At 47.2% G+C, this 144,179-nt stretch overlaps 3 protein-coding genes and 1 long non-coding RNA gene across 18 annotated transcripts in view; 1 reads left to right on the top strand and 3 right to left on the bottom strand.

Moving 5' to 3' along the window:
• LOC137427166 (uncharacterized) overlaps positions 1-26,965 on the bottom strand; it is an 80,369-nt gene extending 53,404 nt beyond the window's left edge. Inside the window, exon 1 of one of the 2 annotated variants that reach the window (XM_068116395.2) lies at positions 26,041-26,965. In XM_068116395.2, the coding sequence (XP_067972496.1) occupies positions 26,041-26,665 (625 nt within the window). In that variant the 5' untranslated portion in view covers positions 26,666-26,965. The remainder of the gene's footprint in view (positions 1-26,040) is intronic. The other variant, XM_078778606.1, reaches the window with a different exon arrangement.
• A 19,237-nt stretch (positions 26,966-46,202) lies between these two features.
• LOC137427167 (S-adenosylmethionine synthase) lies at positions 46,203-51,716 on the bottom strand. Its single transcript, XM_068116396.2, has 11 exons — positions 51,396-51,716; positions 50,010-50,101; positions 49,768-49,845; positions 49,097-49,219; positions 48,887-48,999; positions 48,629-48,772; positions 48,302-48,517; positions 48,072-48,170; positions 47,019-47,102; positions 46,772-46,905; positions 46,203-46,661 (listed from the first exon to the last, which is right to left on the bottom strand). The coding sequence occupies exons 2-11, from the start codon at positions 50,098-50,100 to the stop codon at positions 46,559-46,561; spliced, it is 1,185 nt and encodes a 394-aa protein (XP_067972497.1). The 5' UTR covers position 50,101; positions 51,396-51,716; the 3' UTR covers positions 46,203-46,558.
• Positions 51,717-76,721: 25,005 nt separating this feature from the next.
• Positions 76,722-80,960, bottom strand: LOC137427168 (uncharacterized). Its single transcript, XR_010984454.2, has 3 exons — positions 80,704-80,960; positions 78,901-79,067; positions 76,722-77,859 (listed from the first exon to the last, which is right to left on the bottom strand). It is a non-coding gene; the product is annotated as an uncharacterized LOC137427168 (long non-coding RNA).
• Positions 80,961-81,342: 382 nt separating this feature from the next.
• Positions 81,343-138,943, top strand: LOC137427170 (homeobox protein PKNOX2). 14 transcript variants are annotated; one of them, XM_068116401.2, is made up of 13 exons: positions 81,407-81,462; positions 87,421-87,557; positions 90,946-91,018; positions 98,845-98,975; positions 99,274-99,445; positions 99,627-99,779; positions 99,968-100,034; positions 102,397-102,467; positions 119,611-119,709; positions 133,966-134,067; positions 135,791-135,867; positions 138,413-138,561; positions 138,671-138,943. In XM_068116401.2, the coding sequence occupies exons 2-13, from the start codon at positions 87,457-87,459 to the stop codon at positions 138,835-138,837; spliced, it is 1,362 nt and encodes a 453-aa protein (XP_067972502.1). In that variant the 5' UTR covers positions 81,407-81,462; positions 87,421-87,456; the 3' UTR covers positions 138,838-138,943. The 14 variants fall into 14 exon arrangements, with proteins under 14 accessions (XP_067972503.1, XP_078634740.1, XP_078634739.1 ...); XM_078778611.1 differs by lacking the exon at positions 87,421-87,557 and adding an exon at positions 90,674-90,848 and having other exon boundaries at positions 81,433-81,462; positions 90,937-91,018; XM_068116403.2 differs by having other exon boundaries at positions 81,440-81,462; positions 87,421-87,534; positions 90,937-91,018.
• Positions 138,944-144,179: the final 5,236 nt, after the last annotated feature.

The following is a 144,179-nucleotide window of genomic DNA, read 5'->3' as shown; positions in this document are numbered from 1 at the left end:
GGCCAATGGTTTGGCAGGAGAAAGACCCCGGGTAATGTAAAGTTGTTAAAGTCGTTTAGGAAATAGTTAGGATTGATGAACCTGTCGCACCATACGCAGCCACTTACGTGAGGTGGTGATGATGACTCCACACCTGTGTTCCTTTGTTCTGTGTTGCAGGAAAGGAGAATTGCTGTGTGGATTTGTGAGACGCATCACGACGTGGATGAGACATTGGGGTGATTTCATCTCTCCCTCCTTAGGAGGGACTGATGATGAATTGGTGATGGCAAATTTTGATGTTGAGTTGGAGATGGCAAATTTTGATGAGAGTTGGAAATGGCAAATTTGATTGGTTAGGAGGGAGAGAAGACGAATTTGGTTTATGGGAGGAACGGGGAAGACAGTAGGGACGTTTGTTGATGTGTAAAGTAGATGTTTATGGGTAGTGTTGTGTTTTGTGGATACAGTAAGGGGTAAGGGAGGGGCAATGTAGGTTACCTGGTGGGGGGGGGGGGGGGGGGACGTACGGTAGGAACGTACCTGTCTCACCTGGTTCCCATGTGCCCCCAGTGTGCATTACCTTGAATTGCGTGCACTTTTGCGCCCTTACCACCTTACTCACTTGTCTTGTTTTGTCTCCCACCTCCGAGGATCTGGCTTTGGGGCAGAGAGAGAGGAGAGAGAGGTGCTGGCTCCACAGTTGTGGGCCTGTACATCCGCTGCTTGCTGCCTGGATCGATACACCATATGGACCGCAATTTTTGTGGCCGCCCACAATGGACCGCAGTTCTTTTGCGGTCAAGCACCACCCGTGGATGGACCTGGGTCAACGTGGCACCTATGCCATACAGGTGAACCACTTTTAGTTGGCCCCCTGACAGCCACAATTAAGAAATGGACGCGGTTGGCGCCTTTCTTTATTTCTAAAGAAGCCAGAAGGCCAAGTGCACTCCATGAAGGCAAGACCAGCGGCAGAACATCGACCGGCTGCGACACCACCGGTGACCATGGACACTTAATTGTGCATTTTTATGAACACTTTATTGGTGCACCGGATGGTGCTGACTGTGCGTAATGGGGTGGTGCTTTTGGTGCTTGGATGGGGTGCTCTGCACAGTATTAAAGGCCGTAGGGCCACAGGGCACTCGTGGGTTGGTGTATCGATGCTGGCATGCGTGCTCTCCCTATGCATAACATCTGCATGTGTTCCTCAAAGAACAGGTCCTGGATCGTAGTGTAAATATCAGTGTAGTCTTGTATAAATGATGCTCCCTACCGGCTGTATGTTTAGTTTGAGGATGCTTTCCGCGATTCGGTTATCCTGTGGGTGTGTTTCTGTTAGGAGAAGGGTGCAACGTCGCAGGGGGACATATTTACTCATTTATGAACATCTGTAAAATTGTCGCACTCAGGGTTGAGTTAATAGTAGAGGGAACTACATCTGAGTGCCACACTAAAGTAGGTAAAAATTTATCGGGTCAGGACGCCCCGAGGTAGAGAAGGGTGCAGTGTTGCGGATATGGGATTTACATCCATCCATATCCGCTTGTAAATATTCCCCTATTTCCTCAATACTTCCCAACTATCCCCAATCCCCCATTCCCTAGTCCCATTTTCTGTAAACAACACTCTGTAGACCCGACCTCCCCCTATTTCCCCCATTAAATGTCGTGCCCAGGTTCACCGCATCTCATGTAAGACAACTATAGGACATCTTGCTAGTTATTCTTAGTCTATGTCAGTTAAGGACTCGTTTCCATTAATTCTGACCCTTCGTTGCACCAGAATGTGATTGTATGGCACCGTTAGGAAGTTTAGGACCTCCCAATACCTCCCCGCAGCTCTTCCTCACGGTTCAGCAACAACAACAACAACAACAGCAACGGCGGCGGCGTGCACAGGGAGTGCGCGTCCTCACTCCGGCTTGGTTGGTAGGGGGTGTTGGGAGGGCATGAGGCCTTCCCAACGAGCCGCCATCGAACATGTGCTCGACGGGGTTACCAAATAGGGGCTCCCTGTCAGCTCCTCGTCAAGGGCGGAGCCCGGTAACCCCCGCACCCAATGGAAGCGGCGGACCGGTCCCATCTGGGGCGGAGCCAACCAGCCGAGGGCGTGTGACTCCCCGCTGAGCATGCGCAGGAAGAGGGAGGTGACGTCAGATGCGCGCTGAGCTTGGAGCAAGCAAGACGTACCCTCCGAGCGCTGTGAGGCCTCCCCGCATCTCTGGACTGGACCGTGCTTTATCCTGTCCCCGAGCCAAGGTGCACCTTGTGCTATCGACTACCTGTCCCTTCCTGCCATCAATCCCTGTGTAAGTCAGCCTTGTTCCGTTTGTCTGTGGTCTGTCTGGGATAAGATAAGACTGTAATTAAGTGCCTATCTCTTCTGTGTCTTTACCTCACTACCGTGTAATCTACCCCCTTTTCTCCACCACTGTAATTATACCCTCCTCCGGAGGTCTTGAGAACTGTACCCTTGCGTCGTTTCATCTATCCCAGTCGTTGTGTCCTTTCCATCATTGATTTAGCATAGCGCGATTTGGTCAACGTCTGGGTGGAATCGGGGTCTAGTCGGGGAATAACTGTTCGGTCGCGGTCATACCAACCGCTCGGTCAAAAATAACATCCAAACCGCGTCCGTAACAATTGGTGTCGAGGAGTGAGATTCGAGGCCCGAACCAAATTTTTTTTTAAACATCTAGGAAAAAAATTTGGTCAAAATTATAAAGACACCGAAATTTGATTTTGTTTTACAAAAAAACCCGAATTTTGAAAGTCGCGCTATGGGAGATCAAGACGGCTGGGTTCCGGTAGAGGAGAGTGAGGCAGGGTCGATCCAGGACCAAATTGAGGGACATGAGGAGAGCGAAGCAGTGAGGGCGGCAGGTTCGCAAAATGGCGTCCTCGCGCACGAGGTTTCAGGCGCGCAAAAAGGTGCCTCGAACGAGCGCGCGGTAGCCGAGCCCGCTGTATCAACGAGCTTTAACATGCAGCCGATTGACATGCAGGCCCTCATTGCGCAGCTACAGGCAGCTGTACAGATGAGTATGGGGAGCCAAATTGAGCGATTGGGTGAGCGATTGGAGGGCCAAATGGGGGTAATGAGGGACGAAGCGAGGGCTCAGAGTGAGCAATTGGGGGTAATGAGGGACGAAGCGAGGGGTACCGGTGAGGGGTTAGACAATGGGATAGAAGGGGTGAAACATGGGTTAATGGGGGTAGAAAACAGAATGGCCGCTCAAGAGAATCAAATAGAAGGGGTGAAACATGGGTTAATGGGGGTAGAAAACAGAATGGCCGCTCAAGAGAATCAAATGGAAGGGATGAAAAAGGGGTTAGAGGGGTTAGAAAACAGTATGGAAGGCAAATTGAGGGACATGAGGGACCAAGCGGAAAGGGAAGTTTAAAAAATGGGGCAGCAGATAGAGGGGGTCAGAATGGGGGTAGAAACTAAATTGGATGCTCACAGGGAGGAAATGGAGCAGATGAGGGTGGCATCTGGGCAGGAGATGCAAGTGATGGGAGAGGAGATCAGAAGAGGTGTGAGTGAGGAGGTCGGAGGAGTGCGCGAGGAGGTGAGGCACTGTAAGGAGCGCATGGAGAAGGAGGTGAGAAAGGGAACTGTAAAATTGCAAGGTGGTATAGAGGAGTTGACGCTGGGAGTAGAACAACTGACAGTGGGACAAAAGGAGTTGGGGGACCAGGTAAAGAAGAACACAGCGGTAATAGAGGGTTTTAAATCGACACAGAAGGAGATGAAAAAGGACGTAGGGGTAATTAAAAAAGAGTGTCAGACGGTACATGAGGACCTGACGAGGAAAATGAACAAGGTGGTAGAGGTGATGGAGGTTAAAGAGCGGGAGGTGCGGGAGCACATAGAAAAAAATAAGGTGGAGTTAGAGGAAGAACTTAAGGGGGCGCACGAGGAGATGAAGGAGGTGAAGCAGAAATTAGAAGAAGTGGAAGAAGGGGTGAGCGAAATTAAGAAGCGACGGAGAGAGGATAAGAAAGAGATAAAGGAGGAAGTAAAAGAATTGGTCCAAAGTCTGTGTTCGGATCGTGATGATGTGCTCATTAACCGGACTAGGGCATGCCCGTACTATATATAAGCTAGGACGTGCCCGTACGTGGGTGCCCGTTCCTTGCCAGAAAAAAAAAAAAAAAAATTTGTGTAGGGGTGTGTGTGTGTAAACATCCTAGGGCGTGCCCGTACGTGGGTGCAAAAAAACATGCGTGCAAACAACAACAACAAAAAAAAACTTTGAAACCACGTGGCAGTAACGACCACAGAACCCCCCCCCTCTATTTACATGAATGGTTTGGTCCATTCGCAACGACCACAGAACCCCCCCCTCTATTTACATGAAATGGTTTGGTCCAAAGCGAACGGCTTGCGGTGTTTGGTAAAGAAATCGCCATAGCTCGGTAACTACTTGTCCGATTAATTTCAAACCTTGAAAAGTCACATCCTCGGGTCCCCAGCAATATACCTGGCAAGTTTCAAGTATATCGGACCGGTAGTTGTCGAGAAACAGCGGTCACAGACAAACATACACACATACACACATACAAACACACATACACACAGAGATTAATGGAATTATAGATAGACTAGGGCATGCCCGTACTATATATAAGCTAGGACGTGCCCGTACGTGGGTGCCCGTTCCTTGCCAAAAAAAAAAAAAAAAAAAAAATTTGTGTAGGGGTGTGTGTGTGTAAACATCCTAGGGCGTGCCCGTACGTGGGTGCAAAAAAACATGCGTGCAAACAACAACAACAAAAAAAAACTTTGAAACCACGTGGCAGTAACGACCACAGAACCCCCCCCCCCCCCTCTATTTACATGAATGGTTTGGTCCATTCGCAACGACCACAGAACCCCCCCCTCTATTTACATGCAATGGTTTGGTCCATTCGCAACGCCAAAGCGAACGGCGAACGGCTAAATCGCCATAGCTCGGTAAGTACTTGTCCGATTAATTTCAAACCTTGAAAAGGCACATCCTCGGGTCCCCAGCAATATACCTGGCAAGTTTAAAGTATATCGGACCCGTGGTTGTCGAGAAACAGCGGTCACAGACAAACATACAAACACACATACACACATACACACATACACACATACACACATACACACAGAGATTAATGGAATTATAGATAGATGAGGGATTCGCAGGTGATGGAGGAGAAGCGAAGAGAAAGAGGACCCGGTGTAAGTGGTGACCAATATGGTCGTGCGTATGATGCGCCAGGTGATTTAATAAGCTTGGGGGTCGAGATGGACCCGGATGTTCGTGAGAGGCCAAGAGTGAGGTGTATGGCTGGTCCGGAGGGTATGGAACGAGGGTGCGAGCGAGAGGGTCCGGTGATGGGAGAGGTGCGAGGTGTGAGTGAGCAAGGTTGTGGTGGTATGGAATGGGTAGCGGGGTGCGGAAGTGTGACCCATGCATCGACACCAACAGGGGTAGTTTTTAGAGGGACAGGGGAGGCACGGGAGCCCCTTGGGGGTAATGTACTGTGGGGGCCCGGCCGGTTCGGCCCCGCGCTGACCCCGCAAGGGGCGACGCACGGGGTCCGGCAGGCGGGCAACGACTCGCATACGAGGTGGTCCCACAAGGTCCCACTCGCGCCGTATGACGGTGGGTAAGGGTGGCATCCCTGCCACCCTTCCCATGAGGGGGGCAAAGGAGCACTAGATTATGGGGTGTATGGCAGTGAAAACTAGCCCGGGTGGGTTAGGATATTGTGTGTAGGGATCTAGCGAAGATGACATGAGGTAACGTTAAGGTTAGTTAGTGACAAGGATACCTGTAGAGGGGACGCAGGTAGATTAGAGTGGATGATAATGACGAGGGAGCGCAATAGTTTAAAGGGACGACTGGGAAGCGCAAGTTTCAGAGGGGAGTAGTTAGATGAGATGATGCTGTGTGAGAACTGGACAGGTGTGTGGAGCAGTGTATGAGTAGTGAGTGTTGTGGATCAGCGCGAATGCGCTTGGGGGAGAGAAGGGTGCAGGCGGCACCAAGTATGAGAGCACAGGTGTGCAAGTACAGGTGTGTGGAATATATGGAGCAGAGAATGAGTGGTGTGGAGAGAGTTGGAGTAAGTGGTACGGAGTGGTGTGCATGGTGCGAAGGTGTGGATGGGGGAAGAGTGGACCCCTTTTCACGAGTACCCGGGGAGGGTAGTTTAAAGAATAGTTAGAAGGTATAGGTAAATTGTGGTTGGATATTGGCATTTGTGGTGCGGTTGCAGAATGGTATTGTGGATGGGTGCATTGGTGTGGTGAAATTGGCTGGTCGTGTGGCCTGTTAGTATGAGTGTGAATGGTTGGGCACTCCGCCACTGTTAGATGTCGGCCAGGTGGGGCCGCAGGTGGGCTCTGGGAGCCGTTAGTGTCAGTGGGTGCCTGAGGATCCCGGGTGTGGATCGGGCAGCCCGTGCCAGAGAGGGCACTGAGGGGGTGAGAGTGCGAGAGGGCCTTCCCCAGTTAGTTAGGTTAGGGTGAAGAGCAGGTGAGCTCGGGAGGCAACTGCAGTGGTGGAGGTGTGCAGGTGGGTAGACCTGCTGGCAGAGTCACACGACCCAGCCACCAAAATTGTGCGGGGGCACCGAGTGTTGAATCGGGGAGTGAGACCCAAATTGATGGTGAGCACCACAGATGGTCAATGGGATTTTGGTTCTTCGAACCACATAGAGTAATGAGGGCCAATGGTTTGGCAGGAGAAAGACCCCGGGTAATGTAAAGTTGTTAAAGTCATTTAGGAAATAGTTAGGATTGATGAACCTGTCGCACCATACGCAGCCACTTACGTGAGGTGGTGATGATGACTCCACACCTGTGTTCCTTTGTTCTGTGTTGCAGGAAAGGAGAATTGCTGTGTGGATTTGTGAGACGCATCACGACGTGGATGAGACATTGGGGTGATTTCATCTCTCCCTCCTTAGGAGGGACTGATGATGAATTGGTGATGGCAAATTTTGATGTTGAGTTGGAGATGGCAAATTTTGATGAGAGTTGGAAATGGCAAATTTGATTGGTTAGGAGGGAGAGAAGACGAATTTGGTTTATGGGAGGAACGGGGAAGACAGTAGGGACGTTTGTTGATGTGTAAAGTAGATGTTTATGGGTAGTGTTGTGTTTTGTGGATACAGTAAGGGGTAAGGGAGGGGCAATGTAGGTTACCTGGTGGGGGGGGGGGGGGTGGCGTACGGTAGGAACGTACCTGTCTCACCTGGTTCCCATGTGCCCCCAGTGTGCATTACCTTGAATTGCGTGCACTTTTGCGCCCTTACCACCTTACTCACTTGTCTTGTTTTGTCTCCCACCTCCGAGGATCTGGCTTTGGGGCAGAGAGAGAGGAGAGAGAGGTGCTGGCTCCACAGTTGTGGGCCTGTACATCCGCTGCTTGCTGCCTGGATCGATACACCATATGGACCGCAATTTTTGTGGCCGCCCACAATGGACCGCAGTTCTTTTGCGGTCAAGCACCACCCGTGGATGGACCTGGGTCAACGTGGCACCTATGCCATACAGGTGAACCACTTTTAGTTGGCCCCCTGACAGCCACAATTAAGAAATGGACGCGGTTGGCGCCTTTCTTTATTTCTAAAGAAGCCAGAAGGCCAAGTGCACTCCATGAAGGCAAGACCAGCGGCAGAACATCGACCGGCTGCGACACCACCGGTGACCATGGACACTTAATTGTGCATTTTTATGAACACTTTATTGGTGCACCGGATGGTGCTGACTGTGCGTAATGGGGTGGTGCTTTTGGTGCTTGGATGGGGTGCTCTGCACAGTATTAAAGGCCGTAGGGCCACAGGGCACTCGTGGGTTGGTGTATCGATGCTGGCATGCGTGCTCTCCCTATGCATAACATCTGCATGTGTTCCTCAAAGAACAGGTCCTGGATCGTAGTGTAAATATCAGTGTAGTCTTGTATAAATGATGCTCCCTACCGGCTGTATGTTTAGTTTGAGGATGCTTTCCGCGATTCGGTTATCCTGTGGGTGTGTTTCTGTTAGGAGAAGGGTGCAACGTCGCAGGGGGACATATTTACTCATTTATGAACATCTGTAAAATTGTCGCACTCAGGGTTGAGTTAATAGTAGAGGGAACTACATCTGAGTGCCACACTAAAGTAGGTAAAAATTTATCGGGTCAGGACGCCCTGAGGTAGAGAAGGGTGCAGTGTTGCGGATATGGGATTTACATCCATCCATATCCGCTTGTAAATATTCCCCTATTTCCTCAATACTTCCCAACTATCCCCAATCCCCCATTCCCTAGTCCCATTTTCTGTAAACAACACTCTGTAGACCCGACCTCCCCCTATTTCCCCCATTAAATGTCGTGCCCAGGTTCACCGCATCTCATGTAAGACAACTATAGGACATCTTGCTAGTTATTCTTAGTCTATGTCAGTTAAGGACTCGTTTCCATTAATTCTGACCCTTCGTTGCACCAGAATGTGATTGTATGGCACCATTAGGAAGTTTAGGACCTCCCAATACCTCCCCGCAGCTCTTCCTCACGGTTCAGCAACAACAACAACAACAGCAACGGCGGCGGCGTGCACAGGGAGTGCGCGTCCTCACTCCGGCTTGGTTGGTAGGGGGTGTTGGGAGGGCATGAGGCCTTCCCAACGAGCCGCCATCGAACATGTGCTCGACGGGGTTACCAAATAGGGGCTCCCTGTCAGCTCCTCGTCAAGGGCGGAGCCCGGTAACCCCCGCACCCAATGGAAGCGGCGGACCGGTCCCATCTGGGGCGGAGCCAACCAGCCGAGGGCGTGTGACTCCCCGCTGAGCATGCGCAGGAAGAGGGAGGTGACGTCAGATGCGCGCTGAGCTTGGAGCAAGCAAGACGTACCCTCCGAGCGCTGTGAGGCCTCCCCGCATCTCTGGACTGGACCGTGCTTTATCCTGTCCCCGAGCCAAGGTGCACCTTGTGCTATCGACTACCTGTCCCTTCCTGCCATCAATCCCTGTGTAAGTCAGCCTTGTTCCGTTTGTCTGTGGTCTGTCTGGGATAAGATAAGACTGTAATTAAGTGCCTATCTCTTCTGTGTCTTTACCTCACTACCGTGTAATCTACCCCCTTTTCTCCACCACTGTAATTATACCCTCCTCCGGAGGTCTTGAGAACTGTACCCTTGCGTCGTTTCATCTATCCCAGTCGTTGTGTCCTTTCCATCATTGATTTAGCATAGTGCGATTTGGTCAACGTCTGGGTGGAATCGGGGTCTAGTCGGGGAATAACTGTTCGGTCGTGGTCATACCAACCGCTCGGTCAAAAATAACATCCAAACCGCGTCCGTAACAATATATATATATATATATATATATATATATATATATATATATATATATATATATATATATATATATATCTATATATATACATATATATAGTTATAACCAGAAATCTGAATCCAGACCCAGACCCAGATATAGTTTAACAGGCTGGGTGATTCATCAATGTCTGCCGTCCCTTGGATGAACGCTAAACTGGTGTCCTGTCTGCCAGTATTAGTTGGCGGACTTTCAAGATTCCACGGTCTCCTTTGTGAAGAAGAGGTGAGCCATCACCCTTAATAAATTCCAAATTCCAGCCCGGACTAGCAGAGGGTACCCCATCGGTGGCACAGCCTCACCCTCAGCCAATGATGCTATCCCGCAGCCTTGTGCTGCATACGGACGAAGCAGATGGGTAGGGTGTATCCTTAAAGGTTTCCTTGTGCTACAGCAGGGACTCTCTGGCGAAGATGTAAGATGAACCTGTTATAACTCTGGTCTTGGTTTGGCAACACTTATGATCTTCCAAAATTGTCTTTCGATTTAGGCTTTCTATGGCAAGTCAGGAATCTGTATTATCCACTGTCGTGAAAATCAAGCTCAGACACGACTTGACCTCTGGGTAGGTTTAATATCATTTAGATCTGTAGTACATCCTGTAAGAATACATGCATGCAACAGGCATTAAAATCAGAGTATTTCATGAGCAATGGTCGATTCAATATAGCAATGGTCCAACAGAGAGGACAGTCAGCGCAGCATTTAGGGGCGTACATACCATTCAAACTACAGGACTATGTCACAGTGAGTTCCGCTGGAGTGTCCGCGCGCCCCGGTTGTCCCGGGTCTTATAGACGCCCCTTCTGTAGCGAGCACACCCTGGGTTCACCTTGGTATAATTTCACTACATTCTCCCCGCCGTTAGAACTATACTGCCGCTCGGCAGGTTGCAAGCAAGCATCAGCAATAAACGAATGGGTCACGTCAATCCACGTCAGTCGGTCCACCCGTAGCGGTCGGGGCGGCGAACTTCCCTGCCAGTTCGTGTTCGGAATCTACCGGGCACGGCGTCCCCAAGCCCGGAGTCCCCCGCGTCGGAATAGCCGCCGGAGGTGGGAGTCGGAGGGGGCGCCCCTGCGCCTTCGGGCACGGGAGTGGGGGACGACGGGAGTAACGGTGGTAGTTCCATAGGGGAAGCTTCGGTAGAGTCCATAGACTCGTAGACGGGCTCGTCGATATCCCTGTCGTCGTCCCCACATGGGGCGAGATGGCGTACGTAGACGGTAGACTCGCGGCCATCCGCCGTTAACACGCGAGCATGCTCGGGATTAGCCTGGAGGACCTGCACCTTGTCAACAAGGGGGTCGTACTTGCTAGCGCGAACCGCTCATTTGAGATAGGCGGGCCCCGGTTCAGCGAGCCAGCTGGGTAAAGATTGGATACTGCCGGAGCTTCTAGGGTGGTGGAACAGTCGTTCGTGAGGAGTCTGGTTGGTGGCAGTACATAGGAGAGCCCGGATCGAGTTTAGAGCGGCAGGTAGTGACCACGCCCATTTATGGAGGCCTCGGCCGAGGGTCCGAAGGCTTAGCATGACGGCCCTCCATATAATCCCATTAAAGCGTTCGATCTGCCCATTCGCTTGGGGCCGGTACGGGGTGGTGTAGCTCGAAGCGACATTATGCTGGAGCAAGTAGCCCCTCACCTCCTGGGACAGGAACACCGCACCCCGATCGGTATGCACGTAGGCTGGATACCCGAACATAGAAAACAAATTCTGCAGGCACCGAATAACCGTGGCAGCCGACATATCCCCGCACGTGTAAGCAAAGGGGAATCGGGAATACTCATCGACGATAGTGAGCAGATAGCGAGAGTTGCTCGACATTGGCAGCGGCCCTTTGAAGTCCATCGCCAAGCGCTCCCACGGTCTAGTAGCCCTAACGAGTGTCCCCATAGGAGGGTTATAAAAACGCGGTTTGAGTTCCGCACAGATCGCGCAATCACGGCAGATGCGGCGGATGTCCTCAATCGAGTACGGCAGATTGCCCTCGCGCACAAAATGCGCGAAGCGCGTTACCCCGGGATGACACATAGTGCCGTGCAAAGTGCGCAGCCCCTCCAAAGTTACAACCCCCGCGCAAGTGGCCGGCCTCGATAAGGCGTCAGCGACCAGGTTATCTTTCCCCGGGCGGTATTTGATGGTGTAGCAGAAGTCGGCGAGTTTGATACGCCAACGGGTGATTTTCTCATTCTTAATGCGCTGAGCATGTAAGGTGTCGTACATAAACGCAACACTCTGTTGGTCCGTGACGATTTGGAAACTCCGCCCAAGCAGATACGGCCGCCATCGCCGAATTGATTCGACGATCGCGTACGCTTCCTTTTCGACAGACGAATGCCTCCGCTCGGCGGAGGTGAGAGTCTGCGAGAAGAAAGCCACAGGGCGGCCTCCTTGGGAGAGAGTCGCCGCTAACGCATGATCCGAGGCATCACTCTCCAAAATGAAAGAGGCACTCTCGTCAATCGTCGCGACAGCGGCGCCAGCGATGTCGACTTTAAGGCCCTCGAAGGCCGCCAGGGCGGCCGGGCCCATGGGGAAAGTGTCGCAGGCCACGAGGGGTCGGAGCTTCGCGGAGAAATTTTGCACCCACTTTGAGTAGTGGGCGAACAGACCTAGAGCGCGTTTCAGCGAAGCCCGATCGCTAGGCGGAGCCATATCGAGCAAAGGGCGCAGATGCTCCTTATCCGGAGAGACGGAGCCATGGGTCACGGTGTACCCCAAAAGGTCTACCGTGCGTAGAGAGTATCGACACTTAGCCGCATTCATGGTTAGGCGATATTTCCGCGCGACCTCGAGGAAGCGTTTCAGATTAGCGTCGTGATGCTCCTGGTCATACCCACAAACCGTAAGATTGTCCAGATAGACAAAGACATCGGTCAAATTCTCCTTCGCAACGAGGTCATCCATAGCCCTCTGAAAACAAGCGACTCCGTTAGTTACCCCAAAGGGAAGTCTCGTGAACTGGTACAACCGCTGACCCGATTCAAAGGCTGTAAAGACGCGATCAGCCCTAGAGATGGGGACTTGATGATACGCACTACGCAGATCGAGAGTGCTATAAATGGAATACAGAGCCACCTGGCGTACCAGGGCGTCCATCCCCGGTAAGGGGTAGGCATCCAGCTGTGTAAAACGATTAATCGTCTGCAAATAGTCGATTACCATGCGCCGGCGGTGGGCCTCACTCCGCACCACTAAGACTTGGGCCCGCCACGGTGACCTACTGTGTTCTATAATACCGTCCTTTAAGAGCAGGGCCGTTTCTTCTGCAATGAATTGTGCGTCCGCGCGAGAGTAGCGCCGCGATTTGACGGCTACAGGGGTACAATCAGTGGTCAGGTTGGGGAACAGTGAGAGAGGCTCCATGTCCATTTGAGCGAGGGCGCACACAGCGAGCGTGTCCGGCCCACCGAAGTCTATTTCCAAACGTCCATGCCGCTTAAGGAAATCAAGTCCTAACAGAACGTCAGCGCATAAAGCAGGTAATACCATGAGATACACGTCCGGGAACGTGCGTCCCTTTATCACAAGTTTCAATCGACACGCCCCTTTTGTGCTCAACCAAAGTCCCTGAGAGGCCATGAAGATCCGGCGGGTTGTCCTGAGAACCGGCCACCCATGTTGATGCACGAGTCGCTGATCGATAAAACTATCCGTGGACCCCGTGTCTTTCAAAGCTTGCGCAAAAACGCCCGCGACCGTGAGCGGAATGATGGCCTGCGCAAGGCCGGCAGACCCGGCAGGTATTGTACCGGCCGGGCGAGAAGATCGCGCCTCGCGGGTGGATCCCACGCCGGCTGCAATCCTTCGGGCAGCGTCGGCAGGTTGGGCCTCAGCAGGAGCATTGAAGTCAGTTGGCTCATCAGCAGTTTCATTTGCCAGAGTGGGTGTGTGTAGGTCGTAAGAGCAGCCGCCAGATGGCGCTCAAGTCACGTGAGAAAGATCTCTGCCGTCTGCAGATTCATATGCCAAAGTGGGTGCATGTAATTCGTAAGAGCCGCCGCCAGATGGCGCTCGCGTCACGTGAGAAAGACCTCTGCCGTCTGCAGATTCATATGCCAAAGTGGGTGCATGTAATTCGTAAAAGCCGCCGTCAGATGGGGCTCGAGTCACGTGCTGCGTTTGCCGCACATCGAGAGGAGTTTCCAAAGCAGGAGCATGTCGCTTGTTTGAAGTAGGCGTTCGAACGCCAGTCAAGGTTGGTCGCGCTGTGGCCGGTCGCGTTCGCGCCATTTGTTTCGGCGGCCTGGTGTATCTCACCAAGGTCGGGCGTGTAGCCAGAGGCCCGCGAGAAGGAGAGCGGCTCTTCAAAGCCGAGTGAGGCACCCCGTCCGGCGCTCGATCCGTTGGCTCCGCGATGAGCCCATTCAAGGTCGCGCGGGGACGCGTGCCCCGAGCGGCCTTCCTGCAGACCTTTGCAAAATGGCCCTTGGTGGAGCACAGGTGGCATGTAGCCTCCCGGGCCGGGCATTCAGAGCGAGGGTGCTGCCGATTCCCGCAAAAATAACATTTTGCATACCGGTCAGGCCGTGGCCGGGCAGCGGCGGCAGCAGTGAGGCCGGAAGCGGAGTCCGCTTCAGGAGCTCCCAGAGACTCGGCCGTAGTGGTCGGGTCCTCCTCCGTATCCTCGGCGGTAGCCCTCTCCGGTCGCGCGAGTTGCGAGGTCCCCGCCACGACTCGTGGGTGATCATATGCGGTGGATTGTTCTCGGGCATCTGTGTATACGCGTGCCAGCCATAGTGCCTCTGTAAATGTCAGATCCGCGACCTCCAGGAGCCGGAGCCGCAAAACTCCAGAATTAATTCCGGAGATGAATGAATCTCGGAGCAAGTCGTCCTGCACTTGCTCGTGGGTCCGGACGTCCTGCACGCAGTCTGCCAACAGGAAGCGCAACTCCTGCGCGAAGCGATCGATCGATTCAGATGGTTGCTGTCGCCGCTGAGAGAGTTGATGCCGGCCGTGCACAGCGCTCCGTGTCTTTACGTAGAGGCGCTTCAGCTCGGCTAGAGCCGTAGCGTACGTCCCAAATCGAGAAATGTTCCGGAAAACGGTGTGATAGACCTTCGACTGTAACACGGACAGCTTTATCGCTGCGGTGGGCTCTGTTTCGTGAGCAGCAAAGTAATTCTCCAGCGTTTTGAGCCAGTGAGTGAACTCCGATGCTGATCCCTCAGCTTGAGGGTCGGCTCCGAGAATCGGTACCACGATCATCTTGTGGTCAGCCATTCCGGCGATCTAAATGATATTAAATGTCGTGAAAATCAAGCTCAGACACGACTTGACCTCTGGGTAGGTTTAATATCATTTAGATCTGTAGTACATCCTGTAAGAATACATGCATGCAACAGGCATTAAAATCAGAGTATTTCATGAGCAATGGTCGATTCAATATAGCAATGGTCCAACAGAGAGGACAGTCAGCGCAGCATTTAGGGGCGTACATACCATTCAAACTACAGGACTATGTCACAGTGAGTTCCGCTGGAGTGTCCGCGCGCCCCGGTTGTCCCGGGTCTTAATAGACGCCCCTTCTGTAGCGAGCACACCCTGGGTTCACCTTGGTATAATTTCACTACATCCACAATGCTACATTACCTCCATGGTCATCGCGTGTGGTCAGTGACCACATCAGGACCTAGTAGGAAGGTTTCAAATATCCGATAACCATGTTGAATCAGCCTTGATTTTACATCACCTGGGTCTTGTCTTTAATCATCGCCTCCAGTACATTCCAGAATTATCTGATGAATAAAACCACTCGGGCGGATTGAGAACTGGGTGCCAGCACGGGTTCAAATCCCAAATCCAATTTTACTTTGTCCATCGTAGGTAATGTCCCCATCCTTGGTGTGATATTTGTACGACCCTCCTCCAGGATACTTCAAGATCCACAGTGAAGTATTAAAGGAAAGAATAAAATCACGGTGAAATATTGAGTCTTTCATCAAGACAGGTACAAGATGTCTGGAAGATCAGGAGGGGCATCGATTGTTCACAGGTTAATGGTTCAGGGATGTAAACACGGGCGAGAATGACTATAACAGACAAACACTACAGGTTGTGCAAAAGTAGTCATGATTCATGAGTCCATAACGTTATTTGGAGTTAGTGAAGTGTTGTTGCTTCTCGCTTCGTTCAGAGGTAAATCTGTTTGAATTCCGGGGAGTTCAAATTTATCGGTTTGGAGGTAATAAAACCCTCTGGCAAGAAGGTACAAAACTGGTCTATTCAATGGAATGGAGAACTAGTCTTTCTGGTGAAAGCCCCCCTTCCCCTCAACAAGCCCTCTCCCTCCCACAGATCTCCCGATGTCCCTGCTCTCAAATGTTGCACTTGTGTGCTTCCCCCCCTCTCCCCATATTGTCTCCCGCTCCCTTTATTTTGTCTTGTGTGTCCGTTTGTATTTTTTGTCATTAATGTTAGCTCTTACATGAGCCTCGATCTTGTACACACAAATTTTTTTTTACAGGCCGGTATGATCTGTGTCGGCATCAGCCGGTGGACAGGTGGAACAATTGCTGAAGTATGCTAACCACCAAGGGAAGAAAGGAGAAGATGACGTTTCGGACATCAACTCTTCATCAGAGCAAAACGGGGTTAACACCCAAAATATCAGCTTCGTGTTTCCCACGGCAGTTATTATATTTCAGCCAATGTCCTGTTGGTTTTATTACTTGCATTTGTTGATTTAAAACCACTTCAAGAACCAAATCGTAAAAAGTAAAACTAGAACGGCACTCAGTAGAGAGCGTACCTCCACCAGGCTGAACAGTTTACGTTATGTATCCCACTGATAGGCCGGATCTGGATTCGGACCTGAACCAAAATCTAATCGGCTTGTTCTTGTCACCAAACCAACTCGTCCACCAAGTTTATTCATAACTCGTCCATAACTATTTTAAATATCATGTTATATACAGTCACGTGAAAAAGTAAGTACACCCCATGTAAAGTTTTGACTTTTTCAACATATTTCAACATACAGCCATTTGATCTTCATTTGAACAATATTGATAGATAAAGGTGATATAATATAACAAATATCATGAAACATTTACATTTTATAGTCCATTGTATAATGTAAATAAACATAAATGCAAATTTCGCATGTGGAAAAAGTAAGTCCACCCTTGGCTCCAATAGCAAATCCAACGGAAGGAAATCTCATTTCCTTTCACAAAGCCCGAAACAAGTGTGTGTCCACCCTCAGGAGAGCCAGGAAACAATATCTCACCATTCTCAAGACCAAACTCTCTTATCTGTCTCCCTCTTCCAAATCCTGGTGGCGTCTGGTCAAATCTGTTTCTGGTGTTTGTTCCCCCTCCATCCCCTCCCTCACCTCAAACGGCTTAACAGCTGACTCCGCACGTGAAAAAGCTGAATGCCTCAACTCTGTGTTTGCCTCTAAATCTTGTGTCCCAAACCCATCCCTCTCTGTACCCACCGTACCCAGTCGTACCCAGCTGCTCCTGGACTCTGTGTCCTTTCCTCCTGACAAGGTGGAAAGGTTTCTGTCAACCCTCGACTCTGATTCTGCAACTGGTCCTGACGGCATCAGCCCACGGGTCCTAAAATCATGTTCTTCTGCTCTTTCACTCCCTCTTTCTGTTCTCTTCACCCTCTCTTTCGCTCAAGGTCATCTGCCATCTGCTTGGAAATCAGCCAACATCACCGGTTTGCACAAAAAAGGTGCAAAAACAGATCCCAGCAACTACAGACCAATCAGCCTTCTCCCAATTATCAGCAAAGTCATGGAATCCATCATTGCTTCAGATATTAAATCTTTCCTCTTCTCCAATGGCTTGATCTCTGATCATCAATTTGGTTTCAGACCTGGTCACTCTACTCTGGACATGCTGCTTCTGCTTTCTCAACAATGGATGGAGGTCCTCAACGCCAAACAGGAAATTAGAGCTGTCTCCCTTGACATTTCACGTGCCTTCGATACGGTCTGGCACCCTGCTCTGCTCACCAAACTCTCCTCCTTTGGTATCCATGGAAATCTCCACGCATGGCTGGCGGACTTCCTCTCTGGTCGTAGTCAACGTGTGGCCCTGAATGGGTTTCTCTCATCTCCTCTTCCTGTTCAGGCTGGAGTTCCCCAAGGTAGTGTTCTGGGCCCTGTGCTTTTTCTGGTCTTCATCAATGATCTCTCTGACTCTCTTGAAAATCCTCTCTATCTCTTTGCTGATGACTCTACTCTCTGTCGCTCCATTCCTCATCCCTCAGATCGGCAGTCTGCAGCCTCCTCACTCTCTGCAGACCTGGACAAAATCACAGACTGGTCAAACAAGTGGAACATGTCTTTCAATCCTGACAAATCTCACACTCTTACAATGTCTCTCCGAAAGGACCGACTGGACAACCCTCCCATCTACTTTCTCAACAATCCTCTCCAAGAAGTTCTGTCGCTCAAGCTTTTGGGTCTCACTATCTGCCATGATCTTTCTTGGGAAAACCACATTTCCAAGCTGGCCTCCAAAGCCAGTCGCCGACTGGGCATCCTCCGTCGTGCGAAGTCCTTCCTTGGCACACCTGAGCTCCTCACCACATACAAGGCTTTCATCCGCAGCTCAATGGAATACTGTTCCCCCCTCTGGGCTGGTGCTCCTGCCTCACACCTTGCTCGGCTTCACGCTGTTGAGGCCAAAGCTTTCAGAATCATTGGAATCTCCTGCGATGTAGTCAACACCGAGGGCCTTTCACTCACTCACCGCAGGCAGGTTGGTGGTCTTTCTGTCTTCTACCGACTCCTCTCCGGCCTTGCTCCCCCAGCTCTCTCTGTGCTCTGTCCCCCCAATATTCCTTCAGGTCGCACAAGATCTGCCTGCAACCCTCTTATGGTTAAACTGCCAAAGTCTAGGCTCTCTGCTCACCTTCACTCTTTCATTCCCCTTTTCTCCCGCCTCTGGAACAAACTCCCCCACTCCCTTCAATCCCACTCCTCCCTCCAGGTCTTTAAAACAGCTGTTCACCACCATCTCTTATCTTCCCCCATCGAAAACCTTGATCTTTTCTACCCCCGGTAATTCACCCCAGAGTCCTTGCAGTGTTCATATGTGTTATTCCTCTCCCACCTCCCCCCAAGTCCTCCCGATGTCCCTGCTCTCAAATGTTGTGTTTGTGTCCTTCCCCCTCTTCCCCCTCTCTTTTGTGTCCTTCCCCCTCTCTCCCCATCTTGTCTGCCGCTCCCCTTGTTTTTTGTGTTTTGTGTGTCGGTTTGTCTTTTTGTGTGATTAATGTTAGCTCTTTCACGAGCCTCGATCTTGTATACAAAAAAAAACAAAAAAAAAAAAAAAAATAGGTGGTATTGCCTCCTTTGGTAGAAACAACCTCAAGTAGGCGTTTCTTATAACTGTCTACCAGTCTCTGACATCGACTGAGAGAAATTTTTGCCCACTCCTCCATGCAGAATTCTTTCAGCTGTGCGATGTTTGAGGGGTTTCTTGCATGCACAGCTCGTTTCAAATCCCCCACAACATCTCGATGGGATTTACATCTGGGCTTTGACTTGGCCATTCCAGAACCCTCCATTTCTCTCTTTTCAGCCATTCCTTGGTGGATTTACTGGTATGCTTAGCGTCATTGTCATGTTGCAAGGTCCACCTTCGGTTGAGCTTCAACTTTCCGACAGATGGCCTCACATTATCCTTTCTTCATCAATGATCTCTCTGACTCTCTTGAAAATCCTCTCTATCTCTTTGCTGATGACTCCACTCTCTGCCGCTCCATTCCTCATCCGTCAGATCGGCAGTCTGCAGCCTCCTCACTCTCTGCAGACCTGGACAAAATCACAGACTGGGCAAACAAGTGGAACATGTCTTTCAATCCTGACAAATCTCACACTCTTACGATGTCTCTCTGAAAAGACCGACTGGACAACCCTCCCATCTACTTTCTGAATAATCCTCTCCAAGAAGTTCTGTCACTCAAGCTTTTGGGTCTCACTATCTGCCATGATCTTTCCTGGGAAAACCACATTTCAAACCTGGCCTCCAAAGCCAGTCGCCGACTGCGCATCCTCCGTCGTGCGAAGTCCTTCCTTGGCACACCTGAGCTTCTCACCACATACAAGGCTTTCATCCGCAGCTCAATGGAGTACTGCTCTCCCCTCTGGGCTGGTGCTCCTGCCTCACACCTAGTTTGTCTTCACGCTGTTGAAACCAAAGCGTTCAGAATCATTGGAATCTCCTGCGATGACGCTATCTCCGAGGGCCTTTCACTTAATCATCGCAGGCAGATTGGTGGTCTTTCCGTCTTCTACCGACTCCTCTCCGGCCTTGCTCCCCCAGCTCTCTCTGGGCTCTGTCCCCCAAATATTCCTGCAGGTCGCACAAGATCTACCTGCAACCCTCTTATGGTTAAACTGCCAAAATCAAGACTCTCTGCTCACCTTCACTCCTTCATTCCTCTTTTCTCCCGCCTCTGGAACAAACTCCCTCACTCTCTTCAATCCCACTCCTCCCTCCAGGTCTTTAAAACGGCTGTTCACCACCATCTCTTATCTTCCCCAATCCAAAACCTTGATCTTTTCTACCCCCGCTAATTTCACCCCAAATCCACTTTTTTGAGGTGACTTTTGACTTCTTTCCTGGAAGTCCTTGGTGTCCTTGCGTTTTATACCTATCCTGCCTCCCCCCAGGCCCTCTCCCTCCAAAAACATCTCCCGATGTCCCTGCTCTCAAATGTTGTGTTTGTGTGCTTCCTCCCCTTCTCTCCCCATCTTGTCGACCGCTCCCCTTTTTATATACTTTGTTTGCTTGTTTGTTTGATTTGTTTGTTTGATAAATGTTAGCTCTTTCACGAGCCTCGACTCTGTACACAAAAAAAAAAAAGGCACCCTCTGGTACAATGAAGAATTCATAGTGGATTCTATGATGGTGAGCTGCCCAGGCCCTGATGCAGCAAAGCTGCTCCAAACCATAATATTTCCACCACCATGCTTTACAGTTGGTATCAGGTTGTTGTGGTCAAATGCTGTCTTTGGTTTTCGCCAAACATGTCTTCTGGTACTGTGGCCAAATACCTCTGCGTTTGACTGATATGTCCAGAGCACATTGTACCAGAAGTGCTGGTCTTTGCCTCGGTGTTCATTGGCAAACTTTAGTCTTGCCCTGATGTTCTTTCTGGACAGCAAAGGTTTCCTCCTGGCACACCTCCCACGTACATCAAATTTGTGCAGCCTCTTGCTAATGGTAGACTCGTGCACTTTGACATCAACAGTGGCAAGAGCTACCTGTAGGTCCCGTGATGACATTCTGGGGTTCTTAGAGACTTCTTTCAGCGTCTTGCGGTCTGCTCTCGGGTTGAACTTGCTGGGGCGGCCTGGCCTGAACAAGTTGGCCGTTGTTTGGAATCTTCTCCACTTGTAGATGATCTTCCGGACAGTCGAATGATTGATTTCAAATTGTTTGGAGATCTTTTTAAATCCCTTCCCTGACTCGTAGGCATCTATAACCTTCTTTCTGAAGGCCTCAGAGAGCTCTTTTGATCTAGGCATGGTGACGCCGTACACTTCAACAACAAAGAGCAAACCAAACTAAATGTCTGAGGTTTAAATAAGACAGGTTCCTCCAAGATCCTCTCTATGTTCTAATCCTCTCTATGTATGAACGATGTTCTAATCATTTGCACTTGAGCTGGTGCACCTGATTCTAATTTTAGGTATTTGAAGTAGTGATAAATGTAAGGGTGTACTTACTTTTTCCACATGCGAAATTTGCATTGATGTTTATTTAAATGATACAATGGACTACAAAATGTAAATGTTTCATGATATTTGTTATATTATATCACCTTTATCTATCAATATTGTTCAAATGAAGATCAAATAGCTGTATGTTGAAATATGTTGAAAAAGTCAAAACTTTACAGGGGATGTATTTACTTTTTCACGCGACTGTATCGCTTTTCACCCGATCTCTCAATGATGAAGATTCACTTAATAATTTAATAAATCTTGTAGCCGAATCCATATTCAGATCTTCACCAACATCGTATCGATTAGTCCTTGTCAGACACCCAACCGGCCCACCAAATTTCGTCCAAATCCGTCCACAACTTTTTGAGATATCCTGCTTACAGACAAATAGACAAACAGACCAGACAGATAGACGAACAGACCAGACAGATAAACAGACAAACCAGTGGTGAAAACATAACATTCACGCACCATCGGTGGCAGAGGTAACAAGGCTTTGGAAACCACGTGGTTAGGTTATCAATTGCAAGGAGAGGAGGACCTCATTCAATCATGAGCACTCACTCTAATCGTACGTACAATGTAGAGCAATTAAAATATCGATTCACATTATCTCACCACAAATTGTTTACTGGACAGGGGGGGCTTGTGATATGCATACACATCTACATAACGATGCACGGCCATGTTGTACACAGCTCCTTTCCTATGCCATCTCCGGGCGCTGCATGACGTCATTGCTGGGCACCGAAGGGGGCTCGGCAATGACGCACGCTGAAAGGGAGTACTCAGTTTTCACTCTGGTTGTTTTTTTGTTTTCTTGTTTGTCCGGGCGATATCTCAGCCATGATTTGAGCTAGGAAGCTGAAATTTCGGCACAATAGTGAGGAAGTACTTTGTCAAAAACAGTATTTTTTGTTTTTTGATTAATCATTTAATTGATGAGTTATTTCATTATTATCGATTAATTAAGTACTTATCCATTTCCTTTCTCTTCTGGCCAATATCTCAGGCACCTTTTGAGTTTGGAAGCTGATACTTGGACCTGCCAATGACCAAGTGATTTCGCTGTAAAGGCTATTTTTGATTTATTGATTAATCAATTAATCGATTAATTATTTAATTATTCGATTAATGACTAAAAGATTTTTTTGAAGTTCCAGAATCGGATGAAATGGTGGTGGTTTATGTATTCTATTAGCCAATTGATTAATTATTTATTGTTTATGATTATTATTTATTTATTTTCATTATTAGTCATTTATTTATTTTCTTTCTCACCTGGGCAATATATCAGGCACCATTTGAGCAAGGAAGCTGATACTTGGACACGACAGTGACCAAGTGATGTGGCTATAAAGAATATTTTTGATTTATTGATTGATCATTTAATCGATTAATTCGTTATTGATTAATCATTTAATTATTTATTTTCTTTCTCATCTGGGCAATATCTCAGGTACCTTTTGAGCTAGGAAGCTGATATTTGGACCTGCCAATGACCAAGTGATTTCGCTGTAAAGGCTATTTTTGATTTATTGATTAATCAATTAATCGATTAATTATTTAATTATTCGATTAATGACTAAAAAATTTTTGTTGAAGTTCCAGAATCAGATGAAATGGTGGTGGTTTATGTATTCTATTAGCCAATTGATTAATTATTTATTTTTTATGATTATTATTTATTTATTTTCATTATTAGTCATTTATTTATTTTCTTTCTCACCTGGCCAATATATCAGGCACCATTTGAGCAAGGAAGCTGATACTTGGACACGACAGTGACCAAGTGATGTGGCTATAAAGAATATTTTTGATTTATTGATTGATCATTTAATCGATTAATTCGTTATTGATTAATCATTTAATACTTTATTTTCTTTCTCATCTGGGCAATATCTCAGGCACCTTTTGAGCAAGGAAGCTGATATTTGGACACGACAGTGACCAAGTGATTTGGCTATAAAGGATATTTTTGATTTATTGATCAATTAATTAATCGATTAAGTATTTCATTAATTAATTAATCTTTTTTATTAATGAATGAATTAATTAAATTTGTAAAAGTTACATCTTCGGATGAAACACCAGTGATTTAGTTATGCTATTAGCCAATTGATTGAGAAAATATTTTATGATAATCTTTTATCGATTTTAATTATGCAATTAATCAATCAATTATTGTACACCTCTCCCTCCCAATACAGTCTCTATGAGCGCCAGAGGTGCCCCGGCAATGCCGCGCTGGAGGATATTTAATTATTCCGCATGGGGGGCAGTGTACTTTGAATGTATCTGTACTTGTTTGTATTATTATTTCCCTTTGAGTCATTTGCAGCCTTGAAATAGCACGGCCTGCCCGGTCGACCTCATAATGCAAAACTCGATAAGGATTCGGAGTAACAGCTGTTCCTCCAATGGGCAGTGACTTGGTCGCTTTTCAAAACCTGAGAGTCATGACCAGAGAATCAAATAGTTTCAAATGTTAGGCCCTCTTCATGTTCCCATCTGTATCCCTGCCTCATCATGTGAGGAAGCAGAATCCAATCCCATAGCTACAGGAACTCCGATATGTGTTCGCGCGTTGTCTACGAATGTCCTTGTGATTCATGTAAAGGTGCACTGATGTATCTTTGTTCTGGGTGTGGTAAATGTATAGGTTCTTCCCTGAGCCTTAGATCAAGATAAAAAATAAATAAATAAATAAGGAATATGACAAGTTTTTGAAAAGGAGATGATTTTGGTATCTTGTTATATTGTGATTTAAGCTCGGCCTAATATCAAGGTGGCCTTCACTTACATCTTGGTAGTGGGTCTTTTCTTATGCCATGAAACATTGTAGGTGTTTACATATACCATGGATCCAGGAAGATGTTTACCTATAGCATGAAAAATAAAATAACCATAACTCCACCATAAACATCCAATGAGTGGTAAAGGCACCGACGGGAGGCAGTATGCTTGGTTGATCCACAGGGTGAACCACCATCACCAGGTTGACAAGTACACACAAGGTGTGTCGTACACTCGTACTGTGGGTGAAACCGCTTGGGTGTGCATCGTGAGAATTAACCAGAGGCTGAACATGAACAGGTGAAGAATTTTACAATACCCATGTTATGCCATGTTGCATTCGACCGATTCTAGGCCACACAGCATGGTACAGCCAATTGAGTGTGGGTAATCAATTTGTGTGGTTGAGTCAACTCATTACAACTAATCCCGAGACCTTTATTGTAACTATTTTAGGAACCGTTTTTAGGTCACAGTGCGACTCACTTTAGAATTATTACCGAATTTGGATCTGTACACATTGGACATCACAACCACCCGCGGTATATGAGCGTGTCCGGTACATGAGAGTGTCCTGATAGTGTGGTATAGGTCCTGTGTGGTACACGAGTGTCCTGATAGTGTGGTACAGGACCTGTGCGGTACACGAGAGTGTCCTGATAGTGTAGTACAGGTCCTGTCCGGTACACGAGAGTGTCCTGATAGTGTGGTACAGGTCCTGTCCGGTACACGAGAGTGTCCTGATAGTGTGGTACAGGTCCTGTCCGGTACACGAGAGTGTCCTGATAGTGTGGTACAGGTCCTGTCCGGTACATGAGAGTGTCCTGATAGTGTGGTACAGGTCCTGTCAGGTACATGAGAGTGTCCTGATAGTGTGGTACAGGTCCTGTCCGGTACATGAGTGTCCTGATAGTGTGGTACAGGTCCTGTCCGGTACATGAGTGTCCTGATAGTGTGGTACAGGTCCTGTCCGGTACATGAGTGTCCTGATAGTGTGGTACAGGTCCTGTCCGGTACATGAGTGTCCTGATAGTGTGGTACAGGTCCTGTCCGGTACATGAGAGTGCCCAACCGGACGCGGTACATGAGAGCGTTTTGATAACCACTCACAACCACCCGACGCGGACCATGAGTGTCATGGTAACCACTCACAACCACCCGATGCGGTACATGAGCACGACCTGGTAACCACTCACAACCACCCGATGCGGTACATGAGCACGACCTGGTAACCACTCACAACCACCTGATGTGATATGTAAGTGTCCTGATAACCACTCACAACCACCTGATGTGATATGTAAGTGTCCTGATAACCACTCACAACCACCTGATGTGATATGTAAGTGTCCTGATAACCATTCACAACCACCCGATGTGGTACATGAGCGTCCTGTTAACCACTCACAACCACCCGATGTGGTACATGAGCGTTCTGTTAACCACTCACAACCACCCGATGTGGTACATGAGCGTCCTGTTAACCACTCACAACCACCCGATGTGGTACATGAGCGTCCTGGTAACCACTCACAACCACCCGATGTGGTACGCTCATGTCCCATTGGGAAAGAGCTGGGGAAGGTACACCAGGGAATGACGACCGTCCAGATCTGCGGATCCACTGAACATGGAATGTCATGGGAATCCCACGTGATTCTCATCACATCTCCCGTCGAGAAACTTAATGTCGCCTACACGAGTTTCCTTAACCAATTAACCACGAATGAGGTTTAAACGAAGCGTGAAGTTAACTTATTACCATCGGGCTCCATAATCGGATACGGGGGTCGGGGACACACGTCACAGATCGTTGGTCTTCCAGAAACATTTCAATGGGCGCGTTTGTCTCCGACTGCACACCCTGAGCGATTGACGACCAAGATCGGAGACCATTTTACCTCAGCTCAAGGTGAAGCAAGAACGTCGTTTGAAAGAGACACAAACAGCAGCCATTGCAGCAAAATATACAAGGCAATCGGCATCGCATCCCCGAGGGGTCACGGAGGCCCCGACCGACCCCCAAGTTGCTCTATTGGATTTGTAATTAAGCAGATTCGCTGGAGTGAGGGTTGATTGATGGAAATGGGATTTGAACCCCGGGCTGAGGGCGGAACAACGTTGGAAAGAACTATTTACACCACAATATATATATATATATGTATGTATATAAATACACCGAAAGCGCTTGTACTTGCCTTTGGTCGCGGGTAGAGTGGGGAGAGAGACCGGGGTCGAAACCGAGGTAAAAGTGGACGAGGGGGTGACGGACGGAGAGTCGGGAGATGCAGGGACGAGCGTAGATTTAGTGGAGGAGGCAGAAGAAGAGGACGATGGAGGACAGCGCGCACGTGAGTCCGACGGAGTGAGGAGCACGCAGGGAGCGCGAGCGGTCACGCCGGTGGTGGAGGTCGCGGGGGTCTGTGGGGTGGGCCTGGGTGGGCAACACGACGGGGACCGAGAGCTAGACAGCGGAAGAAAGCCCGTGGGGAATCCCGTGGGAGAAGTGAACGAAGACCTCGAGGAAGATCTACTCACGAAAACCGAGGGCGACAACAAGGGAGAGCGAGAGGAAGAGCTCGGAGAGCGGGAGCCCATGAAAGTCTCCTCGTGTGTCTCTCCGGTCTTCGCTCTCTCTCCCAGGAGCCAGCGAGCTCCCGCGGCTGAGAGAGCGAGGGAGAGCAGGATAACCGGGATGAGGGACGTTCTGGAGCAGAAATCGCCCTCGCCGTCCCTGTGGCTCTCCGACTCGCTGTCGCCCTCTCCATCGTCGTCCGTTCTCTCTCTTTCTCCGCTTTTCCCGCCATGGCAAGGCTTCAGCATCGTGGCATTGGGGAGAGGTACAGATGTGAAGACGACGATGACCGAGAGACCAGGAGCGGAACAGAGTAACAGGAGGGGAGGGGCGGGGTGCGGAGACCCTAAAGCCCCGGAGAGCGCGATGGAGACACGAGTCCCGGCAGCACCATGGAGAGCGGCGGCATGGGGCACGAAAGGGCGCGGAGAGGAGGGACAGCGAGGAGACAACGAGGAGAGACCGTGCGCGCGCAAACAGCACCTGCTCACTGACTGACTATCCCGCCTTTGCACGAGTGCGCATGCGCGATGCGCTTTCTCCCTCTCCGCCTCCCTCTCCTCCTCCCATCCGCTGTCCCTCCCTTTCCTCACTAAAAATCCTCTCTCTCTTTCTCCCTCTCTCTCACGCTTCACTGCGGATCTCCTGCGAACTCGCCTCCTCTCTTTGCGTCTCCATTGCCCCCACACCCCTCGCTGTTTCATCTGTACCCCTCCCATTTTTTTCTGCCATCGCAGCCGCACCTCCATATCTGCCTCTAGCTCTGTCATTTCTTCGAAAATACACCCTTCCTCCTCATTTATTCATTTTATTCACTTAAATGCGTTTTCATCTTCCTTTTCTGGTCCTCACGAACTTCCTCCCCCCTTACCACCTCCTCCTCCCCCACACATACTCAGCCGCACCCAGACCCTTCGCAATCATCACTGCGTCTCCAATAGCATATCCCCCACCCCCTTCTCAACTCCTTTCCTCCCTCACTGCGTCTCTCTAATACTCACACAACCCCCCTCTCTAATACTCACACAACCTTCTCTCTAATACTCACACAATCCCCTCTCCAATACTCACACAATCCCCCTCTCCAATACTCACACAACCCCCCTCTCTAATACTCACACAACCCCCCTCTCTAATACTCACACAATCCTCCTCTCTAATACTCACACAACCCTCCTCTCTAATACTCACACAACCCCCCTCTCTAATACTCACACAACCCCCCCTCTCTAATACTCACACAATCCCCCTCTCTAATACTCACACAACCCCCCTCTCTAATACTCACACAACCCCCCTCTCTAATACTCACACAATCCTCCTCTCTAATACTCACACAATCCCCCTCTCCAATACTCACACAACCCCCCTCTCTAATACTCACACAACCCCCCTCTCTAATACTCACACAACCCCCCTCTCTAATACTCACACAACCCCCCTCTCTAATACTCACACAACCCCCCCTCTAATACTCACACAACCCCCCCTCTCTAATACTCACACAACCCCCTCTCTAATACTCACACAACCCCCCTCTCTAATACTCACACAACCCCCCTCTCTAATACTCACACAACCCCCCTCTCTAATACTCACACAACCCCCCTCTCTAATACTCACACAACCCCCCTCTCTAATACTCACACAACCCCCTCTCTAATACTCACACAATCCCCCTCTCTAATACTCACACAACCCCCCTCTCTAATACTCACACAACCCCCCTCTCTAATACTCACACAATTCCCCTCTCTAATACTCACACAACCCCCCTCTCTAATACTCACACAATCCTCCTCTCAAATACTCACACAACCCCCCTCTCTAATACTCACACAACCCCCCTCTCTAATACTCACACAACCCCCCTCTCTAATACTCACACAATCCCCCTCTCTAATACTCACACAACCCCCCTCTCTAATACTCACACAATCCCCCTCTCTAATACTCACACAACCCCCTCTCTAATACTCACACAATCCCCCTCTCTAATACTCACACAACCCCCCTCTCTAATACTCACACAACCCCCCTCTCTAATACTCACACAATCCTCCTCTCTAATACTCACACAACCCTCCTCTCTAATACTCACACAACCCCCCTCTCTAATACTCACACAACCCCCCTCTCTAATACTCACACAACCCCCCCTCTCTAATACTCACACAATCCCCCTCTCTAATACTCACACAACCCCCCTCTCTAATACTCACACAACCCCCCTCTCTAATACTCACACAATCCTCCTCTCTAATACTCACACAATCCCCCTCTCCAATACTCACACAACCCCCCTCTCTAATACTCACACAACCCCCCTCTCTAATACTCACACAACCCCCCTCTCTAATACTCACACAACCCCCCTCTCTAATACTCACACAACCCCCTCTCTAATACTCACACAACCCCCCCTCTAATACTCACACAACCCCCCCTCTCTAATACTCACACAACCCCCTCTCTAATACTCACACAACCCCCCTCTCTAATACTCACACAACCCCCCTCTCTAATACTCACACAACCCCCCTCTCTAATACTCACACAACCCCCCTCTCTAATACTCACACAACCCCCCTCTCTAATACTCACACAACCCCCTCTCTAATACTCACACAATCCCCCTCTCTAATACTCACACAACCCCCCTCTCTAATACTCACACAACCCCCCTCTCTAATACTCACACAATTCCCCTCTCTAATACTCACACAACCCCCCTCTCTAATACTCACACAATCCTCCTCTCAAATACTCACACAACCCCCCTCTCTAATACTCACACAACCCCCCTCTCTAATACTCACACAACCCCCCTCTCTAATACTCACACAATCCCCCTCTCTAATACTCACACAACCCCCCTCTCTAATACTCACACAATCCCCCTCTCTAATACTCACACAACCCCCTCTCTAATACTCACACAATCCCCCTCTCTAATACTCACACAACCCCCCTCTCTAATACTCACACAATCCCCCTCTCTAATACTCACAGAACCCCCTCTCTAATACTCACACAATCCCCCTCTCTAATACTCACACAATCCCCCTCTCTAATACTCACACAACTCCCCTCTCTAATACTCACACAATCCCCCTCTCTAATACTCACACAATCCCCCTCTCTAATACTCACACAATCCCCCTCTCTAATACTCACACAATCCCCCTCTCTAATACTCACACAATCCCCCTCTCTAATACTCACACAACCCCCCTCTCTAATACTCACACAACCCCCCTCTCTAATACTCACACAACCCCCTCTCAAATACTCACACAACCCCCCTCTCTAATACTGACACAATCCCCCTCTCTAATACTCACACAATCCCCTCTCTAATACTCACACAACCCTCCTCTCTAATACTCACACAACCCCCCTCTCTAATACTCACACAATCCCCCTCTCTAATACTCACACAACCCCCTCTCTAATACTCACACAACCCCCTCTCTAATACTCACACAACCCCCCTCTCTAATACTCACACAACCCCCCTCTCTAATACTCACACAATCCTCCTCTCTAATACTCACACAATCCTCCTCTCTAATACTCACACAATCCCCCTCTCCAATACTCACACAACCCCCTTCTCTAATACTCACACAACCCCCCTCTCTAATACTCACACAACTCCCCTCTCTAATACTCACACAATCCCCCTCTCTAATACTCACACAATCCCCCTCTCTAATACTCACACAATCCCCCTCTCTAATACTCACACAATCCCCCTCTCTAATACTCACACAATCCCCCTCTCTAATACTCACACAATCCCCCTCTCTAATACTCACACAACCCCCCTCTCTAATACTCACACAATCCTCCTCTCTAATACTCACACAACCCCCTCTCTAATACTCACACAATCCCCTCTCTAATACTCACACAACCCCCCTCTCTAATACTCACACAACCCCCTCTCTAATACTCACACAACCCCCCTCTCTAGTACTCACACAACCCCCTCTCTAATACTCACACAATCCCCTCTCTAATACTCACACAACCCCCCTCTCTAATACTCACACAACCCCCTCTCTAATACTCACACAATCCCCCTCTCTAATACTCACACAATCCCCCTCTCTAATACTCACACAACCCCCCTCTCTAATACTCACACAATCCCCCTCTCTAATACTCACACAATCCCCCTCTCTAATACTCACACAACCCCCTCTCAAATACTCACACAACCCCCCTCTCTAGTACTCACACAACCCCCCTCTCTAGTACTCACACAACCCCCCTCTCTAGTACTCAGACAATCCTCCTCTCCAACACTCAGACAATCCTCCTCTCTAATACTCAGACAATCCTCCTCTCCAACACTCAGACAATCCTCCTCTCCAACACTCAGACAATCCTCCTCTCCAACACTCAGACAATCCTCCTCTCCAACACTCAGACAATCCTCCTCTCTAATACTCACACAACCCCCTCTCAAATACTCACACAACCCCCCTCTCTAGTACTCACACAACCCCCCTCTCTAGTACTCACACAACCCCCCTCTCTAGTACTCAGACAATCCTCCTCTCCAACACTCAGACAATCCTCCTCTCCAACACTCAGACAATCCTCCTCTCCAACACTCAGACAATCCTCCTCTCCAACACTCAGACAATCCTCCTCTCCAACACTCAGACAATCCTCCTCTCCAACACTCAGACAATCCTCCTCTCCAACACTCAGACAATCCTCCTCTCTAATACTCACACAACCCCCTCTCAAATACTCACACAACCCCCCTCTCTAGTACTCACACAACCCCCCTCTCTAGTACTCACACAACCCCCCTCTCTAGTACTCAGACAATCCTCCTCTCCAACACTCAGACAATCCTCCTCTCCAACACTCAGACAATCCTCCTCTCCAACACTCAGACAATCCTCCTCTCCAACACTCAGACAATCCTCCTCTCCAACACTCAGACAATCCTCCTCTCCAACACTCAGACAATCCTCCTCTCTAATACTCACACAATAATGCAATTTCCTTCTGCTGCTGTATTTTTTTCTCTTGTACTTTTTTCTGTTGTAGTTTTTTATTTCTGCTGTTGTTTTTTCTTTTTTTCTCTTGTAGTTTTCTTTGCTGTTGTAGTTTTTTATGTTGTAGTTTTTTCTTGCTGCTGTTGTAATTTTTCTTTTTTCTCTTGTAGTTTTCTTTGCTGTTGTAGTTTTTTTCTGTTGTAGCTTTTTCTGTTGTAGTTTTTTCTTTTTTGTTGAAGTTTTTTTTTCTCTTGCACTTTTTTGTTGTATTTTTTTTCCCTTATAATTTTTATCTCTTGTAGTTTTTTTCTTTTGCAGTTTTTTCTGTTGCAGTTTTTCTGTTGTATTTTTTCTTCCTGCTTTTGTAGTTTTTTTTTCTCTTGTAGTTTTCTTTGCTGTTGCAGTTTTTTCTGTTGCAGTTTTTCTGTTGTATTTTTCTTTCTGCTTTTGTAGTTTTTTTTTCTCTTGTAGTTTTCTTTGGTGTTGCAGTTTTTTCTGTTGCAGTTTTTCTGTTGTATTTTTCTTTCTGCTTTTGTAGTTTTTTTTTCTCTTGTAGTTTTCTTTGCTGTTGCAGTTTTTTCTGTTGCAGTTTTTCTGTTGTATTTTTCTTTCTGCTTTTGTAGTTTTTTTTTCTCTTGTAGTTTTCTTTGCTGTTGCAGTTTTTTCTGTTGCAGTTTTTCTGTTGTATTTTTCTTTCTGCTTTTGTAGTTTTTTTTTCTCTTGTAGTTTTCTTTGTTGTAGTTTTTTTTTTTTTTTTTTTTTTTAAATACTGAATCGAGGCTCGTGAAAGAGCTAACATTTACTTCACAAACAAATCAACCAGACAAACAAAATATATAAAAAGAGGGAGCGGAAGACAAGATGGGGAGAGAAGGGGAAGCACACAAACACAACATTTGTTGGGGGGTTGTGTTTTGTGTGTTGTGTTTTGTTGTGAGGGGGGTTGTGTTTTTTCTGTTGTAGTTTTTTCTTTCTGCTGTTGTAGTTTTTCTTTTTTCTCTTGTAGTTTTCTTTGCTGTTGTAGTTTTTTTCTGTTGTAGTTTTTTTGTCTTGTAGCTTTTTCTGTTGTTGTTCTCTTGTAGATTTTTTGTTGTTTTTTCTCTTGTAGTTTTTTCTGTTGTATTTTTTCTTTCTGCTGTTGTAGTTTTTCTTTTTTTGTTGCAGTTTTTCTGTTGTAGTTTTTTCTCTTGTAGCTTTTTCTGTTGTAGTTTTTTCTTTTTTCTGTTGAAGTTTTTTTTCTCTTGCACTTTTTTTGTTGTATTTTTTTCCCCTTGTAGTTTTTATCTCTTGTAGTTTTTTGTCATTTTTTTTTGTCATTTTTTTGTCAAAATGTGATCTTGTAGTTTTTTTTCTGTTGTGGTTTTTTCTTGCTGCTGTTGTAGTTTTTTCTCTTTTTTCTCTTGTAGTTTTCTTTGCTGTTGTAGTTTTTTCTTTTTTCTTTTGTTTTTTTTCTCCTGCAATTTTTTTTCTCTTGTAGTTTTTTTGCTGTTGAAGTTCTTGTTTTTGGGTTTAAAAAAAAATAATTAAAGATACTGATGGTTTTTAGCCACAAATAAGATGTGACATTTCCCAAAGATGGTGTTGAACATGAACTGCCGTCAAGGCCATTGTACACACTTAGTTACTGGAGTACCAAGATGTTCAGTCTGACGAGGTCATCACAGCAATCCTCAGGTACAGGTACATCGAGCAACAGGTACTGGTCATCGATAAACAGTTACACGCCCATTGGGCAACAGGGACACGATGTATTGATGCTTAATTGTGGCATTCTTATGGACACGGTGACACATTCTTATGAACACTATGACAAAAATTCTCATGGACACTGTGACAAATATGATTATGGATACTGTGACACATTCTTATGGATACTGTGACACACATTCTTATGGATACTGTGACACACATTCTTATGGATACTGTGACACACATTCTTATGGATACTGTGACACACATTCTTATGGACACTGTGACACATTCTTATGGATACTGTGACACACATTCTTATGGACACTGTGACACACATTCTTATGCACACTATGACACACATTCTTATGGACACTGTCACACATTCGTATGGATACTGTGACACATTTTTATGGACACTGTGACACATTCTTATGGACACTGTGACACATTCTTATGCACACGATGACACACATTCTTATGGACACTCACACATTCTTATGCACACTGTGACACATTTTTATGGACACTGTGACACATTCTTATGGATACTGTGACACACATTCTTATGCACACTCTGACACATTCTTATGGACACTGTGACACACATTCTTATGGACAATGTGACGCATTCTTATGGACACTGTGACACACATTCTTATGGATACTGTGACACATTCGTATGGATACTGACACATTCTTATGGATACTGTGACACACATTCTTATGCACACTGTGACACATTCTTATGGACACTGTGACAGGCAATCTTATGCACACTATGACACACATTCTTATGGACACTGTCACACATTCTTATGGACACTGTGACACACATTCTTATGCACACTGTGACAAATTCTTATGGACACTGTCACACATTCTTATGGACACTGTCACACATTCTTATGGACACTGTGAAACATTCTTATGGACACTATGACAAACATTCTTATGCACACTGTGACACGTTCTTATGGACACTGTCACACATTCTTATGGACACTGTGACACATTCTTATGGACACTGTCACACATTCTTATGGACATTGTCACACATCCTTATGGACACTGTGACACACATTCTTATGGACACTGTGAAACATTGTTATGGACACTGTGAAACATTGTTATGGACACTGTGACGCACATTCTTATGCACACTATGACACACATTCTTATGGACACTGTGACACATTCTTATGGATACTGTGACAAACATTCTTATGGATACTGCGACACATTCGTATGGATACTGTGACACATTCGTATGGATACTGTGACACATTCTTATGGACACTGAGACACATTCTTATGGACACTGTGACACATTCTTATGGACACTGTGACACACATTCTTATGGATACTGTGACACATTCGTATGGATACTGTGACACATTCTTTTGGATACTGTGACACACATTCTTATGGACACTGTCACACATTCTTATGGACACTGTGAAACATTCTTATGGACACTATGACAAGCATTCTTATGCACACTGTGACACATTCTTATGGACACTGTCACACATTCTTATGGACATTGTCACACATTCTTATGGACACTGTGACACACATTCTTATGGACACTGTGAAACATTGTTATGGACACTATGACCCATTCTTATGGATACTGTGACACACATTCTTATGCACACTGTGACACATTCTTATGGACACTTCTGATCCTCATCACTTTTAATGTTCATCCCTGCTGATCCTTATCGCTGCTGATCCTCATTGCTTCTGATCCTTATCATTGCTGATCCTCATCACTGCTGATACTCATCACTGCTGATCCTCGTCACTGCTGATCCTTATCATTGCTGATCCTCATCACTTATGACCCTCATCACTGCTGATACTCATCACTTCTGATCCTCATCACTTCTGATCCTTATCACTTCTGATCCTTATCACTTCTGATCCTCATCACTTCTAATGTTCATCCCTGCTGATCCTTATCGCTGCTGATCCTCATTGCTTCTGATCCTTATCATTGCTGATCCTCATCACTGCTGATCCTCATCACTTCTGACCCTCATCACTGCTGATACTCATCACATTCAGATCCTCATCACTTCTGATCCTTATCACTTCTGATCCTGATCACTTCTGACCCTCATCACTTCTGATCCTTAGCATTGTTGATCCTCATCACTGCTGATCCTCATCATTGCTGATCTTTATCACTTCTGACCCTCATCACTGCTGATACTCATCACATTCAGATCCTCATCACTTCTGATCCTTATCACTTCAGATCCTCATCACTTCTGATCCTTATCACTTCTGATACTTATCATTGCTGATCCTCGTCACTTCTGATCCTCGTCACTTCTGATCCTCATCACTTCTGATCCTTATCACTTCTGATCCTTATCACTTCTGATCCTTATCACTTCTGATCCTTATCACTTCTGATCATTATCACCTCTGATACTTATCATTGCTGATCCTCATCACTTCTGATCCTTATCATTGCTGATCCTCGTCACTGCTGATCCTTATCATTGCTGATCCTCATCACTTCTGACCCTCATCATTGCTGATACTCATCACATTCAGATCCTCATCACTTCTGATCCTTATCACTTCTGATCCTCATCACTTCTAATGTTCATCCCTGCTGATCCTTATCGCTGCTGATCCTCATTGCTTCTGATCCTTATCATTGCTGATCCTCATCACTTCTGCTCCTCATCACTGCTGATCCTCATCATTGCTGATCCTTATCATTGCTGATCCTTATCACTTCTGACCCTCATCACTGCTGATACTCATCACATTCAGATCCTCATCACTTCTGATCCTTATTACTTCTGACCCTCATCACTTCTGATCCTTATCATTGCTGATCCTCATCACTGCTGATCCTCATCATGTCTGATCCTTATCATTGCTGATCCTCATCACTGCTGATCCTTATCATTGCTGATCCTCATCACTTCTGATCCTTATCACTTCTGATCCGTATCACTTCTGATACTTATCACTTCTGATCCTTATCACTTCTGACCTTCATCACTGCTGATGCTCATCACATTCAGATCCTCATCATTTCTGATCCTTATCACTTCAGATCCTCATCACTTCTGATCCTTATCACTTCTGATACTTATCATTGCTGATCCTCATCACTTCTGATCCTTATCATTACTGAGCCTTATCACTTCTGATCCTTATCACTTCTGAGCCTTATCACTTCTGATCCTTATCACTTCTGATCCTCATCACTTCTGAGCCTTATCACTTCTGATCCTTATCACTTCTGATCCTCATCACTTCTGATCCTTATCACTTCTGATCCTTATCATTGCTGATCCTCATCACTTCTGATCCTTATCATTGCTGATCCTCATCACTTCTGATCCTTATCACTTCTGATCCTTATCACTTCTGATACTTATCACTTCTGATCCTTATCACTTCTGATCCTTTATCATTGCTGATCCTCATCACTTCTGATCCTTATCACTTCTGATCCTTATCATTGCTGATCCTCATCACTTCTGATCCTTATCATTGCTGAGCCTCATCACTGCTGATACTCATCACTGCTGATCCTCGTCACTGCTGATCCTTATCATTGCTGATCCTCATCACTTATGACCCTCATCACTGCTGATACTCATCACTTCTGATCCTCATCACTTCTGATCCTTATCACTTCTGATCCTTATCACTTCTGATCCTCATCACTTCTAATGTTCATCCCTGCTGATCCTTATCGCTGCTGATCCTCATTGCTTCTGATCCTTATCATTGCTGATCCTCATCACTGCTGATCCTCATCACTTCTGACCCTCATCACTGCTGATACTCATCACATTCAGATCCTCATCACTTCTGATCCTCATCACTTCTGATCCTTATCACTTCTGATCCTTATCACTTCTGATCCTTATCACTTCTGATCCTTATCACTTCTGATCATTATCACCTCTGATACTTATCATTGCTGATCCTCATCACTTCTGATCCTTATCATTGCTGATCCTCGTCACTGCTGATCCTTATCATTGCTGATCCTCATCACTTCTGACCCTCATCATTGCTGATACTCATCACATTCAGATCCTCATCACTTCTGATCCTTATCACTTCTGATCCTCATCACTTCTAATGTTCATCCCTGCTGATCCTTATCGCTGCTGATCCTCATTGCTTCTGATCCTTATCATTGCTGATCCTCATCACTTCTGCTCCTCATCACTGCTGATCCTCATCATTGCTGATCCTTATCATTGCTGATCCTTATCACTTCTGACCCTCATCACTGCTGATACTCATCACATTCAGATCCTCATCACTTCTGATCCTTATTACTTCTGACCCTCATCACTTCTGATCCTTATCATTGCTGATCCTCATCACTGCTGATCCTCATCATGTCTGATCCTTATCACTTCTGACCCTCATCACTTCTGATCCTTATCATTGCTGATCCTCATCACTGCTGATCCTTATCATTTCTGATCCTTATCACTTCAGATCCTCATCACTTCTGATCCTTATCACTTCTGATACTTATCATTGCTGATCCTCATCACTTCTGATCCTTATCATTACTGAGCCTTATCACTTCTGATCCTTATCACTTCTGAGCCTTATCACTTCTGATCCTTATCACTTCTGATCCTCATCACTTCTGAGCCTTATCACTTCTGATCCTTATCACTTCTGATCCTCATCACTTCTGATCCTTATCACTTCTGATCCTTATCACTTCTGATCCTTATCATTGCTGATCCTCATCACTTCTGATCCTTATCATTGCTGATCCTCATCACTTCTGATCCTTATCACTTCTGATCCTTATCACTTCTGATACTTATCACTTCTGATCCTTATCACTTCTGATCCTTTATCATTGCTGATCCTCATCACTTCTGATCCTCATCACTTCTGATCCTTATCACTTCTGATCCTTATCATTGCTGATCCTCATCACTTCTGATCCTTATCATTGCTGAGCCTCATCACTGCTGATCCTCATCACTTCTGATCCTTATCATTGCTGAACCTCATCCCTCCCTCATCCCTGCACACACACACACATGCACACAGACACACACACACACATCATGTCACAAACGGATGCTACGTCACAAAGGGTCGCTACATCACAAACGGACACTAAGTCACAAAGGGACGCTACATCACAAAGGGACGCTACATCACAAACGGACACTAAGTCACAAAGGGACGCTACATCACAAAGGCACGTTACGTCACAAACGGTCGCTGCGTCACAAAGGGACACCACGTCACAAACGGACGCTACGTCACAAATGTACCGGAAATCCCTTGCATACAAAGTGGGGTTCGTCAGTGTGTTAAAGGTGTGGCATTTAAATTCAGATTTTCGTGATGACGTCTTTGTTTATTTCGCTATTAAAAACAACAAGAAAGCATCTGAAAATGCAAAGCCCGTGCGCAGCCACTTATGTTCAGACTTCTTATGCTTCCGTACGCTAAACATGACGAACAGAGCGACAAAAACATGCAGAAATAACGACGATTTAAATGACCTTAACCTTTAGACCTCAAAGAGGCTTCATTGTCCCAATGTGCAAACCCTGCTTAAATTGCAAGTCAATCTTGACCTTTGACCTTTTCATCTAAAACAAAAAACATCAACGGCACATGATTGGTGATCCAATTCAGTGACCAATATGCAAATTATTCAAATTTCAGGTCAATTGGATGGAAATTGATGTGAGGTGATGGTGACCTTTGACCTATGATCTATTGACAAGATTTCAAATTTGTCTTCATATTCTCATAAGAAATTATTTATGAAAAATTTGATGGAAAAATCTCATTGTTAAAGAAAAGTTATGGCTTGAACAGACACACACATACAGACACATATACACACACACACGCACACATACAGACACACACACACACACACACACACACATACAGACACACACACACACACACACACACACACATACAGACACACACACACACACATACAGACACACACACACACACACACATACACACACACACATACAGACACACACACACATACACATACATACACCCACACACACAGACGTCAGACACCCACACCCACACATTCACACACATGCAGATACCCACACATAGACATGCACACAGACATACACACACACACACACATACACACACACACACACACACACACACACACACACACACACACACACACACACACACATAGACATACATACATGCACACAGCCACACACACACACAGAGACACCCACACCCACACATTCACACACATGCAGATACCCACACATAGACATACACACATGCACACACACACACACACGTGATATTGCAAAACCCGTGTGCGCGGCCTAATAATAAGCTCGTGTAAATGAATCAACAAACACACCTTACACATCGAGTCATAGATCCACAGGTCTCACATCAAAGAAGGTGAAATGAGGGTCACCATGGATACTGAATAATAAAAATGTCCAAGACGAGGAGCACCAGGGAAGGACGATATAAATGTACATGTACAATCATGTTGTTCGACAAAAGTTATACACAAATTAATGAGTGAAATATGACGACAGGAAGAAGTACCAGGAGAGTGTAAAGTTGGACTGATCATTAAACTACCAAAGCAGGGACACCTTGGTGAATGTGGTAGTTTTGGAGGTTGTGGTTGTGGTTATGGTTGTTGTTGTTCGACCCCTCCCTCTTCGAGTGATCGAACAGGCATGGAGACGACGGATCGATGACCCGGGATCGATCGAGCAAAAGATCCTTCACATCACATCCAACATGTTGTCTTAGTCTAGTAGGAAGACTAGGTCCCCCTGCACCCCCCGGAGATATACTTCTAATCAGTGTTTCTAGATTGGAAAAAATGTGTAGAAAATGACTAGCTATGGCCCCAAGCTGAAAAAATGTCCCACATACCATTTTTATGCAAATTACTGCTGCCATTATCAAAAAAACGATTTTTGACATATCTCAGCCAATATTGCAGATAATTGAAAAATGAAGGTGTCTAGACCCATGTTTTGAAGGGCATAGATCATGATAGAACTATTCATAACATGATTACATGTGTCTATGGTATACTAGTATGCATATTAATGCTGTAATTACAAAATAATCAGTTTTACAAATGATAAGGATACGTTAATACTGCAGATAACTTAACATGGTACATAAGGGGTCTAAACCCAGGTATTTTCAAGGTTAAATGTCAACAAGATGCTCCTGAGTCTTGCATAGGGGCGGGACATTGGCAGTAACATTGGTACCACTCAACTTTTCTTCCCACCATTGACTTTGTATTGCGAGAGATTTTCACTTGCTTATTTAAAGGTTTCTCACCCAGCCCACGTAAAATCTACCAACTCCTGCTGTTAACTCCCAAACATATTTTTTTATGTTATCCAATCACAGTGCAGAAATGACAGACTAGAGATCCAAATTAGTGCTGCTATAGCTGCCATTTTACATTTCCATCCATGTAACATGCGCGCTCGCGCGCTCGTATCAATTGGTAATGTCGCGCGCTCGTATCAATTGGTAACGTTGATGTTATTGAATACCTCAGTTGAAAGTTCAGTCTTCCATTCCATCTGTGTGTTGTTCTTGGTATTCATCCTCCAATCTAGCCAGGTAAGATGCTAACTATAATGTTACTCACACTCTTGACTTCAGCTAGGGGGTTTCACCTCTGCAACTGGTTCTCCCCCACCCAGCAAATCAACAGTCGACTACTGCACGCCTATCCACCAACCGATCACAGACAACGCAGTTGTTCGTGAGCTACTGAAGCGTTCCGAGGCAGCAACTGCTGAGGTGGGTCAGAGATGGGTCCTGAATACATTTGATCTGGGTGTCTGCATGAAAGCCCTTCCCATCATCTGGCGCTGGCCAAATGAATTTGCTAGTCATGTAGTAACGATTGGACCCTTCCACACATCCATGAACTACATCGGGATGCTCACTGGACACAAGATGCGTGGTTCTGGATATGCAGAGATTCTCTTTGAGGCACAACTAGTAACAAGTGGATCTCTCAAAGGTGTTCTCAGTGGAAAGGCCTACGCAAAGTCCCTCTTTTGCCTCAAAACAGTGTGTGAGGCAATGGAGAGGCTGTTGATGGAGAGATTCACTGAGGAGGAGAACATCATGATCTCTGACCCTGCTGTGCTTCTCAGAATGACCCAGTCTTGCAACCGAGAGCACCTCGATGAAGCCCTCAAAGACCCCTCAACTCTACTCCTCATCAAAAAGTACCATGCCTTTGAGGAAAAGGTGCGCAAGGGCCACCTGGGGAAGACAGCTGCCTTCTGGATGTCGTTCATTACCCACTGCCATCTTGTCTTCATGCTCCTCCACTCTGTGAAGACCAACAACCTCCAGCTGTTTCACAAGTGTAACGGAGAGATGCTGGGTGAGAAACCTTTAAATAAGCAAGTGAAAATCTCTCGCAATACAAAGTCAATGGTGGGAAGAAAAGTTGAGTGGTACCAATGTTACTGCCAATGTCCCGCCCCTATGCAAGACTCAGGAGCATCTCGTTGACATTTAACCTTGAAAATACCTGGGTTTAGACCCCTTATGTACCATGTTAAGTTATCTGCAGTATTAACGTATCCTTATCATTTGTAAAACTGATTATTTTGTAATTACAGCATTAATATGCATACTAGTATACCATAGACACATGTAATCATGTTATGAATAGTTCTATCATGATCTATGCCCTTCAAAACATGGGTCTAGACACCTTCATTTTTCAATTATCTGCAATATTGGCTGAGATATGTCAAAAATCGTTTTTTTGATAATGGCAGCAGTAATTTGCATAAAAATGGTATGTGGGACATTTTTTCAGCTTGGGGCCATAGCTAGTCATTTTCTACACATTTTTTCCAATCTAGAAACACTGATTAGAAGTATATCTCCGGGGGGTGCAGGGGGACCTAGTCTTCCTACTAGACTATCTGGACTCGAGACAGGTTTAGGTGTAAGTCTTGTGTGCATCTGGACAGGTTGAGGTGTAGGTATTGTGTGTATCTGGACAGGTACGTGTAAGTATTGTGTGTATCTGGACAGGTAGGTGTAAGTCTTGTGTGTATCTGGACAGGTAGGTGTAAGTCTTGTGTGTATCTGGACAGGTAGGTGTTCGTATTGTGTGTATCTGGACAGGTAGGTGTAAGTATTGTGTGTATCTGGACAGGTTTAGGTGTAAGTCTTGTGTGCATCTGGACAGGTTTCGGTGTAAGTCTTGTGTGCATCTGGACAGGTGGGTGTAAGTCTTGTGTGTATCTGGACAGGTAGGTGTAAGTATTGTGTGCATCTGGACAGGTTTCGGTGTCAGTCTTGTGTCTATCTGGACAGGTTTAGGTGTCGGTCTTGTGTGTATCTGCACAGGTAGGTGTAAGTCTTGTGTGCATCTAGACAGGTAGGTGTAAGTATTGTGTGTATCTGGACAGGTAGGTGTAAGTCTTATGTGTATCTGGACAGGTAGGTGTAAGTCTTATGTGTATCTGGACAGGTACGTGTAAGTATTGTGTGTATCTGGACAGGTAGGTGTAAGTCTTGTGTGTATCTGGACAGGTAGGTGTAAGTCTTGTGTGTATCTGGACAGGTAGGTGTAAGTCTTGTGTGTATCTGGACAGGTATGTGTAAGTATTGTGTGCATCTGGACAGGTTTCGGTGTAAGTCTTGTGTGTATCTGGACAGGTTTAGGTGTAAGTCTTGTGTGCATCTGGACAGGTTTAGGTGTAAGTATTGTGTGTATCTGGACACGTTTATGTGTAAGTCTTGTGTGTATCTGCACAGGTAGGTGTAACTATTGTGTGTATCTGGACAGGTAGGTGTAAGTCTTGTGTGCATCTGGACGGGTATGTGTATATCATCAGTAGAGTAGTCAGGGTTCGTGGTGCTCGGGGTAAAAGTGAATACGGGCGCCCCATAGGTACTGGCATAGTGAGGAATTTCTATTGGGGGAGGAGAGAGTGGAGGGGCACATGAAGGAGGCCGAAGCTCACCCAGCAGAGGACATCGTGGGATCTTTAACATCCACCAACTACTCCCGGCAGACGGGACGTCCGTTTACCATCAATACGAGGGATGTCACATACACTGATGAATCACCGTGTCTGTGAAACACCAGGACAGTTTATGAGCTGGGTCTGGATTCGAACCCAGTCTAGACAGCTTAGAGGTGAGTGTGTGTACCTCGAGACCATCCTGGCAGCACAACACACTCTGAGACCTCTCACCACGTTTACCTTTCTGTTGAGACCCCCTCAAGTGCCATGAACGTATTCTTCACTTTTTCCATCACTATACGTCATACATCATCGCGTATCTTGTGTGTGCACGTGGGTAAAGGTACCTGGCGTTGTCAGGCCACGCAGAAATGGCTTTGTGCCGGGAATATGAACAGAGAAGGGGAGCGGGAGTGAAGGAGGGTGTGTGTGTGTGTGTGTGTGTGTGTGTGTGTGTGTGTGTGTGTGTGTTGTTGGTTGTTATCTCCATTTGCGGGTTCAGGAGGTGGAACGGAGTCCTCCCAGGACCCAAAGTATCCTCCTCCTCATCGGTGAGAGATCCCGGTTCATGGACCAAACTGTTCAACTTTTTCATCGTTTTGTTCCAAGTTATCTTTTCAGTGTCGCCACCGAACCCCGGATTGCCTCCAGTTGTAGTTCATTTGTGGCAATATTCCCGGGGATGTGTGTGTGTGTGTCCTTATTGACCGGCCACATCACGTGACCATTCCTCCAAAGCTAAGCTAAGCTGCACCACTCTTTCCCCAGGAGACTGTAGGATCTTTAACGTCGTCCAATTAATGATTGGACAACCGGCTTAATGCCCATCTGAGGGGCGGCACACACATTAACCCCTCTAATTATGGGGGAATGACCCTTGTTCACAAGTTCAGCAACTTTTACAATTTAATAATACAGAAGCAACTGAACGTTAATTGGAATAGAATTTATTTCAGGGAGGGACGTGATGAACAAAATCATTAATTATTATCCATTTTTATATGACTTACAATGAACGACACAAATCCCTTGGGATAACCTCGTTATCGATCAAAGACGTAAACGGATCCAATGAGCGGTCTTCTTCTTCTTCTTCGCGGACGCGTCTTCTCACGGGTCACGTGACCCACCAGTCACCACCATCTCGCCGCGACGACCCGGGTTCCCCGAACCACACCTGGGATCCCGATGAGTAACTCGCTCGAGGTTCAAATTGTTCCTCCGCAGGGTTAAAGTTCATCGTGCCGCTGCCACCTCGTGGTGCAGCACAAAATACCACAGATCTATTTGAAATGGCAATCGCAAGGTCACATGTACAGTGCACACACACCGGAACGCTCGTACAGTGTGCTCCAATCAGCGAGGCCGCGTTGTCTTCTTGGTGAAAACTACAAATGTTCGATTCATCAATGTTTAATGAAACTGCGATGCGAACCAAGACCAATCGTTCCTTCTAAACTTTTATACGAATAAGTTCGTGCGAGATGACGAGGGTCGAGCTTTCGTTAAAAGTCGTCGCGTCACAAATGAAGGCGGAGCTAGCTGCTGAGCCAGCAAATCAGGCACGGTTGAAGTGGGCGGGTGCTAACGAGGCCCATCCCCCCCCCCCCCCCCCCCCCGGAGGCCACATGCAGGAGCGCCAGCTCGAGCTCCTCGCGCTGTTACGTCACTTCCTCTAGGAGGATTTAAATGGCTTAATCCAGATAGAGCACCAATAACCCGTTATAGTTACTAGTGTACGCACGTAGTAAGTTCTGTGACTCGTTTACTAAGCGTTCATTGGGATTTCTTGGGGAATAAACGTTTCTCTTGTCAACCAATCAAAATAAAAGCTCAATCTTTGACCATAATAAACGGTCAACACCAATTGGACAGCCAGCTCAATAACCTCCCCCAGGATTATTTAAATTACCCCATCATTTACTGCAAGCGACCGTTTTATCATCTTACAACTTCATCATATGCTGGGTGCCTCTTAACAAGTTAGCTGATTTTTGGTATAACTATAATTACCCCTAATAAGATTAGTAATTGCCGAGTCTATAACCCCCGGCAAGTACAGGTGAAATATTACGACTCAGATCATCTTTTAAAGCATTCTAAACCAGCTCGCAGTAATTAAAATCCCCCCCAAAAAAAGTGAACAGGTGTAGCAGCAGGTGAGCTCAACATACACAAGCGCCTTGATCACAAGGGCTCCCAGAAAATGTAATTACATTCACAAAAATCTTCAAAAAGAAGTGGCCGAATCACAGCTACATGGAACTTGCGTCCTCGAGCACTCTTTATTTATTATTATTATTATTTTAAAACTGTTTGAGGTATGAAAATCTTTCCACAATTCACAAGAAACAGCAATTTGGATTTGCATTTATTAATTAATATATATATATATATTTAATTACCGATTAAATTTACCACCGAGTTTGGCCAATTAAAAAAAATTCTACTTCTACGCGAGTGCTCTCAATTAACGGTTGAAATTAAAAAAAAAAAAAAAAAAACCACCTTTAGAGGCCATTTTTCCCCGCAAAGCAGGGATTGGCCTTTTTCGGGAACCGTGGTTGTTGTTGTTTTTCGGTCCCCTTTTTGAAGCAATGTTTTACGGCCGGATGCCCTTCCTGACGCCAACCCTTTTTGCCGCCTTTAACGACAAACAGGGAATTACCAGTGAACTGGTACTCAATTAGCCGACCTCGGAAGGATGACAGGCTGAGTCAACCCCCCTGGCGTTAATGCAGCGATCGACCGGGATTCGAACCCAGGATCCTAGGATCCTAAGCCGGCACCCTAGCCGCTAGCCCAACACCAGGGTTGAAATGCGAGAAGAATTTGCTGAAAAGCTGTTGGCAAAATCTCAAGACCTTCTACCAACAACTTGATGCCCCCTCCACGGACAGCGAGTAACATTATCCTGGCAGCTTGGAATGCCGACCCCTTGGAAATGTAGACCAAGATCGTGGTAAGATGAGCTAAAAATAAAGGACAGCTCCACCCGACCTTTAGGAGGCTCTCACAGAACGTGTCAGTCATGTACTCATTTGTCAATGGAGATCTTTCCCCCGAACTTTAATTTCCATTCACTACGACAGACGCCGAAACAAGCGGGATTAAAATCAAAAATCCGGAAGGAGATGGCGGTGGGAGTGCGAGGGCAAATGGAAAGCTGTAAACCAGGTCACTTCTCTGTATTACGTGACCCCATGGTGCTTTCTACCTCCCCCTCAAATCCACCCCATCGACGGCTCCCGGACCACGGGTCAGTGCTACCTCGACGGCAGGTTTGGGAAGGGAAGGAATAAGTGGAAATGGGAATGTCATTGTGGGAGAATCAAAACTATGTGCTGGAGACGGGAAGTGGCGAGATAGGTCTTCGTCCCACGGAGTATCCGCTCACAAGGTCAGCTTCTTCGGTTTCTCCCACGGGAACTCGTCCCGGCCAAAATGCCCGTAGCAGGCGGTCGCTTGGTAACGGGGGAATTTCAGGTCCAGGTCCCTGGCGGAGGAGATAAAGCCACAGAAGATGAAGGACAAAATACATTGGGAAAGCCCTCCGTCGCTCACAGGAAGAGGAATAGAGCATTGGACGACGTCACCAAACCATACCTTACAATGACTCCGGGACGAAGATCAAAGTTTGCAATAACGAGCTCCAGAAGCTCCGATTCCGAGAGCTCAGACGTTCCATAGCTGAAGATGGAGACCGACAATGGGTGAGAGAGTCCGATGGCGTAGGACAGCTGCAAACAGGAAATGAAAGCTCTGAAGCAGCAGGTCAAAGGGAAGCATCAAGATAATGCAATCATCTGTTCCATGGATCATAGCTGTGACAAGTAGGTCATGCCGAACTCACCTGAACGAGCACGCGACGGCAGAGCCCCGCCTTCACCAGCGACTTGGCAACCCAGCGAGCCGCGTACGCAGCCGAACGGTCAACCTGAGGAACAACGGGGTTGCCATTTTGTTCACCCTCGTGTGGACGGTTTGATTTACCTCATTTGTACCCTCAGCACGAGAGAGAGAATAAAAAATAAATTATAATTAAATTAACGTGATCACATTTACACAGCAAGCAATGGAGGTTGGGGGGGGGGGCGTGGAGGTCAAACTGTAGAGGTGAATCTGCATAAAAGGATGTTTTAGAATTGATGGAAACATCATGAAACCAACTCAACAACCCACATGATGGCACAGTGAGAGGAGAGGGAGGGGGGGGGGGGGTGCTCAGCTAAACGAGAACGTTGGGGCTGGGGGGTGCTCAGCTAGACAAGGCAACTTGGGGGTGGAGGAGCGGCACCAGTGTGGAGTTGATCGACATATTGAGTTGAACAAAACCACCTTTGTAGAAAGTAGACGTCCAACATCCAAAGGAAACCAATAGTGGAATCCGAGGAGGACAAACTCATGCAGACAATAGATTATTACAATACTGCAGATGTGGAGCAAACGACGAAAGTACAAGCAAACATACACGAGACCATGAAGTGAAAGATAAGACAGGACGGGGATCCGTAACTAAAGCCATTTTTTTCAACGACGATGCAGATGGTTGTTCGATGGGAGTAGCGAGCCAATCCAAACGGGTACCTGAACTTTGACCCCATGACAACTTGCGTTGCATAACGCAGGTTGCTTCAGTGGCTTATCGACACGACAGCTATGTTGTCATTACAGGTTTGTACAAAGGCCAAAGATTGGTCAAAAAAAAACAAAAAAAAAAAAACATGACATTCCACCACACGGGAGGAGAGGGGTGAGGGGTGAGGGGTGAGGGGTGAGGGGTAAGGCAATCACCTTATTTTACTTCAGGAACCCCATGGACGGTGACCTTTTACTACAGGAACATCATGTCAGGTACCTTTTACTACAGGAACATCACGGACGGTATTCAACACACGTCAGGTACCTTTGAAAAGTCCTTTCCAGAGAAGGCTCCCCCACCGTGGGCACCCCAACCTCCATACGTGTCCACAATGATTTTCCTCCCGGTGAGGCCTGCGTCGCCCTTTGAAAGAAAAGCAAAACTTTAGATTTCGAGCAAGTCGGAGATGAAAGAAGGGGGGCCGGGAGGGGGGGGGGCTTCACCCGAGAGAAAAAGATTTGCCACACGTCACTCAAATTGCGTTCCAGTCTGACCTGGGGCCCTCCGATGACAAAACGACCGGACGGCTGCAGGTGCAGCTTGGTCGCGGAATCCAGGTACTTGGCCGGGACCACGGCCTTGATCTCCGCGGCAAGCGCTTCCCGCATTTCTGGCAGCGAAACGTGCTCGGCGTGTTGAACGGAAATCACCACCGTGTGAACCCGAATGGGCACGACGGCACCACGGTCTTGCCTGTACTGTACGGTCACCTGGGAAGGCGACGCAGCACGATCGCGATCAAACAAACCGACAGGTGCACACACGCGAGACTAGGCTCACGCTAGGGCTAGGGGCTCACGGGAACCTTCACACCACCTTACTTGTGTCTTCGAGTCAGGGCGCAGCCAGGGAAGGTAGCCATTGCGTCGACTCTGGGCGAGCCGTGCGTTCAGCTTGTGGGCGAGGAGCAAGGTGAGGGGCATGCACTCCTCGGTTTCATCCGTTGCGTAACCAAACATAAGGCCCTGAGCAAAGGTGGCACACACCAGGAAGCACAATTAAGAATACAAACACAAAACATGGATCGTGGCAGGGACAATGAGGTGCAGGGAAGGAATCGACGAGTACAGGAGGCATACCTGGTCTCCGGCGCCGATGTCCTCCTCACAGCGATCGCCCATGACGGACTGAGCAATATCAGGAGACTGCTCTTCCAAAGCCACCAGCACATTGCAAGTTTTATAGTCGAATCCTGGTGAGTACATAAGGTTCAGCAAGTCAGGTCCCCAACAAATACATATCGATAGATCAGGTGAGGCCACGATAGATCAGGTGAGAACCTTCAATACCTTTTGAGGTGTGGTCGTAGCCAATCGCCTTCACAGTGTCACGCACAACTTTCTGGTAATCGACGTTTGCGTGCGACGACACCTCGCCACACAGCATGACCATCCCGGTCTTGGCCACGCACTCTGCGGTCCAATACAGACAACTCGTGAAAACAACCACGCGGGTGAGGTCTCCACGCGCAACCACCAACCGCCCCCTCACCCGCTCCCAAAGCGGAAAATCTTCCGCAAACAAAGATGGGGTTTAAACACCACACAACCACAACACCACACAACCACAGTTTGCTGAAATACATTATATGAACACCAATAGAGCTAATTACCATCATTTACAACAAAACACGAGCAAATGAAGAAGAACCATCGTCCTGACTCCGCACTAATTAGTTATAATGAAAAACAACCATGAGCACAACTTTTGGAATAAACATGATCTGAGTTTCCTACAACACAGTGGTGTAAACACTATAAAAAACCCCATCGTGGGGTAATGCAGGTACACCGTGGCACGGTAAAGGGGAAAGGGTGAGGGATGGGGGGAGGGATGGGGGGGAGGGCAATGAGGGAAACAAATGGAACATGTGGGGTAGAGTGAAGATTACCACCACCACCACCACCACCACCACCACGCAAGGGACAAGAGATGGTATTTAAAATCAATCGCCACTCACCGCATGCGACACGTGCATTGGGATCCTGCTTCAGGTGAGCATCCAGGACGGCATCGCTGATCTGGTCGCACAGCTTGTCTGCAACAGGTACATCAGAAGAATAACAGGGAATCAGGAAGTAGAAAAGGGAGAACGACTACGGCAGACGAGGATACGAGGAATGAAAGGTGAAGCAAGGGGAAAGACCACGAGTCCTGGGGACCTTGAGAAATAGTCGGTAACAAAAACGATGCACTCCGTACCTGGGTGACCTTCTCCAACGCTTTCCGAGGTGAACAGGAAATGTCCCTCGCCGGGCATCATCTCCGAGACTCCATTCAGTCCAGACTTCATCCTGGGGGCGAGCGATGGGAAGACTTGTGATAATCGATCGACTTGTCGATCATTATTGTTCGAGACGGTCCATCCGTGTTGGTAGACGCATCGTTACCTGTGAGCCACGCTCAAGCGCTATTCAATACGATCATTATCATGAAACATACAAACCTTGGATTACCGTCCTTTACCATAATCATGACGAGTTTGCTACACGCACCCGACTACCGGTTCAAGGTAACACCGCAGGAACCGGATGAAGAACGTTCACCTCAAGGGATAGTCAATGCCAAGGAGAGGGAGAGGGGGGGGAAAGGGAAGGTGGAGGGTAAAAATGTATTAAAGGAGGGGGGGGGGGGGTAGACTAAAGACGGAAGGGGGGGGGGATGAACAGAATAAAGATGGGGATGGGGGGGGGTGATTACATTAAAGATGTTGGGGGGGGGGGGGTTTGACTAGACTAAAGATGGGGGCAGGGAGATGAATAGACCAAGGACAGGGGGTTGGGGGGGGGGTTGCAGGGATGAAAAATGGGATGAAGAGAATAAAAACGGGGGGGGGGGGCAGGATAATTGACTAAAAACGGGGAGGGGGGCTCAATGATGGACAGATCCAAAACGTGGTTGGGGGGGGGGGGGTTAGGGGTGGAGGGACTAAAAACAGGGGGGGGGGGGGAACGATGAGCAAACTAAAGATGGAGGGGGGAGGATGAGTAGACCAAAGAGGGGGGGGGGGGGGTTGGAAGGACTAAAAATGGAAAAACTGGGGGCTGGGGAGGGGGAACGGAGCCAACCATCTATAGGTGGTGCACATTGATTGGGGGGGGGCGGGGGGGGGTAAAACCACCAAATATACAGTGGGCATGAAGATAACGAAATACAGGTGGAGATATGAACATAAACTAAATATGGGGGGGGCGAGGGGGGGGTGAGAACCAAATACGGCAGAGTTGGATTCAAAAAACCGAGTACGTGTGTGGGGAGAGGTGGGGATGAAGGGGTTAAAAAGCAAGGCGTGGAGTGATTAAGGGAGTAAAAGGACAGAGTGAAGCACTTCCGATAATAGCCCGGGTCATGCCGACATGACCCGTGATGACGTCACGGAGCACGGAGCGGGTACTCGAGGACGACGCGAGCAATAAGAGTTAAACCGAGACGGTGTAACACACCTGCTGGACGCGTACAGGATAACAAGAACGCGTGGTCCAGCACAGTCCGAGAGACAAAGAGCTCTTCGATAAGAGACAGCGCGCAGACAGGAATAGGCAGGCAGCTCGTACATAGACACAAGTGCGTGCGAGTCGCAGAACCCACCTTGGTTTGGAGCCGAGGGCAAAATGGCAACGAGTCGCAGAGCGAAGCAACACGGGCACAAACAGGGAGCGGGTGAGACCACGACCGATAAAAGACAGGACGTGAGGACAAATCGGAAGCAGACTGCAGCACAATCAGCGCAGGACGGCCGTACTAATGTGTCGATGTAGCGGGTTAGGGAATGTGTTCCGGACAAAGTCAAATTTACAAAAAGACAAAAAAATCCTTTAGGTTTCAAAGCAACGGAGGCGGAGATGAGAAGAATGACTTTCGTCTTCGTACCGACTTATATAACACTGAAATACCACGTGATGTTTGTGTGACGCAATGGGGCGTTACCTCACGCCATTGGTCCGTTACAAAAGCTCCTCTCTGATTGGCCGGTCCGCAGTGCATGCGGCATTTCAATAAATACGATCGTGTTTTCTTATTGGTCAACGTCCGATGGAAGCCCTGAAGTGCACAAAATGATGAGATAAGCGAGATGTGAGTGGACCCAAGGATCGACTGGTTCAAGGTTGTTGATTTGCAGGATGGAGGAGGCCTGTGGGTGTTCTCACGTTGAGGGTCGTGATTGGCTGAATATGTGATTACAGCGAAGACAAGTGAATTAAATAATCTCGATCCCATCCACCAGATGACGAGGGGAGAAGAAATTCGTGTTGGTGTCTTCAAATGTCAAAACACTGGATTCCGTTATGAAGCGTCAATGCAAGCAAAAATATTTATTTGGTTATAAAGGTGCTGACGTCACATATTACCTAGGCGAACTAGGTATCTTTACAACACCTGCGTGACACTTTCAGCTCAGTGAAGCCCCGTTTTTGAAATGCTGAAGACCCCAGTACAGAGTTTAGCGAAGACCTCCTGCAGGACATCCACAATATCTCTAATTGTGACGTCACTCAAGGTCCATCTTTTCACCTGCTATGTCCGAATCCGTCCCACTAAGTTTGAGATATATTGTATGAGAGAACTAGTTAGTTAAGCTAAGCAACACGACACAATACTAGTTACACTTATTTGCTACTTGCTTTGTGATCCTGCTCCATGAAGTTTATTTATTTATTTTTTGGATACAAGATCGAGGCTCGTGAAAGAGCTAACATTAATCACACAAAAAGTCAAACCAACACACAAAATACAAAACAGGGGAGCGGTAGACAAGATGGGGAGAGAGGGGATAGGACACATACACAACATTTCAGAGCAGGGACATCGAGAGGGCTTGGGGGGAGGTGGGAGAGGTATCAAGCATATGGAAATAAGTTGGAATTTCAAAAAAAGTGTATCTGGGGTGAATTAGTGGTGGTAGAAAAGATCAAGGTTTTGGATGGGGGAAGATAAGAGATGGTGGTGAACAGCTGTTTTAAAGACCTGGAGGGAGGAGTGGGATTGAAGGGAGTGGGGGAGTTTCTTCCAGAGGCCGGCGAAAAGTGGAATGAAAGAGTGAAGGTAAGCAGAGACCTGAGATTTCGGCAGTTTAACCATCAGAGGGTTGCCGGCAGATCTAGTGCGACCTGTAGGAATATTTGGGGGACAGAGCACAGAGAGAGCTGGGGGAGCAAGGCCGGAGAGGACTCGATAGAAGACAGAAAGACCACCAACCTGCCTGCGGGGAGTGAGTGAAAAAGTTAGCTTCATCGCAGGAGATTCCAATGATTCTGAAAGCTTTGTTTCAACAGCGTGAAGCCGAGCTAGGTGTGAGTCAGGAGCACCGGCCCAGAGGGGAGAGCAGTATTCCATTGAGCTGCGGATGAAAGCCTTGTATGGGGTGAGGAGCTCAGGTGTGCCAAGGAAGGTCTTCGCACGACGGAGGATGCCCAGTCGGCGACTGGCTTTGGAGGCCAGCTTGGAAATGTGGTTTTCCCAAGAAAGATCATGGCAGATAGTGAGACCCAAAAGCTTGAGCGACAGAACTTCTTGGAGAGGATTGTTGAGAAAGTAGATGGGAGGGTTTTCCAGTTGGTCTTTTCAGAGAGACATAGTAAGAGTGTGAGATTTGTCAAGATTGAAAGACATGTTCCACTTGTTTGACCAGTCTGATTTTGTCCAGGTCTGCAGAGAGTGAGGAGGCTGCAGACTGCCGATCTGAGGGATGAGGAATGGAGCGGCAGAGAGTGGAGTCATCAGCAAAGAGACAGAGAGGATTTTCCAGAGAGTCGGGGAGAGATCATTGCTGAAGACCAGAAAAAGCACAGGGCCCAGAACACTACCTTGGGGAACTCCAGCCAGAACAGGAAGGGGAGATGAGAGAAATCCATTCAGGGCCACACGTTGACTACGACCAGAGAGGAAGTCCGCCAGCCATACGTGGAGATTTCCATGGATACCATAGGAGGAGAGTTTGGTGAGCAGAGCTGGGTGCCAGACCGTATCGAAGGCATGTGATATGTCAAGGGAGACAGCTCTGATTTCCTGTTTGGCATTGAGGACCTCCATCCATTGTTGAGACAGCAGAAGCAACATGTCCAGAGTAGAATGACCTGGTCTGAATCCAAATTGATGATCAGAGATCAAGCCATTGGAGAAGAGGAAGGATTTGATATCCGAAGCACAAAGAGGTTCAAAAGAAAGGTTCACAAAGGAAGTCGTGTGTTGGTTGAATCATCAATCTGCCTCGTGACGCCATTGCCCTACCAACGATACACGATGAGCACCTTCCTACCCAAGACTCTACACTAAACAATTCCAATTCAGTAAAATGTAGGAATTGTCGCCCAGGACCGACTACTTGCATACACCTAGTACCTAGTAGACTTGTTCTCCGATAATAATGCATTTCCACTTCTGTGGACCACTCACTTCTGTCCTGAATGGTATTCCCAAATTGGATAATCTCTCCTCTCCCTGTCAAGGCTGTAGTGCCCCAAAGCAGTGTTCTGGGCCCAGTCCTCGTCCTGATCTTCATCAATGATATCCCTGAAAAATACGAAAATCCTGTTTATCTATTTGCTGATGACCCTCTGCCGTGACATTCCTCATCCTTCAGACAGGTAGGCTGCAGCCTCTTCCCTCTTTTCAGACAAGCAGGTCAAACACTTTGAACATGTCGTTCAATCCCAACAAATCTCACTCTCTCCCTTTATCTCTCTCCGAAAGGACCGTCTGGCAAACCTCCCGAGCTCCCATCTACTTTCTTAAAAAATCTTCTTGAGGAAGTTCAGTCATTCAAACTCCTGGATCTCAGTATCAGCCTTGATCTTTCTTAGGCAACCACATTTCAAAGTTGGTCTCCAAAGCAGAATCCGACTGGGCATCCTCCATCACACAAAGTCCTTCCTTGGTACACCTGAACTCCAATCCACCTGCAAAACTTTTATCCACAACTTAATGAAGTACTGCTTTCCCCTCAGGGCTGGCTATCTATGACTTCTCCATCACAAACAGGTCGGTGGTTTCTCTGTCTGCTACCACCTCCTTCCTCGTCTTGAACCCTCTGATCTTTCTGTGGTTTGCCCCCCTCTGTCCTTTCCCCAGGTTTCTGCAGGGCTCGCATGGTTTACTATCAACCCCATTCTGGTGAAGCTACCTAAATCCAGACACTACTCACCTCCACTTATTTTTTTCCTCTTTTTCTCCACTTATGGAATCAACTTCCACATCCTCTTCAATCCAATTCTTCCCTCCAGTTCTTCAAGACAGCCATTCACCCCCATGTCAGATGGTAGCCAATCCAAACCATGATCTTTTCTACCCTCATTAACCTCACACAAATACCTCCCCCCTTCCAATTTTCTGTCCTTGGAGTTTCCATCTCTGCCCATTTTGTCCACCCCATGCATACGCGTTTTGTGTCCTGTTTTTGTCTGTTACGTCCTGATCCGTTCCGTGTACTAGTACTAGCTCTTCCACGAGTCTCGACTATGTATACAAAAAAGAAGCTGTGCCAGGTTCCGTGATAAAGCAACTGAAGTATTTTTTTAAATACATGGTCTAGGTTTGTGGAAGAGCTAGGACACAGAACAGATCAGGACACAACAAAGCAAATGAATCAGCAGGGTAGAGGGAGAAGGAAGACGGAGACCAACAAACAAGGGATGCAGGTGACGATGAGGGTTAGGGAGAACTTAGGGGTGAACAAGATGGATACATAAACAAAGTTTTGAGAGGGGTGGGAGGTGGTTTAACAGGTGTAGAAAAGAACATGGTTTTGGATGGAGGATGACCTGAGATGGAGGTGAACAGCTGTTTGAAGACCTGGAGAGAAGTACGAGATTGAAGAGAGCATGGAAGGTGGTTCCACAGGCAGGAAAAAAGAGGAATAAATGAGTGGAGGTGAGCAGTGGTTCAGGATTTAGGCAGTTTCACTAGGAGGGTGTTGCTGGTGGACCATATGTGTCCTGTAGATACCTGGGGAGGTCTGGGGGCAGGGGGGGACAAAGCACGGAGAGGGCAGAGGGTGCAAGACCAGAAAGGACGTGGAAAAGACAGAGACCACCAACCTGTCAGTGATGGCGAAGTGATAGGCCCATACCCCATTATAATCAAAAATGATTGGTTGTCCATTCAAAAATGACGGATCATCTCAGGTCAGATGTTCGAATCACTGAATGGTTGTCCGACACACCTGCAAATTGTTCATTAATCGCTCAAACAATGTTTGTTAGATCACAGTGTACATGTACGTAATCTCGTTAAAACGCCCTTTAGTATAACATCGTGTCCATGCTTCACTATCTACCGAAATATGATCGAGGTCTCTGTACTACCTTCATACCCCCACACGAATGAACCTGAACAGGTGCGTCATGGCATGTGTAACATAACACCCCACCTTTAAATGTTTTCGACTCAAACTCCATTTGAGAGATGGAAACATTTCAAGGTCTGGCTCGAGCTAAACATTGCTTGTCGCCACTTCGTATTAGCATGCAAGGCCCGAGCTGTACATTGCCATAATGCTTGTGTAATGCTTTTGCAACATCACAATACCGACTACCGACCTGCACACAGCATCGTGTCCCATGATACGGGAAGGAGAGAAATCTATCTCTGTCTCTCTTTCCCTAACAAGACCCCCTTACTTCTCCAGGACGACAACCCACCCCCATCTCTCTCTCTCTCTCTGACCTAAGCCACTGCTGGAGTCAGCAAGAACTGAAACCGAGAGGGAGATGAGTCTTGGAACGATAAACAACTATAAATAGAGAAACACGAGGTGTGCAGACTTCATTGGAACCCATAGGATGCTGTTGTTGGACTGGGAACGATAAACAGACCAAATAGGGAAAATGATGGGTTTGGTATGAAGAGTTCCACTGGATCACATTGACTTCTGTAGCAAGGATACGATGGAGGATCAGTTTCATTGTGGATCATACTGGTTCATGATACCCACTGCTCATCGTGTGATCCATTTGACCTCTGAGATATGGGAAAATAACATTCCGGACTCGGTGATGAATCCAAAGTACCAGTTGATAGGGCATGCCAACTGTTTTTTGTTTTTTTTATACAAGGGCCCAGGCTCATGCTGAATAAGAAAGGGCAACAGGTTCACTAAGCCCCAAATGGTACAGGGTGGTGGGTGATGGACAAACATCACACGCTGGGGATCGGCCCACTCACGGGCCGCGTAGCTGTGGCGGCTCTGGCCGGATACAAAGCCACAAAAGCATGAAGCTACTGTCTGGTGTGTTGAGGCAGAGCCTTTGGAGGCAAAATACACGATTATTGGCAATGTCACAACAACAACAACAACATGCATTTTAAGGCCATTTTCCCTGCAAGAGCGGGGGTTAGCCTTGCGGTCCCCATGACGATCTTCTCCATTTTGCCCTATTTTCTGCATCTCTCCTTGTTAACCCCCTTGCCTGCATTTCTTCTTCCACCATCTTTAGCAAAGTCTTTCTCGGTCTTCCCCGTCCTCTTCTTCCTTCTACATTCATTTCCATCACTCTTCTCAACCAGTCACTTTCATCCTTCCTCAACACATGACCAAACCATCTCAACCTGTTCCTCTTCACAGCATCAATCACAGGCTCTATTCCCATCATCTTTTGCAATTCATCATTTCTCTTCCTCTCTCTCAACGATACTCCGCACATCCACCGAACCATTCGCATTTCCACCCTTTCCAGCCTTCGTTGCTGCTCTACGTTCTTGTGACAATGGCAATGTGACACGTAACTTGCATTTCAACTCAGAGCGATTTTGCCACAGAAGCAATATTTCAAGACCAGTTGGGGGTATGACAAGACCAGCATGAACACATAATAATGATACTTCAGTGCAGTTCATGATTCTCGATGATAGATTCTATACAGCGTTTGATTACATGATTGAACATCAGCACAAAAACGAATTATACTGATATTGTCAGAAGGGATCGATTGATTCTTCAGTACAAAATGAATCGATCAATGAAAAGCTGAACCTACTATAGAGAGTACATAGAACACGATACCCCGCGCAGTGTTCAAGTATATACTTCAATTCTAATAAAATAATGATTTTAAGGATGGTTAAAAAAAAATCCGGAAGTTTAGCACTACTGAAGTTTTATACACCACCATTATACACTGAACTAATAACACGACGTTGAGAGTTTAGAAGATGGAGATCAGCATCTTCCATACTCATATCAGCACACTCTTCTTCTCGTACATGGTGCAATGTAATTTGGATGCAAAATTTGCTGTACTAGTGGAGCCAAGGTTTTTTGGCATCCTAATACCATAGGTAACAAGACTAGAGTTGGTTCCATTTTTTTCAACGGCGTCTTCGGCGGCCATTTTGAATTTCAAAATGGCTGCCATATTTTGGACTTTTGTACATATCTTTTTACATAAAAGACTGATTGACCATTTTTCTGGCATTTCTATAATTCTTTGTACAGAAAATCTACTGGAACACTTTTATCCAGTCAACAAAAATTCTTTGTGAAATATCAGCCATCTTGAAATTCAAAATGGCCGCCATTTGAACTTATTTTCTATGTTTCAGTTGCACAAACATGCAATCCCACGATAAGTGAATCTATTAATGGAATTGTATTGTCATGCTATGCCAAAGTAGTGTTAATGTCACTATCAAGAAAAACTGCAACCCAAAGGAAGGGAATAGTGGTCATCTTGAATTTCAAAATGGCTGCCAGATTTTGTAAGGTAGCTACTACCATTAAAATATAAAATAACGTTGTGTAGTCTACCTGTATATACTAACCTCTTCAGACAATAATGCAATACATTTTGATAACGGTCAAGCAAAAGTCCATTTGTACCAAGTAAAAGTCCATTTGAAGACATTTCAATTTTGTTTGTAGCAATGTCACAATATCTGCATCTAGTTATCATCATCAGGGTTTTCCTCAGCTTGATGCTCCCTAACACCAGTGTTAGCACATTCCTCGTCCGCTCCACATTCACACGTCTCCGTGCATGAAAGATTGTTCTGCTTACAGGTACATCTTCTTGAACATTTGCTTATTCCACAGCCGCACCTGACAAGCTCAACTATAGATTCAGGTGCTATAGGAACAGCTGACAGGAGAGGAAATGGAATGTTATCTGCAGCACATGACCAGCCCAGCTTGAAAGGGTCTGGAATATCTGGATCTTCCACAAGGTCTTGTTCCAAATATATTCTTGCATGTGAGCCCTGAGAATATGCTGATACCAGGCACCAGCAGTTGGAGGGATTCTGTCTATCCCCCCAGATTGGTTCTTGAAACGTTTCCATCTGAGTTTTCCAGCTGTTTAGGACAAGTCCCTTTTGGTGCTCATCAGCCGACACAGGAACTGCTCACATCCTGAGATAACACCTGCAGATGGCATCTCTTCAGTACCAAGTTTTTTTTTTGTTTTTTTTTTGTATACTGAATCGAGGCTCGTGAAAGAGCGAACATTTATTTCACAAACAAATCAACCAGACAAACAAAATATACAAAAAGAGGGAGCGGAAGACAAAATGGGGAGAGAAGGGGAAGCACACAACCACAACATTTGAGAGCAGGGAGAAGTGTGGGAGGGAGAGGGCTTGGGGGCAGGAGGCGTGGGAAGGGGGGGGGGGGGGGTGGAGAGGTATAAAACACAAAGGGACCGAAATTAGCGGGGGTAGAAAAGATCAAGGTTTTGGATGGGGGAGGATAAGAGATGGTGGTGAACAGCTGTTTTAAAGACCTGGAGGGTGGAGTGGGATTGAAGAGAGTGAGGGAGTTTGTTCCAGAGGCGGGAGAAAAGAGGAATGAAGGAGTGAAGGTGAGCAGAAAGTCTTGATTTTGGCAGTTTAACCATAAGAGGGTTGCAGGCAGATCTTGTGCGACCTGTAGGAATATTTGGGGGACACAGCCCAGAGAGAGCTGGGGGGGCAAGGCCAGAGAGGAGTCGGTAGAAGACGGAAAGACCACCAACCTGCCTGCGGTGAGTGAGTGAAAGGCCCTTGGAGTTAGCTTCATCGCGGGAGATTCCAATGATTCTGAACGCTTTGGTTTCAACAGCGTGAAGACGAGCTAGGTGTGAGGCAGGAGCACCAGACCAGAGGGGAGAGCAGTATTCCATAGAGCTGCGGATGAAAGCCTTGTATGTGGTGAGGAGCTCAGGTGTGCCAAGGAAGGACTTCGCACGACGGAGGATGCCCAGTCGGCGACTGGCTTTGGAGGCCAGGTTTGAAATGTGGTTTTCCCAGGAAAGATCATGGCAAATAGTGAGACCCAAAAGCTTGAGTGACAGAACTTCTTGGAGAGGATTATTCAGAAAGTGGATGGGAGGGTTTTCCAGTCGGTCTTTTCGGAGAGACAACGTAAGAGTGTGAGATTTATCAGGATTGAAAGACATGTTCCATTTGTTTGCCCAGTCTGATTTTGTCCAGGTCTGCAGAGAGTGAGGAGGCTGCAGACTGCCGATCTGAGGGATGAGGAATGGAGCGACAGAGAGTAGAGTCGTCAGCAAAGAGATAGAGAGGATTTTCAAGAGAGTCAGAGAGATCATTGATGAAGACCAGAAAAAGCACAGGGCCCAGAACACTACCTTGGGGAACTCCAGCCTGAACAGGAAGAGGAGATGAGAGAAACCCATTCAGGGCCACACGTTGACTACGACCAGAGAGGAAGTCCGCCAGCCATGCGTGGAGATTTCCATGGATACCAAAGGAGGAGAGTTTGGTGAGCAGAGCAGGGTGCCAGACCGTATTGAAGGCACGTGAAATGTCAAGGGAGACAGCTCTAATTTCCTGTTTGGCGTTGAGGACCTCCATCCATTGTTGAGAAAGCAGAAGCAGCATGTCCAGAGTAGAGTGACCAGGTCTGAAACCAAATTGATGATCAGAGATCAAGCCATTGGAGAAGAGGAAGGATTTCATATCTGAAGCAATGATGGATTCCATGACTGCTGATAATTGGGAGAAGGCTGATTGGTCTGTAGTTGCTAGGATCTGTTTTTGCACCTTTTTTGTGCAAAGCGGTGATGTTGGCTGATTTCCAAGCAGATGGCAGATGACCTTGAGCAAAAGAGAGGGTGAAGAGAACAGAAAGAGGGAGTGAAAGAGCGGAAGAACATGATTTTAGGACTCATGGTTGAGCCAATGCAGTGAGTTCATCTGGTGTTGCTTCATTAAATGCCTTGAAGGCAGATTTTTTGCCTTTACTTCTTATGTGCCCAAATGTGTCGCACCCTGTCATCTATCTATAATGCCAGTAATCTCTGTGTGTCTGTCTGTGTGTCTGTGACCGCTGTTTCTCGACAACCACGGGTCCGATATACTTTTAACTTGCCAGGTATATTGCTGGGAACCCGAGGATGTGCCTTTTCAAGGTTTCATATTAATCGGACAATTACTTACCGAGCTATGTCCAAAAAACGATTCAACCAATCAGAGAGCAGCGAACGATCGCGTGTGCCGAACGTGGCGGGCACACTCTGCCTCGGATGGCACATTTGAGAGCGTATTCATTTATTTCACGTTTGCAAACTATGTTGGCGTTAAACTATGTTTTACAACTAATAAAAACGAATTTGCGATTCATTCGCTTTCCTGCGCGTTTGTGCACGCGATGGCGATTTCTTTACCAAACTCCGGAAGCCGTTCGCTTTGGACCAAACCATTGCATGTAAATAGAGGGGGGGGATTGTCACCACTCGCAAGCCGTTCGCTTTGGACCAAACCATTTCATGTAAATAGAGGGGGGGGGGATATAATTTTAGATATAGATATAGTACGGGCATGCCCTAGTACTATGAAACCCGGGAAGTGCTGCAGATTTTGATGGACCAAGACTGTCATATATTGGTTTCAGCAACACTTTTCTTCTCTTGTCACCTGTTCCGAAGGAAGCAGTTCTCTTGTCACCTGTTCCCATAAGCATGGTTGTCCGAGGACCCGAAGATGCCATTGAAAAAAATGGAACCAACTCCAGTTTTGTTCGTTAGGGTGCAGGGAAGGTAAAAAAGCATTGGTTCCACTAGTATAGCAAATTTTGCACGCACATCAAATAATTCTAAATAACACCATGTACTATTCACCCCGATACTGCAACGTCTCACATACCACACACTCTGATGATTATAATCATAATTATATATATATATATATATATATATATATATATATATAAATAAATATATATATATATATATAATGGTATCTGTAATCTGGTTCTCCAACCTAATGAGCGGAAAACATGACGTCATCGCCATGCACGTCCGCCTTGCCTGCAAAGCTCCAGAGGAACCATCTAGCATTATTAGTAACTTTAGTAACTATTTTAGTAACTTTAGTTTAGTAACTTTAGTAAGTTACCATTATTAGTAACTCCCAACCGCAACCAGGTCGACTCCATATGATGAGTGGATACCAGAGATAACGTCACCGCGTGGCAGGCAGTGCGTATCGCTCCCAGCAAGGTGCAGCAGCAGCTGTATGGGACACCTTGCTGGCGGTTCTCCACTGATGATATGAAGGTCGCATAGTGACTGATTATATATATATATATATATATATGTGTGTGCAGCGTCTGTCCTGTCCTGTGTTGTCACTGAACTACTTTCTCAAACTTTTGTGAAATCGTACCAAACTTCTGGTATGCACATATCTCTCCCGTCGGTATGTCCTATGGGTATTTTTTATTTATTTATTTATTGGAATTTTTTTGGATTTTTTTTTTTTTTTTGAACTTCAATTGTTTATAAAATCTGATATCACGTATATTACAAATACATTTGTGCAACATAATTGTTTGAATTATGATTGGTTTAAACCATGACAAAACGGAAACTCAGGTACAGTCATTATTCTCAGCTAAAATAAGCCCATTCCTCAGTAACGACGCGTGGTGAGGCGAGCGCAGCGAGCCGAGTCAAGCTAGTATATATATATTGTCGCGATCCCGGCTGTGAAATGGTTCCCAGCACGGAATACGGACGTTAATGTCCGGGCTTCAAGTAGTCCACGGAGTGGACAGAGAGAACTCAATAAACACAATTGTGTTTTAATCGGCCTTCTAGGGGTAAGGCACGATGCTTTATTGGCTCGATCACAAAACCATGAAAGGTAACAAAAATGGAATAAACTGCACAAGGCCTGCAGGAACTGTCGGCAACAGACGCTCCAAACAGGACGCAGGTAAGATCACTCGCGGCTCCAATCGACGATCTCCGGGACTCGGAGGGTAACAGGATGGAATTCACCGCACAAGGCCGGCAGGAACGGTCGGCCAGCAGCTCCAACACGAAGCAGGCAATCACTCGCGGTTCCAATCTACGAGATCCGGGAATCACTCGTTCTCTTCCGGAGTTACTCGCTCGTAAAATACCGAACTGTAATCGACCAGCCCAACTCGGCTGTCGTGAGGATTCAAGGAAAGCCCTTTTGAGATTTCCCACTCGGAGCCTTCGAGCCGCGTCCGTTGCACAAGATGGCGACCGCCCTCTCTCGACTCTCCACCAATCACGTGCCGAATCGCCTCCCGATCGCGTGAGGCTCCAAGGAGGCCACGTCACGCGGTGGGCGGGGCACCAAATCTGGGTGAGAACAGGTGGTTTCACCGGTGGTTTCTCACAATATATACATACATACATACACCACACACACACACACACACACACACACACACACACACACACACACACACACACACACACACACACACACACACTTATTGGAAGTATTATGAAGGTGATTTGTGTTCAAGTATACAATTCAATTTATATAAAGATTTAGGGAGGTTTAAAGGCAAATAAATAAATTAAATTTTTTTTTTTTTTTTTTTTTTTTTTTTTTTTTTTTTGTTGTATACAAGATCGAGGCTCGTGAAAGAGCGAACATTAATCACACAGAAAGACAAACAGACACATAAAACAAATAACATCGGGAGCGGTAGACAAGATGGGGAGAGAGGGGGAAGGACACAAACACAACATTTGAGAGCAGGGACCGAGAGACATGGAGACATCGAGAGATCTGTGGGAGGGAGAGGGCTTTGGGGGGGAGGCATGTGAAGGGGGGGAGGCATGTGAAGGGGGGGAGGCATGTGAAGGGGGGGGGGTGGGAGAGGTATAAACATATGGACACTGCCAGGATTTCCAGGAAATAAGTTGGAATTTCAAACAAGGTGGATCTGGGGTGAATTAGTGGGGGTAGAAAAGATCAAGGTTATGGATGGGGGAAGATAAGAGATGGTGGTGAACAGCTGTTTTAAAGACCTGGAGGGAGGAGAGGGATTGAAGGGAGTGTGGGAGTTTGTTCCACAGGCGGGAGAAAAGAGGAATGAAAGAGTGAAGGTGAGCAGAGAGCCGAGATTTCGGCAGTTTAACCATCAGAGGGTTGCTGGCAGATCTTGTGCGACCTGTAGGAATATTTGGGGGACAGAGCACAGAGAGAGCTGGGGGAGCAAGGCCGGATAGGAGTCGGTAGAAGACAGAAAGACCACCTACCTGCCTGCGGTGAGTGAGTGAAAGGCCCTCAGAGATAGCTTCATCGCGGGAGATTCCAATGATTTTGAAAGCTTTGGATTCAACAGCGTGAAGCCGAGCCAGGTGTGAGGCAGGAGCACCAGCCCATAGGGGAGAACAGTATTCCATTGAGCTGCGGATGAAAGCCTTGTAAGTGGTGAGGAGCTCAGGTGTGCCGAGGAAGGACTTCGCACGACGGAGGATGCCCAGTCGGCGACTGGCTTTGGAGGCCAGCTTGGAAATGTGGTTTTCCCAAGAAAGATCATGGCAGATAGTGAGACCCAAAAGCTTGAGTGACAGAACTTCTTGGAGAGGATTGTTGAGAAAGTAGATGGGAGGGTTGTCCAGTCGATCTTTTCGGAGAGACATAGTAAGAGAGTGAGATTTGGCAGGATTGAAAGACATGTTCCACTTGTTTGACCAGTTTCCTGGGTGATTCCTGGTTTTACTGCTGTTTTACCCAATGTCTATTACACCACCCTATCTAACATATTCTATTAGCGATTCGTACCTGTTTGTGTCCTTCATGACATTCTTAAAAACAATATTTCCTGTTTGGAATGATTTTAAATTTTGTTTGACTGCCAGTCAGACAGGGTAAAAACAAATCGCACCCGTGTCCGAAGGAAGCAGTTCAGTTTGGCATATTTAATATGAAATTGGCAAAGCCTACAAACGAACGAGACCCCTTAGAATGACCCTTTAGGACCAATTAGAATTACCCTGTATGACCAATTAGAATTACCCTTTAGAATTAAACATGGTGGGTTAGAAATCCTCTTCTTCATTTTTTGACAGACGGACATAGCCAAATATTGAAGCGGCTTCGCCGATTAAAAATCTCACTCCTCTCTGTAGGTACGGTTGGGACAAATTCAGAATTTCTAGAGTGTTGAAAGTTCCCAAGAGCACAGTGAGCTCCATCATTAGAAAATGGAAAGAATATGGAACTACCCAAACTCTTCCTAGAGCTGGGCGTCCGACCAAACTGAGCAACCGGACAAGAAGGACCTCGGTGAGAGAGATGACCAAGAACTCAATGACCACTCTGACAGAACTACAGAGTTCCTTGGCTGAGATGGGAGAACCTGCTAGAAGGACAACAGTCTCTGCAGCACTTCACAAATCTCGTCTTTATGGGAGAGTGGCCAGACGGAAGCCACTCCTGAGAAAAAAGCACATGACAGCACACCTGGAGTTTGCAGAAAGGCACGTGAAAGGCTCCGAGAGCATGAGGTAAAATATTATGTTGTCTGATGATGAAAATTTAACTCCGTGGCCTGAATGCAAAGCACTATGTCCTGCGGAAGCTGAGCACAGCTCATCGCCCATCTACCACCATCCTTACAGTGAAGCATGGCAGTGGCAGCATCATGCTATGGGGATGCTTTTCAGCAACAGGGACTGGGAGACTTGTAAGAACAGAGGGAACAATGAATGGAGCGAAATACAGGCAAATCCTTGAGGATAACTTGCTTCAGTGCAAAAGACCTTAAACTCGGGTGAAGATTTACATTCTAACAGGACAGTGACCCCAAGCATACAGCCAAAGCAACACTGGAATGGCTTCAGAACAAGACCTTGAGTGGCCCATCCAAAGCCCAGACTTGAATCCCATTGAGAATCTGTGGAAAGACTTGAAGATTGTTGTTCACTGACGCTCCCCATCCAACTTGACAGAGTCTGAGCAAATTTGGAAGGAAGAATGGGAGAAACTCCACAAATCTAGAAGTGCAAAACTGATACACACATACCCAAGACTCAAAGGTGTAATCGCTGCCAAAGGCGCTTATATGAAGTATTGACTCAAGACATTGAATACTTATGTAAATTAGATATTTCTGTATTTCATTTTTAATTGCTTTGTAAGAATTTCTAAAAAAACAAGATCGATAGTCTAACAACGGCGTAGTTGATAGCTTGGATTTGTTGAGTGGAGGATCCACTGTCCCCCTGTCATGTGACCAGATCTTCAGCTCTGATTGGTGGACGTTTGTGATGGTCATACGAGTACATACATAAACCAGACGGACAGACAAATGCTGTTCCAGATGGCACTGTCTCACATTCCATCTACATCAACCTGAAAGCTTCAAGACCATCTTGTGAGATAGAATTCCTGAAGCGATGTTTGACGAAACAACATTTGTAGAAACTCCGCTCACATGCTAGCCGTGAAACTGGTAGTGTCACTAAGAACTTGCAGCATCGTGTATACCTACATACAATGTGTGATGAGCACTGAAATACGTTATACCTTTTCTAAAACACGATTAACAGGACACTGCACAATCTTTACAAGAATCAAGGTGTTGTGAAGATTCTCTCTCGTTGATGACAACCTGTGTGAGTATCTCTCATTAGGTTTACTCTCCATGAAATAGAGAGGAAACCTATTATTGCTGCCAGAGTTTTTCTTCTTCTTATTCTTCCGCCCTATTTTGCACCTCCAAAAACTTCATAATTAATGTTCTCAGCAACCGCTGGTCGGATTGACAGGAAATTTTCATAAAATGATCGTCTCTGCTCTGAGAATTTTTTAATGCTAACTATGACGTCATAGGTCACGTGGTATGGGTGCCATCTTGTAAAACACATTCAACTTTTCCCCTCTGTATCTCCGAAACCGTTCAATGGAAAAATTTGAGGAATGGCTCATTCTAAAGAACTCTGCAATGGGAACAAAAAACGTGTGTCGAGTATATTAAAAATGCTAACGTTAAGAGGTTAGAATTCGTCAAACAAAATTTTTTCTCCCCCGAAAATGAGATTTTTCCCCCAGATGCTTAGTTAAAACAAACTCAGAATGCAACAAATTTCGAAGTCAAACGTCACATGGTTCGGCCGCCATCTTGTTTTTCGTGAAAAAACACAAAAACCCCTTTTTCTCCGCAACGGCTGAACGGATCGACCCAAACTTGGCATGCATATTCGCACACCCATGACGAACAAAAAAGCCTCCGAGCACGATGTCATCCGACACATGGTTTCAGAGTTATGACATTTTTAAGCTCAAACTAGAAATGGTATCACCTCCATAATTTGTGAAGATATCGAGTGGAAACTTTACACAAATGTTCCTCATGGGGGATGTTTCAATGTTACTTGAGACGTTTTGATAAGCCACATGGTTTGGCCACTAAATAATGGAAGGTAAATTTTAAAAAGCTCGTAACTCTTGAACCACTGCATTGATCGACTTGAATTTTTAATGCAATGTAGATCTCATCAAGCAGAACAAGTGTGCAAAATTTCAAGATAATTGGATGTACGTTCTCGAAGCTATAAGTCTTTATTGTTGAAAGAAGAAGAAACGCACCATTTTGTCCTCCAGGACGTGATCACTATCACAGGATCTCCCGCGCGGTCATTTGAACCTCAAATAAAATTATAATTTAAGATTTGTCAATAGAAGAGGTATATTAACAAACGAATGAAACAGATTTGGTCAAATTCTGACTTTTTTTAAACTCGATCGCATTTCACACAAAGTTGTGCAAAACTGAAGAAGAAGAAACCTCGTTTGGCTTCTCAGATAAAATAAATAATTCTGTCTGCAATTTCAGGTTAATTTTCTTTTAAAAATCGCTTTTTCTGCAATCAGTGCATGGATTGACGTGTGGATGTGTGTGTGGGGTGGGGGGGATGTGTGTGTGTGTGTGTGTGTGGGGGAGGGATGTGTGTGTGTGTGGGGGGAGGGATGTGTGTGTGTGTGGGGGGAGGGATGTGTGTGTGTGTGGGGGGAGGGATGTGTGTGTGTGTGTGTGGGGGGGGGGGGGGGGGGTGTGTGTGTGTGTGTGTGCGTGTGTTAGGGATGGGGTGTGTGTGTGTGTGTGTGTGTGTGTGTGTGTGTGTGTGTGTGTGTGTGTGTGTGTGTGTGGTGGGGGGGGAGGGTGTGTGGGGGGGGGGGGTGGGGGTCTGGGGATGTGTGTATGTGTGTGTGTGTGTGTTTGTGTGCGTATGCATGTGGGGATGTGTTTGTGTGTGTGTGTGGATGTGCGTGTGTGTGTGTGGGGGGGGGGGGGTGCGTGTGGAGGAGGGGGGGTTGGATGTGTGTGTGTGTGTGTGTGTGTGTGTGTGTGTGTGGAGGGGTGTGTGTGTGTGTGTGTATGGGGGGGAGGGAGGTTGGGGTGTGCGTATGGAGGGGGGTGGATGTGTGTGTGTGGATGTGTGGAGGTTGGGGGGTGTGTGTGTGTATGTGTGGAGGGGTGTGCGTGTGGGGGGAGGGGTTTGTGTGTGGATGTGTGTGTGTGTGGATGTGTGTGTGTGTGGATGTGTGTGTGTGTGTGTGTGTGTGTGTGTGTGTGTGTGTGTGTGTGTGTGTGTGTGTGTGTGTGTGTGTGGAGGGGTGTGTGTGTGTGTGTGTATGGGGGGGAGGGAGGTTGGGGTGTGCGTATGGAGGGGGGTGGATGTGTGTGTGTGGATGTGTGGGGGGAGGGGTTTGTGTGTGGATGTGTGTGTGTGTGGATGTGTGTGTGGGTATGTGTGTGTGTGGGGGGGGGGGGGGGGTGGATATGTGTGTGTGTGGGGGGGGGGGGTGCGTGTGGAGGGGGTGGATATGTGTGTATGTGGGGGGGGGGTGCGTGTGGAGGAGGGGGGGTTGGATGTGTGCGTGTGTATATGTGTGCGTGAGGACGTCTGTGTGCGCGCGCGCGGGCGTCTGTGTGCGCGCGCGCGGACGCCTGTGTGCGCGCGCGCGGACGCCTGTGTGCGCGCGCGCGGACGCCTGTGTGCGCGCGCGCGGGCGTCTGTGTGCGCGCGCGCGGGCGTCTGTGTGCGCGCGCGCGGGCGTCTGTGTGCGCGCGCGCGGGCGTCTGTGTGCGCGCGCGAGGACGTCTGTGTGCGCGCGAGGACGTCTGTGTGCGCGCGAGGACGTCTGTGTGCGCGCGAGGACGTCTGTGTGCGCGCGAGGACGTCTGTGTGCGCGCGAGGACGTCTGTGTGTGCGCGAGGACGTCTGTGTGTGCGCGAGGACGTCTGTGTGTGAGAGGACGTCTGTGTGTGAGAGGACGTCTGTGTGTGAGAGGACGTCTGTGTGTGAGAGGACGTCTGTGTGTGAGAGGACGTCTGTGTGTGAGAGGACGTCTGTGTGTGAGAGGACGTCTGTGTGTGAGAGGACGTCTGTGTGTGAGAGGACGTCTGTGTGTGAGAGGACGTCTGTGTGTGAGAGGACGTCTGTGTGTGAGAGGACGTCTGTGTGTGAGAGGACGTCTGTGTGTGAGAGGACGTCTGTGTGTGTGAGGACGTCTGTGTGTGTGAGGACGTCTGTGTGTGTGAGGACGTCTGTGTGTGAGGACGTCTGTGTGTGTGAGGACGTCTGTGTGTGTGAGGACGTCTGTGTGTGTGAGGACGTGTGTGTGTGTGAGGACGTCTGTGTGTGTGAGGACGTCTGTGTGTGTGTGTGGGGGGGGGGGTGTGCGTGTGGAGGGGGGGGGGGTTGGATGTGTGTGTGTGTGGATGTCTGTGTGTGTGGGTGGGGAGGGGGGGGGAGGGGGTTGGGGTGTGCGTATGGAGGGGGGGCGGATGTGTGTGTGTGTGTGTGTGTGTATGTGTGGAGGTGGGGTGTGTGTGTGTGTGTATATGTGGAGGGGTGTGCGTGGGGGGGGGGGGGGGGAGGGTTGTGGGGGTGTTTGTGTGTGTGTGTGGATGTGTGTGTGGGTGTGTGTGGGGGGGGGGGGTGGATATGTGTGTATGTGTTTGGGGGGGTGCGTGTTGAGGAGGGGGGGGGCTGGAAGTGTGTGTGTGTGTGTGTGTATGTGTGGAGGGGTGTGTGTGTGTGTATGTGTGGAGGGGTGTGTGTGTGTGTGTGTGTGTGGAGGGGTGTGCATGTGGGGGGAGGGGGAATGTGTGTGTGGATGTGCGTGTCAGGGGAGGGGTGTGGGGGTGTTTGTGTGTGGGTGTGGATATGTGTGTATGCAGGGGGTGTGAGGAGGGGGGGTTGGATGTGTGTGTGTGTGTATGTGTGGGGGTGTGTGTGTGTGTGTGAAGGGGGGGATGTGTGTGTGGGTGAGGGTGTGTGTATGGGGGGATGTGTGTGTGGGCGATGTGTGTGTGGGGGATGTGTGTGTGGGGGGATGTGTGTGTGGGGATGTGTGTGTGGATGTGGGGGGGGGGGTGGATATGTCTGTGTGTGGGGAGGGGTTGGGGTGTGCATGTGGAGGAGGAGGGGTTGGATGTGTGTGTGTGTGTGTGTGTGTGTCTATGTGTGGAGGGGTGTGCGTGTGTGTGTATGTGTTGGGGGTGGGGGGGGATGTGTGTGTGTGTGTTTGTGTGTGTGGATGTGCGTGTGTGTGGATGTTTGTGTGGGTGTGGGGAGTGGGTGGATATGTGTGGGTGTGGAGGGGTGTGCATGTGGGGGGAGGGGTGTGGGGGTGTTTGTGTGTGTGTGTGTGTATATGTTAGGGGTGGGGGGGATGTGTATGTGTGTGTGTGTGGAGAGGTGTGCATGTGGGGGGAGGGGTGTGGGGGTGTTTGTGTGTGTGTGTGTGTGTATATGTTAGGGGTGGGGGGGATGTGTATGTGTGTGTGTGTGGATGTGCATGTGTGTGGATGTCTGTGTATGTGTGGGTGTGGGGGGGGGGGGTGGATATGTGTGTGTATGGGGGGTGGGTGGGGTGTGTGTGTGGAGGGGGGGACAGATGTGTGTGTGTGTGTGGAGGAGTGTGTGTTTGTGTGTGTGTGTGTGTATATGTGTGGAGGGGTGTGCGTGTGGGGGGAGGGGTGTGGGGGTGTTTGTGTGTGGGTGTGTGTGTGTGGGTGGGTGGGGGTAGGGGTAGGCAGGATGTGTGTGGGTGTGTGTGTGTGTGTGTGTGTGAGAGAGTGTGTGTTTGTGTGTGAGTGAGTGTGTGTGTGTGTGTGTGTGTGTGTGTGTGTGTGTGTGTGTGTGTGTGTGTGTGTGTGTGTGTGTGTGTGTCGGGGTTATATCCAAGGGGGTTGTGTCAAAGCATGTCCAATGAAAGTGGGGTTGTATCGAAAGTGGGGTTGTATCAAAAGTGGGGTTGTATCAAAAGTGGGGTTGTATCAAAAGTGGGGTTGTATCAAAAGTGGGGTTGTATCAAAAGTGGGTGCGAGTAAACCGGTCATCACTGCCAGCAGTTTTAAAGTGGCATTTCTAGTTCAATTTGATCTTCATCACAAGGGGGGGTGGTGGTAGTGGTGGTCAGATGTGCACTTTATACCTGGCCAGCATGCTACCTTTCAGTGAGCCCCACTTTGTAATAACACAAAACGAGTAAACAAGGGGTCCAAGAGGAACGGAATGGAATGGAAAACAGCGAGTGTCGGAAGAGATGGATGTGCGAACTGCGAAGCATTCAAGCCCAGATGAGAAAGTTTACAAAGGAGTATGTGCATTATTCAAAACCACCATGCCCACCTATATGACAAACATTTTGGTAAATTATATCAATAGCAAAACTCAAAACAATGGGTTTGGGGAAGGAGGAGGTGAGGGGGGGGGGGGGGGTGGGGGATGAAGTACTTCAATAAGCAGGTTTCCTTTTTTTTTTGTAAACTCAAGGCTCATGGAAGAGCTAAAACATAGAACATGTTTTCCCCTGATGCTCCCCCTTCCTCTTCATTAACGGTATGGACCTCAAACATCCGGGGCCTTCGTTCAAACTTAACTGATCTCTCCATACAGGTTGCTTCTGTCAAACCAGACGTGATCTGCTTAACAGAAACTTTCCTCCTTTATGATGTCTCTGATTCCATAGTATCTCTCCCGGGCTACTCCCTCCTCCGGTATGATAGACCTGAGCCTCGTCCTGGAGGCGGGGTTGCTATCTTTATCAAAAACTCTCTTCCTCACTCGCCCTGCACTGCACTCTCTCCACCTCACCCCCAGGAATACCTCTGGCTACGGCTTCCCCTTCGCTCCCACCTCTTGTTCATATGTGTGTTGTACCGTCCACCAAACAGTGATGACTCCATCTACATCTCGCTGTCTGATGATATGGACCAACTTCTATCTACTCATCCCAACTCTCTCTTCCTCATATGTGGTGATTTCAACTGTCATCATGCCAGTTGGCTGGGTGTGGGTACCTCTCTCACCAGCCATGGCTCCTCAGCAAAGGACTTCTGCGACTCACTGGGACTGACACAATCTGTCAATTTCCCGACCCGGATCTCAGTCAACGGAACATCTTCTCTTCTGGACTTGGTTATGACTAACTTCCCTGAAAATGTCTGCTGCTCTTCTTCTGCTCCGATCGGATCATCTGATCATGTCCTTGTTAAAGTGGACATCTCTCTGACCATCCTCAGGGAGCCTGCTCAGCGTAGACGAGTCTGGCATTTCACTCAGGCCAACTGGCACGGTCTTCAAGCAGCCATCAATCATCTGGACTGGTCTCCCATCTCTACCACCTCTGACATCAACTCATCCTGGGAATTCTTCCAAAGTAAATTGCTCTCTCTCATGCACAGATTTATCCCATCTCGTCTTCAGTTGTCATACCCTTCCTCCCGTCCATGGTACACGGAATCTTGTGGTGAGGCTGTTGCCCAGAAACAACTTGCCTTCGTCTCCTGGAAAGCAAATCCAACGGAAGGAAATCTCATTTCCTTTCACAAAGCCCGAAACAAGTGTGTGTCCACCCTCAGGAGAGCCAGGAAACAATATCTCTCCGTTCTCAAGACCGAACTCTCTTATCTGTCTCCCTCTTCCAAATCCTGGTGGCGTCTGGTCAAATCCGTTTCTGGTGTTTGTTCCCCCTCCATCCCCTCCCTTACCTCAAACGGCTACACAGCTGACTCCGCACGTGAAAAAGCTGAATGCCTCAACTCTGTGTTTGCCTCTAAATCTTGTGTCCCAAACCCATCCCTCTCTGTACCCACCATACCCAGTCGTACCCTGCTGCTCCTGGACTCCGTGTCCTTTCCTCCTGACAAGGTGGAAAAGTTTCTGTCAACCCTCGACTCTGATTCTGCAACTGGACCCGACGGCATCAGCCCACGGGTCCTAAAATCCTGCTCTGCTGCTCTATCTCAACCTCTCTCTGTTCTCTTCACCCTCTCTTTTGCTCAAGGTCAACTGCCATCTGCTTGGAAATCAGCCAACATCACCGCTTTGCACAAAAAAGGTGCAAAAACAGATCCTAGCAACTACAGACCAATCAGCCTTCTCCCAATTATCAGCAAAGTCATGGAATCCATCATTGCTTCTGATATGAAATCTTTCCTCTTCTCCAATGGCTTGATCTCTGATCATCAATTTGGTTTCAGACCAGGTCACTCTACTCTGGACATGCTGCTTCTGCTGTCTCAACAATGGATGGAGGTCCTCAATGCCAAACAGGAAATTAGAGCTGTCTCCCTCGACATATCACGTGCCATCGACACGGTCTGGCACCCCGCTCTGCTCACCAAACTCTCCTCCTTTGGTATCCATGGAAATCTCCACGCATGGCTGGCGGACTTCCTCTCTAGTCGTCGTCAACGTGTGGCCCTGAATGGGTTTCTCTCATCTCCTCTTCCTGTTCAGGCTGGAGTTCCCCAAGGCAGTGTTCTGGGCCCCGTGCTTTTTCTGGTCTTCATCAATGATCTCTCTGACTCTCTCGAAAATCCTCTCTATCTCTTTGCTGATGACTCCACTCTCTGCCGCTCCATTCCTCTTCCCTCAGATCGGCAGTCTGCTGCCTCCTCACTCTCTGAAGACCTGGACAAAATCACAGACTGGTCAAACAAGTGGAACATGTCTTTCAATCCTGACAAATCTCACACTCTTACTATGTCTCTCCGAAAAGATCGACTGGATCGAAAAGATTCGGATGCATACGTATTTGTGGCGTGTGTCTGCATTTTTTAAATTCATTTTGTCACAACCATTGGTCCGATTGACACAGAATTTTACCAAAGGCACACCTCCGCCTGTATAATTTTTTATTCACAATTATGACATCATTGGTCACGTGGTGCAGAGTTTATGACGTCACAATTCGACAAGTACAACACTTGATTAAATCAGTATGAATTATTTTTTCCCTGCAATTCTTGGTCCGATTAACACAAAATTTTCCCCTATGAGCGCTTCCTCCTGTAGAATATTTGAATGATAATTATGACGTTATAGGTCACATGGTACAGGCACCATCTTGGAAAAACCGGAAATGTTGCAACTTTATATGTCCGAAACCGCTCCATGGAAAACGAGAGCAATGCCAATGTCGCCAATATGCCTCCGCACAGTCCCACAATGGGTAGATGCCCTCGTTCACAGTCCTAAAAATAAAAAAGTTTGATTTAAATCCCTTCAGCTGTTTTCAAGTGGTACATTTTCACCAGTCATGACAGGTTTCACATCAATCGGTGAAGCAGTTTCAGAGAAGGGATTTTTTAAAGTATTGGCTTTCAAGCTGATATGACTGCCACACTACGTGACATATGACCTTAAAAAAATATACACTCTGCATATGTATGGGTAGGGGATCACGTTTGTGAAGTTTCGTGTTGATGGGATAAGGTTCATTTTTCTATCCAAGCTGGCTGCAAAACCACGTGACCTATGACATCATTTTCAAACTAGATGCAACATTGGTGTTAGGTATTTGTAAAATTTTGCATCGATAGGGTAAGCGGTTTCAGAGATATAGTTATTTAATATTTTCCTTCAATCCAATATGGCTGCTACCTCATGTGACCAATGATGTTTTAGTGATCATCTTTTAATCGCCATGCCTCATTAATGACACAGATAAAGTTTCGAGCCAATTGATTTGGTGGTTTGGGAGAAGATGTTTTTTAAGGTTTTAGATTAAATCCAACATGGCTGCCAAACCATGTGACCTATGATGTCATAAATTTAATATTTCAATCCAAATGGGTCAGATAATGTGCATGCAATTTCAGATTTTTAGGATAAGGAATTCAATGAAAACATTTTTGGCTGGTATACCACTTCACCAATGTGAGAGCCTGGTGTTGGGCTAGCGGCTAGGGTGCCAGCTTAGGATCCAAGGATCCTGGGTTCGAATCCCGGTCGATCGCTGAATTAATGCCAGGGGGGTTGACTCAGCCTGTCATCCTTCCGAGGTCGGCAAATTGAGTACCAGTTCACTGGTAATTCCCTGTTTATCGTAAAAGGCCGACAAACAGGGTTGGCGGCAGGAAGGGCATCCGGCCGCAAAACATTGCTTCAAAAAGGGGACCAAAAAAAAAACAACAACAACCACAGTCCCCGAAAAAGGCCAACCCCCGCTTTGCGGGGAAAAATGGCCTCTAAACGGTGGTTATACCACTTCACCTATGATGTCATCATTATCATGATTTTGTTCCCCTTTGCGAGTACATGACAATGTGCCAAGTTTCAAATATTTCCATTCAGCGTTTTCTGAGAAATATTTTTTCATTACTTGCGTTTAATCCAAGATGGCTGCCATACCACGTGGCCTATGACGTCACAATTGTCATAAAAACATTCTGCATGGGTGTCACTCCTACCCTGAAAGTTTCGTCTCAATCCGACATGTGCTTGCTAAAAAACGAGGTTTAGCCCGGACAACCCGAAAACATAATGCCTCCGGCCACCTTCTGGGGCGGAGGCATAAAAATTGCAGTGGCTCATTGTAAAGAACTCCATATGGGGAATAAGTGTTGTAAACGATGACGTCATTGGTGCCTTAATTATGACGTCATAATTCGACAGGACCAACACTTAGTCTGATCAGTTTGAAATTTACTGAGCATGATCTACGCAACAATTATATTAGAGAATATAAACTTATGATACCATCGTTCATGTGGTCTGGCAGCCATATTGGATCAAAAACAAAAACAAAAAAAAAACATTAAAAAACAGGTGAGTTGGCTTGCACCGTGGGTTAAGTCAACACAGTTGACTGTGTGGGTTAAGTAGTCTATGAAAAACATCGAGTTCTTCAATGTTTTCAGCCAAATCTACAATTCCTCTAGCTGCCGTTTGTCGTGGATCAAGATCATCATCTTTACACTTTTGGTCAGTTTTTCCTTTTCACTCAAATCAAACGCAAGTGCTTCCAGTGCTGTTAGCAGGGTTTCTTTCAACATTTCTGCATCTGAAAATGACTCGTTTCATCTTGCCAAGATCCAAGCACATCTGAGTGTGGCAATCTCAATCATGTCACCTTTGCCTTCAGCGTTGCACGATGCCACAGTCGTCTTTTTAATGACAAGCTTCCAAAAGTTCATTTCAGGTGGGCCGCACCATGGGGTCTGACACACATTTGGCCCCCCCATGTTCGACGCCCAAGCCTGAAGGCAAAGCCTGCCTGACTGACTGACCAAATGTCATTCTTTGGAATATCGCCATTAGGGTGGCCCTTAAACGGGGTGAAAATTTTTTAATGTTAATTTTAATGTTCTCATGGCCTGAATGTGATCCATTTGGGATAGAAACACTGCAGTCAAAATTTCATACAAGTCTGTTTATATTTAGAGGTAGTCCAGGCACCTTCAAGAACCAAGAACCAAGATTTTATATATAGAGAGCACACAACAAAATATACTACTGTACAAATACACTTCTGAAAGTTCTTTTCATTTCTCATTCTATTTTACATTCCTGATGTTATTATATTAGTTTCTAGTCAAGGAAGGTTCTCACCAACATAAGTCATATCATTGCTGCCTGATTTTAGCCAATGTTGCTTTCCGACAGTCGGGATAAGTACGGCGGTGTTCAGACATGACCTGAAGTAAGAATTGGAGTTGCTCCTCATCCTTGGTAAGGAGCCGGTTGTAACTTTTCATGAGGGCCACACCTCGTTCAGCGTGGTCATTTACGACCTTAAACTCCCTGATCTGTTCCACAGCAGCTCTGTAGCCTTCATGGTCACCCCATGTGCTTGGACAAGAGTACAAAAGTTGCCTTTCGATCAGACATCTGTGTACGATCAAGAGCAGCGGCAAGAGTCGGAGTGATAATGTTTGTACTGCCCCTGCATTTCTTAGCAGGAGTAACACCTACAGCTCCTTGAGGATCATCATAATCTGTTGTCTCTTCACCACTACTACTTGAAGATGCTAGCACCGACCGTGATGTTGAAGCCTCTTGGTCAGTGAGGGCCTTTTGCCGTCTGCGCACATATGCTTGCCTTTTCAAGGCCTGACGTTATTCCTTCTCAGCTAGGGCCTTATCAACTGACCCCATTGTTCCTCGGCGTCCTTTCTCACGTTGGGTGAGGAGAAATTCTTTGTCTTCTGGGATTTTGATCAAAGAAACAGCATCCGCATGAGCGATGTCAAATAGGTCATCTAAAGAATTCACAAACTCATCTTGATTCTTCTTTTGGCCATCAGTTGCCCGCTTCCTAAGCCTCTTGAGGTCTTTCCATCTGCCAAAGAGGGTTTCCAGCTTCTTGATACAATGCTGCTCTGCCTTTATGGGGATCCGAGCCCGATCAACCCAGATAGGGGAAAGCTCTCGAACAGTTTCTGTGCAAGAGATTCGCACAGTCTTTTTCTCATTGAGATGCCGGTGTATAAAGAGTCCAAGTACTTGCCGGTTTGATGGAAGCTTTGCACCAACAAATTCTGTTGTTGCACTGCCTAACAAGAACACTTCACATTTCTTTCCAGTCGTTGCCATACTGACTCAATCTGTGAAAGAGAAAAAATAGGAATGTCAGAATCTAATATAAATTTACAAGTACTTTTACATAATTATTTACAACATTTATGACTGAGATACGAGTCCAAGATGTATAAGGGTGAGAGCTCTTATTTTAATGTCCTTTTGACAATCATTTACACATATATTTAAATTCAATGTATACACGCTTATTTTATTTTCAATAATATTATGTGTTATATAAACTTATCTAGTGTAAGTATTTATTATACACTGCCATATTGCAATCATTATATCTTATTAAATATGTATGTTACGTGTCTATTTTAACTCATGATAACAATAATTTACTGATGTATCTGTGAATGAATGAATGAATGATCGTTTTAAGGCCATTTTCCCCGCTAGAGCGGGGGTTAGCCTTGCGGGCCCCATGACAATCATGGTTCCCTGTTTGAGGCAATGTTTTTATGGCCGGATGCCCTTCCTGGCACCAACCCTTGGTCACGCTCTTACGATGCGCAGGGATACGGTGTACCTATTCTAAATGATGTATCTGTGATAAACTTAATTTAACTAGTTGATTGTTTTACCACTCTTGTCGTTAAAGGCGGCAAAAAGGGTTGGCGTCAGGAAGGGCATCCGGCCGTAAAACATTGCTTCAAAAAGGGGACCGAAAAACAACAACAACCACGGTTCCCGAAAAAGGCCAACCCCCGCTTGCGGGGAAAAATGGCCTCTAAAGGTGGTTACGTTACTCTAGTCCATAGATGTGATAATTATTCATAAGCATGTTTTATCAAACGGTTTTATTTATTTGTGTGATACTTACTGTATTATCTGTGATATGTGTTTTTAGTGTTACATGACCTCAATCACATGGCCTATAGGGGGAAATGTTCAAGGGTGCTGGACTACCTCTAAATATTTATGGAGTTAGCTGACATTTGGCCTGGTTGGTTTTTAAGCCGAATAGACCAGTTGTAGAGGGTGAGAGCGTAAGATTTCAAACTTTCAAAAATAAGGACGAATAAGGGCCAATCGCCATCTTATAATGAAGGTTAGCACACCGGTGGGTTACAGCATGCCGCCTCCCTCAGAATACGGCAGCCCATCTCCAGGAATTATGGAATATCAATCCCCCACGGGATATGGCACCCCCACAGGATATGGCACCCCCACAGGATATGGCACCCCCACAGGATATGGCACCCCCACGGGATATGGCACCCCCACACTGTAGAGTACACCGGCACACCAGATCATCATCGCACACTCAAGAGTTAACTTTCTCACCAAATTGTAGATTTCAAAACAAGGCTCCTGAAGGAGCAGGACTAACCCTTCATTAACACAGGATGTGCAGTGTGCACAGTAACAGCGTTTACTTTAACACAACTTACAACTCAGTGAGAAAATAGACACACCAACATGCAACGAGCGAGGTATGTGAATGAAAACAGCTTCATGATTAAGGTTTCTTGGGACCGGGAGTTATCGTACTACTAATACTGTGGCACCCTACCACGGGTCTACCCTCCACTGTTACATGTTGCATCCTGCCACGGGTCTACCCTCCACTGTTACATGTTGCATCCTGCCACGGGTCTACCCTCCACTGTTACATGTTGCATCCTGCCACGGGTCTACCCTCCACTGTTACATGTTGCATCCTGCCACGGGTCTACCCTCCACTGTTACATGTTGCATCCTGTCACGGGTCTACCCTCCACTGTTACATGTTGCATCCTGCCACGGGTCTACCCTCCACTGTTACATGTTGCATCCTGCCACGGGTCTACCCTCCACTGTTACATGTTGCATCCTGCCACGGGTCTACCCTCCACTGTTACATGTTGCATCCTGCCACGGGTCTACCCTCCACTGTTACATGTTGCATCCTGCCACGGGTCTACCCTCCACTGTTACATGTTGCATCCTGCCACGGGTCTACCCTCCACTGTTACATGTTGCATCCTGCCACGGGTCTACCCTCCACTGTTACATGTTGCATCCTGTCACGGGTCTACCCTCCACTGTTACATGTTGCATCCTGCCACGGGTCTACCCTCCACTGTTACATGTTGCATCCTGCCACGGGTCTACCCTCCACTGTTACATGTTGCATCCTGCCACAGGTCTACCCTCCACTGTTACATGTTGCATCCTGCCACGGGTCTACCCTCCACTGTTACATGTTATATCCTGCCACGGGTCTACCCTCCACTGTTACATGTTGCATCCTGCCACGGGTCTACCCTCCACTGTTACATGTTGCATCCTGCCACAGGTCTACCCTCCACTGTTACATGTTGCATCCTGCCACGGGTCTACCCTCCACTGTTACATGTTATATCCTGCCACGGGTCTACCCTCCACTGTTACATGTTGCATCTTGCCACGGGTCTACCCTCCACTGTTACATGTTGCATCCTGCCACGGGTCTACCCTCCACTGTTACATGTTATATCCTGCCACGGGTCTACCCTCCACTGTTACATGTTGCACCCCATCAAGGGCCCACCCTGTCACAGGCCCACCTTGCCACTGTTAGTGTTACACCCTGCCACAAAAACCTTACTCTCCCATTGGTATTACAATGTACTGTACAATCGTAAACTATTATCGAGGCCTACAGAATTGCAAAAGCACAATAAAAGGCGCGGCGTTAATCAACGCAATACGTACTATGTGCAACACGTACACAGGCATCGTGTACAGAACTGTACAACTTGTATCGTGTCGTTGTACAGTACTCCCATGATAAATACGTAAGAACTGTACAACGATACAAGGCCAAACTACATCGAATAATAATAACGGAAAATGGTTCCGAAGGTCGCTCAACGGGAATAAAACACAAGGGTTTGTACCTGATGCGAGAGAGAACCACGAAATAGGGAATATTGTTGTAAGCACGAACATGATACGAACATTAATGATATAAAAATGTATTTACATGAGAGAACTATGGTCCGAACCCAAGCACACCCACTTGATGTAAGAGGTAAATTCGGACGTTTCCGGAAGCAAATGCGCGGAAAAAAAAATCAACATTTACTGGCGTTTGATTCTAGGCAAAAAACGCTCCGTTTACGCCCGCTAGGCCTCATCCGCGCTTCCAAGACACGTCACACCACCGGGATTTAGCCGAATCACAAAGCATTAGTTTCCCATGTATTAATATGAAAAAAATCCTCTTAAAATTTTATTTAAGATCCGGCAAAGCCATTGGTCAATGGTGAGATCACTTTAAACGGCATGTCCATATTAAGCAGAAATGTAAACGCCGTAAAGCGTGGTGATCAATAACGGGGCGGGCAAGGCGTGGCCTACGTGGGACTAAAGCCACGCCTTCATATATGAATATTAAAGTGGGATCGCCCAGCGCTCATTGTAAGGCGATGTGTGGGCGTGGTTTAACGGCTCATTATCATAACGATCGTGAATAATTTTACATTTCTGATACATAGTAATATCTGCCGACCAATGCGAACGCCTCATTAATATTCATGATTATCAGAGGCCAATGGGATAGGCCACTACATATTCATGACGTCCGTTTGCGTGCCTCGCTGGGGCAGGGCGCGGGCGCCCTCTCCGGCTGTCAGTGTGACGAAGATTGGCAGCAGGTAGGGACGTCAGTCAGGCTGCTTCGCGCCGCTTTCATTATTTATTTATTCCTTCCCATTGTTTATGATGTCACATCGTCACATCGAATTTACTTTTTATCTATAGCACTAGTTTCTACGTCCTGTGTCTGACATTAGGCCTAGGCTTGAACCGTAATGGCGATGGTTATGGAAATAAAAAAAAATTACGTATAAAATAAATAATGAAAACGCTTTCGCAGCAGTCCCGTTTATTTATATATTTAAATGACGGCCGTGACGTCATCTTTTAGGATCGGTCGTACTTTTTATTTATGGCCATTAATTTCTTATTTCATTTGCACCTTCAGGCTTTGGCTCGACCCACGATATAAAAGATTAATGTAATATAATTTATCCTTGATATTTACAAATATACATCGAACCGGCAGCGTTTAATACATTATGGAACTGGAAGGTCTTGGGATAAAGGACAAACCCTATTGTGTTGTACTTGTTATTATAGGGTTACCTCTTATGCACAATCATTTTACCGTAATGGGGTTAGCATTTTAGGATCGATTCAAGGCCTGAAATTAATATAATTATTTACAAACATTTCCAGGTTAACTTTCACTGAACTTGGTGAAAGTTTCATTCCCCCTGTAAATGTGCATTATTAATTTATTTACTGCAGAACAGACCAGAGAAGGTTATCAAAGGAAACAACATTACCTGCATCTTTACCTGTGCCACTATATTAATGAAATGTAACATTTATAACGAGGAGCTCCATTATTATTGGTCGGCTACACGAGGTTTTGGATTTATAACTTTATTTGTTATTTGTTTGCAGTCATTCATGGAATTCATGGTTGTAACAAACCTTTTGAAGAAGATCGGTCATTCAAACTTTTGAGCCTTATCAGCAATGATCTCTCTTGGGCAAACCACATTTCAAAGTTGGTCTCCAAAGACATCCCCCAGCATCCAAGATCCTTCCTTGGCACACCTGAGCTCCTATCTACCTGCAAGGCCTTCATCCGCAGCTTGGTGGAGTACTGCTCTCCCCTCTGGGCTGGCTCCCCTGCCTCACATGTTGCTCAACTTGTTGCTGTGGAAACCAGGACCTTCAAGATCATTGGAATATCTCGCGATGAAGCCGAGTTTCAGGGCCTATCACATTTCGCCATCACCGACAGGTCGGTGGTCTCTCTGTCTTCAACCGTCTCATTTCCGGTCTTGCACCCTCTGCTATTTTCCTGCCCTAACCCTAACCAACCCTAACAGCTTTCTGCAGGGTGCACACATTATTCCAGGAATCCATTCTGGTGAAAATCCCAAAATCCACGCTCATTGCTGAACTCAACTCATCCGTCACTTTTCTTTCCCGCCTCAACTTATTCATTCCTCTTCTTTCACCGCCTTTGGAACGAACTTCCTCATTCTGTCCAATCTCATTCCTCCCTCCACGGTTTCAAGACAGCCGTTAACCACCATCTCAGGTTATCCCTCATCTATACCCATGGCCTTTTCTACCCTCAGTTACCCTCCCCCACCTCTTTCCGGGTTTCCAGGTTATCTGGCCCTCCTTCCTCACCCTCTTCTTTTTTTCTTTTTCATTCCATTTCTGCTTTTTCCCAGTTTTCCCTTCCACTTCCATGATTGAGAGTTTGTTAGTGTATCCATCTTATTCACTCTCCTCCCTCTTGCCTTCCCCTTGTCCTCATTCTTCCCATGTCCCTTTTCTCTTCAAATCTCCCTCTAATTTGTCCCTTTGGATTTTGATTAATAAATTGTTCCCTCTGATACATTATTCCTGATATAGAGTTTGTCATGTAGCATTCTAGTGTGAATTAATGGTGGTGGTTCGTATGCCGCCCGTGGCTGTTCCGCTGATGCAGTGCCCCCTTGTCACCAGTAAGCTGGTACTCATTATGCTGACCTCAGAAGGATGACGGGCTGAGACAACCCAGCTGATGTTAATTCAACATCACAACAGCGGCTCAAACTCAGGACTCTATGATCTCAAGCCAGCCACGTTAACAGACAAGTCAACACCAGGCTTAATTAATGTATAAGGTTGATAAAGTTGTGTAGTTTTGCGAGGAGGCATATAGTTTTATGTACTTCGCTGAAGGGAATACCAATCTTATAGATAGAGAGGTCACGTGCCTTTTTGAGGTCACATGGGTCCTCCCATCTGAAGCACCGTGTCGCATCGGTCCGCCACCCCTCACGTATAGAGAATACAGTGCAGAGGGGAAGAGGGAAATTCTGCCATTTTTGCTTACGTAATAAATAAATGGTATCGTGTTTTGACCGACAGGTTTTCAGAGAAAAAAATTAATAAATTAAGTTTCACCCTTTAAAATCGTACAAATAAATTATTTAAATATCAGCTGCTTTTTTTGTTTGTATCCTTGTTGCAAGTAGGGTGACCTGCTTTGTGATGCTTTAAAGGTGGTGTATAATCAGAAATACTGTTTGATAGGGTGATATATTACTGTTATATGAGTGATATGGAAATGTTGCAAAAAAAAAAGGTATTAAATATCAAATGTTTTCTGAGTCGAATCGATATGCAAATGTTTTCTGAATCTTCAATATGAGAAATGGGATTGAATAATATACCCTCTCCTCTGGCGGGATGAAGGAGCGGACAGACGCACGCACGCCGAGACAACGCTCCTTTTATAGTATAGATGTACAGGGACCATGCACATCAGTAAGTGTGTCGTTCAGTGTAAGGACAGAAGAGAAAGGTGAATAAAAGTAACTGCACATTCTGATAACTTCCGATAATAAAATGGTAACCACATTGCAAAGTTCACTGCGTTGAAAGACCGAGACACCTCGCAAAGAATGGTGTGATTTTAGGGATTGGGGAGCAAGGCCATTGATTGGCTCGTCTGGGTGGACAGACTCCCTGATTGGTTGAGAGTGCTTGGACTTTTGAGAGGCTGGAACTGTAAACAAAAGGTAGTGCCGTGAAGGTGGTGGAGCCGGTGCGATCAGAGTCGGTCATGCGTCAGGGACAGTTGCGGTCATTTTGGAAGACACCTGTAAGGGTCCGTGCTGTCCGTCTCAGAGAGTCGGGCAGGTGCATTCATTTCCTGAACCGTCAAAGAGTGAAGTAGTGTCGGTGACCATCAGTTTCCTTTGTTTTCCTTACTCTCTGCGACCCACCGTAGCTGTATGGAAGATTCTGGAGTTTAATACCAGCTCTGGCATCATGTGCTCATGCAAAGCTCTGCAGGCACTTGCTTTAAACACCGAGTTACGACTGCCGTACACATGTGCCTCCCAATACACAGATGATCCCATGGTGCCCCTCCATCTTGGTCGTTCCTCCTTCACCCAAGACCTGATTATGGGCCTCAAAACCAATACTATTTGGATGTGACTCGGAGTTACAGCAGAATGCTGACCCCAGAAGCTACTCGTTGCTTTGCGACCTCCAGTCATATAAGCTCTGCCATCCTATACCAGCTCGGCAATTGGCAATGCCACCAAATATACCGCTTGGCCACCATCAGCAGTCTAGTGTTCTTCTTCTTGCCGCTATGCCCGTGGAATTTTCCAGAATCCTGGACTGTTTTGTTAACTCATACACTCTACCATGAAGGACCTTTGAGCCTGCTACCAATACTGTGCTGTTAATTGTTGTGTTTAGATGAGGCTGAGTATGGATAATGTTTGTTACCTCCACCACCAAAGATTATGTTTTCACCCTCGTTTGTCTGTTTGTCTATCCGTGAGCAGGTTATCTCAAAAAGTTATGGACGGATTCGGACGAAACTTGGTGGACAGGTTGGGTGTGTGCCGAGGACGAATTGATTCGTTTTGGTGAAGATTCGAATTTGCATCTGGATAGCGGTATTTCAACATAGGGGCAATACCCCTGGCACTCACCTGGGAGAATAAACAGTATACTGTACTGCACTAACTAGAAGAATTAATAAACCGTATCATGGCATTTTAAACCAATTTCAATGGTTGCTAGAAGACAGGGCAACATGTAGAACTATACTAACATATTCATAAGACTTTAAACAAACAAACAAAAAAAAACACTTATTTTGGGGGGGCAACCCCCACCCCCGCCCTCCCCCAACCCCATATACCTCCTCAGACCCCAATTATTCTAATGCCTTGAACAACCATTGGTACATCACGGGTGACGAGGGTTGTGGTGAGGTTTCATCGAAATTGCGTTTGTAGATTCCGAGAAGAGAGCAAATACCTATTCTGGGGGGCAACCTCCCTGTAGACCCCCAAAGGGGCAGGTTTTTTTTAATGCCGTGAACAAACTTTGGTACATCACGGGTGGTGAAGATTGTGGTCGAGTTTCATAAAAATTGTGTGTGTAGTTTCAGAGAAGAAAGCAAATACCTATTTTAGGGGGTCAAACCTGGACCCACTTTGACCCCCCATAGCACCCCCTTAGATCCCGATTTTTTCAATGCCGTGAACAAACTTTAGTCACAACACAACAAATATAATTTGTGCCAAATTTGGTCGCAATCCCATCAGCGGTTTTGGAGAATACGTTTCAAGTGTTTACGGATGGACGGACTGGCGGACGACGCGCTATCACATAAGCTCCCCTGAACTTCGTTCCAGGTGAGCTAAAAATTGGGGTCTGATGCGGCATACGGGGTTGGGAGAGGGGGTAGGGGTTGGCCCCCAAAAATAGGTATTTTTTGGTTTGTTTGTTTAAAGTTATATGATTACGTTAGTACGATTCTACATGCTGCCCTGTCTTCTAGCAACCATTGAAATTGGTTTAAAATGCCTTGATACGGTATAAAATACCTTTAGTCAGTGCAGTATCCTGTTTATTCTACCAGGTGAGCACCAGGTATTGCCCCTATGTTTCTAATGCCTTGAACAAACATTGGTACATCACGGGTGATGAAGGTTGTGGTGACGTTTCATCAGAATTGCATGAGTAGTTTTTGAGAAGAAAGCAAATACCGACTTTGGGGGGTAACTGCCCTGTAGACGCCCGAAGGGGCAGATTTTTTTTTAATGCCGTGAACAAACTTTGGTGCATCACGGGTGATGAAGGTTGTGGTCAAGTTTCATCGAAATCGTGTGTGTAGTTTCAGAGAAGAAAGCAAACATCTATTTTGGGTGGTCAAACCTGGACGGACTGACTGACGGGCGGACGGACAGACTGACGGGTGGACGGACTGACGGACAGACTGACGGGCAGACGGACTGACTGACTGACGGACAGACGAGCAGACGGACTGACAGACGGGCAGACTGACGGGCGGACGTACTGACTGACGGGCGGACGGACTGATGGATAGACGGACTGACGGGCGGACGGACGGATGACGCGCCATCGCATAAGCTCCCCTGAACTTCGTTGCAGGTGAGCTAAAAAGTTTCTTCACAATTGAAAGATGGGGCCAAAAACGATATACAGAATCACATGAAATCTCAAAAAGTTTTGGATGGGTTGTGACTAAACCTGGTGGTGAGTTGGTTGGGTGACAAAAACAAGCCGATAGGATTTCGGTTCAGGTTCAGATCCGGCCAGTGGATACCAAACATAAACTGTTCGGCCTGGCGGAGGTGTGCGCTCTACCGAGTGCCGTTCCAATTCTCCATGTGCTGGCGGAGACCTCCTACTTTGCTTATAAAAATGGCGCCGTGACAGGAAGTGTACATGGGGTGCTGCTTTTCTGTGACCCCATGAGGTTTGGTTTGGCTTCCTGAATCTCCCACGGGCCATCTGGACTCTCGATCACGTGACTTGACGAAATGTGAACCAAGGAATTTGAGACAAAGCCACAGATATCTAACCTTTGCTTTACCTTCTTGCTATGCGCTTTGGGGTATTTATTTTACCATATTACGTGGTGCTAGGAAATGAAGGCGGGTCGGTCCTGGATGATCATTTTGCCCTGTTACTCACCTCTAAACTTTCTAGCCCGGGTTTGATTCCTGGACCTGGCTATAAACTGTCATCCTGGTGATTCGCAGGCAAGGTGATCCATCATTGTGTCCGCCGTCCCTCGGATGGACGTTAAACTGGAGGACCCGTCTGCCGGCATTAGTTGGTGGACGGTAAAGATCCCACTGTCTCCTACGCGAAGAGTAGGTATCCTACCAGCTATCAAGTATCCTTTTATGGTTCTAAGGAACTTTATGCAACTTCTGATGTATCCAACGACGTATGATTGATGATGTCATCAATCGGTTTGGTGGTACGAGCACCAGGAGTTTGGGGTTTTTTAATATTTATTTATTTTTATTTTTCCTTAATATTTCATTTTTGCTTCCACCACCGTTAGTGTAGCAGCATAGCAAACCTGTTGTGCATTTTGTGATACAAGCACCAAATTTGGCACAAATGTACATTAATATGTTGCGAACATTGTGTGGTCAGCAATGAAGACGAGAGTCTGAATTACATGTACTAGGGCATGCCCGTACTATATCTATATCTAAAATTATATCCCCCCCCTCTATTTACATGAAATGGTTTGGTCCAAAGCGAACGGCTTGCGAGTACGGTGACAATCCCCCCCCTCTATTTACATGAAATGGTTTGGTCCAAAGCGAACGGCTTCGGAGTTTGGTAAAGAAATCGCCATAGCGTGCCCAAACGCGCAGGAAAGCGAAAGAATCGCAAATTTAAGGAAATGCCCGTACTTCCGTAAGGAAGAGAAAAGAAATGAAAAGGAAAAACATTCCAAACCGCGAGGGAAAACAACACGGCACGTCGACACAACAACGTGTCCTGTGATTGGCCGTACGTCGCTGCCAGTAGCTGCCCCCCAAAAAAAGCTTTCACCGTCCGGCGACTGAATTTAAGGGGAAAAATAAAACGCTCTTCGCTTAAAACAACGCCCTTCGCTCTGACTGAATTGGGACAATGTTTTTATGTTTTTAATTGAATTACTATCCGTAATGGCGCACGCTCTCACGGGAGCTCCGGAAGGTCGTATATCGCAGTTACGATGAATCGCAAATTAGTTTTTATTAGTTTTAAAACATAGTTTAACGCCAACATAGCGCCAACATAGTTTGCAAACGTGACATAAATGAATACGCTCTCAAATGTGCCGTCCGAGGCAGAGTCTGTTCGCCACGTTCGGCACACGTGATAGCTCGCTGCTCTCTGATTGGTTGAATCGTTTTTTGGACATAGCTCGGTAACTGCTTGTCCGATTAATTTCAAACCTTGAAAAGGCACATCCTCGGGTCCCCAGCAATATACCTGGCAAGTTTCAAGTATATCGGACCGGTAGTTGTCGAGAAACAGCGGTCACAGACAAACATACATACAAACATACAAACATACAAACATACAAACATACACACAGAGATTGCTGGAATTATAGATAGATGCAAAAGACCTTGTGAACCAGTGAAGCAAATACACGGGTAAGCATGAATTAAATCTAGGGCATGATATAATTTCCATGATGTTTACCTCTTCACTCAATGGTGGAAGGAGGTAATGTTTTGATCCCAGCTTGTCTGTATGTCTGTTTGTCTGTTAGTCCACAAAATTCCAGACAAAGCTTGTAGTAGTGGTAGTTGTAGTGGTAGTGGTGATAACAGAAATTGTTATATAGAACTGAACTTATATTATTATTATATGCAGAAAATAACTTCATTTCTATATGCCCTGCAGTGGACAGGTTAATTGGTTTATGCACTGAAGGGGTCACCCTGGTGTGCACTGCTGTGTTCTGCCTCACTGAGTTGTTCAGGTATGATGTACTCAGCACAAGCTTCCGGTCGGCCCGGAGGTGGGGGTGCGGGGCCTGTCACGGAACGTCAAAACAAACGGCCTGCCGGGGCCGCCCAAAAGTCGGGCGTGAGGGACCTGGCTATAAACCTGGCTATATCCTGGCTATATCCACTGACCTGGCTATATCCTGGCTATATCCTGACCTGGCTATATCCACTAATGGAACGCCTCTCGCTTCCCAGATCGAGGGCCACGTGGTCAGGAGAACCTCGTCCCTTCCGGTCACACTTTGCCTATCGGCCGGCCTCGAAGACCGAAATTGTGACGGTGTCACCCGAAAAATTTGAAATTACGAAATTTGAAAAAATTTGAAAAAAATAATTACGGAATTTCAAGTGGCCCAATATCTGAAAATGTTCGCAACATATTAATGTACATTTGTGCCAAATATGGTGCTTGTTTCACAAAATGCACAATTCTTTTGAATATTTGGGTTAAGCCGCCCCACTACGTAGGTGGACAGAGGTTGTGTTTTCAACTGTACGTTTATCTGTCTGTCTGACTGTGAGCAGGATATCTCAAAAAGTTATGTATTGATTCAGACGAAACTTGGTGGCCGAGTTGTGTTGGTGACAATGTGAAGAAAAAAAAAAAAAAACACCTTTAGAGGCCATTTTTCCCCGCAAGCGGGGGTTGGCCTTTTTCGGGAACCGTGGTTGTTGTTTTTCGGTCCCCTTTTTGAAGCAATGTTTTATGGCCGGATGCCCTTCCTGACGCCAACCCTTTTTGCCGCCTTTAACGACAAGCAGGGAATTACCAGTGAACTGGTACTCAATTTGCCGACCTCGGAAGGATGACAGGCTGAGTCAACCCCCCTGGCGTTAATTCAGCGATTGACCGGGATTCAAACCCAGGATCTTAGGATCCTAAGCCGGCACTGGTGACAATATGAAGCCGATTTGATTTTTGATTCGGGTGCGGATCCAGATCCGGTGGCCTAATCCCTGGTGTTGGGCTAGCGGCTAGGGTGCCGGCTTGGGATCCTAGGATCCTGGGTTTGAATCCCGGTCGATCGCTGAGTTAACGCCAGGGGGGTTGACTCAGCCTGTCATCCTTCCGAGGTCGGCTAATTGAGTACCAGTTCACTGGTAATTCCCTGTTTGTCGTTAAAGGCGGCAAAAAGGGTTGGCGTCAGGAAGGGCATCCGGCCGTAAAACATTGATTCAAAAAGGGGACCGAAAAACAACAACAACCACGGTTCCCGAAAAAGGCCAACCCCCGCTTTGCGGGGAAAAATGGCCTCTAAAGGTGGTTATTTTATATCCAGATCCGGCCTATCGGTGGGATCCAAAACGTAACCCGTCCAGCCTGGCGGAGGTACGCGCTCTACCGAGTGCCATTGTAGTTGCTTCATGTAATTGTTTTTTGGGTTGCAGAAATTTGATTGGTAGTTCTGGTAGCCACTGAAACTTCTGCTCCAGAGTTCAATTCCTGATGGAAGATTAACAATGCTGGATGGTGTTGTGTCAACAGGAGATTATGGAGTATGAAAGCTGGTACAGAGGATGCTAAAGCTGGCTGTCCTGTCTGTTCGCAAAAATTGATGAAATCTCCTTGTACACATTAACAATCTCATGGTGTCGTTTTTCACGAAATTGATGAAATTTTGGTGAAAGTGGTTGAAAGATCCCAGGCCTCACCCAAAAGGGTAATGCATGGAATTCGAGACGAAGCTGCAGATATAGTGTATAGTGTGACATCATCATTGTTGTTCTACAGTGCCTGTGCCTTGACAGATAACACAGAATGGAGTGTGGCTCTCCACCTTCTCCACCGTGCTCTCAGCCTCCCCATCCACCACGTCCAGATTCGGCGCAGGTAACATTCGCATTCTTATACCTGCATTGCTAGATCATATTACCTGATTGAGATCTAATAGGAGAACCAAAACACGTCCATCTGGAAAGCCACCCAATGGACAATATTTTTGCTTTCAGGTAGTGTCGGGTGATCGTTGGTGTTCTGGTGCTCTTTGGAATGGTAGTCCAGTAGACTGTTTAATAAAACCAATCGATTTTTCCGATCACTTTGACTCGGTCCGGATTTATCCCTCTGGTTCCTGTGTTATGGATAATCCCAATAGATAATCCATTTTTTTGTTTGTTTTTTTGCTTTCTCAGATTTTGTTTTGAAAAACATGGAAGGGTTTGAAAAATTTCAAGGTGACGTCCGGGATCTTTTGAGGGCACCGCCTATGGTTCAGACGGACATTGGGCGGTTCATTAATAATTAGGCCACATGTATTGTACAATGTGTGTTTGGTTTGTAATATTCCGAAATACCCAAAATGTGACAAAAAATTGAAGTTTTTGAACTACATATGCACATAGTTAGCGGAATAAGTGCACGGGCCTCGCTGTTGCCTAATGTGCAGGCCACCGGTTTATAAAACCATCCATCAATAAGACCAGATAGCTCCGGTCTCGACTGACTATTCCGTTATGAGTATGTGTGCACATGGGCCTGGCCCAATCGATAGTCGCACTACAGAAACTTCAAGAGTCAGACCAGACACGTCCTATTGATTGGTACGAGTATCGAGAGCCTGATCCCCTAGGTCGGATCGTGTTCACCTTTCACGCCTCCACTGTGGACACCACCTGCAGATTTTCGGGTACCAACATAGACGCGACGACACCTGCAACCTCTGGCAAGACACACAGTAAGCACATTATGGAAGACTGCGTGCTCTTGGCTCTGTCGTGTCTTAGATGTGAGGGATCTTTGGGTCTGTTCTGGGATATCGATCATCTCTCTCCATGCCAGTTCGAGCAGAACTGATCGGGGCTAATCGACAACAACACCAACAACAATCAAGAGCTTTGTACTTTGGGCTTTTATATCTTGTCAACTGCTTTGAAAACCTCCGTTGATGTGACTTCTAATGAAGCCATGTTGCAGTGCTGCCTTCGCCAGTGTGAATGGACGGCGTGAGGACATCATTTCATCCAAAGAGTTCCATTGGATCTTCTTTTCAGAATGAAGAAGAATTCACTGTGTGGAGAAGCTTCTGTGTTTCCGCATCTTTTCATCGTTTTCTGCTGCTGGAGAGGGTACAGCGCGGTCATCTATCCCACTACAGGCCTAACGGTACATCTGCAGTTGCCTATCTTTCATAGTTGATCACGCCCATTGGCGATAGCTCATCCTGAAATGACATCATCGGTGTGTGTTGCAAAACATGTTGTGCAATCCTGGTCCAAAACCGTATGGTTGATCTCACCCAGTTTGTACGGCAAACTCAGGCCCAAAATACGTACTTTGCATCGAATCTCCAATTCTCCTGTCCTTAGATGACACATTAATAGTGGGGGGGCCAATGTTTTCCCGTTGAATTCAAATGTTAATTTGTGGACACTGGTTGGGTTGTCTTTAGGGATGATAGAAGTTGTAGAAAAAATATGTCTCCATTTTTTTCAAGTTCTTTATAGCGGCCATTTTGGATTATCAAAATGGCGTTTGTTGAAAACCGAAATTGTCATTATCTTGGCTTCTAAATGACCTAGAGTGTTAATTTTGGTGTCCAAATGTACATATTTGCGGATACTTAATCCAATAAACACACATTTATACACCTACATATGATCAAAAGGGTTCTTATGGCAGCCATCTTGGATTTTCACGCACTTATGCCAACACATATATATATTTTTTTCCATCATTTTCACTTCTAAATCACATAAAGGCTGGACTTTAGTGTTCAAATGTACACTTATAATGTCTTTGTGCAATATTTTTAGTTGGCAGTGTTCATTGTTACATTGAAGGATCTCCATCCTCCTCATCATCAGTGTTATCGATTCCCATGGGGCGCTCCTGACCCGTGTTACCACACACCTCTTCATCTGCCCCACACATACACATCTCAGAACAGTTGAGATGCTGAGACCTGCATGAGCAGTGAGACATGCATTGGGTCTTCTTGCAGTTACATTTGATTAGATGTGTGATGGCAGCTGGGGCTGGAGGGTCCTTGGTTGTGATGGGCACCAGCTGATCTCCTTCTGCTCTCCATCCATGTTCTGTTGGTTGTGGAAGCTGGGGGTCCGGTACATCAGCCTGATGCCACACCATGGCCTGGAAATGTGCACGAGCAATGGCTTCATGTAAAGCTCCCTGTGTTGGTGGCAGCTTCTGTGCCTCTAGCTGTTTCTTGGTAAACAGTCTCCACCTCAGCTTGCCCACATCCACAACTGTAGTACGAGGCTCATACAGCTGGCATACAAATGCCTCAATGTCACTTTCTGTGTCAGCTCTCAGCTCCTCAGAGGCCCCAAGGTCATGAAACGCAGATACCACCTCAACAGAGCACCTATTGAGGGCTTGCCAACATGTGAGCTTTCCCTTGCCGGCAAACCGACCAGTCTGGTCTGCTCCCGTGAATGCATGGAATCCTGGTAGGGCTGCAGCCTTCCTGACACCAAGTTCATGTACTATTGGTTCCAGTGAGATTTGCCTCTTCTTGTTCCCCACACCCGTGATGAAGTATGTGTCTTTGCATAGTTCATGGTACCGGTGGAGTGCTAGGATGAATACATCAGTATCAGGTGACTGAATGTACAGCTGTGTTGCACCTCTTCGGACGGCATCTAGACTGTGAAGAAAGATCCTCGTATCAGCCTCCTCCTGGGAGCTACGGAGATGCTGTACATCCATGCAGTTGGAGAAGACATCCTGCCTTGAAGTGACGATGAAGACCTTGGTAGTCCCCTCAAAGTGACACAGAGCTTTCTTTGCCAGATAGACAGTTAGCTCATCTTTGGTGTTGGTGTGCGACAGGAACTGTTTTGCTGTCAGTTTCCCAATCGGGGTGCTGTCTTGAACGTGGTAAGCAGTGGGCGGCTTGCCACCTTGGCGCCTCTCCCGTGTGGCCTCTTTCAGTGAATTTGGCAGATCATATCGGTCAAACACGAGGTGGACTTCATCATACCCGTTGGTCTTGCAGTCCAGTGTTGCATTGAAATGGCCAGCCCACTGGGCACATGTTTTGACCCATTGTGGCTTACCCATTGCTTGCACTAATGCCATGCCGTCTATGACAGTCACCTTCTTGGGAGGGGGTGGAGTATGTTCAGGATTGTCGTCGTCTGGCTGCTGACCAGTGCCAGTTGACTTCTTGGGTAGATCTTCTAGGATGCCCATGAGCTTGCTTTTGTCTGTGCATGGTAGTAGTGTCCCAGCCATTGCAAAGAGGGTTCGTGGAAGCGCGGTGAATTCATATTGACCTATGGCATCCTTCAAGTTGATCTCTGGTCGTGAGCGGGCCACGATCAGCATGCGCGCAAACAGTGACCTGTCGTCTTTCAGCTCTACAACCTTGTCTGCCAGTTTGTGCTTCACAGCTTTCCTGGCACTCTTCCACATCTTCAGTTTGACCTTTCCCATTCTGGCCCAAAGGTTGATTTCATTTGTGTTGATGCGCTCTGCAACAAACGTGTTATACGCTTTCTGACCAATCTCATCTTGGTTGCAGACATCCTTCTGTACTTCAGCTGGCATCACCACCTTGGTGATGATAGTCGTCAGGTCTTCACCCTCATGCGTCATGGGATTCATGGACTCTCTGATCACATTCTTCAGTCGACGAATGCTGTCTTCCTGCCGAGCCCAGACTGTGGTTGATAGGTCGTGGTGCTCCTTGCGTGTAGCTGATTGTGAGCCAGCCATCTGACGGGCTTCTTCAGCAAGCCTACTCAGCTCTGGTGCTGTCAGAAAGAACCTTTCGCGGGCACTGGCATTCTGGGTAATGCCCACAATACCCCCTGTCACCTTCATGATCCTGTTGATGTGCTCCAGTGCATGGTCCACACCTACAGCACAGAAGGGGATTTCATTCTTATGGACACTGAAGTTCCCATCCATGAACTCTTGGTAGATCCCTGGATCTGTCATCTTCAGGGCCTTCATCTCTGCAAGGTACCGGGGAGTCAGCCTGGCATATTTCTGTTTGTCATGTGCAAAGAAGTATATGCACATCTCATCCAGTGAAGACAGGTGAAGCTCAAATTGTCCATCACGGGTGGCACGGATGAATGTGTATATCAGCATTATCATCCGCATGTAGCGTCGCACAAACTTGAACAGTGGACTCTTGGCTTCTTTCCTCTCATCAAACTTTGCCATGGCCTCCAGGACTTCGTTTGACTCGAGGACAGCTAGCATGTTGTTCTGCGCGCTTGTCATCTCCTCTCGGTTGTGTAGATGACAGCTCTGGGCAACCTGTTGTGCTGACTGGGTACATGGGCCCCTCAGATGGGGATGCTCTTGGAAGAATTCGTCCACATAGAGGTCGAAGAGGGCTTGGACAGTGGTGATGTGGGCCTCCAAAGCCCTCTTCATGTGCTTGGCTTCCAGTATTTGTCTGGTCGTTGTTGGGCCATAGATATCAGCCTCAGACCAAGCCTCGTCAAGACCACTGTCCTCTATGGCATTCCCAGCAGCCCTCAGTGCAGCCATCACAGTGTGCATCTCCCCTAGTCGCAGTACCCACTTGCCTTTGCAGTCATCTCTGGTCATCTCCAGCTGTTTGGCTCGCTCATACAGGGCCATGTCTAAGGTGATCACTGTCTTCCTATCGGGACCCATGACCATGCAGTTGATTTGCTGTGTCTGTTTCAAGACTGTTATCAGTGTTTGCCATTCATGGGCTGGTGCTGCTACCAATGGCAGGGCGTTGACCTCTGTCAGAGGCTTCGAAGAGGAGAGCAGTGAGTTGTAGGCTGTCCAAGTTGGGATATCGTGATGCTTGATCCTACTGCCAGGTGGTTGTTTTGGATCGTGGACGAGTGACCCAACAGGGTCAGCATGCTGGGGTTCTGCAGCTTGCAGCTGGTCATCTGGTGGGATGATGTCGTCTTGTACGTCCTCAGCTTCAGCTGTTCGCATGATTGTGCGTGAAAGTAGCCACAATGTGTCCGTCGCAGAGTACGGCTTGGTGACATCTGGGTTTGACCGTGTCTTGAAGCTATACGTGGTACCTGTGGCAGATTGTTTGTTTGGTGCTTGGCAAGGAACAAAGTCTGGAGCAGTCAGAACCTTGAGTGAGCGGTGTCTGGCCTTTCGGTCATGTAGTGTCAGTGTTCTATGTTCATCTGTGGAGGGTGCATGTTCCCGTCGTTGGTAGAGTGCCCAGGCTGTAGCATGGAGTGTCCGCTTCCCATCAGGTGTGTCTTCATTGAAGTCACTGTTGTCCACTGCAAAGAAGACAAACGTCCCTATGCGCATGGTTCTTGGAAAGTATACACCCTGTTCTGTCGTAGACTCTATGACTGAGTTGGCCAGCTGTGTCTCCAACCGCAAGATCCGACTATAATCAACAGACAGACCGAACCCATGCAGGAAATCCAGAAGCTTCTTGTTTCTGGTGGACTGATGGACTACAATGGCAACGGCAAGCTGCTGTGGCCATTCTAAGCGATGGCGGAATGGTGCATCTGGCTCTTTGGGCTTGTACGTGACTTGGCGTTTTGACTTGTAGCCGTACATGATGTTCTGACTGATGGTTATAACATCTCGATGAATAGTGGCTGAGCGCATAGTCTCTGGCTCAATGCTCGTGGCTGGTCCTTCCAGTAGCCAGCGGAGGAAAGCATAGAGTACTTTGGGTACATGCTTTTCAGCATCATCAGTGTTCATTTCTCCTTCAAATTGCCATGGGTGCTTGTTCTGACAAGCAATGGCACTGCGGAGAACAGAGGCACTCTCAAACAGTTGTTCGATGTTTTTTTCATTTGTCTTCGTCATTGCATCTTCGACAGCTGCATCACGCACGGCAGTGGAGAATACACAGTCTGACTCGTTTCGACGTTTTGGTTTCATGAAGTGAACGTCATCAATGTGAGAGTTGATTTTCTCCTTCATGCCTTGGGTAGTAGGTGATGGGACATTGTGCACACCATTATTGTCAAGAATCCTGGAGTAAACCGACTTCAGGTCAGACATGTTGAGAATTTCACCAGCTTGGAGTAGAGAGCGAACAAGGCTGACAAACTCAATGTCTGCGGCTATTTTGATAACATTAGTTTCTTGCAGTATGTGTTCTTTGTCATCACTTGATGTCCCACTCTTGGGAGCACGTTGGACATTCTGCACCCAGCATGGGAGATGATACTTGACGTCGATCGCATGAGCATCATGTGCACTGATGGCAGCACTCAGCTGAACTTTCCACTTGTGGTTGCTGCCTTCTTCAACAGCTTTCTTCAGCTGTTTACCTGCGTTGAATGTGCATACAACATGTACACTTTCCTTAGTGACCTCTTGACAGAAGAAACAAAGGTCTCTGTTGAATGGAGTTGATGATGAACGTGTGAAGCGAAGAGTCTCGTCTTGCGTAGAACCTGAGGTACTTGCAGCGGCAGGTGCAGAAGGACGTCCACACCTCTTATGAAGATGCTGGGTGTCGCCATGTTCGCAGGCTTTCTGGTGGCGAACTCTAGCACGCTCCAGGTGAGCAGTGTTGCATGTAGATCCATAACATGCCCGGTGCCACTTTGCTTTATTGTTCCTCAAGTCAGTGGCAGTGAAACAGCTTAATCGTTCGCTGATCTGTTTGAAGTCGGCATCACCATATCGTGCCCTCTCCTGGATGAACTGGAGAAACTTTGCATATGAGCCCAGTGCTGGCTCAGTCACTAGTGCACCTTGGGGATCCTGGCACTGAATGCAAAGTGTGAAATCAGTTTCTTTCTTGGTTTTCTTGCTTTTTGGCTCCATCATAGCTCAGGGTCACGAATCTGGAACATACAAATAACAAATAACAATTAAGATAGATGTGCATTAAGTTAGATTTTGGACACTGGTTCGGCTGTGCCATAAAAACCTATTTTTATCCCTTGTAGGTTATTAAAGAAGGTTTCATTCAATTCTCTATCCCCAAAAATGTACAACTGGACACCAGAATCGAAACTCTAGGTCATTTAGAAGCCAAGATAATGGAATTTTACGTTTTCGACATCCGCCATTTTGAAAATCCAAAATGGCCGCCATAAAGAACTTGAAACAATTGGAGACATATTTTTTCTAGAACTTATATCATCCCTAAAGACAGCCCAACCAGTGTCCAAAAATTAACAAGCAATTTCACCGGGCATTTCAATCTGCTACATTGGCCCCCCCACTATAAGGCCAATCACATTGAATTAGTCACACCTCACTTGTACAGCAAACCTGTATGGCCTCGTCATTCCAGTCACAGGTTGTCTCGCATCAGGGCACCAAGCACAGCTGTATTCCTGTGTTTATGAAGCCATTTAATGCATCATGCCCTATTTAGCGATTCGTGCCTCGACGAATGAAACTGTTGTTTGAGCCACCGACGGTTGTTTTTATTACTCGACTTGTAATATTCTGTTCATATCTTATTCTAACCTGGATTCGAATTGTTTATCCCTGGGTTTGGCTAAATAATGTGCAATGCTTCATTCTGTAATCTCCTATTGTCGATCGACCGTGGTGTCATTCCTTCCTTTTTTTGGTTGTTTTTCGGGGTCCCATCCTGACATTTTTTTTCTTTAAAAAAAAAGAAGTTTTTTCCGACTTGTTCACACATTGTACTGCACCGAAAATACAGTGCATAATCTACATATAATAATAGGCTTTTATTTTGCATAATTATCCTGTTGTGTTTTCTCTCATATTCCCAGCCTCCGAAGGCAGCTGCTGTCCCTGCTCCCTCTTCCCTCCCTCCATCTCCCCCCGACGCTCGATCTCCCCCACATATACCTTGCACCGGTGCGGAGGCACAGGTGGAAAGGGACAAACGAGCTGTTTACAGGTATGTATGTCTTACTCTCCAATGTACCAGCACTCAATTAGTGGACATTTGGGTGATAATGACCTGTTTGATTTGGGTGATAATCAAATATTTAAAGAGTTACTGGTTAATGCTCCAGCTGTCACCAAAACCAAGTTGCTCAATATTAACAGTTACACATCTCTGAAGGGGGGATGTGGAGCAAATTGGGGGTTTCCCCTCCGTACAGGAAGGGGCGGAAGTGGGGGGGGGGGGGGGCAGTGTGGAGCAGATCGGAAGCTTCGATGATGTCATGTGATCTTTCTGACCTAACCCACAGGCATCCACTGTTCCCACTACTTGCTTTGCTCTTTGAGAAATGTGAGGCTGCGACGTGCGGAGCAGAGACCGTCACCTCGGCCTCCTTCGATCTGGACATCGAAAACTTTGTCCAAAGACAAGAGCAGGAGCAGCGGGCCTTCTTCTCTGATGAACCTGAGATAGACAACCTCGTTAGTAATACTTTGTTGTCCTTTCTGCAACCTCCTTATGCATCAACTGACTTTTGTACTTCTGCTGTCTTTCTCTGTCTTTGTGATGCTCAAAATTCTGGTTTGTACACTTCAGCATTATTAAATCTAATGATTTTTGTCCTCCCTATCTTTCTTCTTTCTCCTCTCCCTCTTCCATTAGATGGTGAAAGCCATCCAGGTGCTGCGGATTCATCTACTTGAGCTTGAGAAGGTAGCTGAGCTGTGTAAGGATTTCTGCGAGCGTTACATTTCCTGCCTGCGAGCGAAGCTGCACAGCGAGCAGCTACTGCGCTCCGATGCACCTGGGAGTGAGGTACGACACCGCTTATTTTTGGGAGCACAAGGGGAATGGGACATTGATTTTTACCTCAATCTTTTCTCGATCTCTGCACCTGTGTAGTTTCACTGGATGGGAAGCTGGTGTGTTAAGTTCTGCTAAAGAGGGAATTAAATGTTTCCCATTTGAGAGTGTCAGAGAGACAGAGAGAGGACATATTGCAGGAAACCTTGCTGCAGGTGGGGACGGCAGTGGGAATGGCCACCCTGACAACCCCTCAGCTTCTCGCAGGTGCCCTTCTCTCTCTTTCTCTGTATGCTTGTCCTTGAATGGCCATTAAAAAAAAATACATGTACGTATGTATAGATCCATTCATACCACAAATAAATTAAATGGCTGACTCATTTATTTTCTTGTCCTGGCTTTTCCTTTTTCCTTTGTGTTTGCATTCCAACACGATCTTTATACTTCTTTCTCCAATCTGTCTTTTGCCATTCCACGGGGTATTGAACTGAAGGGTGAAAACAAGTGTCATAAGTACTCACTTTTATCACACCTGGAACCAATTATAATCAATGACGTCTCTTTCTATGTGACACCTTTTATGTGGAAAGGGTTCCTGGTTTGACAGATGTCACCATGGAAACAACACAAAGTGGCACATTCGTTCGGTTCCTGATTTTTGTTGCAATTTCTCTATGTTAAAGTTCAATGTAAATAAGTTGTTAAATACAAAATAGACAAAAGATCTCCCATCTATTTTGACTCGACAATCCAAAGGATGTTCTTACAGGCAACTGGGGTAAAGTGCGAGGCCTACGTAAACAAGCAACGGAAGTCAGGTATGCCAGTGGAATCAAACCTGGGTGGTGCAATGTGCTACCGTCATTCCCTTAATTGTATTTTTGTCAAACCCAGTCTGGCCCTCAGCCCACCCGTACCAACAGTTGTGGCCACACTAGCCTGTAAGTGAGCAGGTGAGCATGCTTTACAGATGTTTCACGGATGCCAGGGGCTGGGGGCTTATCCCATGTAAAATTATCCTTCATTATATGAACAACACGTGACCGTATAACATTACAAACATGAGAGAGTTCAGAGGATGCCTTACCCCACGGACATGGGCAGGGGAAAGAGGAAAAAGGACATGGGCGGGGTCTGCGAGCAGCAAATTTGATTAGTCGTGATGACGTAGAATGTCGTAATAGTCTGTCCAGGTAGGGCTAAACGGAAGGGTTTCAAACGTGCCATAAAGGCAATTTGTGTTCTTCAGTGTTCAAGGATGAATTAAATTTCAATAAAATTAAGGTTTTACAGGTTGTAGACAAAAAAACTTTTTTTGGAAGTTTACTGCTGTTGATGCAGCGTCTTTTACACCACTTTATTTAACACATTACATTAGTTCTTCGTGTCTGTTGTTTGTATTCTTTATGACGTCATTAAAAACAGTAAATTTCCTGTTTGGAATGATTTTCAATTTTATTTTACTGCCAGACAGGTAGAGAGACAGTAAAAAAATAATCTCACTACACTCTGCTCATGTGTGATCGGGTCGAATTAGGGTCAAAGTACCACAAAACGAACTGCAGGTTTGTTTTCCGATTGTTGTTCAAAATATGACATTCAATTTAAATTAAGTTGTTTCTTGGTCATGAACTGATGTTTGTAGACGGACAGACAGACAGAGTGAACCAATTGCTTAAACCCCACTTTTCACTTTACTTCACGCGGGGTAATAATACTATTATAATAATACAAACAGAAACTCTAATCACATCGCAAGGTTTTTGAAAAACAGCTGATTTCTCGAATCACATTATTTCAGCGACTTCTCCTCACGCTGCCCACTGTCTGGGGCACTTTTGAAATCTTAATGAAGCATGAAAATCAGAAATACGCTTTAAACACAATAATGTGACTTGTGCCTTGAGTAAGCCTCAGACCATTGTCAGTGAGAAGGGTTTAATGCGATTTTTAAAGATTTCCAATGAAACGGACAGTGGAACGACCCCTCCATACCGGCATTGAAAATGCAGAAAATTCAGGCCTGCACAGGTCCCATTAAGAGACATCTTTGGTATCACGTGGAAAGATCTCTGTTTTCTCATGCTCTAATTCCCTCTTCCTCTTCTTTTATTTATCACGTGGAAAGATCTCTTTTCTCATGCTCTAATTCCCTCTTCCTCTTCTTTTATTTATCACGTGGAAAGATTTGTTTTTCTCATGCTCTAATTCCCTCTTCCTCTTCTTTTATTTATCATGTGGAAAGATCTGTTTTTCTCATGCTCTAATTCCCTCTTCCTCTTCTTTTATTTATCACGTGGAAAGATCTGTTTTTCTCATGCTCTAATTCCCTCTTCCTCTTCTTTTATTTATCACGTGGCAAGATCTGTTTTTCTCATGCTCTAATTCCCTCTTCCTCTTCTTTTATTTATCACGTGGCAAGATCTGTTTTTCTCATGTTCTAATTCCCTATTCCTCTTCTTTTATTTATCACGTGGAAAGATCTCTGTTTTTCTCATGCCCACTTCCTCTTCTTTTATTTAGCTCTTCTCGCACGTCTAACTGTTGTTGTACTAAATGTCAGTCATTGTGTCGTCGCTAAAAACCGTTATTCTCATTATTTTCTTCTGATGTTTGTTCATTTTAACAGGTCAACTTTACCAGCCCGTTACTATGGTAACGCCCCAGCTTGTCGCATCGGCCGTCAGCCTCACACCACAGGTATCTACAAGTCCTCTTTCTTCCTTTGCACGTGACTCTTGTGGTCCCTTATGGGTGGTGGTCAATGTTTCCTCCTTGTGGTGATCATTCCCTGTATTGGCGATTCATTCTTGGTTTGGGTTTCTCTCCCATTTGAATTTATTCACCTTCCTTGTGACTCTTTCCGTTTGTACTCTTATTTCCACCTTTGCTTCTTTCTCCTCCGGTAAACGTTGTTGCGTTTTTTAAAACTCATACGTGAGTTATTCCATGCAACTTTCATTACAAATATTCTCTGATTGAAAATGTTTGTTCAACCATCAAGATCATGGCGGATCGAACCGCATGCAACGGGACACTTCACTGGCATGGTCTAGTGGCTTTAAGGTGTACAGGTGATTGAATGGTGTGCAGGTTGTGTAATTTCCTCAATGGTGTGCAGGTTGTGTATTTATCGTCGTTTTCCACGGGGATTTATGGCTTAGACGATGTCGCAGCCATGAGAGTTGACCCCCAGCTTGTGATTCAAGCATGAATTGCAAATTCTCCGATTGTCCGATTCCTCTTGTTCTATTGGGAGTTGCTGCCGGGACACCGAGCAGCAGTTTGGGGTTAAACTACAGACTTGGCATTTAATATGGAATTTTTTTTTGTGGGGGTGAACTTACTTTTCAAGATGACTTAGAACCAAATGTTCATTGGAATTATGTTGAAATTATTCTAGATTTTGTTAATGTGACCTTTAAAAGAAACAAAAACCACATTTGACATTTCGAAACAAATAAATTGATCCTTGAAAGTGATGTAAACTGATATCGAACTCAATTCATGGACAGTACTGTGTTAAACATCTCTACGTTTTCCAGAAGTATCTCTTTATTTTGCACATTAGCCAAAATTTTTTTTAACAAAAACAAAAGTTAAATTACGACTGGGATTACGGACAGTAAAATTACAGTTCAGTATTTCGTGTAACCCCCACGAGCATTCCGGAGAGCACGTACACGTTGAGGCATGCTGTTCGAGATTTGCCAAGGTTTGGACAGGAATCGCTTGCCATGCAGTGACAATAGCCTGCTGCAATTCACGCACAGAGGTCGGCTGCTGGTCCAAGTGGTCGATTTGACGCGTTAATTCTGCCCATAAGTTCTCTATCGGATTCATATCCGGGGACATGGCAGGCCACTCCATATGCTCAACACCACGGTCAGCAAGAAAGTGTTGGATCATGCGAGCACGATGAGGCCGTGCATTGTCATCTTGGAAGACAAAGTTTCCTCGAAAGGCTGCACGAGCAAATGGAAGCAATGTTTCTTCCAGAATGGCCCTGTACTTGAACTGGTTCAGGTTTCCATTCAGAACAACCAGGTCAGTTTTGCCCCTTCCATGAAAAGCAGCCAAAACGGTCACCCCACCACCTCCAGCTTGGACTCTTGGCACTATACAATCTTTGTTGTAGGCCTCATGCACTTGTCTGCGCACTCGGATGCGGCCATCTTGACGATAGACCAGAAATCTAGACTCGTCACTGAAGATCACGTGATTTCAGTGTCCTGGCTGCCATTGACGGTGTTCTCTGGCCCACTGCAATCGGCGCTGGCGGTGTTGTCTGGTCAGGCGTGGCTTTCTCAGGGGACGCCTGGCACGATAGCCTGCCTGAACCAGTTGTTGGTTGACTAGCCTTCTGGATACAGGCACATTTGTCAGTTGCTGCCACTCAGCCCTAAGCCGATTAGCTGACTTGGTACGGCCATTGCGGACTAACCGGTGCAGCTGGCGATCATCCCTCCTTGTGGTTCTGCGGGGACGTCCTGGCCTCGGTATTGGAGTAGGGACACCCCTCTGAGCATTTCGTTTCAAGATCTTTGACACCTGACCTTGAGTGATGCCATACTGCCGAGCAATAGCACGCTGTTTCATGCCGTAATTTCGTAAAGCCACCACTCCATGACAAACAGCATTGTCAAGTTGACGGACCATCTCCAGAGGAAGTGGCAATAACATTTGGAGATGTGCAGCAGTTGTTTTCCACTAATACAGAATGCAACAACCCTTGTATACCCGACTGAAGCCAATCATCAAATGCACCTGTCCGTACATTTTGCCACGCCACCTGTGATATAATCCTGTTGTTGACTTCTTGCTGCGACAGACAATCAGTGACATGGTTCTTTTAACAAATAAATCACGAAAGTGTAAAAGAAACTCACCAGATTGATATACTGAGTTAAGAAAGTAAACCCAAGTCAAGAAAAAAAAAAAATTCCATATTAAATGCCAAGTCTGTATAACCTGTCTCACGAAGGGGAAAATAATTTACTTTGTCAGTAGAGTTTTTTTCACCTTTGCGTTGATGGTTCGTTTGTTTGGGCTTGTGTTACATATTTATGTGAATGTATGTGAATTACCATTCAGGTCTTTGCTTATCCAGGTGTAATAGATTAAGGGTTGTTGTGGTTGGAGGGTCAGGAGCCCTTCTGCAAAGTGTCCGGAAACGGAAGTGACCGGAAACGGAAGAGAAAAGACACGAGGAAGAAAAAGGACGAGTATTCTTTTTCCTCGCCCGATCCGACGAAAGTGGGGATTGATTGAGCCGTGTGGAAAAGCGGCGTTCCCGAGCCTGTCTGGCGAGAGGAGTTACCGGGACGGATACCTGCCCGGTGGACGTCAAACTGTCGGGTGGCCGTGCACCGACCCAGCGTTGGGCGCCGTTCGCGACACCGTCTAAAAAGACGCGTACGGGTCGCCCGTTGGGGCCTAACACGCCTTGCAAGCGGCGTGGGGTTTGGCTTGCTTTCCCGTACCCGCTTCGCGTGGCCACGAGGGGCTGCAGCCGGGGTGCCTGGTAGTGGTACGATACCTGCCCGGTGGAAACACGTCCACCCGGGGTTCGTTCAACCGCCCGAGTGCGGCTACGCCGACCATCATCTTGGTCAGGAGGGGCCCAGAGACATTGTGCGGGACCGAGACCAAAAGGGGGTTGTGAGTACTCACCGGGACACACATATATAAGATGGCCATCTTAATCATAGGGAATTGATTGTGGATTGAGAATTGTTGATGGTTGTGTATTGTTGATTGCTCGGGGAAAATCTCCGTGGTTGTGTCATTGAAATTGTATGGTATCATTACCATTGGAAATATATCCTTGAATATCAGTTGTCTCTTGGGTGAAATTCATATGGATTGCGTGGCGAAAGCGCATATATAATACAGCTTTCTGGCGAAGTTCCTCTCACGGTCCGGGGGTCACCGAGACCAGGTATTCACCGAGGGGACCACGTAACACTTGTTTAAGGATTTATTTTCGCAATTTTCTTTGAAACATTTTTTTATTATCTTGCTGATGAAACTTTACGCAGAAACAATTGCTGGCAGGATTGGTGTTTATATATTTATTTTATATATATATATTTTCCTTTAAGATCGAGGCTCATGGAAGATCCTTGATCTTGCCATAAACTTGATCAATGTTGATATAAACTGAAAATCCACGTAACGAAAAAAACGTCTTTGGTAATGTAGTGTGGGGATCTCTCCCTCTTTTCCCTCTTTTCCCCATTAAGTTCACTTTCAATTCCCTCACCCCTCTTAACCCCCCTTTTCTCCTCCCTTTGCCCACTTTTCCCCCTTCCCTCTATTCTCCCGTCCTCTATTCTCCCCCAGTTCAGGCCTCCCTCCTCCCCCCCTTCTTTTCTCCCCTCGTAACCTTCCTTTTTCCCCATTCCCCTCCTTTTTCCCCATCAATATATATTGTGTGTATAATCAGCACGCCCATGTTTTGGCCTTTATAAACAATACAAAGCACTGGGTGGTTCATTATTTTGGAGGTTTAAAGAGCCATTGGCACATGATGCAGACGATCGATGTTTATTGAAATCCCAAGAATCCATTTCACGTGAAAGATTTCCACGATTCTTCAAAGCTCTTTGGATTTGTGATCAAACAGGACATTATGCCTTGTTGCGCAATTATGTTGCATTATGCGCTCATTCTGTTCCGATATACTTTGAGCTCACGCTTGTTGTTTCCAATGTAAGAGATGAACAGATTTCTGATTCTTCGAAACGAGATATTTTCATAAAGTGTTGGTAACTTGGCAGCCTCACGATATGCTCTGTAGTTTTAGCATTGTTGGTCAAGGACAGAGAATTGGGGGAAGGATGACGACCATTAATGCACACACGATACCAGAACTCGTTCAGATAATTTTCAAACAGAGAAGCATCTGAAGCCATATCGTGCAATGGAGGTAACACGTGAATTCCATACGGAGTTCTTCCTGATCTTTGGATAAAGTAAATGCAAGTTCAGCGAACCAACACGAATTGAGATAAGCTTGTCGCAAAAAGGCATGTGATGGCGAATGCGACACTACCCAGAAAATAAAAAAATAAATCTTAATAGGGCCTTTGTGTGCATGGCTATGCTGTGCAGTTTTGTTTGTAAAAGAGAACAAATCCTCATCTCATCAGTGGAATCCTCTCATCTCATCAGTGGAATCCTCTCATCCCATCAGTGGAATCCTCTCATCCCATCAGTGGAATCCTCTCATCCCATCAGTGGAATCCTCTCATCTCATCAGTGGAATCCTCTCATCTCATCAGTGGAATCCTCTCATCTCATCAGTGGAATCCTCTCATCTCATCAGTGGAATCCTCTCATCTCATCAGTGGAATCCTCTCATCTCATCAGTGGAATCCTCTCATCTCATCAGTGGAATCCTCTCATCTCATCAGTGGAATCCTCTCATCTCATCAGTGGAATCCTCTCATCTCATCAGTGGAATCCTCTCATCTCATCAGTGGAATCCTCTCATCTCATCAGTGGAATCCTCTCATCTCATCAGTGGAATCCTCTCAACCCATCAGTGGAATCCTCTCAACCCATCAGTGGAATCCTCTCAACCCATCAGTGGAATCCTCTCAACCCATCAGTGGAATCCTCTCAACCCATCAGTGGAATCCTCTCATCTCATCAATGGAATCCTCTCATCTCATCAGTGGAATCCTCTCATCAGTGGAATCCTCTCATCTCATCAGTGGAATCCTCTCATCTCATCAGTGGAATCCTCTCATCTCATCAGTGGAATCCTCTCATCAGTGGAATCCTCATCTCATCAGTGGAATCCTCTCATCTCATCAGTGGAATCCTCTCATCTCATCAGTGGAATCCTCTCATCTCATCAGTGGAATCCTCTCATCTCATCAGTGGAATCCTCTCATCTCATCAGTGGAATCCTCTCATCCCATCAGTGGAATCCTCTCATCTCATCAGTGGAATCCTCTCATCTCATCAGTGGAATCCTCTCATCTCATCAGTGGAATCCTCTCATCTCATCAGTGGAATCCTCTCATCTCATCAGTGGAATCCTCTCATCTCATCAGTGGAATCCTCTCATCTCATCAGTGGAATCCTCTCATCTCATCAGTGGAATCCTCTCATCTCATCAGTGGAATCCTCTCATCTCATCAGTGGAATCCTCTCATCCCATCAGTGGAATCCTCTCATCCCATCAGTGGAATCCTCTCATCCCATCAGTGGAATCCTCTCATCCCATCAGTGGAATCCTCTCATCCCATCAGTGGAATCCTCTCATCCCATCAGTGGAATCCTCTCATCCCATCAGTGGAATCCTCATCTCATCAGTGGAATCCTCTCATCTCATCAGTGGAATCCTCTCATCCCATCAGTGGAATCCTCTCATCCCATCAGTGGAATCCTCTCATCCCATCAGTGGAATCCACTCATCCCATCAGTGGAATCCTCTCATCTCATCAGTGGAATCCTCTCATATCAATGGAATCTTCTCATCTCATCAATGGAATCTTCTCATATCATCAATGGAATCTTCTCATCTCATCAATGGAATCTTCTCATCAAAAGAATCCTGTCATATCATCAATGGAATCCTCTCATCTGCTCTCCCAGCGGAGGCTGGAGAACTCCAAGGCAGTGTCCTGGGTCCAGTCATGTTCTTCGTATCTATAATTTACGTCTCCAATGCTTTGGAAAACTTTATTTCCATCTTCACATGTGACGCCATGTTGTACTGTACAATTCCACATCCCACCTACAGGTCGTTGGTGACTGCTTCCCTCCTTTCTGACCTGGAAAGGATCAGCTATTGGTCCAACGCTTGGAACACGTCTTTTGATCCAGGAAAATGTCACATTCTCATGCTGTCTCTTTGAAAGAGTTTTTAAATGAACCACCGGTTATATTTCGATAATCCACTACTGGAAGAAATTCGGTCTCTTGAACTTCTCATCTCATCAACAATGACCTCTCCTGGGTAGTCTCTCTCTCGCTCTCGCTCTCGCTCTCTCGCTCTCTCACTGTGTGTGTGTATGTATGTATATATATATATATATATATATTGTTGCGGATAAGATGTTAATTTGCCGAGCAGATGGCGCCGCGGCCCAAACCGTTTTTACAATGACTAAGACCCGATTCCTTAAACGTGGGCCAAATCGTGCCACAGATATTCAATGGGGAAAAGACAAAGGCGACACGGATGTGAAGAAGAGGAAGACAGAAGTAGGGAATACGAATATAATTTACTTGCTATTTACAACCAAAAGTAACCAAGGAGAAGGAAGGATAATAAAATAAAGACAGACAGAGGGACGGACCAGAAGGACACAGTGAAACTTAGCTTACCTATGCAGTCTTACTTAACCCAGGACAGAACAAACAAAGACGGACTCACACGAATGGGGAATGGAGGCAGGAACGATTGGCTGGACCGGGAGGAAGGTTCAGCTCGGACCAGAGGACGGCCGGGCCGGGAGGGAGCAGCCGCCACCCTTCCTCAACAGCAACCTGCCGTCAACGCTCAAGCTGCGGCGGTCAAAGCTGCGATGGTTCAAAGCTGCTGTGGTTCAAGCTCTGGTGGTTCAAACTGCTGCCGTGGGGACGTCGTGTGCTTTCTCAGGACTCCTTTTCATCACTCCTCCTTTTTTATGGCCGAGGCCTTTTTTATTATAAAAAAGGTAAAAAAACACGCTCAAAAGACAATCAATAAACCCATCACCATCACCACCACACAAGAACCCAGGAAAATCAAAAACCAAGAAATCAAAAGCCAAGAAACAAGATATCAAACAATAAATATGAACTCAAAGAGAGAAAGCAAACCAAAAGATCAAGAAACGAAAGAAAACAAGGTTCAAAGACCAAAATGTAAATCAAATCAAATTCAATAAACCATAAATCATAAAAACCAAAGTCCATCATCCCTAGCCCAAACCCCCAAAAACCCCTCTCCCACCCCAGGCAGCAGACACCTAACTCTAACTAACCAAAGGGGAGGGAGAAAGGAAAGAAGACCCTATCCCCCCTCCAACCCCCCCGAAACCAACCAAAGAAGGGACACCTTAAAACAATAAGGGTCAAGGGGCCTTTTTTCCTTTGCATACCGAAATCAACAACCGGCTGCTAACCGCAGCCGGGAACATGCAGCCACAAACACGTTGAGGGCTCGACCCACCGCTGGAAATAATAATGAAAGAAAATAAAAATCAAACCAAGGCAAAATCAAGATCAAACAAAAGGAAACACAACTGCCCCCACCCTCCCCAGACCGCCCCCGGGAGGGCCCACCCGGAAGATGCACCACAAGGAAGGCCATGGCTCCCTGAGCTGCCCACGAGGCATGAGTGTCCCAATGAGAATCACCGCCCGACAGGGCCCGCAAGCACACCTGCCGGAGCACCCCCAACCTTTCCAAGCCCGGGCGGCAAGCTCGGTCAGGGACTACGGCTGCACATGACTGTCGCCCGCACATTTGGAAGTAACCTCCCGCGGGACCCCCCCCTTCACCACGGAAAAGCCTGGCCGTATTCTCCGCTCCAGGGAGGGCTTTACGACACACCTGACGCATCGTTGCGGCCAGCACCCCGCCCCGTCGCCCGCAGGCTATCGCCAAGCCTGTACCTTTGGAGGCAGGATTGGACCATGCCCCATATCTGCCCAGGATCCAACCATACCCTGGTATGGAAACCTCTGGTTCTCGCTCGCCACAAGACGGTCTTGATTATACAGACCGTTCTCCAGGCCTGCCTCCATTTGCGGACAGGCACTGGTTGTGGTAGGAGCCCGCTAAACGCAAAGACCCCCAACCTGGTCACCTCATCAGTGGAATCCTCTCATCTCATCAGTGGAATCCTCTCATCTCATCAGTGGAATCCTCTCTGACCCGGGCTGACCATCACCAGCCAAGGCACATAGCATTCGAGGAGGCCAGCCGCAAGCGACCAGACCCCCTCGGCGACAGGGCAGTCCCAAAGGACATGCCTGACGGTTTCGTCCCCTGTACATCCGGGTCGGGGACACTGGACCGACACGTTCAGGTCCCTCTGGAACTGAAACACCCGGACCGGAAGACACTCATGGGCGGCTTGCCACGCGACGTCCTTCTGGTCGTTGGCGAGACAGCGAGCCGAAACGTTCTCCCAAACCTTTCTCGCCGTACATTCTGCGAGAGGCCTTCCGCAAAGGATACGCACCTCACGCAGCACCTCCCCTGGGCGCAAGTGATCCAGGACCCGCGACAACTGCCAACCGATGGGCCGACAGGTCAACAGGCCCTGCTCCCGGGCGAACCCCTCAAACATCCGGAAATGCCCCGGACACGACCTGTAAAAAGGCCGAGACAGCGGGAGGGACCGCCCTTCCAACCGCGCGACGGACGGCCCCAGAAAGAAGAACAGAAAGTTCCGCGCCAGCCGGCGACCCGTGTCCTCAGACACGAATAACTCCATGAGAGTACACGCAAACGCAGACATACATACAAACACCGGGCAGGGGACACCCTTCCCACCCAAGGACGGGCTCATCTTCACAACCCTCCTACTCCTGCGCTCTGCTCGGGTACCCCAGAAGAAAGTGAAAATTATTCTTTCTAGAGCCCGTCCCACCGCAGGAGGAGGTGGGGAGATTTTCGCCAAATACAACAACTTACCGATCAAAACATTCTTGATAACTAAATTTCGCCCCTCCATGGTTAGGCGACGAGACCGCCAAGAAGCGACCTCCAATTCCAATCCCCCAATGACCGTTCGCCAGTTCTCAGCGGCCACGCCGCCTGGGTCAAAGCAGACCCCGAGGATCTTTAATCGATCTTTCCGCTCCGTGTACGGGCAAGGGGGGCCGGAGCCCGTCCTGTGCCGACCAAAGTGCATGACCTCACTCTTCTGAGGATTGATTTTAGAAGAGGAGGCCAACCCAAAACGCTCGCAGAGACCCACCAGTCTGCACATGGCGACTGCATCGGTGACAAACACCGACACGTCGTCCATGTACAGACTCACCTTTAGGCGCTCCCCATGGGTTCCGGGAATCCACAACCCAGGGAAGGATGGGTCCGCTCGCAGTGCACAAGCAAACGGTTCAATACAAAGGGCAAAAAGGACTGGTGACATTGGGCAGCCCTGCCTGACCCCAGAAGCGACTGGGAAGGCTCCCGAAAGGTGTCCGTTGACCAAAACGCAGGCTTCAACGTCCCTATACATCAGGTCTACCCAATGCATCAAATTTGGCCCAAAGCCAAAACGGTCCAAAACGGCCATCATGTATTCATGTGACACTCTGTCGAAAGCCTTCTCCTGGTCCAAACTGACTATGCTCAGTGGGAGGCCTCTCTCCTCCGCTAGCTGGATCGCCTCTCGAACCAGGCCCAGGCTGTCGGACACTCTGCGTCCCGGAACAGCACAAGTCTGGTCCGGGTGCACGAGGTCCACCATGACACCGTGCACCCTCTTAGACAGCACCTTTGTTAGTATCTTGTAGTCGACATTCAACAAAGTGATCGGGCGCCAGTTGGACAGATCCTCCCGATCACCCTTCTTGTGCACGAGGTTTACGACGCCCCGGCGCATCGAATCTGGAAGCCTCGCAGAGGTGGCTAGCTCCCTCACTACCTGCAGATAATCCTCGCCAAGGACGTGCCAAAGGCGGCGATAAAACTCCACAGGCAGGCCGTCGTCACCCGGGGTTTTATTCGCGGCCAAATCCCTAACAGCGGAGGTCAATTCCTCCAGGCTCACCGGCTCCTCCAATCGCTCCCGCTGTTCGGGGCTCAGATGATTCCTCAGATGGCCGAGAACGTCGGCCATCTGGATTTGGTCAACCGGTCGTTTTTCAAAAAGCCTGGAGTAATAGTCCTCCACTGCTTCAGTAATTTGGTCCGGATCCGAAACACGGCCTCCCCCCACATTAACCTGGGCCAAGTCGCCCCTCTGCCTGGCACATCGTTGGAAGAAAAATCTGGTACACCTTTCGTTCCCCTCCAATGCCTGCACCTTGCTCCGGAAGATGACGGCCCTCGCCCTGGCTTCGAGGAGGCAAAAAAGCTTCCCCTTCACCCGGCGGATTTTCCCCGACACGTCCCTCCCTTCGCAAAGTTTCTTATGCAGGCGCTGGAGGTATGCCTGCATGCGCTTCAAACGCTCTCGTTTCCCCGCGGCCCTCATTCGCCCGGCCGTACGGAAAAACCCTATGGTCCTACGTTTCACCTCCTCCCACCAGGCTGCCGAGGTAGGGAAGAGGCACCTAACCGTTTCCCACTCCCTATACTTCCGAACGTAGGCACGCACTAAACTGTCATCCTGCAAAAGGCGACAGTTAAGCTTCCAGAGTCCAGAGCGACGGGGACGCACCCCATTTAATTCAATACCCAGAGACAAACGACAGTGATCTGAAAATGCCACCGCGTGAAGTACCAGGTCCGGGTCGCCAAAATTTGGTGTCAAAAGGATGTAATCAAGCCTAGCCCGACTGGTACCAGCCGCATCGGTCCAGGTGACCTCATTCCTTTCCGCACCCGTGTCCCTCAACCTAAGATCCTGAACAAGCCCTTTAAGGGCCCGCACCGATGGCCCCAGGGGCAACCTGTCCAATCTTATATTAAAATCTCCCCCGACGATCACGGGGCCAGAGGTGGAGAGGAGGGGCCCCAACTGGCGCAGGAGCTCCACTCTTCCTTCCCCCGTCGTTGGAGCGTACACGTTGACCAGGGTCAGTGGGGTCGAGGACACCACCACCCTGAGCACGGCCAATCGCCCCGGGATAATTTCTTCTAAACTAAGGACCTCGACATTCGGGCTCTTAATAAGGAACCCTAATCCTGCCGCCCTGTTAGTGTAGCTGCCGGACCAATACGACTCTCCGTACCGCCAATTTGCACGGAGGTATCCATACTCACCGTGCGGAATATGGCATTCCTGCAACAGGCAGACATCCCATTCAAAATTGCGCAGTTCTTCAAAAATAGCGATCCTCCGGACCGTGGTACGGACTCCCCGTACATTTAAACTCGTTAGTTTAAAGCTCATAGGTGTTAGTGTATTAATCACCAACACGAGTGCAAACCACGAAAGGGGAGTCATAGGACTTATGAAGCTCCTCCCTCCTTGCCAAGACACGACGAGCCACCATTCTTCCTCCCCCTGCGGTTCTTCCCGCAGCCGGGAGCCACGAGGGTGCCCGGGAGCCAGTCCCCATCTATGCAGACATTCTCCCCGGGTAGGAGGGAGAGGTCCTCCTCCTCGGGGGTCAAATAAATTACCCCCCCTCGCCCGCCACCCGGGGAAGAAAGCCACCAGTCCTCCGCGAGCAAACCCTCCTTGAGGCCCATGGCCACAGCTGCCCCCGGAGGAGGGGTAAGGTCAACGGATGGGGAACGACTCATGGGGGAACGGGAACGTGAGCGTTCAGGGGAAGACGGCATTCGGGCCCTCCCCCGGAGACCTGCTGCGGCCAACCCCGACTGCGCCCCACCCCTACCACGAGCAGGCGATCCCCCAGGCCTGGATGGGTCGCTTGATGCACGGGGGGCTCTGCGCCCCACAGGGGTTTTCTTCTTTGACGTTCTTGTGTTCTTTCCCTGTGGGGCTTTGCCCAGAGGAGCTTTTCCTTTGTCCTGGCCCCTCCTCCGACGCTTCTTCTCGATCCATTGTCCAGGGTCACTTTGCTCATAGCCGGAGGAGGAGCCATCACTTCCAGCCTCCGGCAGCGGGGTTTCTGGCACCGAGGATGTTTCTTCTGACCCCGCCACCGGAGCCACCATTCCTCGTGCCTCCTCCCCTCCCACCGCAGTGGGCCCGACACCCGGCGAAGCCACATCCAGGTCCTGATCTAACCCTCCCTCCTCCATGTTCTCCTTTCCCTCCACCTCCCTCCCTTTACTTTCTACGGGGCGGGGGGCTGACACACACACAAACACATTAGTCCCCCCCCCCCCGACCCCCGATGCAATACCCTCCCCTGTCCCTTGGGCAAACCCCTCCCCCACCCCTTGGGCAACCCCCTCCCCCACCCCTTGGGCAACCCCCTCCCCAGCCCCTTGGACAACCCCCTCCCCAGCCCCTTGGACAACCCCCTCCCCAGCCCCTTGGACAACCCCCTCCCCAGCCCCTTGGACAACCCCCTCCCCAGCCCCTTGGACAACCCCCTCCCCAGCCCCTTGGACAACCCCCTCCCCCACCCCTTGGGCAACCCCCTCCCCCACCCCTTGGGCAACCCCCTCCCGCACCCCTTGGGCAACCCCCTCCCCCACCCCTTGGGCAACCCCCTCCCCCACCCCTTGGGCAACCCCTTCCCCTATCCCTTGGGCAACCCCCTCCCCAGCCCCTTGGGCAACCCCCTCCCCAGCCCCTTGGGCAACCCCCTCCCCAGCCCCTTGGGCAACCCCCTCCCCAGCCCCTTGGGCAACCCCCTCCCCCACCCCTTGAGCGACCCCCTCCCCCACCCCTTGGGCAACACCCCCCCTAGTCCCTGGAGGCACACCGTCCCCTTTTCCTGTCCCTGGGAGCACACCGTCCCCTGTCCCTTGGGCAACACCCCCACTCCCGCCCGCAGCAGCACGCATCTTGCTCGCGTAACTCTGCGGGCAGGAGCGGAAAGTGTGCCCCGGCGCACCGCAGAGGTTGCACCGCACCGCTTGGGTGCAGCGCTCCCTCAAATGTCCCAACTCGCCACACTGGGTGCAGATACTCGCTGTACACCCAGTAATCAAGTGGCCAAGTTGACCGCATCGGCGGCATAATTTCGGCTGTCCCGCGTAAAAGACTTGGCCTCGGTCCATCCCAACCATAATTCCATTAGGGATATGGGTGGCCGTGCCGTCCTGCCTCGTCCGCAGCTTTACCCGGAACTGCCGAGAACCGGTCCAAATACCGAGGCTGTTCCGGACGAGCCGTACTGGGCCTCGGATGTCCGCGTATCGACTGAGCCAAACCTTGACATCATAGTCACTCACGCCTTCGTTGTACAGGTGGACGGTCACGACTCTCTCCTGTGTTTCTGAGAGAGCCTCGACCGCCCAGTCTGCCAGTTTCCCAGCAGACCGAGCGGTAGCCCACCGGCGCCAGAACTCGGCAAGTCCCTGCCCTGTTTGAAAGGACACGTCGAAGCCACGGGCGAGGGAGATCAGGCAGAAAAAGTCAACAGCCTTGAACCCCAGCACACCCAACAATACATCTCTACCAAATCTATCTCCGGCCGGCACACTGCAATCCACATCAACCAACCGAAACCGGACACAATTATGGCGCCTGCTCGCCATGCCGGGGTTCTAGGAGGGGCAGAGGACAACACTCGGGGTGGGGGGGGGGGGGGAGGGAGGGACGGGAGACGAAGGGGGGCACAAGACTCCCCCCTGTCTGGTGGGCAACGCCCCCCAAACAGGAGGAAGATGGGGGAAAGCAGGGAGGGAAAAGACGAACGAAAATGCAGGACAAACAAGCAATAATCAAAGCAATAAGTAAATAATAAGAAATAAATGCAAACACAGCAAAACACAGGAAACGAAATCACCGGCAGAGGAGAACAGAACTGGTTCACTCGTGCCGACGCATCCACTCCACAGCACCAAACGAACATGGTGGAACACTCAAACACCCACCTTTATACCCTTCACCACTCACCAACAAAATACACCAGATCATTCACACACACACACACACACACACACACACACACACACACACACACACACACACACACACACACACACACACACACACACACACACACACACTAACCTTAACACCAACCAACCAACCACCTACCCTTACAACATACACCACTCAACATACAAAAACACACACTCATGCAAAAATTCATTCATGCAAAAACACACACCCTCACCCACTCACTCATACACACAAAATAAGAAATAATAGTAAAAAAATAAAATAAAATAAATACCACACAACCAACCTACACCGTTCGACGTGCCTCCATAAACTTCCTCCATATCCAAAATGAGCCTTTCAAGGCAACCTGGGCCACCTTGTCACACATCCTCCTTCTTTCTGTCCCACACAATCCCAGCCTAGCAAGAAATACAGAAAAGGAATTGCCAATATACCCTCTACACCCCACCTCAAATGGCTGACACGAAACTCGCCAACCCTTCCCTCGGCACTCTGCCTCCAGCTCACTGTATTTTCCTCTCTTCCTCTCGTGCACCTCCTCCATGTTCTCTTCCCAAGGTACCGACAATTCCCCTAAGATGACCTGTCTTGTTGCACCTGACCAAATGACAATATCAGGCCGCAACCTTGTCACACAGATCTCCTCTGGGAATACCAATTTTGGCTTTAGGTCTGCCACCACCTGCCAATCACAAGCATCTGACAGCCCTCTTGCTTTCCACCTCCTCCTCTTTCCTCCTTCTTTCCTCCATATATATATATAGATATGTGTATATATATATATATATTGTTGCTGATCTCAGATTACGGCACTCCCCTTACCGAGGGGGGTTTAATCCCCTCGTCTTTTAAGCTGGCCGTCCGAGTGCTAGAAGATATCGCGCTCCTTTGCGGGGTTGAGGTTGACCAGGGTGACTGGTCAATGGAGTCCCAGATACCTTCGCCAACCCCTCCGCAAAGCAGGACGATACTTCTGCTTGAGCCACGGACAAGATGGAAGATTGCCGAGCGGTTTAGCAATCCGAGGCTTGAGCCGTTAGCAAAAAGACTAACCCGATTCTGAGCGGTTCCTATATCGTGCCACCGATATTCAATGGGGAAAAGACTAAAGCGACCGGATGAGAGGAACCAAAGAATAAGAAGGGTAAAGGAAGAACAAATATGGTTTATTAACTCTGTAAAAGAGTTAACTATTAACAACCACGGTCCCCGAAAAAGGCCAACCCCCGCTTGCGGGGAAAAATGGCCTCTAAAGGTGTTTTTTTTTTTTTATGTAAAAGAGGAAACGAAAGAAGGGAATATGCCGAAGAGGAAATAAAAGGACATAGGGCAACCTTAGACACTCTTGTATAACACGCCCACGACAAACAGACAGACTCGCACGAAAGGTAGCTGGTAGGGGAGGAAGGTCCAGGCAGATGGTTCCAGGCGATGGGATGGTCCAGGCTCCGGGTCTGCGGGCGAAGAACGGCTGGCAGCTTAACGCGCGACCGGACCTTACAAACGTGAGGGGCTGGAATGCGCATACGTACAGCGTGCCGAACGCTCTCAAAACCACGGCAGTTCGTATCGAAAAACGATCGCCCCAAACGATCCTCCGCGCAATGTTCTTATGTTCGCCGCCTCTGCGCTGTTCTCTCGCATCTGCTGATCTCCCCCGCATCTGCTCTCTCGTTCATCTCCCATTCATCTCCGTAAAAAGGCTTCGCGCTCGTGCCTTTATTAGAAGCCTCGCGTATTAAGCCGCGTCCGCTTTGCTCCGCCGACCGGTGAACACACCTCGGCCCGGATTGGTCACGAGGGTTCATCAGTACTTCCCCTTGTGACGCGTTGATGGGGCCACGCCTGTGTTCCTGGCCGCTCCTCCCTTTTTCTTCCACTCTGACCGTGTGCGTAATGGCGGCGGCAGGAACAAACCAAAAGGGAGCGACGTTGCTGGCAATGGCGGCTTGGGGCGAGCTTTAGCTCCAAGGCAGCGAACGCTGCAATACGGCTACTGGCACTTTAGAGAGAGAGAGAGAGAGATTGGGGATAATTGAAGGGGCCTAAGTTATTTGATTAATACAACGCAGATTCAACTATTGGAAACAGATCCTTACCTGAAACACATGCTAATGAAATAACTAAAGAAGAATCTATGGTGTCCTACGTGTTGCAATATGACCTAACTAGGGTGCGACCTTTACAAAGGGGGATATTTACAAGAATTATTATTTTACAAAGTGAAGGTTCTAAAAACCGTAACTATATATATATATATATATATATATATATATATATATATATATATATATATATATATATATATATATATATATATATATATATATCAAGGCTGGCTTTCAAAGCCTGTCTCAGACTGGGCAACCTCCCTCTTGACATATTTTGGTAAATCTGAAGTTCTTGTAGCCTACAAGGCCTTCGTCTGTAACTCGATGGAGTACTTCTCTCTCCTCTGGGCCAGTGTCTCAGCTTCACATCCATCTGCATGATCCATAGCTCCCAACTGTGGAATCCATAGCTCTCATCATTGGAATCTCCCACAAAAAGAGCAGCTCTTTCATTGCGGACAGCTTGGTGGCCTGTTTTCTATCACCTCTTAGGTCTTGCTCCCTCTGCTCTTTTCATCCCTCCATCCCTCCCCAATTTCTCGAGGTTGCAGGTCTGCCACACCCTGTCTTGCGAAACTCCAAATATTCCGGCTCACTGATCACCTCCAATGCTTCTTCTTCCCCAACTTGTGGAATCTCCTTCCTCAGTCTGTTCATTCCCACTCTTTCCTTCAAAGCTTTAAGCTAACAGCATACCAGCACCTCATCTCATCCACCATCTCTACCAGTGATCTCTTCTGTCCTCAATAACCCTCCTCAATTTATTTCCATCCATATGCATGTTGCTATGTCTCCTTCCCTCTACTCTCTTTCCTCCTGTTTATCCTCTGGTTGCTTCCACATGTTGTCTCACTCCCCCCTATCAGAGTGTTACCTTCTACACTCTGTAGCGTCACTCTTCCATGATACTCATCTTTGTAGAAAATATAAAATTTGTATTAGCAGTATACTACTTCAGATATATCTCATCTGCCATTGCGGTTTGTAGGACATTGTCACCTTTGGTGACCTTGTGCTAATTGTAGATTAGACACCATTCTATGAATTTGATTATTCTTGGAAATATTGTCCTTGTTAATGTGTTATGTTACTCTTCCTTTTCTCCCCCAGACTTTGCCCCCTCCCCAGCCTTGTGTCCTTTCACCTCCTCCTCTTCGGGTTTCCCCATTACCAGCAAGCCAAGGCCCCCCCACACCACCCCACAGCCAGGTATGGATTCTGGTTGGTTTTTTTGCCTTTGCTTTAATTATTACCTTTGCCACCTCTGCCTCCCGGTGTGTACCCTGGTTAGAATAGGTACACCGTATCCCTGCGTGTCGTAAGAGGCGACTAAGAGGGTTGGCGAGGAAGGGCATCCGGCCATAAAAACATTGCCTCAAAAACAGAACCATGACAATTATTACAACTACATATGGGCAGGGTACAGCCCGAAGTGGAGATCGGTTTCTGAGGTTTGGGACATGGAATGTAGGGACAATGACAGGGAGATCAGGAGAAGTGGTGGAAGTATTGGTCAGAAGAAGAGTGGACATATGTTGTGTGCAAGAGACGAGATGGAAGGGAAGTGGTGTGAGAATGGCGAAGGGTAGGCAGGGACAGAAATACAAGTTTGTGGTGCAAGGGTGCCCGGATGGCGTGAATGGTGTTTGTGTCCTGTTTTCTGAGGAGTTTGTAGACAGTGTGGTGAGTGTGACGAGAGTGAGTGATAGGTTGATGATGGTGAAAATGATGATTGGAAAGCTCTTGGTGAACGTCATCTCGGGATATGCTCCGCAGGTTGGCCAGAGCGATGAAGAGAAGGACAAGTTCTGGTGTGCGATAGTGAAGCTGATGGAAAACGTGAAAGATGAGGAAGTTGTTTTGGTAGGAGGAGACCTAAATGGACATGTGGGAAGGAGTATGGACGGTTTTGAGGGAGTTCATGGGGGTTACGGATATGGTGTGAGAAATGGAGAAGGTGAAAGGATTTTGGAGTTTGCTGATGGAGCTGATTTGTTGATTTGTAATATTCAGTTCCAGAAGAGGATAATAAGCTTGTTACATACACGTCAGGTGGGTCGACGACAACCGTTGACTATCTGATGGTGCGTAGGCGAGATAGGGGGCACCTCCGGGACACAAAGGTGATCCCGGGGGAGGAGGCTGTTTCACAGCACCACTTGGTTGTCTGCGACATAAGGGTGAAAGGTGCGAGGAGAGCTCGGTGGGTGAAGTACCAACCAAGAATGAAGGTGTGGAGGTTGAAAGAGGTGACAGTAAGGGAGGCATTAAAAGAGAGGCTGAGTAGGGTAGAGGATGATGTGGTTGAGCTTGAACGTGGTTGGATGTCAATGAAAGATAGTCTGTTGGGAGCCGTTGGTGAGGTATGTGGATGAACAAAAGGACCACCGAGGCACTCGGAAACATGGTGGTGGGATGATGAAGTTGGAAAGACGATTGGCGAGAAGAGGAAGAAGTTCAAGGACTGGCAGAAGGCGAAGGGCACGGGAGCAGAAAAAGCAGAGCATGAAAGTTATAAGGCAACCAAGAAGGCTGCAAAGAAAGAGGTAGCAAAGGCGCAGGAGACATGTAGGAAAATGCTCGGAGAACGCTTGGATTCGGAAGAGGGTCAGAGAGCGGTATTCAGGATTGCAAAGCAGATAGCGAAAGAGAGGTGTGATGTGATGGGGGTGAGTTGCTTGAAGGATGAAGTGGGACAAATCGTTGTGGACACAGATGGAATTAAAGGGAGATGGAAAAGATGTATGGAAATGCTGTTGAATACAGAGAATGAATGGGATGGCAACATAGAGAGTAACCCAGTTTTAGGACCGGCAGAGAAGATAACTGAGAAGGAAGTTGAGGAAGCGATAAAAGCAATGAAGAGTAGAAAAGAGGGAGGGCCGACGGGAGTTGTGGGAGATATGTTGAAGGCAGCAGGAAGTTGGGGTGTGAAGAGAATGACAGAGATCTGCAATCTGGTGGTGAAAGAAGGCCGCATTCCAGTGGATTGGGAACTGAGTACCCTCGTCCCTCTAAACAAGGGGAAAGGTGACCCTCTGGAGTGTGGCTCGTACTGAGCGATAAACTTATTGGAGCATGGAATGAAGGTATTGGAAAGGGTGTTGGAGAGGAGGATAAGGAAGAAGGTGAAGATCGATGAAATGCAGTTTGGATTGATGCCAGGAAGAGGAACGACAGACGCGCTCTTTATTGTAAGGCAGTTGCAGGAGAAGTACACGGAGAAGAGGAAGAAGTTGTTTCTTGGGTTTGTTGATCTGGAGAAAGCATTCGATGGGGTTCCACGCGAAGTATTGACATGGGCAATGAGGAAGTTAGGAGTGGAGGAATGGTTGATCAGAGTGGTGATGGCAATGTACAAAAGAGCGCGCACAGCTGTAAGGACGAAGGACGGGAACAGTGGTGAGTTTGAGGTGAAGGTGGGAGTGCATCAGGGGTCGGTACTAAGTCCACTACTATTTGTAGCTGTGATGGATGTGCTGGCTCAGAACATAAAGGAGGGTTTACCATGGGAGTTGTTGTATGCAGATGATCTGGTGTTGATTGCGGAAAGTATGGATGGACTGAAGGAAAAGATGAACAAGTGGAAGGAATGTATGGAGACAAAAGGTCTGAATGTGAATATAGGAAAGACGAAGGTGATGGCAAGTGGTAAAACATGTGGTGAGGTGGAAAGAACTGGGAAGTGGCCATGTGCTGTGTGCAGGAAGGGTGTCGGAGTGAACTCCATTCAATGTACAATGTGCGCTGAGTGGGTTCATCAAAAATGTAGTGGTTTGAGAGGGTCATTAACCAGTGTGGCAGCTACATTCAAGTGGAAGGTGTGCACAGAGGGAGCTGCACATGGAGGAAATGTTGAGTTGGATCTTGGTGATGGCGTGAAGCTGGAACGTGTGAAAACATTTTGCTACCTCGGAGACATGCTGAATGGAGAAGGTGGATCAGACTCGGCAACGGTTGCTAGAGTGAGATGTGCATGGAAGAAGTTTCGGGAACTGAGTGGTGTGCTGATGAGGAGGGGAGTGTCGTTGAAGCTGAAGGGAAAGGTGTATGCTGCATGTGTGAGAAGTGTTATGATTTATGGGAGCGAGACATGGGTCATGAATGTAGAGCAGCAACGAAGGATGGAAAGGGTGGAAATGCGAATGGTTCGGTGGATATGCGGAGTATCTTTGAGAGAGAGGAAGACAAATGATGAATTGCGAAAGATGATGGGAATAGAGCCTGTGATTGAGGCTGTGAAGAGGAACAGGTTGAGATGGTTTGGTCATGTGTTGAGGAAGGATGAAAGTGACTGGTTGAGAAGAGTGATGGAAATGAATGTAGAAGGAAGTAGAGGACGGGGAAGACCGAGAAAGACTTGGCTAAAGATGGTGGAAGAAGAAATGCGGGCAAGGGGCTTAACAAGGAGAGTTGCAGAAAATAGGGCAAAATGGAGAAGATTGTCATGGGGACCGCAAGGCTAACCCCCGCTCTAGCAGGGAAAACGGCCTTTAAAATGCATGTTGTTGTTGTTGTTGTTGCCAGCGAAGAGGGACTGAGGTTATGTTTTCACCCCTGCCTGTTTGTCTGTGAGCAGGATATCTCAGAAATGTATGGACCGATTCAGATGAAACTTGTTAGACACGTTGGTTGTATGACAAAGGACCAATTTATTACATATTGGTGAAGATGTTGATTCGGGCACGAGAAAATTTGAAAGTGATTCTTCATCATTGTGTGATGGGGCAAAAACCACGATATATGTCATGCTATCTCAAACAGTTTTGGACGGATTATGACAAAAGTAGATGGATAAGTTGGTTAGGTGACAAGAACAAGCCGATTAGATTTTGGTTCAGATCCAGATCCAGATCCAGCCTATCAGTGGATACAACACGTAAACTGTTCAGCCTGGCGGAGGTTTAATCTCTACCGAGTGCCGTTGTAGTTTGTTAATGCGTTAAATATAAAATTAAAAGTGTAACTAACAGGTATCTTTGGATAATCTCATTTCAATTCATGGCTTTGGGTTTTTTCTGTACCATTTGAGGGAAAAGCAGTATAATGGGGGCATTGAGAGAGGGGTTCAGGCCAATGTGTAAAAGGGGAAGGGAAAATGTGTGTGTGTGTGTGTGTGTGTGTGTGTGTGTGTGTGTGTGTGTGTGTGTGTGTGTGTGTGTTGTGTGTGTGTGTGTGTGTGTGTGTGTGTGTGTGTGTGTGTGTGTGTGTGCGCATGCACGAGTGGGGTTTTCTTCTCACTGGTCCAGAGTGCCGGTTTGTCGATCCAGATCGACAAACTGTGTTCTTCATCCATTTTCAATCTCAGAGCTTTAATCGTTCTTCTATTGACAAGTTCTTATTCGATATATTTGTGGTGTCATTTGTAGCACTCTATTCTGTGTTTTTGTGTATTTCGAGGAAGTGAAAGTCATTTTGTAAATATTACATTTTTTTATATTATCTACAAGAGCTCCTCATGGTTGTTATTGTTGTTGTGGTTCTTGTTGGCGTCGATTTATTAAACATGCACACATTGGTCGGACAGCTGCTGGACCCCACCCACATTTATCGCTTGGCTCCACACAACATGGCCGTGGCACCCAGACAAAATAATATGGTCGCCATCTTGGTTTTTTGGTGGGCTGAAGACATCAGGCCTGTAGGCCTCTGCCGATTATACACTGCCCGGGTTTGTTGCATCAGATTTCCATTGGCTTGTTTGGGTCAAGTGCTACTCACGACGAGGTCCCCAGAAAAATTTAATCAATCTTATCAATAAAAGTCATTTTCTGCGTCTGTCTGTCTGTGTGTGTGAAACACCAATCACGTCCAAACTCCCAACTTGACAACTACCACATAGACCAAATTGGACCTCCTGTTCAACATAGGTTACTTGTTTTTTATGACCATGGCTAATGATGATATCGCTAAATGAAATTCAAAATTTATATTCTGGCAGTTTGTGGGTATGGCCTCATCGTCACCCATTCCCATCCCCTCCCGGTATTGGGTTTGACTTCTTTCTCCCTCGCGTTTCCCTCCCGAGTTGAGGGCTGTGAGACGTGTGAGAATTGTGTTGTTGGTCGAGATTTTTTCTATCTGAGGTGAGTTCATTGCTTTGATTTTTTTCATGTCGGAGTGAAACATTCAATTTTTTTTGTTCCGCCATTTCGTGCTCCCCTGTACGGATTTTCTCATTTGTTTGATGGGGCCTCCTGTCTGCAGACTGTTGTTCCAATGCATTGTTGATGTGTGTTCGTGGGTGACTTTCTCCGAGCTGGTTCGGGAAAGACTTGGGCCAGGCACTTCCTTCTGGCATTGATGGTCATTAGTGTTGGAGAGGGGAGGGACGAATCTCCCTTGGCATTCTCTTGAGGGGACTTTATTCAGACATTTTCTGTGGTTGGTGAATGACGTCATCGTGTTGTCTTTTTCCGAGGCATGAAACGTTCTTTGGCAGCAAATGTGTTGATTTGGGTCCTCTGACTATGACGTCATCGTGTTGTCTTTTTCCGAGGCATGAAACGTTCTTTGGCAGCAAATGTGTTGATTTGGGTCCTCTGACTATGGCATGAAACGTTCTTTGGCAGCAAATGTGTTGATTTGGGTCATCTGACTATGTGGTGGAATGATACAGTGCACTATGTGGTGGATCCTGGTGGAATGATACAGTGCACATTATCCCAGGGGTATTTGTGTTCGGGTGGAAAAGCTGTTTGGCTGGAGTATGAGCCCTGCTTACCACCCCCTCGGGATTGTGGATTGTGGGGTTCAATGGTTGTTGATCGGGTCCAACCGCGCCTCCCTTCCTGCCTCCCCAGCCAAGCCGTTGCCCGACCCCTGCCTTCCTCTCCCACCGGTTCTCCTGTCTCCCCCTTCCCTCCCCTCCACCTTCCCCTGGCCCTCCAATTCTCCCAACCCCTGGCCCTCCAATTCTCCCACCCCCTGACCCTCCAATTCTCCCACCCCCTGGCCCTCCAATTCTCCCACCCCTGGCCATCCAATTCTCCCACCCCCTGGCCCTCCAATTCTCCCAACCCCTGGCTCTCCAATTCTTCCACCCCTGGCCCTCCAATTCTCCCACCCCCTGGCCCTCCAATTCTCCCACCCCTGGCCCTCCAATTCTCCCACCCCTGGCCCTCCAATTCTCCCACCCCTGGCCCTCCAATTCTCCCACCACCTGGCCCTCCAATTCTCCCAACCCCTGGCTCTCCAATTCTCCAACCCTGGCCCTCCAATTCTCCCACCACTGGCCCTCCAATTCTCCCACCCCTGGCCCTCCAATTCTCCCAACCCCTGGCCCTCCAATTCTCCCACCCCTGGCCCTCCAATTCTCCCACCCCTGGCCCTCCAATTCTCCCACCCCTGGCCCTCCAATTCTCCCACCCCTGGCCCTCTAATTCTCCCACCCCTGGCCCTCCAATTCTCCCACCCCTGGCCCTCCAATTCTCCCACCCCATGGCCCTCCAATTCTCCCACCCCTGGCCCTCCAATTCTCCCACCCCTGGCCCTCCAATTCTCCCACCCCTGGCCCTCCAATTCTCCCACCACCTGGCCCTCCAATTCTCCCAACCCCTGGCTCTCCAATTCTCCAACCCTGGCCCTCCAATTCTCCCACCCCTGGCCCTCCAATTCTCCCACCCCTGGCCCTCCAATTCTCCCACCCCCTGGCCCTCCAATTCTCCCACCCCCTGGCCCTCCAATTCTCCCACCCCTGGCCCTCCAATTCTCCCACCCCGTGGCTCTCCAATTCTTCCACCCCCTGGCTCTCCAATTCTCATACCTCTCCAGCCCTGCAACTCTTCTACCCCAAACGCGGCCCACAAACTCTTCCCCCCCCCCCCCCTTCCTCTTTTCAATTTCCCCCTGAGCAAACCTGGGTGCCCCTGCGAGAAATAAAAATGATTAGTAAGATTTATCAGCTCATTCTGATATAACTATGGCGGCGGCTGTCATGGGTGAGAGGTGTTGGTTGTTGAGCTAATTTTTTTCACGAGCGCATTAAATGCGCGTTTCCTAATCGGCCCGTTAACAGATTTTGTTGCAGGTTGTGACCACCGTGTGGTCATTATTGTTATTGTCACACTTTCCAGTCAGTTTGGTCAGTGGCTATCTCAACTCAAAACACCTCAATAGTGTCCAGTAACGGGCACGTACGGGTACATGTCCGGTAACCTCCCCGCACATACTCTGGCTACAGCAAGGTCTCAGTCCATTTCACTCTGCCTCAGCCCTTTAGTCACAAACCATTGGTCACTTCAACCTCCCTCACCCCACATCCTCCTCCCCACACGTACTCCGGTGCACATACTCCGGCACAAGCTCCAATAAACTGAGAAGGGTACTCTCGCCCGAAGAATGCTTGTATTCCAGGTTCAAGTGCAATAAACTGTGTTGCTTTATCTAATGTTTTCTTGTGTATTGTAGTTCACTTGAACCTACACCGGCGCACATTCTCTGTAAACTTCCAGGTTTCAGGTTCAAATCCCATAAACTGTGTTGGTTTGTCTATTGTTTCATTGTGTACTTGTAGTTCACTTGAACATACTCCGGTGCACGTACTCCGGCACACATGCTCCGGTAATCTTGCAGGTTTCAGGTTCAAATCCCATAAACAGTGTTGCTTTATCTATTGTTTTCTTGTGTATTGTAGTTCACTTGAACATACCCCAGCGCACGTACTCCGGCACACATACTCCGGGAAACTTCCAGGTTCCAGGTTCAAATCCCCTAAACTGTGTTGGTTTGTCTATTGTTTCATTGTGTACTTGTAGTTCACTAGAACATACTCCGGCGCACGTACTCCAGCGCCCGTACTCCGGCACACATACTTCGGTAAACTTCCAGGTTTCAGGTTCAAATCCCATCAACAGTGTTGCTTTATCTATTGTTTTCTTGTGTATTGTAGTTCACTTGAACATACCTCAGCGCACGTACTCCGGCACACATACTCCGGGAAACTTCCAGGTTCCAGGTTCAAATCCCCTAAACTGTGTTGGTTTGTCTATTGTTTCATTGTGTACTTGTAGTTCACTAGAACATACTCCGGCGCTCGTACTCCAGCGCTCGTACTCCGGCACACATACTCCGGTAAACTTCCAGGTTCCAGGTTCAAATCCCCTAAACTGTGTTGGTTTGTCTATTGTTTCATTGTGTACTTGTAGTTCACTTGAACATACTCCGGCGCACGTACTCCAGCGCTCGTACTCCGGCACACGTACTCCGGTAAACTTCCAGGTTCCAGGTTCAAATACCCTAAACTGTGTTGGTTTGTCTATTGTTTCATTGTGTACTTGTAGTTCACTAGAACATACTCCGGCGCTCATACTCCAGCGCACATACTCCGGCACACATACTCCGGTAAACTTCCAGGTTCCAGGTTCAAATCCCCTAAACTGTGTTGGTTTGTCTATTGTTTCATTGTGTACTTGTAGTTCACTAGAACATACTCCGGCGCTCATACTCCAGCGCACGTACTCCGGCACACATACTCCGGTAAACTTCCAGGTTCCAGGTTCAAATCCCCTAAACTGTGTTGGTTTGTCTATTGTTTCATTGTGTACTTGTAGTTCACTAGAATATACTCCAGCGCACATACTCCGGCGCTCGTACTCCGGCACACATACTCCGGCACACATACTCCGGCACACATACTCCGGTAAACTTCCAGGTTCCAGGTTAAAATCCCCTAAAGTGTGTTGGTTTGTCTATTGTTACCTTGTGTACTTGTAGTTCACTTGAACACACTCCGGCGCACGTACTCCGGCACACGTACTCCGGCACACATACTCCGGCACACATACTCCGGTAAACTTCCAGGTTCCAGGTTCAAAATCCCCTAAACTGTGTTGGTTTGTCTGTTGTTTCATTGTGTACTTGTAGTTCACTTGAACATACTCCAGCGCACGTACTCCGGCACACGTACTCTGGTGCTCGTACTCTGGTGCTCGTACTCCGGCGCTCGTACTCGGCACACATACTCTGGTAAACTTCCAGGTTCCAGGTTCAAATCCCATAAACTGTGTTGGTTTGTCTATTGTTACCTTGTGCACTTGTAGTTCACTTAAACACACTCCGGCGCACGTACTCCAGCACACGTACTCCGGCACACATACTCCGGCACACATACTCCGGTAAACTTCCAGGTTCCAGGTTCAAAATCCCCTAAACTGTGTTGGTTTGTCTGTTGTTTCATTGTGTACTTGTAGTTCACTTGAACATACTCCAGCGCACATACTCCGGCACACGTACTCCGACGCTCGTACTCCGGCACACGTACTCTGGCACACATACTCCGGTAAACTTCCAGGTTCCAGGTTCAAAATCCCCTAAACTGTGTTGGTTTGTCTATTGTTTCATTGTGTACTTGTAGTTCACTTGAACATACTCCAGCGCATGTACTCCAGCGCTCGTACTCCGGCACACGTACTCCGGTAAACTTCCAGGTTCCAGGTTCAAATCCCCTAAACTGTGTTGGTTTGTCTATTGTTTCATTGTGTACTTGTAGTTCACTTGAACATACTCCAGCGCACATACTCCGGCACACGTACTCCGACGCTCGTACTCCGGCACACGTACTCTGGCACACATACTCCGGTAAACTTCCAGGTTCCAGGTTCAAAATCCCCTAAACTGTGTTGGTTTGTCTATTGTTTCATTGTGTACTTGTAGTTCACTTGAACATACTCCAGCGCATGTACTCCAGCGCTCGTACTCCGGCACACGTACTCCGGTAAACTTCCAGGTTCCAGGTTCAAATCCCCTAAACTGTGTTGGTTTGTCTATTGTTTCATTGTGTACTTGTAGTTCACTTGAACATACTCCAGCGCACATACTCCGGCACACATACTCCGGCGCTCGTACTCTGGCACACATACTCCGGTAAATTTCCAGGTTCCAGGTTCAAATCCCCTAAACTGTGTTGGTTTGTCTATTGTTTCATTGTGTACTTGTAGTTCACTTGAACATACTCCGGCGCTCGTACTCCGGCGCACGTACTCCGGTACACATACTCCGGCACACATACTCCGGCACACATACTCCGGTAAACTTCCAGGTTCCAGGTTCAAAATCCCCTAAACTGTGTTGGTTTGTCTGTTGTTTCATTGTGTACTTGTAGTTCACTTGAACATACTCCAGCGCACATACTCCGGCACACGTACTCCGGTGCTCGTACTCCGGTGCTCGTACTCCGGCGCTCGTACTTGGCACACATACTCTAGTAAACTTCCAGGTTCCAGGTTCAAATCCCCTAAACTGTGTTGGTTTGTCTATTGTTACCTTGTGCACTTGTAGTTCACTTAAACACACTCCGGCGCACGTACTCCAGCGCCCGTACTCCGGCACACATACTCCGGTAAACTTCCAGGTTCCAGGTTCAAATCCCCTTAACTGTGTTGGTTTGTCTATTGTTTCATTGTGTACTTGTAGTTCACTTGAACATACTCCAGCGCACATACTTCGGCACACGTACTCTGGCGCTCGCACTCCGGCACACATACTCCGGTAAACTTCCAGGTTCCAGGTTCAAATCCCCTAAACTGTGTTGGTTTGTCTATTGTTTCATTGTGCACTTGTAGTTCACTTGAACATACTCCAGCGCACAACCGCACATATTCCGGCACACCTACTCCGGCACACATACTCCGGTAAACTTCCAGGTTCCAGGTTCAAATCACCTAAACTGTGTTGGTTTGTCTATTGCTTCATTGTGTACTTGTAGTTCACTTGAACATACTCCAGCGCACATACTCCGACACACGTGCTCCGGCGCTCGTACTCCAGCGCTCGTACTCCGGCGCTCGTACTCCAGCCCTCGTACTCCGGCACACATACTCCGGCACACATACTCCGGTAAACTTCCAGGTTCCAGGTTCAAATCACCTAAACTGTGTTGGTTTGTCTATTGCTTCATTGTGTACTTGTAGTTCACTTGAACATACTCCAGCGCACATACTCCGACACACGTGCTCCGGCGCTCGTACTCCAGCGCTCGTACTCCGGCGCTCGTACTCCGGCACACATACTCCGGCACACATACTCCGGCACACATACTCCGGTAAACTTCCAGGTTCCAGGTTCAAATCCCCTAAACTGTGTTGGTTTGTCTATTGTTACCCTGTGCACTTGTAGTTGTCGTGAAATGTAACGATTATCCTTGATGTCCCTGTCCTGCACCTGATATAATCACAAGCACTTCCATGAGCCTTGTGCCGTAGCAAATGATAAAAAGAGAAATCCAAATCTCTAATACTGCTGCCCTTGGCTGGATTTGAACCCACATCCTTGGCACGCCAGTCTTGTGTCCTCACATATTGGGTTTGTGTTCAGTGGGTGTCGTCTCTGCAATAATTGGGTGCTCAGTGGCTCAATCTGATGATCGTTGTTGTTGAGCCCAAACTGGAAGCAATTACTGTGCTTTAATTTGATATTTATGACTACTGTATATATAATTAGGCAGCTTGGGGTGGTGAACATTCATGGAATAGATTTACTCGAGCTCAGCCTAAGCTCGTTGCTGTTTACGGTATTGTACACACCTGTACAATGTGGCACCAAGAGATGACCATTTGTTTTGAAATAATCTTATTATTCACGAGTGGGTTTTGACATTTTAGAATCGGATATAATTCTACCATTTTATGGCCTACACGATGATGTCATCGGTGTCTCGGGTCCGCCAGTACTGGCTCCTTGTAGATATGAGAGATCCCCTAAGCCTAAACGGTTGGCCATCGTGTCCCAGTATCTACCTGTTCCTTCTCTACCATGTAGGGTCGTAACCTCAGCAACGCAGCGATGATGTAACCAGCTTGGTTGGTTGTTGTCGGAGTCTCGGTCCGATATTCTGTTGGGTCACAGATGACAAGACGTGATGATGTGATCCGTTTACATGGTGCAGACAATTGGTTATAATTGGTTACATCCTCTTCTCCAATGGCTTGATCTCTGATCATCAATTTGGTTTCAGACCAGGTCACTCTACTCTGGACATGCTGCTTCTGCTGTCTCAACAATGGATGGAGATCCTCAATGCCAAACAGGAAATTAGAGCTGTCTCCCTCGACATATCACGTGCCTTCGATACGGTCTGGCACCCCGCTCTGCTCACCAAACTCGCCTCCTTTGGTATCCATGGAAATCCCCACGCATGGCTGGTGGACTTTCTCTCTAGTCGTAGTCAACGTGTGGCCCTGAATGGGTTTCTCTCATCTCCCCCTGCCTGTTCAGGCTGGAGTTCCCCAAGGCAGTGTTCTGGGCCCTGTGCTTTTTCTGGTCTTCATCAATGATCTCTCCGACTCTTGAAAATCCTCTCGATCTCTTTGCTGATGACTCCACTCTCTGCCGCTCCATTCCTGATCCCTCAGATCGGCAGTCTGCAGCCTCCTCACTCTCTGCAGACCTGGACAAAATCACTGACTGGGCAAACAAGTGGAACATGTCTTTCAATCCTGACAAATCTCACACTCTTACGATGTCTCTCCGAAATGACCGACTGGACAACCCTCCCATCCACTTTCTCAACAATCCTCTCCAAGAAGTTCTGTCACTGAAGCTTTTGGGTCTCACTATCTGCCATGATCTTTCCTGGGAAAACCACATTTCAAATTTGGCCTCCAAAGCCAGTCGCCGACTGGGCATCCTCCGTCGTGCGAAGTCCTTCCTTGGCACACCTGAGCTCCACCACATACAAGGCTTTCATCCGCAGCTCAATGGAATACTGCTCTCCCCTCTGGGCCGGTGCTCCTGCCTCACACCTAGCTCATCTTCACGCTGTGGAAACCAAAGCGTTCAGAATCATTGGAATCTCCCGTGATGAAGCTACCTCCGAGGGCCTTTCACTCACTCACCGCAGGCAGGTTGGTGGTCTTTCTGTCTTCTACCGACTCCTCTCCGGCCTTGCTCCTCCAGCTCTCTCTGGGCTCTGTCCCCCAAATATTCCTACAGGTCGCACAAGATCTGCCTGCAACCCTCTTATGGTTAAACTGCCAAAATCTAGACTCTCTGCTCACCTTCACGCCTTCATTCCTCTTTTCTCCCGCCTCTGGAACAAACTCCCTCACTCTCTTCAATCCCACTCCTCCCTCCAGGTCTTTAAAACAGCTGTTCACCACCATCTCTTATCTTCCCCCATCCAAAACCTTGATCTTTTCTACCCCCGCTAATTTCACCCCAAATCCACTTTTTTAAAATAACAACTTCTTTCTTGGAAGTCCTTGGTGTCCTTGTGTTTATACTTCTCCCACCTCCCCCCCCCCCCTTCCCATGCCGCCTCCCCCCAATCCCTCTCCCTCCCACACATTCCCGATGTCCCTGCTCTCAAATGTTGTGTTTATGTGCTTCCCCTTCTCTCCCCATCTTGTCTACCGCTCCCCTTTTTATATACTTTATTTGTTTGTCTGTTTGATTTGTTTGTGTGATAAATGTTAGCTCTTTCACGAGCCTCGATTATGTATACAAAAAAAAAGAAAAAGAAAAAAAATCCTTGCGTTTGTTTTACAAGTCATAAATGTGAGGAATTGCACAGAGAAAAGGTTCTCTCAGGTCGGGGACTCATTGTCAGTTCAAAGTAAACTTTATAGTTGTTTGAACTTTTGTTGTATTTTGAAATTTTAAAGTTTTGATGTGCAATACATGTTTGTGGACCGTTATCTGCTTATCTCGACTCCTTGGATAGTGTACTTTCGGGTTTATATGTAAACTTCGATGTTCTTTGTCTAATCATTAGATTGGAAAGCTGTTGTGAATTTTCTGGTTCCTCCATGTTCCACTAATACCTTATTTGAAGCTGAAGTGTCTTTGTTACTGTTTGTTCCAAAGCGGCGCTAACTACAGGAAGCAGACTTAAGTTGCCTAACCTGTCAACTTAAGCTTAAGTTAAGCTAAGCTAACTTGGCTTAAGTTCGAGGATCTAGTTGATGCCAGGCAGGACCTGTTCAAGTTGTTTGCTCTAGAGTGAGCAGGTCTTAAGTTTCTGTTGGAGGATGGTGTCCTGTTGTGAGTGGGGTCCTTGTAGTTACAGAACCCTCATTGTTCTCTATACACACCACACCACACCACACGCACACCATCGACCCACCGTTGTTCTGCCATTTTTATGGTTGGTGCACGTCATTCTAAGTTTACATGTCCCGACGACTCTGGGATCACTGGATAAGCCATCGTGTGTCCGTGCGGGGTTTAAAAAGGGCCTTTTATAGTAACGGACGTTTATATCCCGTTGACGTATCTGGAGCGGCTTGTTTTAACCATTGGTTGCAAATGGAAGTCAGTTGGTAACCCATATAACAGATCTCAGGTGATGACGTCCTTTGTCTCATTTTGGGTGCACTGTGCACTGCATCACGTGATGGCCTCAAAGTTGAAGGTCGTATGTAGGTCATGCGGAAAGTGCACACACAGTATGACAAAAGTAATGCGTTGAAGTAGTGAAATTAATGCCGTTGTCGCTCTCGATCCAACCTCCACACTTCCATTCCATAGGAACCGGGAGAAAGTGAGGACAGGAGGGGGAAGCTGAAGAGGGGGGTTTTACCCAAACAGGCAACGAACGTCATGCGGTCTTGGCTTTTCCAACACATCGTGGTAAAGTATGGTGTTTGATTCTTTATCCAGCACCACGATGCTCGGTTTTGTTGTTTTTCTGTTTTGCCCGCCCGTTCGCCCAGGTTGCCTTCTGGGTACATGGTGGTGTTCACGGTTCACCAAATCGCAAAGGTCTGCTGTTGGCTTAACGGACGAGATGGTTGGCTTGAGATTTTTTTTCTTCTTTTTTTGTATACAGGATCGAGGCTCGTGAAAGAGCTAACATTAATGTCACAAACAAATCAAACAGACAAACAAAATATATAAGAAGAGGGAGCGGAAGACAAGATGGGGAGAGAAGGGGAAGCACACAAACACAACATTTGAGAGCAGGGACATCGGGAGATGTGTGGGAGGGAGAGGGCTTGGGGGGAGGAGGCGTGGGAAGGGGGGGAAACATTTATCATACAATAAAATCAAAACAGACACACAAAACACAAAATAAGGGGAGCGGTAGACAAGATGGGGAGAGAAAGGGAAGCACACAAACACAACATTTGAGAGCAGGGACATCGGGAGATTTTTGGGAGGGAGACGGCTTGGGGGGGGAAGAGGTGTGGGAATGGGGGGGGGGGGGGGGGTGGGAGAGGTAGAAAACACAAGGATACTACAAGGACTTCCAGGAAAGAAGTTGGAATTTCAAAAAAGTGGATCTGGGGTGAATTAGCGGGGGTAGAAAAGATAAAGGTTTTGGATGGGGGAAGATAAGAGATGGTGGTGAACAGCTGTTTTAAAGACCTGGAGGGTGGAGTGGGATTGAAGGGAGTGAGGAGTTTGTTCCAGAGGCGGGAGAAAAGAGGAATGAAAGAGTGAAGGTGAGCAGAGAGTCTTGATTTTGACAGTTTAACCAGAAGAGGGTTGCTGGCAGATCTTGTGCGACCTGCAGGAATATTTGGGGGACAGAGCACAGAGAGAGCTGGGGGAGCTATATGGGGTCCCGAGTTTGAGCCCCCTGTCGTGCCATTGAAATAACTCCAGTTGGGTTGACTCAGCCTGTCATTCTTCTGAGGTCGGCAAAATGAGCACCAGCTTACTCATAATAGGGGCATTGCATCAGCGGCATGGCCTCGCCTCCAGAACATGATGAGGTCGAGCCACCACAGGCCGCACACGAACTAACACCGCCAAATTGGATCTGGTTTCACTATCTCTGCGTGCATCAAAGTACACACAGTACACACAGTACTGAGTACGTTTAATCTTTTTACGCAAGGCTTTCGAAATCACATTTTGGAAAATTCTCATTTTTTTTTCCTTGTCAGGCTAGTCTTATCGCAGAGGTTTCAATATGCCAATTTGCAGATGTAAATGGAAACTCTATCCAGGAAAATGGAAATTTCCACACGGTGTGTGTGTGAACTTAATCTTGTAATGGGGCGAACGGTCATCATGCAAGTGGACGATGGCACTCTCAGGCCCTCTCGGGTTTGGCGTGTGTGTTCTGCTTGATATGTAGATAGGCCGATCAAAAGGTTGCCTTGGTGCAGGCCGTCGTCACATGACTCTGGGGATGACCGAGGGTCGGGTTGATCCCATTAAGGCAGGATAGCCCACCTGTGACCCATATGACGATTCTGGGCACGATTCCAATCGAGTCAAATGCGACTAAAAACCGGGTGGCCCTGCAAAGGCCTTTTCGTCGCACAAACTAAGTCTGCAATGGGGTTTTGATAACATTTTATTTATGTAAACTTGTACTTTGTCTTGTCTTTTCCCTCCCCAGCACCCTTATCCGACAGAGGACGAGAAACGGCAAATAGCTTCACAAACCAACCTCACTCTCTTGCAGGTCAACAACTGGTACGTTGTTCTCCGTCAATCCAATGGCCTAGCCTAGACTGGTAGAAATAAAGTTCAAATTCTTATTTTTGATGCATAATTGAGTTTTCTAGCGGTGTCTGTGTGACATGCGATTCAAAAGGCTGAATGTATCGTGTTTTGGGTTTTTTTTTAAAGTTCCATGTAAAGTCATGCTTAACAGGCCAAGACCAGTTTGTCTCTTGGTTTCGGGATACGTGGAATAGGAAGGACTTGCACCAGAAATGGCCAACCAACACTTGTGACGTAAAAGGCCCAAACATTAAAATCGGAATTAAATCTTCAAGTCAAATCTTGTGGGAGATCAGGTTTGGATCCGAGTTTGACCGCGGCTCCAATTAGGAATGCGGTGAAACCACAGTGCGAACTATGGAGGCTTTGATAGGCTGTTCCCTGTGGACTTGAACGTACCATTTATTATTATTATTTTTTTGTATACAAGATCGAGGCTCGTGCAAGAGCAAACATTAACTAGAACGCCACTCAGTAGAGCGCATACTCCCGCCGTGGGTTTAGTTGGAATAATACGTTTTCTTTAACATCCCCTCTCCCCAAAACAAGAAATGAAAAAGAAAGTAGGCCCAAACTGTCAGAGAATTTATTTTGATATATCTCGGAATTAGAGGAGAAAAACATCATTTAAGAATAAGAATAAAAGCTTCAATGCAGTAAAACAGAAAAAATCTTTCCCAAAAAAAATCCTGGATCCGGAATAATATCCTGAGCTTCACCAAAAACTAATCAATTCTTCCTTATCCCAAGGGCAATCACCCCACCAACTTTCATCCAAATCCGTTCAGAACTTTTCCAGATATCTTGTTCACAAACAAACACACACACGGACGGATACGATCGAATGCGTTACTCCCTGGTGGGAGTAATAAACCTGAAAATCGCAGAGCCAGAACCAGAATTATTTATTTGGTCTGGGAAGCCCATGCGAGGTTTCTTCTTCTTCAGCCTCTCACAACCCCGGGTGAATATGCGATCTTTTTTTAAAAAGTTGGAATTTTGCCAAATCTGTTTTATTCGTTTGTTAATATACCTCAGCCATTCACAAATCTGGAACTAAGTCTTTATAAGTTCATGAAATACTGACACCGCGAATGACATTCGCTGAGCTAAATGTTGATATCTCTTCTGAGGTAAAATTTAAAAAAATTTAAAAACAGTTTTAAAGCATTATACGTATCAAACGATACATTTTATGAAACGGGGAAACCTAATACACACTTTGGTGGTTTTAAAATGACAATGTCTTTATTAGAAGAAAAAAAAATGAACATTGAAGACGACACTGCTAAAAAAATACACCGCTCTAACGCATAACCACGAGTTTAAACTACATTTACAACAAATATGAAAACTATTTTCATATCACAATGTTAAATATAGAATATATAGAAGATAATGTTTTTTTAAAATGAGCCCAATCTTCCAATGGTAAAAAATCCTTCAAAAAATTCCTGGATCCGGAATAATATCCTGAGCTTCCCCAAAAACTAATCAATTCTTCCTTATCCCAAGGGCAATCACCCCACCAACTTTCATCCAAATCCGTTCAGAACTTTTTCAGATATCTTGTTCACAAACACACGAATACACACACGGACACGAGTGAATGCATTACTCCCTGGCGGGAGTAATGACAAAAAATTTTTTTTTTTAAACGGACACATAAGACGAAATAAGGGGAGCGGGAGACAAGATGGCGAGAGAGGGGGAAGCACACAAGTACAACATTTGAGAGCAGGGACATCGGGAGATCTGTGGGAGGGAGAGGGCTTGGGGGGAGGGGCATGGGAAGAGGGTGGGGGGTGGGAGAGGTTAAAAAAACACATGAACACTGCTAGGATTTCCAGGAAAGACGTCGGTATTTCAAAAAAGTGGATCTGCGGTGAATTAGCGGGGGTAGAAAAGATCAAGGTTTTGAATGGGGGAAGATAAGAGATGGTGGTGAACAGCTGTTTTAAAGACCTGGAGGGATGAGTGGGATTGATTGGCTGTTTTAAAGACATTGTGATTGGCTGTTCAGTTTTGGTAATCTCAATTTATGACTTGCACATTCTATAAATGGAATTTTGCTAAATACAGGATTTCTTCCTCCTGACATATTTTTGCCAGGTTTTATGACGATGTGAATTCCTCAATCCTACAATCACCTAAGTACCAAATTACCATCGCAGCACGGTAGGATGAGGTTAAATAAATACGAGTTTGCTTTTGAGGAACTTCAATGCAGGAGGAGGACATTCGGCCGATCAACGTCTGAACTGTTGCTGCCAACCTATGGTTGTTTGTCTTTGCCCTGTTCTGTTAAATTCTGAGCATCGAGCAAGGAAGCAGCACGTACCATTTTTAGTTGTTGGTTTGCCTCGGCCGGGGTTCAGATCACCCATCTCACAGACTGAGTGTAGGTTCTAATCATTACGCCACGGAGGCTGATAAATTTGAAATTGAACGTGTCTTAAATGACACGTGTCGTCGCACATTTTGCTGCACCCACTACCCTTACTCCGGCGTGCAGGTTCATTAATGCACGGCGTCGTATCTTGCAACCCATGCTCGACTCTGGCGTGCAGCAAACGGAAGCGGCAGCTCCTGCTTCTCGAGCCCGCAAGGTCCGCCCCCCTTCAAGGCCCCCCGCCACTCGATTCTGGCCCGGAGCCCTTCAGAGTGAGTACCGCCCGGAATGTGTTTTCGGCTTCAACTGTAAGAATAATCGACGTTGGTATTTGATCTGAGATCATAAACGTCTGAGCCCATACTACATTTCTTCCTCTAGCCGCACCCATCTCTTCGGATGATGGCTCAGGTGTCGAGGCTCTGTCCGCGGAACCGTCGTTGGAAGGCGTGGATTCCGGAGACGAAGATGCGGAATCTGGACCGGATGAGGATGTGGCGGATGATCACGGGGTGGAGGGAGAAACGGGATTGGATGAGAATCAGTAAAGAAAGAACAATAGAGAGAATCAGTGAGTGACTGTGTTTGAGAATGTGTGAAAGAGTGAGTGGGCAAGATGTATGTTAACCTTAATAAAGTTGTTGACTCGGTAAACTCGCTTGTGTAACCTTTTCTCTTCCTACTATGATAGGTTATACCCCGTAACTAATGGCTCCTTTATGGTGAGTATTGGGTGGTGCAAACACCAAATACGTTTATGCAAATGTTGAAACACCTCCTAGTTTTTGCTAAATCGCGACAGATGGCAACAGTAGGATAACAGTGGATCATGAGCTCATCATTCTTGACGTTAATGGAGGTTATAAATAATCTACAGCTGTGAGGATAATTGGAGATCCAACAACCATGTGGGAAAGTCACTGACCACGTTCTCATGTATTTACGATAGTAGGGTGGGTGTACATCATCTTGTCTCTTGTGTCATTGGAACAAAGTTGGCCAACGAATGCCATCCCCAGGAGTACAGCCACCAAATCAGGGAACTCGAGAAACTGAAGTGATCCATTGAGAGAGCTTGTCCCATCACTCACATGGCAGAGGTCCAGACAAGGCCAGGTCTCGCAGGAGCCCCATCACTCACATGGTAGAGGTCCAGACAAGGCCGGGTCTCGCAGAAGCCCCAACGCTCACATGGCAGGGGTTCAGACAAGGCCAGATCTTGCAGGAGCCCCAACACTCACATGGCAGAGGTCCAGACAAGGCCGGGTCTCGCAGGAGCCCCGTCACTCACATGGTAGAGGTTCAGACAAGGCCGGGTCTCGCAGGAGCCCCATCACTCACATGGAAGAAGTCCAGACAAGGCCGGGTCTCGCAGGAGCCCGAACGCTCACATGGCAGGGGTCCAGACAAGGCCGGGTCTCGCAGGAGCCCCATCACTCACATGGCAGTCGTCCAGACAAGGCCGGGTCTCGCAGGAGCCCCATCACTCACATGGCAGAGGTCCAGACAAAGCCGGGTCTCACAGGAGCCCCAACGCTCACATGGCAGTGGTCCAGACAAGGCCGGGTCTCGCAGGAGCCGCAACGCTCACATGGCAGAGGTCCAGACAAGGCCGGGTCTCGCAGGACCCCAACGCTCATTTGGCAGAGGTCCAGACAAGGCCGGGTCTCACAGAAGCCCCAACGTTCACATGGCAGTGGTGCAGACAAGGCCGGGTCTCGCAGGAGCCCCAACGCTCACATGGCAGTGGTCCAGACAAGGCGGGGTCTCGCAGGAGCCCCATCACTCACATGGCAGAGGTCCAGACAAGGCCGGGTGCCGCAGGAGCCTGAGGATGCAGAGACCGTCAAAATACCCGCATGGTTTGCTATATCTTCATGGAACAAGTGGATTAATATATCGAAAGACCTTGAAAGCTTCCTATTATTTGTCCACACCTATGCTGAGCCATAGTGGACAGTATGTCTGATGATTGTCTCACTTTAGTTCTGTACGATTTGCCTCCAGCTGCCTGTATTTGGTGCAATGAAATGGGACGTCTGACCTAACATAACCCTCCATTCCAAATCTATTGCCTCACTATCCATGATTTAATTTACAAAGTTAATTAGTCGTTACGTTCTCAGGTGGAAATGTCAGGCCTGGTTAATTATTACTTGCAAAATCGAAGATTTTTCAAGTATATTGGTCGGTTGCGTTTGTGGTTCTGTCCGCTTGTCTGTTTGTCTGTCACCGGCCTACAGGTCACAATTCTAAACCGATCGTCATGAAACTTCACCAAGTTGCATAGGTCATCCCAATTGAGAAGCCTATTGATTTTGGGGTCAAAAGGTCAACATAGGCCAAAGGTCCCCAACTTTGCCAAATTTCTAAAATCCTCAATTTTCATCCGATTGACTTGAAATTTGAAGAGGACTTGCATATCTGGTCACTGAATTCAACCACCAAGTATAGTTGAGGTCAACATAAGCCAAAAGGTCAACATAGGCCAGATTTGTAAAATCCTCAATTTTCATCCAATTGACATGAAATTTGAAGATGACTTTCATATCTGGTCACTGAATTCAACCACAAATTATATTTTAGGTAAACATAGGCCAAAAGGTCAACATAGGCCAAATTTCTAAAATCACCAATTTTCATTTGATTGACTTGAAATTCTAAGAGGATTTACATATATGGTCACTGAATTCAAACACCAACTATTTTTGAGGTCTACATAGGCCAAAAGGTACCTATAATAAACCCCATAAGCCAAGTTTTAAAAATCCTCAATTTTCATCCGATTGACTTGAAAATTGAACAGCATTTGCACATTGAGTTACTAAGCACATTGAGTCACTAAATAGGGAAACTAACTATTTTTGAGGTCAAAAGATCAAAGGTCAACTCAAGGTCAACCTTACAAAATCATCATTTTTCATCTGAAAAATCGTCACTTTTCTTCCTGTTGACCCGAGCTTTGATCAAGATTGTCAATTTTAATCTTGATGAAATTGACAATTTGCTGTATCAATGGAATTTTTTTTCTTGTATCAATGTATCAATGGAAACCCTGGTGTTGGGCTAGCGGCTAGGGTGCCGGCTTAGTATCCTAGGATCCTGGGTTCGAATCCCGGTCGATCGCTGAATTAACGCCAGGGGGGTTGACTCAGCCTGTCATCCTTCTGAGGTCGGCTAATTGAGTACCAGTTCACTGGTAATTCCCTGTTTGTCGTTAAAGGCGGCAAAAAGGGTTGGCGTCAGGAAGGGCATCCAGCCGTAAAACATTGCTTCAAAAAGGGGACCAAAAAAAAACAACAACAACAACCACGGTTCCCGAAAAAGGCCAACCCCCGCTTTGCGGGGAAAAATGGCCTCTAAAGGTGTTTTTTTTTTTTTTAAATGGAATTTTTTTTCTTGAGGGTGGGGAGCGGATTTTCCAAGTATCGTGCTCCGCATGACGTCTTCTTGTTAAATTTTTCCTCTTCACAAGGTCATGTGACACAGGGTCTTGATGCATTTTGGATGTGCAGCACCAATCCCTCAACGCTTATCCTCCATCCATCTCATGCCGTGCCGCATAATGCTACCAATCCTTTATTTATTTATTTTTCACCATCTCTGCTCATCTGTATGTACATGCCATTTGTTGGTACATTGACCTCTCACATTGTCATGTGACTCTTCAATGAGACACTGTCTAGTTTAAAATAAATTTATAAAAGCCATGAGGATGCTGCAGACTCGTCGATTATGAGGGGTCTTTTTTGTGTTATTAGCCCCACAAAAGGGACATCTTTAAAAATTGCTAATCTTAGTCACGTGAAAAAGTAAGTACACCCCATGTAAAGTTTTGACTTTTTCAACATATTTCAACATACAGCTATTTCATCTTCATTTCAACAATATTGATAGATAAAGGTGATATAATATAACAAATATCATGAAACATTTACATTTTGTAGTCCATTGTATAATTTAAATAAACATAAATGCAAATTTCGTATGTGGAAAAAGTAAGTACACCCCTACATTTATCACTACTTCAAATACCTAAAATTAGAATCAGGTGCACCAGCTCAGGTGCAAATTATTAGAACATCATTAGAGAGAATTTTGGAGGAACCTGTCTTAGTTAAACCTCAGACATTTAGTTTGGTTTGATCTTTGTTGTTTAAGTGTGCGGCGTCACCATGCCTAGATCAAAAGAGCTCTCTGAGGCCTTCAGAAAGAAGGTTATCGATGCCGACGAGTCTGGGAAGGGATTTAAAAAGATCTCCAAACAATTTGAAATCAATCATTCGACTGTCCGGAAGATCATCTGCAAGTGGAGAAGATTACAAGCAACTGGCAACTTGTTCAGGCCAGGCCGCCCCAGCAAGTTCAGCCCGAGAGCAGACTGCAAGATGCTGAAAGAAGTCTCTAAGAACCCCAGGATGTCATCACGGGACCTACGGGTAGCGCTTGCCACTGTTGATGTCAAAGTGCATGAGTCTGCCATTAGAAAGAGGCTGCACAAATTTGATCTACATGGGAGGTGTGCCAGGAGGAAATCTTTGCTGTCCAGAAAGAATATCAGGGCAAGACTAAAGTCTGCCAATGAACACCTAGGCAATGACCAGCACTTCTGGTACAATGTGCTTTGGCCAGATCAGTCAAACGTAGAGGTATTTGGCCACAGTACCAGAAGACATGTTTGGCGAAAACCAAAGACAGCATTTGACCACAAGAACCTGATACCAATTGTAAAGCATGGTGGTGGAAATATTATGGTTTGGAGCAGCTTTGCTGCATCAGGGCCTGGGCAGCTCACCATCATAGAATCCACTATGAATTCTTCATTGCACCAGAGGGTGTTTGAGGATAATGTGAGGCCATCTGTCGGAAAGTTGAAGCTCAACCGAAAGTGGACCTTACAACATGACAATGACCCTACACATACCAGTAAATCCACCAAGGAATACAACAAACACAACAACAGGCATTTTAAGGCCATTTTCCCTGCTGGAGCGGGGGTTAGCCTTGCGGTCCCCATGACAATGTTCTCCATTTTGCCCTATTTTCTGCATCTCCCCTTGTTAACCCCCTTGCCCGCATTTCTTCTTCCACCATCTTTAGCCAAGTCTTTGTCGGTCTTCCCCGTCCTCTACTTCCTTCTATATTCATTTCCATCACTTTTCTCAACCAGTCACTTTCATCCTTCCTCAACACATGACCAAACCATCTCAACCTGTTTCTCTTCACAGCATCCATCACAGGCTCTATTCCCATCATCTTTCGCAATTCATCATTTGTCTTCCTCTCTCTCAACGATACTCCACACATCCACCGAACCATTCGCATTTCCACCCTTTCCAGCCTTCGTTGCTGCTCTACGTTCATTACCCATGTCTCGCTCCCATAAATCATAACACTTCTCACACATGCAGCATACACCTTTCCCTTCAGCTTCAACGACACACCCCTCCTCGTCAGCACGCCACTCAGTTCCCGAAACTTCTTCCATGCACATCTCACTCGAGCAACCGTTGCCGAGTCTGATCCACCTTCTCCATTCAGCATGTCTCCTCGGTAACAAAATGTTTTCACACCTCCCAGCTTCACGCCGTCTCCAAGATCCAACTCAACATTTCCTCCATCTGCAGCTCCCTCTGTGCACACCTTCCACTTGAATGTAGCTGCCACACTGGTTAATGACCCTCTCAAGCCACTACATTTTTGATGAACCCACTCAGCGCACATTGTACACTGAATGGAGTTCACTCCGACACCCTTCCTGCACACAGCACACGGCCACTTCCCAGTTCTTTCCACCTCACCACATGCTTTACCACTTGCCATCACCTTCGTTTTTCTGATATTCACCTTCAGACCTTTTGTCTCCATACATTCCATCCACTTGTTCATC

This window comes from Myxine glutinosa, chromosome 5 (genome assembly GCF_964187855.1).
Source record: "Myxine glutinosa chromosome 5, kmMyxGlut1.1, whole genome shotgun sequence".
Taxonomy (NCBI): domain Eukaryota; kingdom Metazoa; phylum Chordata; class Myxini; order Myxiniformes; family Myxinidae; genus Myxine; species Myxine glutinosa.
The sequence above is the reverse complement of the archived record's forward strand: the minus strand, read 5'-3'. Positions and strand labels throughout refer to the sequence as shown.

Excerpts from the sequence above, each read along its gene's own strand:
- LOC137427167 (XM_068116396.2), bottom strand. The coding sequence starts at position 50,100 with ATGAAGTCTGGACTGAATGGAGTCTCGGAGATGATGCCCGGCGAGGGA. Across the intron at positions 49,000-49,096 it reads CTACGACCACACCTCAAAAG|GATTCGACTATAAAACTTGC; the intron begins GTATTGAAGGTT and ends TGTACTCACCAG. Across the intron at positions 48,518-48,628 it reads GCCCTGACTCGAAGACACAA|GTGACCGTACAGTACAGGCA; the intron begins GTAAGGTGGTGT and ends TCGCCTTCCCAG.
- LOC137427170 (XM_068116401.2), top strand. The coding sequence starts at position 87,457 with ATGGACGTTAAACTGGAGGACCCGTCTGCCGGCATTAGTTGGTGGACG. Across the intron at positions 91,019-98,844 it reads CACGTCCAGATTCGGCGCAG|CCTCCGAAGGCAGCTGCTGT; the intron begins GTAACATTCGCA and ends TCATATTCCCAG. Across the intron at positions 99,446-99,626 it reads AACCTGAGATAGACAACCTC|ATGGTGAAAGCCATCCAGGT; the intron begins GTTAGTAATACT and ends CTCTTCCATTAG.